This window comes from Ischnura elegans, chromosome 1, assembly GCF_921293095.1.
Source record: "Ischnura elegans chromosome 1, ioIscEleg1.1, whole genome shotgun sequence".
Taxonomy (NCBI): Eukaryota; Metazoa; Arthropoda; class Insecta; order Odonata; family Coenagrionidae; genus Ischnura; species Ischnura elegans.
The window spans coordinates 4,514,261-4,658,439 of record NC_060246.1 but is presented as its reverse complement, the minus strand read 5'-3'; the positions used below and the strand labels follow the sequence as shown (position 1 = coordinate 4,658,439).

Below are 144,179 nucleotides of genomic sequence, written 5' to 3'. Positions count from 1 at the left end.
AATTGTCTCGTACCAGCGAGCTTCGAAGCAAACCATGCATATTTTAACATGTTTTGGAAAATTGGAGCACTTAATTGGTCATGAATTAACGCATGTATTTTTATTGCGTCTTCTCTTGATGCAATATCCCCTTAGAAAAAGTCTTCCAAGGCAGGAACGTTATACAACCTTCCACCGTTTTCGACTGCAGAAACAAATGCAATACGTTACTGCCGCTACTTCACTGCCGCTTAATGTACAGGAACAATAAACATACACTAATGGAAACATTTGAGGCATTAAATAACCGCGATAGTTTTATTAGTTAATTTTTGAATTTTCAGTGGAAAATACCAAAATAATAGAATGATTACGTAAATGCACTAATTAAGTGCATAGAAAAATGGCTTCATCGGTTGTGCATTGGCATAATGATTGACAAAACAATACTATGCATGATTTTTATTCAGTGCGGGGCTTATAAATTGTTTGAATAGTAAGTCATTGTTTGAGTAAGGAAATTTAGTGATGCAAAAAAAACATCACCTTTCGTCTGGATTTATACTTACGTTCATCGGATAGAAATTTATCTGCCACCGCACCACTCCTGTTCCTGTATAACTGTTCGCAACAGGTATATTGGCTATTATTTGCTCCACCTCCGGTAAAGCGACAATTCGCTATAGCGAGTGTTTATTGGTGCACCGTTGGGTGTCGTTTTATCAAGGTTGCACTGTATATATGCCTTCCCCTGAGGTTCATTATCATTTGGCAGCCTCCATCCCTTTTCAATTAACTCTTGCATACCTGGCCTTCCAACTGGATTCTAGGTCTTCTTGCAGGTCTTATGTCATTTGGCTTTCCATTAAATACTTGTGTGATCATTCTTTTATTTTTCCTTCTTAAAACATGGCCCAGCCACATTAAAGGGTTACTTTTTATCATATCCATGATACGTCAAGGGGTCATAATCTCAGTGGGTCTTATTTCACAGGAGTTCCTTGACCCGAGTTCTGTTCTCCAAGCATCATGGTGCACGATCGTGCTCAGTGATCACAGATCCTCATCTCACATTATGTAGTTGTATCCCAGGCAACCTGTGCGAGACACGACTACGTGGCGTGGTGCCTGACAGTGCAGTTTCCAACTGGTGAAGCTGTTTTGAAGCATTCATGAAAACCACTTCTCTGAATCCGTGATCTCTGAGCCATGCAGCCAGGGCATGTGGTTTTCATAAACTGGGTATTATATGGAGCAGTACTTAGGAATAAGAGTACAATCACATTACCACCGCTAAAAACATCACGGTCAGGAAAAGAAAGATCTTAATGACTGCAGATCTAAAATAACAGACAGAGTGCGTAAATAATGATATATAAAGTTTGATTTACATAAATTACGAATATTACAAGAAATCAAAGTGAAAGTTCGGATTATTCGTGTTTTCTGAATATTCGTGCCACCTATCCCCATCATTAGCCTGGATATTTGGAAATTTGCAGTAACATCATTTTCCCTGACCCGGATGGAAACTCAAGAAGCTTTCATCCAATATCATTTTCCAAGGATGTCATTAGGTTAATATGTACATGCTTTGAAAGACAAATGACCATCAATATAAGCATGCTACTATGGGTCGCAATACAGATTGCCCCATGGCTTTCCAGAATAGCAAATTGAATCAATGCTAGAGAAAATCTAGAGATTCACAACTTCCAGTGGAGTTTTACCTGTGATTACTCCTTTCATAAAACCGAACTGCGAATGGGTCATAATAGTCCTGAAGATTATGACTTATTCCACAATCTAGGGCTTTCGTGCAATTTGCTTTCTCTTCCTTCATCAACTGTTATTCTTTGCTGACTTCTACTATGAGTGTTTATTTATTTTAGGTCCATTGGTTATACATATAAACTCATTAAAATTCATGTATAATGTGTAGCCTTATTTTCTGTGACCAACCTGCTCCTCCTGATTATGACAATTACCGTACACGTACGTGTAAGAGATACACCCCTAATTTGAGTGTCAGCGCTAAAGAAATAAAAATTAAGGCATTTTTTTAAAATCACATCGCACAGTGTTGCAGACGCATGCCTGGAATTTCGACATATATAAAAATTTCCACCTTCGATACTAATAATTTATGCGGCATTTTTCAGCTAAATTTACACGATATGTATGGCACTCAGAGATACCGTATAAGCTTGTGTAAGAGGCGCACACATGTAAGAGGCGCACCCCTATTTTGAGGATCGAAGCTATAAAAAAAAAATTTTGCGACATTTTTTCTATCCTATCGTGCGGTGTTGCAGACGTATGCCTGGAATTTCGACAGTTATCGAAATGTCCTCTTTCAGTACTATTTGAAAGAGGAAATTTTGATAACTGCGGCGGCATAAGAGGGAGTAGAAAGAGTTCCGATCCTCTCTTCGCATACGCCATCGCTCTACGTTGCTTGTCCTACTCACGAACAATTTTGTTTAAAAGCTCTCGCAGGAGTATTGCAATAGAATTGCAGCCGTGGAAAATTTTAAGGCAAAACGCGACAGGCAAATGGCATGAGCTTTCCCAAGAAATTGAACAACAATCGGGGCAATCTCAGCGCCGTAGGATAATAACCACGTCGTAGATTTAAGGCCCCTTGCACACGCACCGATTTTGGACGGCCGGTAAAATATCGGCCGTCCACATTCCAATAGTGAACAATGGGAGAGCATTGGAGCTTGCACACGTACCGACCACACGCCGGCACCAGCAAAATGCCGGTTAGCTGCCGGCTATTGTCACTGTGGATCGCCGACGCCGGCTCAAAAACTTAGCAACGTATCGTTTGACCGGTAAAAATCCGGCGTGTGTGCAAGCATCGCTTCGCCGGTAAAATATCGGCCAATATTTTACCGGCCGTCCAAAATCGGTGTGTGTGCAAGGGGCCTAACGGAACTACACTCGGCTCTCCATCAGCTAATGCCTCTGCCGTTTTTTTCCTTTCCGAGACTCCACAGGAAAATATCAAGTTACCAGGGAACAATGGAAAGGTGTTTCATCCCTACCCCATTCCACCAACTGACCTTTTTCGGTATACCAGGTTCAATTCCCCAAGTTTCTGGAGGTCAAATGCTACGTGAGTTACCTTCTGAGCTCGAAGATATCTCGATATCTTTCAGCAATTGTATAACACGCACGAGGTTCTAAAAAGAATTAGACCTAACGCGACGTATATCTTACAGCATTTAAGTTTTTTGAGCTCTAATTGATTGACACAAAGATTTATAGCTAGAATAAGGCTACTAATATTCAACATAGTCCAAACAGCACAATTTCGGAAGAAACAAGCGTAGCATAAGCGCATTCAAACAAGACGAGACGGACTGGAAACTCAGGCAACGCAAACTGCGTATATTACATTGCTGCGCCTTCGCTTTAAAGGCAACGACGTCACATGCAAGATCGGGACTGTTCTTCCCTTGCTCCTTCGCTCGTAGCTTTAAATACGGAGGGGAGGGAGCCCTCTTCCCCTCGACCTCTCCTTCAGCGCTCTTCACTTATAAGCATTTCCGATTTCTTCTATCCACCATTAAGTCCAACAATGAGCACACTCGTTCGAATTTTTTCAACCGCAGGTTTTGACACCAATATTACTATATGCAGTATAAATTCCGCGGGATGCCCACTCGTGGCAATAAATTTAGCGCGCGCTCCGGAGCGAATCACCCCGCGCGATCTTTTCAATGTTCACCTCTGGGGTACCGACGTGACGGAGCGATGCTAGCAAGAAATTCAAACAGGAGCATTTTAAAAATACGTCACTAAGGGAGAAACTCCCCTGCCTGCCGCTTGATTTTGACCCAGGGTTTCAGATGACTGACTCACGCTGAAAACCAAGGCCACTCAGTTCCCCTTGAACTTGCAACCGGTGAAGGGGAGGGGGGGAAGATAAGAAGTTTGTGTAAGAGGCGCACCCCCATTTTCGGCTGCAATATCTGGGAAAAAAGGTGCGCCTCTTACACGCGCTTATACGGTAAGTAGGTATTCACTTGTAGTCTTAACCTCATGATAGATACTAGGGGTGGTTGCATCAGATAGCTCGGATCCAAATATCCACATATCATGCCTTTAACCTTTACTTCGGATCCAAGTTCATAAAATAAATTGAATCTGAATCAAAATTTTAAACTAATGCTCTCGTGAATGCAACATCTCATAAGAGGGAGTAGAAAAAGTTCCAATCCTCTCTTCGCATCGAAGCACTACGATGCTTGTCCTACTCACAAACAATTTTTTTTAAAGCTCTCGTAGGAGTATTGCAATAGAATTTCAGTCGTGGAAAATTTTAAGGCAAAACACAACAGGCACAGGGTGTGAATCTTGGCAAGAGATTGAACAACAATCAGGGGAATCTCAGTGCCGTAAGATAATAGCTATGGCTTAGATTTCACAAAACCACCCTCAGCCTTCCATCAGCCCATGCCTCTGACTTTTTTACCTTTCCAAGATCCCACAGACCATAAATCACTTGCCTCAAAGGAAAATATCAAGTTACATGGGAGCAATAGAAACGTGTTTCATCCCTACCCTGTCTCCTTTTTCGGTCTACCAGCTTCAATCCTCCCAGTTTCTGGAGGCCTAATGCTAGGTGAGTCATCTACTGAGCCCGAAGATATCTTGATAGCTTTCAGTAATTGTATGACACGCATTAGGTTCAAAAAAGAATAATGCCTAATGCAAAACATATCTAACAGCATTTAAGTTTTTTAAGCTCTGATTGATTGACACAAAGATTTATAGTTACAACAAGGCTACTGATATTCAACATAATCTAAACAGCAAAATTTCGGAAGAAACAAGCAGAGCATGAGCGCATTCAAACAAAATGAGACAGACTGGAAACATCAGGCAATGCAATCTGCATGTAACACATTGCTGTGCCTTCGCCCCTTCGCTTTGAAGGCTACGACGTCACATGCAAGATTGGACGTTTTCATCCCTTGCTCCTTCGCTCGTAGCCTCATTGCATGAAAGATGGAGGGAGTGCACTCCTTCCCCTCGACCTCTCCTTCAGCGCTCTTATCTTATAAGCATTTCCAATTTCTTCTATTCACCATTTAGTCCAACAATGTACACACTCATTTGAATTTTTTCAAGTGCAGGTTTTCAACATACCACCAACATAATTTTCAGCGGCAATAATCCTCAAAATAGCGTCTGAAGATGAGTTTGGAAAAATCAGGCCATTAGCCCAATAGAAATTACTCACCAAGACAGATGTTGACTATTATCCAGGTATCCTTCAAATCTAAAATTTTTTCTAATTTAGATAAGCGATTGCCATTTGCAGTTTTAAACACCACGGGATGCCCACTTGCACACTCACCTGAAGGTTAATAAAAAAATCTGTGCGATCTTTTCCATGTTCTCCTCCGAGGTATCGACGCAAAGGTGCGATGCTTGCAAGTATACTTAGGAGTAAGAAACGCAAACAGGAGCATTTTAAAATTACATCACTAAGGGAGAAACTCCCCTGTCTCGCGCTTGTTTTTGACCTTGGTTTTCAGACTGACTCGCACAGACAACCAAGGCCTTGGGCTTGCGACTGGGGAAGGGGAGGGGGGGAATATACGAAGGTCGTGTAAGACACGCAGCCCCATTTTCGGCTGCAATTCGTGGGAAGAAAGGTGCGTCTCTTACACACGCTTATACGGTTGTCAATAATTAGTCACACTTGAATTGGGCCTAGATAATTGGGAATAACTTCATTAATCAATAAAAGGTCAGAATTCAAGGGGTAATATCAATAAATAAATAAAAGGAAAGTAAGAAAACTAGAAAACACTGGATTAAAAAATTTGGATTAACTACCAGATAAAACTGAGTATTTCCATCAACATTTAAAAATTTGAATTGATAGATAGATACACAATAGATTCATACCTTGATGAGGATTAATGGCATTAATCTCGAAATGTAGAAAAATGCACCAGGTTGGTAAACCTAATGAGAGTTTTTAAGCAATGTGTTCCACAGTTTTACAATGGTCATATTCTACTCCATGATGATTAAAACCTGAAATCTGAACAGCAAATTAATATTTGAACTAACTTACTGTAAATATCGACAGGTCTTCCAAGATGATCCACGGAGAGGCAATATGTCTCATCAATTTGTATTTCCTTCTGATACGTATCACACACTGAGAAATCTGAAATGTTCTCCTTGCAGTAGAGATTAGGCCTTGGTGAAAGAGTCACACCACCAAGAATTCGGGTTTCAAATGGGACATCGCCCTTCTGAGTGAAGTTGAACTTCCCAGCAATTGGACAGCGAACAGGAACTGGATTCTTTGCTAAAAGTGAGAAATTTTGAAGTATAAAATCAGCTATTAGCCAAAAATCATCAATTTGTCCACGGACCTCTAACTACATACACATAAATGTAATACTTCTACATTATATTCACTTCAGGCATAAATGAAAACACATTCACCAGAAAAACAATAGGTCACAACTTCATCAATCTCATATTTTTGGTCAATCTGAATACTATTGACTTGGTAATGAGGGAGACGTTCGGCTTGAAAAGTTTCTGGTTCCTAGAAAAATATTCCATCAAGACTGCTGTAGCAGTTACTATTAAAAATGAGGAATTCATTTGTGCTACACTATTAGAAGACACAAGGTATAGACAATATATTAAATTAAAAGATATTAATTCCATTAAAATTTACTTCTAAAATTAATGTCAATCCTTAATACTAAGGGATACAGCCAACATATCACCGACGTTTGAACTAGTCTATAACTACAAATTTTCCATGTTCTTTGAAAGAGATGTTTTCCATACTTAAATTTCAAAATAATACTCATAAAACATTAATTTCTTAAATTTGGATTAAAAATAGAAAAACCTCCACAAAACAAATTTGGCAGGACAAAAAAAAACGACAACTCAATTGTTTGGTATAAAGAGAGGCTCAGTGGGTTGCGCTGTCACAGGAAGAGCAAAGAATTCACTTTCAAGGTTGAAGAGGCGAGGCACAATAAGAGCAGCTGCAGTGGACTTCAGTTTGGATTATTTTTTTCAAAGTAAAGCAAAAATCTCACCTCAATGATAAAGAAAGCATGTCTAAGAGATGAAAAGGCCCTTACCTGAATTGGGAAACCAAAAATGAAGTTGGGAAAATTTCCAGAAACACCACAACCTTGAAAAAATAGAGCACATGTATTGCAGTTGATGAGTGCATGCCTCTGGTCATTGACCTCCAATGCATAGTACTCAAAGGAATACCTCAACCAATGTCAATTGCTCAGGTAAGGGGAGAATTGGTGCTTCCTTGAGTGAGCCTTAAACTTTTTAATCCCTGGAATCCAGAGAAACAAGTCTACGCACCTGAACTTCGATAGGCCACCCAAAAATCTGGCTGCAGGTAACCCAAGTGCCAAAATTAACTCCACTGCACATCAGAAATTTCACACTGAAAATTACCGACCACATTTCCTTCCCGAGAAAGTATTCAATATCTTGATATGCCCTCTCCTTCACCCGGAAGTATTTAAATTATGTTTATTCTGATATCTCAGTGGGTCGCCAAAGCCTCTAACATCTTAAGTATGGACTCGATCTGGCATTGGCCATTCCTCAGCATTTGAGTGTCTTACTACAATAACAAAATTTCTTCACTGACCGTGCTGGCAATTTTGGATTCCATACCCTAAGCCCATTTATCATCAATTTTGTGGGATGAGGTAAAAAGAATGCCTGAAAACACAATGCCAGCCCACAATGGTAGATCCATTATCCATGACAGGCTGAAAGACGTAAATTAGAAGGCATTGCAGGTCATGCTGGTGCTCCTGCTTCCGATTGGCTGCCCAGATTGGGCCAATGCTAAATTATAAGCATTGCTAGGCTACAAGACTACAGGACACAACGAAGAATAACTCTTCTTAGGATAATGTGGAATTCAGAAATGAAATTGCATATAAACACAAACTAGATTAATTTTTAAGGAAAACATTTTGCCATATTGAGGTCGTTTTTTTAATTGAAGTCCACGTGCAGACTTAGTAATACAGAGATTTCATAAATGTAAAGGTTCATTACGGGAGATTTTTCCCCATGCATTATGCATAGGATGGGCCTGCCACCAGAGCTATGACTTCATTATTTATTTATTTTTTAACTTCATTAAAGGCTCATTATGGAGGCTTTTATAAAATGTTGCCATATGGAGGCTCATTATGAAGGGGTTTTACCAATTTCACAATTAAATCAATGTATGCATTACCTAGGAAGAGGTCATATTTCCAAGCTTCTTTATTTGGAAATTGCACCCAGGAGCAAACGGTGTGAAAATTGTCAATGATCACGGCAACTCCTTTGCGATACCTGATTATGTTGTGGTGCTGAGGCACAAAGTCAAAGCAAACATAATCTTTCTGACTGAAATGAAGAAGAAAAAAGAAATTATCACCAACAATGAGACATTTTTTCCATAAATTAACTGATTCAAATAAAGCTTCATCACAGAGTGTTAATTTAAACACTCATTTCAAAAGCACCAAGTGAGATAGAGAAATCAATTAGTATTCTGTTGGTGTGGCACCAACTGAAGAAGAATTAAACAGGTCATTACATCAAGGTCCACAGCCATAATTGCCAGGAGTATGTACTTTTCAGGGCAGTTATTTCTGGGAAGGCCTTCTGCATTCTGAATGTTGTAAGAGCAGGCCGCCATGTTCCTTCCTTCATTCCTCTCCCACCTAACCGACACGCTCAGCACCCTCCCAACTGAGAGCACTTGGATGCCCAAGTAATGTAAGATGTAGTGTGGACCCTATCATGCTGACGAGGAGATGACACAGTGGTCAGAAGTTGGCATTTGTATGTACATGAAGTAACACAATAAGGAGTGAGTGTGTCAGATTCTTGACTTGCCTCTGCGATCCCTTCCCTCTGTAACATCAGATATTTGATTTCTTCTAAATCCTCTTTATTTTCTTAAAGATGCAGTTTCTTCTTGCCTCACTACTTTGAGCAGTTCTCCCTCCATTCTCTCTCCTCAACAATCCCCCCTCTCTTCCTATCAACAACTCCCAAACAACATCAATATTTCAATATCAAACGTTACACCTCCTTCCAGTGGATCAGCGGCCCGACAACGAGAGTGCCACGATCACTCACGATGATGTGAAGTCATAAGGGAGTCTCTAACTATCACTGCACCACAAAACTCTGGCACTAAATCTTGAAGCATGGGCAGTGGCGGATACAGAAAATACTCAAGGGGGGGGCGCAAAAGATATATTGAGTTGCCTTTACTTTTATCGTGTTAAAAAATAATCAAGTCGCAGGCAGAGTAAAATAAAATGTTAATTAAAGTAATTATATACATATATAAGACATTGCTATCTTATGATATAAAAAAGTCACAATTGTGGTTCTGCAATGCTTGGCAATACGGCCGGACCCGCAAGGGAGGGGCGCGCGCCCCCCGCGCCCCCCATCTGTATCCGCCACTGAGCATGGGTGATATCCTAACTCGTACCAATGCTAAAACAAAATAACCCTAAACTAAAGAATACTTGGGCTGAAGATGGATGTATGAATAATTGGAAATGTGGATAATCCACACTTGCAATTTAATTTCTTACAATGTTCAATATTTACGTGAATCAAACAATATATTATTATTCATGCTCAGACTCTGTTGTCTGCTCAGGTGTCTACCAAGATGAGTGCCTGGCTGAGACTTATTCTATCTCTACTCCCTTCGTTTCTACTTCCACTTCCTCCACTGTCTTTACTTCCTCTTAGTTGGACCTCGACTGGTCATGGTGTAAACATGACTAAACATGACAAAATATCCAGTTGCCTTGGGTTGTATTCAACCACTTGCGAAGCCACGGATATAACTGTACATTTGCAATATGAAAAATACATTTAAAGATTGTAGATAACATTTTCTTAATTTACAATTGGTTATCTATTGAAGATTTTTAAAATCAATCAAGAGTTTTTTTCTTTTCCAACATTTATCATCTTCTGCTATATTAGAGCAGATGTACAAGTACACTTGAAACTTTCCCTGTCAGCAATTAAAGAACATAATCACCTTTTACAAATGGAAATACGTAATAAGCCTTACATATCCTTGCACTAAAATTCAATTTTGCTCAAGTGTTTGCATCCGAATTTTACATAAAGATTGCAGAAAACTTCAAAGCAGAGTGAAACTCATGCACGAATAATCTGCACGTGATAATATAGAGTTTACTGCATTTCCCTTAGAGACCAGTTAAGATAAACTATATTGATGCACACAATAATCATTTCACCAAGAGGAAAAGAAATTATTCGGCAATATCGAGGTAATGAGAAAATGTTGGAGCAAAAGCACAACTTAAATACAGCAATGAACACACACATTGATTGCATACACAGATGCCCTTGGCTAATTAAAGCATGTCTGGAAGTCAATGATTTGGTAGTCAATATATAGCAAATCCCAATTGAAAAAGAAAGAATTTACCAAGCAACATGCAATGAACTTCATGAAATCCAGTCAAAACATATCATCACAGTATAATCTTTAGTGTATAAAGTTCAGGGCACCCAAATTTCCTAAATAGGAGGGTTTAAATGAAAAGGAAAATTTGCAAGCCTGAAACTCTTGTAAATGGTTCAAGGCTCCTGCTTTGGTGCTCACCATTGAGACCTCTTTATGCAAAGAAGTATGTACTCACTCTCCTAGCCATTATTCCATTGCATAAGTTCCTCTCGGCAATAAAACAGATTCAAGATGTCTGACTCTTTATGCAACAGAGGGTGAGTTACATAACATATCTCCCGGAACTAGACATATAAATAAGCTGCCAATTCAGAGGAAAAATTTAATCATTATCATTGTACAATGAAAGAAGTTCCTATGGCTTTGTGTCAACAGAAATTGGGGGGCTACTCAGTTTTACCTGGTTATCCACATTATTTTAAACCGGTGTTTTCAAGTTTTCTTGCTTTTCTTTTATTTATTTATTAATATTACATCTTGAGTTCTGTCCTTTTATCGATTAATCAAGTAATTCCTTATTATCTAGTCCCAATTCAAGTGTGACTAACTAAGATACTGAATTTAAGGAGGGAGAGTGGTTGAGGAAACGTGGCTCCAAGAGGTCCCTTACTGTCACGAAAGAGTGCTGCTCCCACGGTTACCATACCATAACACCTTTGGAGCTTTGGGTGTCCACTGATTTACTTACTTTTTACAGTGAGAGAAGAGGTTGAGTAAATACGGGAACACAAAGAGACCCCTTACAAGGTTGTTTCACCAATTACCAAAAGCAATACTATATTATCCTTCGATCATTAGGTGGAGGTATTGGAATGGAAATTGGGCAGACATGCATCAGCAATCTCAATTTGAGAAGTATGCGAGTTGTTGGAGACATCATTTTCTAAGTACAAGTTGCCTGGAAAGCTGTGCTTTTGAAGCTTGAAATTAGAGTAATTTTGCCAACCATGACCCTGAAAATTCATTGTAAAGCCCAGCAGATAGTTGAGATTCCTATAGAACCAGATATAATATACTGAAAAAATTTTTAAAGCCAAGCCATGAGAAGTCTAAAATTTGAGGAATCAAGCGAGATGGAGTGGAATTGATTCATAATGAAACACTGACTTGCAATTTTCCCTAAAAATAAAATTTAATTCGACTCGAGTTTCGATGTTACTACATCATTTTCAAACGTTGTACCTTGAAAATGTTGTAGTAACATCGAAACTCGAGTCGAATTAAATTTTATTTCTGTGGAAAATTGCAAGTCAGTGTTTCATTATTCACCATGAGAAGTCGTTCATGAAAACAGTTTGGATGCCAACCTATTTTGCAAGGCTTGATGAAAGGAAGGAGGGAAGAAGCTGATGACACGTTTCCTAGCTCTGGTGTGAAATGTGACCACTATTGTTGAGTGTGGTGGTCTATTGGGCACTTGGCATCAGGGTATCATGGTCAAATCCTTGAAGAGTTGACCAAATTAAATCAAGCCAAGAGTGGGATGGACCAGGGAGAGGAACTGTATCCCTATCTCAAATGGATTATGGGTTCACATGCCTGTGGCTTAGCTTGAGATGGGCTTCATCATCACCCATTCAAACCAATCTTTGGGGTAAACCAATGAGAGTGTGATTATAGTTCTAGAAGCTGGTGATACTAAGTGTAAAAAAACCTTATAGCAAATGAACATAGAGTGATTAATGATTAAATAGGCAAAGGCAAAATAATAAAACGACACGAGAGCCATGTAAGGATTAAAGATACCAAAGTAGATAATCATTCTTGTATTTAAGTTTACCATCCATCAACAGTCAGCCGGGCCATCATATAACGACTATCTCTCTGCTCTCTGCAAACATATATCGTACGACGATATCTGCCTTCATCAGGATACCATGTTTCAATTATATGTGTTTCATTGATCGACACATCAGCATCAAGATTAGCAGTGTTGATCCAATCTCCACTGAAGTTCTGGGGTAATCGGCATCCTGGTTCAACTATTTCTGATTTAACTGCACATGAAGAAAGATTACGTAATATTAGTCCATAAACAAGGCAAATATTTAAACCCATACATTAGTCCATTATAAGTCAAACATGCACATGGAAAAAGTAACAAAAAATGTAAAAGTATAGCTGGAAACACAGCAATGAGGAACTTGCATGGGTCGTAGATTGCTCTAAAAACTATTTTGAATAAGTCAAATGGATACATTAGCTCGCAAAAATACCTTCAGTTTCTCCATTCAACATCAAAAGAAATAAAGAAATTGCATTTAAAATCGAGAAAAAATTCTCTGAGCCGACCACTGCGCGAAGACACCCGAGCGTTGCCGAGGCCAGGCGTGACGTCATAGCTGCCTAAACAACCGTAGGGAGTTGGGAAATACGCTGAGCGCATGGTGTAAAATTTGTTTTGAGGGAGTATTTAGCCGCTCATCGTCACTTTATTTTGTTCTGTTATTCTTGGACAAGTTTTCCTATTGCTATTGTGCCTAGATTATTACTTGGGATATTAATAATGCGGCATCGGGATGATGAAGTACAAGCGTTTCACTTCGTACGTTTTAGTTATCAGAAAAATGGATGATAACGTTGTCACTCGTTCGAAAAGTACACCTGAAATACATCTACATTTACATAATACCCCGCAAGCCGCCTAAAAGGCATGTGGTGTGGGGTGTTAGGACACCAGCCTTTTTTTAGGACACCAAAAATTGTGGAATTTTTAAGACAAATTATTGCTATACGTCGGCGGCAAATCGAATTGCAATTAAGAAACTTGTAATACTGGAGGATAACGATCGTAAGCTGTGCTGTTGACATTAGAGTAAGCTGTGCTGTTGAATTTGGCGACGCCAAATTAGCGGAGAAGGTAGTCCTATCCGTCCTACGGTACGAATTCACAGCAAAACAGTCTGCACACAATCCACATGTGAGATCGCGAATCGAATCCGCTGCCAACACACACACAAGCTACAACCTATTTCAATAATATAGGTAAATCCATAAACAATATACTAGCATATACCATAAAAATATAGTGGGAAATAGGCAAATACTCTTATAAAAAACTGGAAGTCACTGTCACATTCTTATATTCATCACGTACAACTTACAATAACAGAACTCGTTATGATGAAAACAACTATTTATTCACTGATTTAAACCCTTAAATTAGCCCACACAAGTGACACAGGTGACTTTTCTCACTACTATTCGTTGAAATAATGGAATAACAAACTTCACACACAGTTTTTATTTCAATAGCGTGATCAAGAAATGCCATATCTACGGTGAACAACGGAGATTAGCACGCCACTGACAATTTTTACACTACTGTTAGACATTTATCGATAGTGTAATAGCACTTTTTACAATTCAATCACAATGGAACACTGATAACTCTTGGCCGATATTTTTCAACCTTGTCAAACTTTGTGCATTACAACCACTGGCACTGTGATTATTAGCAGTAGCTTAACGGGAGATGTCACGTTGAAAATAACACTATTTTGGCACAAAAATGTTCCTAGATGTCTCCAATCAGCGAGCAAAAGTTGCATTGACTGAAATCCACCTCATAATACGAGCACAGACAGTCCTAAACGACGAATTCTCCGGTACCTACGAATAAACGGATGAAGTTATTGTATATAAAAGCTAAGCGGACATTAGTAAACATCAAAATCGTTCTAATTAAATACTTAAATGAATGATATGCCGTTGATAACATCAACTTACAATTAACGTATCCCCCTTCCAATGGTCATGGCTCAGACTCCTACAACGATGTTATTTAGGTATTATAAAATTTTTGGTTTAACTGCCTCAGTTTTATATTTTATGCCCTTACTCAGATATTAATATTATAAATAATGCAAAATATGAGGGCTTCCACGCCTCTATCGTCGGATATTTATCTTTAAATATAAAATAATCAACACGTCTAACAAACGAAGCTCTCACAACTGCTGGCAACAATTACAAACAATCACAACAATCGCTTCGCGTGATGTTTAGGCACCTTTGACGTCATCGAGGCTTCGTCGGCAGTGGCTTGGGGGGTGAGGGAGTTTTTCTCGCGCTTTAAAATTCGTTATATTTATCATTAAATATCTCGCGAAGGAAAACTCAGAAATACATGCGGTTTTCTTGGCTGTATTCAGAAAATAATTTTCTGTCCGCCTGTGAAATAAAAAAAATTCATGCAAGTTCCCCATTAATTGATAATCCATCTGGTATTCTCATTTCAATACATGAGCCCTCTCATAAGAGACTGCTAAATAATGACGCCTCATTTGAAGCCAGTACAGCCAAATGCCAATTACTTTCAGTATCATCCATCATCAACATCTCTTTGAAATAACCAAAATTAACAACTCAATCTATTGGTTGCCTTCCATCTCATAATGAATTTTAAATTTCATTTACAGAATCACAAGTAAATTGATAGAGACTAAGATATGTACAAACAAATGTGATGAGCTATAAAATATTCCAACAAAAAGAATAAGAAAATGTGTGTATGTCTAATAAAAAGTAGTATGCTGCCAGGATTTTGCAAGATGAGCCGGGTGGCAGGAGGTCTAAGGCAAAAGGTTCACGCCTGATTATGTACATTAGGGTGGGCCGAAAAAAGGTTTTTTTTCCTGATCAAATTTGCCCTATGCAGGAAAGTTGCGAAATGATATAAGGATCTCTCACACAAAATATTTTTCAAATCGGATAATATTAACCACTGCCGCCTGAGCTCTAAAGTTGAAAATTTTGCGAAAAATCAGGCTGATTTCAGATTCAAACGGCTATGAAGACACCTTTTTTTGAAAATATGGGATAATGGATAATAAAAAAGAGTGGATACATGTTTATAGTTTATGAAAATGAAATTTGAAGTTTATTTGACGAAATCTATGGTTCAAAAAATGTCTATGAATTAACAACAAAAATAGAGTACACCCATGTCTCGTATAGCGCAATTTCGATTAGCGCAATTTCGATATAGCGCAAATTCGTTCCTCGGGGAAACATTGCAACGCAGTGTTGCCTAATCAAAAATCTTAAACGCTCTCGTGATAAAACGTGAACTTGCGCTAATTACACACGAAATTCTATCATTTTACGCATATTTATATTATTGCTTGCCTCAAATCTTCTTTTTTGTTTATATATTAATCGAAATCCATTACTGTGCAATGGCCAAAAGTATTACTCGTCATTGGGTCCAGATAGCTGGCCTACCGAAGTAATTTATCTCGTCTCCTTAACAGAATGATAAAAAAGAATTTAGATCGTAAATTAAGCGTGGGGCTGGTGGAAATGATTTTTTTTCAGCAATATGGTTTGAGACGTATTTTTGCCGCCATAGGTTATCGGGCGATTGACTTCCAGGAAGAGGGTCTACGCTAAAGCCTTCAAGGTCATCGGTATTCACGAATGGAGCGGTGGCCGAGTTGCACATGAATAGCATCAACACATAAAAGGGTCCGCTATAGAGTCTCAAACACAATGGCTTCGTTCCTTCCCCGCAGTCTTAGGCCTTCTGCGTCTCAGGAATACAGTTCAGCAGTGGAAGATGATTTAGATAGAGCCATACAGAGTAAAAACCAAGAGAATATGCCAAAAAATAGGAATGCGCATAGAAAAATCAAGAATTTATCAAGAAAAACTATAAACCTAGAAGAGGAATTGAAAGAGGTCAATTGCTTTGAAAATGGAGAACGTCAAAGCGATATTGCGCGGAAGTTTAAACGCACGATGCCTTATTCCGACTAAAGACGAAGTTAAAACATCAGTGACCTCAGCCGCACCACCTTCAACCAAGCGGTCTACACATACGGAAAGTTCGTAGTGAATCAGTACAAAAAGACGAGAGTGGTAATCGCTCCGAGACATTTAGTGAAAGCTCCGGTTGGTTCCAGAATTTAAACGGCAAGAAGGTATTTTCAGTGCGGCGATATCAGGTGAATCTGCAAGTGTTGATAGCGCAGTCACCGCAACATTTTCTGATGAACTCCAAGCTGCGATTGAAAGTGGCTCCTTTCCCCCTCAACCAGTTTTTAGTGTTGACGAGACGATATTGTTTTGGAAAAGAATGCAATCTCGTTCATTCATTTTCAACGAAGGAAAACCTGGGTCAGGTTCCAAGGCATTTAAAGGCTGTTTCACGTAGCTGCTAATGACTCGGAGGACTTCAAATTAAAATGATTAATCATTCATAAACTCCGCTAGCTATGAAATGGCATTCAAAGTAGCATTTTCCTGTCATTTCGATGAGCAACAAAAGGGCCTGAGTGACACAATAGTTGTTTTTAGACTAGTTTGAAAAATCGTCAACTGCCGGCAACGCATTACGATCCCCTGAGATAGCAGATGTTAGCCTACCCGCACCACAGGAGGGAATTTCAAAAGCACGTAAGAAGTTTTTTTAACGTGAATAAAAGTCTTTGAATGCGTGCATACTATCTTTAAAGATGTTTTAAACTATTAACATTTATATAAATAATGTTTTCTAAGGCTTTTTAAGGGAATATAGATGTTTTATAGGAAATTCAATACCCAAGATCTATGCTACCAGGAACGCATCCCTATCTTCCCAATGTTAAAACGCTCTCGTATAACGCAAATTCGTATAGCGCAAAGACCCCAAGGAACGTCAATGGAGGGAGACCACCCGGCTGGAAGCCCGAATAGCCTTTTTTGAACATATTCGCCGGGAAAGCATCAGATTTTACTTCACCCCAAGGAACGCATCCCTTGCGCTATACGAGACATGGGTGTAAAGACCACCCGCACAACACAACTCATTTTTGCCTACGTTTCTAAAATTCCATTTTGGGGGCTAAATTGCAGGTAAAATAATATTTATTTCGATTGAATTTAATTTTTTAGCAAATAAGTCATCATATGGTAGTAAATAATCCCACAAAAAAGTGATAATAAGGTAAATTATTTGAAATTAACATCAATCATAATGAGGAATAACGTACCTGTGGAGCTATTTTCAACAAGAAATTCAGTCAAGGCTGAGAAAGAACAGAACCTGAACACCAAGCATTTCACTAAGTAGCTCTCTGTTAGTTTCGTGAAGAAACTAGCCAGAACTCACCACAAGGAAGTAATGACAGTAAGGTAATGACAGTAGTCCACCATTTGATGCATATTCCTTACTTGGAGTAATGCGCAGACGCTCTGGACTCTGCTCCGGAGTTTTCAAGGTATTACATTCTGCAGTTATGGAAACTCCAATGTATAAGTCATCATCACGATTCTTCAGAAAGCATCGATATTTCTCATCTTTCCTGGATTCCTTTGTATTTGCCACAGCAAAGAAATGGTTTTTGTCCACAAACCAGTCACCAAGGCAGCTGTACTCAACAACTAAAAATGATAAATGGTTAAAAATCTGGATTCTTAAGCACAAAGATATGACCATTACCATAAGTGCCATAGCGATACCTACCTCCATTGAATGTTTCAGCCATTCCATCACATTTTTTGTATGTTATGTTGAACTTTTGATTTGAGATGAGAAACTGAGTTCCCGGAGTTTGGCATGATTTTATTGTTGCTTCTGGGTGATTACACTCACCAGTGAACCTGAATCTGTTTTGATAAGCAAACTGCCACACACCCTCAAGAGAGGATCGGCAATTAACTGGAGTATAGTTCTCAGAGAACAGAGTTATGAGGTGCTGGTCATGCCTTAGGCGGGCACACACCCTTTCCACGGTGGGTTCAACACCAGGAGGAATATTTACACAGCCCGCTAAGGATTTTCGATTAGAGAAAAATAATCACAGTAATATTAAAGGATGAATCTGCAGATGGCACATGCACAATGTATTAAAATAAGACAAGTAAGTATTATAAAACTATTTTAACCATGCACATTCTTCACCACTGTCTTGAGTTCCTACAGGATAGGCTTAAAGTAACATTAGCCACTCCTTATGGCTACAATATTTTCAAATGTGTTTTCAGTGGCTTCCAGCAATAATTCAAGACACACATCATCAGTAACAATAAAATAAAATAAGAAATCAATGTTTAATATCAGCTGACCAAACTATTGCAACTAAAACAAGGCCAACAGGAATAACATATTGTAGCCGTTTGGCTCGGTTCATGGTGTATTAAAGAGGCGTTTACGAGGTAGGGAAGGCTTGCGTAAATTATGAAGGGTCGAATAAATATTGTAAAGTGCTATTTAATGTTATGTAAATGCTCATGTAATTTTGTGTGAATGTGTGTGTGAATGTGAAGTGATGAATGAATGACTAGATTTTGTATTTTTCCGTCCCCCATCCCTCCCACGATTCTTCCGCCTACGAAGTGGAAAGTTCCGGTGCCTACGTGATTCGTAGCATGTTTCTCCCTATCCCACTGTGAAGCCGGAACACCTGCGTACGGAGATGATGAAATCCTCCAACCCCGCCCTCCACAGAAACCACCCCCCCTCCCCTACGGAAGAATAGCCGAAAAAACCCGATGCTCGGGGTTTTTCCGTCCACCCATCCCCCTCCCAGAAAGTGGCTATATATGCGGAGTAAGGACGACATGCAAGGACTATTCTGCTGGAGAAATCAGCCGAAGGCTCTGCTTGACGAAGCACCAGTTCTGTGATGAGAGAGAAAGAGAGAGAAGGCAGCCCAGTGTGGAAAAAGACGCGAGTTTTAAACGGCGGTGACTTTGGAAAGAGGAGATAAGACGGTATCTTCCTAGCACGCGCAGCAGAAGACGTCAATCCACGGCGCCAACACAGGAGTTCTCTCATCCCACAGCGATACTAGTCGCAGTATCGAGCCAGCCGAGGAAATTTTCTCCACCAGCAAATCAGCGAGAGTGATAAGTACTCTAGCCACCAATATCCCCAAATTTCAACAGAATCAGAAGAGCCCCACTCCCCATTTCCCTCTCTCTTCCATTCAAGAGAAGAAGAACAGTGATATTTTCACGTACATTTTTTTTAATATTATTTTTTAAGTTCCCCCCCGTGTGTGTGTGAATGATTAATGGTAGTTAGTAGGACAATAAGAAATTATTTGGAATTGGCGTTTGTCATTTTTCAAGCATTTTTATAATATTTCACGCCAACAATTGTAATCAGGGTTTATTTTCTTTTCTGTCATTTATTAATTGATGTTATTAGGTTCCTAACTGGCCAGTAGCAGTAGTTTAATTTGTGTTATTCAAAGAGTTATTCATTTATGTATTTTGTGGAACATTTCCTATTTGAAGTGATCATTAAACGTGTTGTTGGAATTGTAAACTGTTACGTAAGCCTTCATTATTTCATACGCACCAGCCTCCATTCAGCAAGTGAACCTACCCCAACTTATCTTCCTATTTCTTTCCCCCTCCCTCCATTTCCCCTAGCCATCGAACCACGACCCGCTCACCTTGAGCAATCCCTCCAAACTATCCTCCCCCACCCCTCTGAAAGTGGAACCCGGACGGAGTGCGGACGGGTGGGTTACAATATGTAATATATATTTAGATGAAAAAGTTCAGATAACATACATACCAATTAATATAACACATAATACATCTACAATAATAATAAATCGATACCTCCACTGCACAAATGCTCAACAATCGCTCACCGAATAAAATCCACTCATCTGGTACTACTAGATGAGCAGATTTGACTTGGTGGGCGATTTTTGAGCATTTGTGCTGTGGAAGTATCGAAATAATGTAGGCAAAGATTTGCCGTGTGCTTAAAATAGGAAAATGTGATGATATTCAAAATTACTGCCCAGTGACCATGTTGTCCATTTTTTCCAAGTTATTTGAGTCAATTATATGTAACCATTTAAAATTACAGTAAAACAATCAATTGTTGTTCAAAACAATGTACAATATGGTTTTATGCCAAATAAATTAGTGGTTATAAATTTGCCTGTACTCACAAACTATTTTATTCCTGGAATGGATATGGGATATCAGATTGAAACTACATATTTACTTTGATTTTAAGAAGGCATTCGATGCTATAGATCACTTAATTTTAGTTAAGAAGCTTCAAACCACAGGGATCTCTGGGTCTCTTCATAGATTAATGTGTTCATTTCTAATGGAAAGAAAACACTACATGGTAAACAAGTAATCAAAATCTGATGAGTACATTGCCTCATCTGAAGGTCCACAAGGCTCAAATCTTGGTCCAATTCTTTTTCTTATATTAATTTTAAGGTTCTGCGAATAGTAACCGCGAATACTCAAATACCTCGAATACTAGAAAGTATTCGATATTCGAGATCTCGAATAATTATGCTAAAGATACGACCTCGAATATCTCGAATACTTGGAAAATTCGCGCCATAAACTGTCGCACGCACGTCGATGGTAGTTGACTCGGAAATTGTAAAAAGCTCTAGTCGTTTAGTGCATGCAGCGCCATTACACGCAAGTTGACGAACTACATCAAATTCGTGCTTTAGAGTGGTGAAAAGAGATCAACGTGGGCAACCGAAAATGATTGGATGAAAAAATCTGAAAATCCCCGGTTTCCCCCACCAGGAGAACCTCAGAGCCGTGGGATGGTAACTACGTAGCACAATTCTCAAAATCCGCTACCCCTCCATCCATCAGCCCTCTGCCCCTCCTCCGATGCTTTCCTCCTCTCTGAAATCAACCAAGGCCCCAGCTCATGCAAGGTTCGTATTACGAAGACCATGAATGAAAAGCTTCAAAATAAAATATCAAGTTACAGGAGAACAATAGAATCGTGTTTCACCCTTCCTTCTTTCTCCCCCACTGACCTTTTTCAGCCTACCTGCTTCGAAGTTCCCCTTTTCTGGAGGTCAACTGCTGCATGAGTCACCTATTAGCCCAAAAGTTGTCTAACAATGACTTTCGGCAATTGATGTTACACCTTTATTGGATTGAAATATTAGTAATGTGCACGTAATTTAAAAAAGAATAAGACCAAACACCTCTTATTTCTGATTTCCTCTGAAGCATTTTACGCAATGAAATAAATGTCAAAATACGATGAAGACTTAGCATTCTGGCAAAACTCGATATCCTCGCAGCTGAGCTTCTCGGAAGTTGATGCGGTATTTTTTTCCGAAAACATATATCAAGTTACAATTTACGAGTTATGCTATAAATCTCTATTGTCACAAAGGAAGGGATATTTTCTCAGGATATTTGGTTTCTCCCTGCTAGAAAGTCGAATTCATCTGCTTATCTTGAGAGAACTTCCAAAGATGGACTGAAAATAATTGAAGAAGAAGAAAATCCGGTGGAGAAGCGCGTGTATTTTGCAAAACGCCTCGGATTGTCCGCTAGCACTTGACAGTAGGAGTGGGGGTAAAGCGATCACTACCTGCTGAAAATAAGAAGCCGAGTGCCAGATGGGTGTGCCGCTGATATGGGGTTTGGTAGATAAGAATGTATACATCAGACAGAAATCCATCGTATCAGTGAAAATGCCGAGACGGCATGCAATCTTTTTTTTGCGAGGTGGTGTGTCCCCTTAGGATATTTAAAAGAGATGTTAGTTGAATCAACTATATGCCCAAATTGTTTCCATAACATTAAAATATTCCATTAATTAGCTAAATTCCTGTTTGAATCCTTATAGGAAATCACTATTACTCGCCAAAATCTTGGGTTTTCTGCTGCATAGGCAACCTAGTCAAACATTCCCGCATTCATAGTTTTTTTCGTCCATCCCCTTGAAAAACGATAGATCGAGTTTCCACTGTACACCTTTTTATTTATACACTCATGAAATGAAATAGAAGAAGAAACGTACGCTTAATATGGTTTGCGCAATTCTAGTATTCGAGGTATTCAAAATTCGAGGTATTCGAATATTCGAGCAATGATTTAATATTCCAATTCGATATTGGAGTTCGAGAAATCTGCTATTCGACCCATCTCTAATTAATTTATGATTTACCTCAAAGCATGTGCAACATGAAGTGATTATTGTTTGCTGATGATATTAAGAAATACCTTAATGTAAAACATTTGAGAGATTGTTCATTAGCGCAAGTGGATATTGATAATCACATAATTTTGTGGCCAGACAGAAATTTTCTTCATTTTAATATTGATAAATGTTCTGCCATATAAAATATAAGACGTAAAAATGTAGTTATGAATAATTATGTAATGAAGGAGCAAGCTGCATTATGAAAAACTGAAGTGAAAAATCTAGGTGTTAATTTTGACCCCGAAATCACTTTTAATAATCATATCTTATCCTTAATCATGCCTGCTTATAAGTTAATTGGACTTTTGTATTGGATCTCAAAATGTTTTTTTGATGATAGAGTTGATAATTCAGTACTTATCAAATGTGAACAACAAGGCAGAATATTGCTCAGTGATTTAGAACCTGCATTCCATGAAATATGATATGACGATAGAGAGAGTCGAAAAAAGATTTCTCAAATTACAGTAATATATTATTTACACCATGATGCATATCCTGCATTAGAGCATCATGTAGAGTATAAAGTTATGTTGAATGATTTTGAATTGAAAAAATTGAGTGAAAGAGGAGTCAGAAATGATATACTCTTTCTGCATGATATAATTAATAAAAGTAATTGCATGCAATTGGTTGGGAAACTGAACTTTTTAGTCCCAGCAAGAAATGTAAGGCAAAAAAGGGCATTCTACACAAGAAGGGTGAATACAAATCATTGTGTAAATGCACCTATAAATTGAATATGTATATTATTCGATAGACTCTCAAGTGAATTAATCATGAATGTATCAAAAGAAATGTTTTGCAGACAGATATCGTCAATGTTAGTGACTTAATAACTGAAACAGAATTTTGCAGGTGGCATTCAGCTGGCCTTGACTGTTTGGTAATTAATTGTACACTCAGTGTATGATTTCCTTTTGTATTATGATTATAATTTTGATTAATTGATAAAATATTTTACCATATTATTGTGTTTTCACTTTGGGTGACCTTAAATTATTATTAAATAAATAAAATACCACATAAAATATTGATAAGTCAAATTGGGGCATCCATAAAACAGATAAGCCATAAAAAAGAACTTTATTGCTGATGAAATGAAGTTGAGGATAAGAAGTTCCGTTCCTTGAGATTAAAATGTTTACCATATAAGAGAGATAGTACTAAGTTACCACTAGGTGCACTGCCATAAGTTCGCTAAGCCTTAAGCTGCGCCTATTCACTAATTTTACAGATAGCTCCATGATTTTTGTTAAATGGGAAAGTACGTCAACTGTTTTCCAATATTTTTTGATAGCTAGTATGTCTGCAGTAATCAATACGTTTTTTACTGGTTACGCTAGATCTATTGGCTGAATAGTTCACTAACTACTAATAATTAAATTACAATGAAGCCTTTACGAAATACACTATGATAACTGTCACTGTATGCATTATTACATATGAATAAATAATTTTATAAAATGGTAGATGCTCATTTTATTTTGGATCCAACAGTAGTTACAAAACTGGAGCAGTTCACTAAAATAAGCATTTGACAAAGGGATATTACTACTAAGTAAATTAGAGATATGAAACTGAGGCTGTATCAAAATAGATAAAATTAAATTCTACCTTAATTCCTCACACTAAATAGTACGCCCTTAGCCATCACTGAGTGACTAATTAATAACGCTTAATTTTTAATGAAAATTGCAAAAAAAAAAGGTAACTCAAAAGGGGAAATACTCACTCTCAGTTTTTTCAAGCACATTCACTGTTCGGACCAATAGCTTCACGCAGTGATAGCAACTCTCTTGTTTGAACACAAAAGTATAATTTACATGATGTTCTTCTTTCATTGCGACACAATATCCCCTATTGGACATGAAATCAGCGTTTATGTCGGTAACAGTGTTTGTTCCATCTTCCCACGAAAACCAAGATCCTCTAATGATGAGGGGAATGCTACATGCCCCAGAACAGCTGTGAACTAAATAAGAAATATTATTGTCGCCTCAAATTCGCATTTAAAAAACCGAAAAGCAATATCATGAAATTACTCACTTGCACACACAATTGATAGCACAGATAAAAAATTCTTCATCTCTCGAAGCGAAGGTGAATTCAAAACCATTTTGAAAGATTAAAACGCCTAAATATTAGCATTTAAAACCTACAAGGGTACCAAGCTCCACCCTTTTTATTTTTGAGCCGTTTCTTGAAACAACTACAAAACGTGAGCGCAAAGAAAAAAGACTGGCTACGCGCGTCAACTTGTTTGGGTTATTCTGGGTTATTCAAATGACACAAGCGACGCAAGCTTCAATTATTTATTACGTTGACGTGGTATGCAATTTGATAATTTCCTTCGTTGTGAAATGAATTTTGTTCTTTATCAATTTAACTTTTTTGATCGTTGAGAATCTGCTGTCGTGTTTGAAAACGAAACCGTGAATTCGAAATCTTCTGATAGCGAAGTATGATTGTGATAAATTCACTTGCCCCTCATTTCCTCGCAAGATAAAGTAATACCTTTACGAATTACACTACTTGTGCAATTGTTGCTCTCATCATGTCTGACTGTGAAGATGTGAGGAAAAGAGCCTTGTTGGTGGAAGACATAGACGATGAATTTGATCCATCAGTTCCCCCCAGTACTGGCCAGGAATACATTCAAAGAGTTGTGTAAGGTTTTGTATGCATGGTGTACCATTATGTTGCTGATAATGTATCATCTTTGACTCATTTTGTGCTGGCAAGTGCTTGCACGGTGAATGAATTTATAATAACGATAATGGTAATTTGTTTTATTTCTATCACCGTTAGCTCTTTTTCTGAAATGAAACTGACGAACAGTGTAATATGTTCACAGTACAGCAATCGAATATTCCCTTCCTCTCGGAAATGATGCCGTTGGATATTCCCGCATTTCAGGTGGGAAGCTGCTAGATGTGAGGAGGTGGCAGTTGCTGCCGTGAAGAAGCCTCTGACAACCAAACAGACATTTTTAGTGAATAACGTGAGTGTCTACAGAATGATGAATTTTGCTTAAAGTTTTATGTTTTTTTTTTACTTCATCACCATTCTTAAACATTATGCTTCTCTTCAGCTTCCAGGCTGCGTTGCTGCGCCAGTAGAGTATGCACCGACAAAAGAGTGGCAACAGTTGCAGGTATCAAATTTTTCTAGTCTCAGGCAAAGACTAGCAAGGTGTCGAAAGAATCACTTGAAACATCCTCCTCCTGTAAAACTGGTAATGAAATTTGCTCACATGTATTGGCACCGTAAGAAATGAGGAAAATCTTTTATACTGAATATTGCATTGCAGCCTCCTGATGATAATTACCAAGCATGGTACAAAATGTGTTTTGGAAGGTCTATAGAAGATGGCGAAGAAGAGGATACTGGAAAAGATGAAAAATCAAAGGTGTTGCCACTTCTCAGCATTGTAACAGCCATTCCTCATGTAAGAATTTTCAATAAGTTTACCTAATAATTTTCCCAAAACAGTCTTGAATCAGGCTGGTAGAAAATGAAAATAATTCTTAGGACTGTTTTTCCTTGAGTGTTTCCATCCTCTCGCTCTGATGTATTCCTCCCAAGGTTGTAACATGGTGGGTAATTTATGTACATATCAAAGGCATGTGAAAGCAATGTTACATGCAGAGTCCCCATACCTGTTTATGTCTAAATCTTTGAAAGCGTGCCCAGGAAAGAAAAACTGATTTCTGTCAGATGTGACACTGATTTCCAACAGGTTTGATGCACTGAATTTCCCTCTGAACCTCTCACTCTGAATCTGTTTTGAAACAGCTGGGAAGCTGTTGGAAGACAGCTTTATACATGGAAAGGTCCAATATGACGACTGTTTTCCTGACACTAATTTCCTTGCATGGGTGGTTTGAATCTGGTTTCTACCGTCCAACAGATTTGAATCTTGTGTCCTCATTTTAGCCTCTTTGAATCTTATTTCCACCTTTGTACAGAACAGAATCTCGTTCACAACTAGATTCTCACGTCCTCCTACCCACTGATGTGAGTTGTTTCCACCAATTCTAAGCTTCTCAGATTGTATTAGCCGTGCTCATCCAACGTTCCTAACTTCTCATACCTATTCTATCTCTGTCTTCAATCCAAATGAATAGGCGGCAAAAAAAATCAAGCCTTTATGTGGAAAAGGATTAACCTTAAAATGAACTTTAAGCAAGTCTCCCATTGCAATAAAATAGCTTTGACTCTTTAAATGTATTTATTAAGGCCGCTATACACGGTGAATGATCATTCATGCTGAAGATCACGTGATCATTTGAGCAAAAGAGAACATGTTTCTAATTTTCACTGAATGATATAGGTGATTGAACGAACTACGGCCGTTAAACAGTTGAAAGAAAATTAATTCCCCAAGGCCGTACTCTTTGGTGGGCAGATGGGAGTGAGAAGTTATAATGCTAACACGGGGAGTGAGGACAAGATAAGACACTAACAGATAATACAAAACGCGAAACTCACTCACGCACCTCGTGGATTTGCTCTAAGGAACAAATGACCGCGTAGGACACACGCACTCACTCAGGTTTGTGGAGCTCTCGCTCACGACAGTGACCCACTCACACAAAAGAAAAAGACAAAATTATAAAATAAATAAAACACGCTCACAATCACGCACCTTGCGGATTTGCTCTAAGGAACAAATGACCACGTAGGACACAAGCACTCACTCAGGTTTGTGGAGCTCTCGCTCACGACGGTGACCCACTCACACAACAGAAAAAGACAAATGGCCACGTAGGACATACGCACTCACTCACTCAGGTTTATGAAGCTCTCGCTTACGACAGTGACCGTCACACACACAGGAGTTGGGAAGGTAGAAGGGTAGAAAGTGCCCAAGAAGTATCTCCGGACACCAGGTGTTCCTCCTGCCAAGTAGGCCTCCTCAAAGGAGAATGTTCAAAAATATTGCAATTTTGAGCGTATGTTCCTTAGAGCAAATCCACGAGGTGCGTGAGTGAGTTTCGAGCTTGTATTATCTGTTAGTGTCCATTGTCCTTGTCCATTACTCCCCATGTTAGCATTATAACTTCTCACTCCCATCTGCCCACCAAAGAGTACGGCCTTGGGGAATTAATTTTCTTTCAATTCACTGAATGATCTTGTGCAGAAGGTTCATTTGCAAATTGTTCTGCCATACACGGTGAATGATCAAGCGAATGAAATTGTGTAGCGGCCTTTAAGGATGCATAACTCCTATTAAAAGTATTCAATTGAAATTTGGGACTTATTCAGATGACGTATCCAGTGCTGCCAAATTTCAAATGATGCTTTATCATTTGATAATTACTCATAAAATACGAAAATAGTTTGTGATAGTGATAATTTTTTATGCATGATAGTTTTTTTATAATAACAGTAATGCATAATGTTCCAGTATTCAGGTTTATATATTACTAGCTGACCCGGCAAACTTCGTACCGCCTAACAATCAATGAACTTACAGTTTAGTTGCACCATTTATAAATAAAGAGCGGCTGTATCGTTTTAATCATATTTGATTTATTATAAATTAAATGAGAAAATATCGATGAAATAAAAATTATATGCATTCAGTTGTTGGCTATTTGTGTTATTAACCGTAAAAAAAGTTTTTAGGTCTAAGTCCGTAGCGTAAACTTGGCTCGTTCACGGGGCAGGTTAACGCAACGCTAGACCGACGCTAGACTGATGCTCAAAATAGTGTAAGAAAAGCCCCTATGAAGCAGCATTCGTATCAAATGACTTTAGGCGCGCCAGTTATAGTATATCTGTTTGGAAAAAAATGCACTGCGTAAACGTGCTGCATGCGTAAACGCACCATGGTGTGCCCTACACATTCGGGTTTAATGTCTGGGGTCAAGCGCCTTCTGATAAATGACAGTTTTTGTTTTGTTATCAGGCGCAAGATAAAGCGAATGAAGCTAAATAAAAATAGCGAAGCGAAGCAGTGGCGCAGCGAGGGGGGTTAAAACCCCCCCAAAAGTTCAGAGAATCTTGTTATAAAACATTTGGTTATTAATATTAGGAGGAGGGATGAGTCAAAAAATATTTAACTGTTCAAAAGCTGCAAAACCTACCATTTTGAACCTTTTATCCTAAAAAAAGTCTGGGGAGGGCCCCCACACCTCTCGCTTACCTTGGCGAGTTTTCTATACCCTACAGACCCGCCAGTATTAGCTGCGCCTATCCTTAATTCCTAGCTGCGCCCTTGAAGCAAAGGAAGAAATACAGAGGATGGTTTACCGACTCGTAAACATACCACATATTGTTTACCATGAGGAAATCATGGGTTTTCACTGACACATGAGAACAAACATCACAAAAACTGAAAGACAAACCATACGATTCGTTAATCATTATCACGAATGCAACACGAATTGGAAATTGAATACGTTTAAGCCCAAAAGGGCATATAAGTTGGGATCATGGAATCTTCGGATTGAGAACTTCCTCATCTTTGAGTTTTCCTTTGAGTATAGTGGCGTGTATCTCTTCCATTATCAGTTTTTTTTAATAACCAAACACGTTCTGTTGGATAGTTTTGGTTGGTTTCGAAAAATCATGAACACAGAGCCTACCTTTAGCTGTAAATCGTGCCGTGCTAAGCCAAGTGCGTCCAAGGACTTTAAATATTCAGATAGATAGTTGGTGACTTTGTCTTCGTTTATTACAAAGTTAAAAGATTTGAATTCATGCAAAGTACACAGACATTACTGATAATCAACAATTGCTTGGAGATTTGTTTACACACACGTTAGTTATGTGTTTGCTGACAACTCAATTCAAGCTGAGCTTACCTCTAATTCAATTATTTTAATACTATTTTAATATTACTTGAATATTTTTAACATGTTTGAACATTTAAATTTTTTTAATATTGTGAAAAAGATCAGTCAATACATTAGTAAAAACGAAAAAAAAATCTTATTTTTTTGACCGTCTTAACAATCAACTCCTAAAAACATATCTCTAAGATAAAGTTGAATTTTTTTTGTGAACTTTTCCTATTTTTTAATGTCCTATATGTTATCCGGGGCTGAGACGAATCCAAAGAGCCTAATGTCACTAAAATCAGTGAAGCCGTTCTCGAGTTATAAGTGTTCTAACTAACACGATTTTCGACTTTCTTTTATATATATAGATATTATATTTATTCAGGGTTACTAAGTAGCATAGAAATCATCACATGGTAGTATATACAGTTAGCTACATGAAAGGCCACCTGCACTGGTTTTCCTGTATCTGACCTTGTACAGTACACTCCTGATTATCCTAATGGGCTAATTAATGATGGGGAGATACAGCACGAGTAAAGGCCGGGACACACATAACCGCACCGAGCCCGCGCCAACACACGGCCGCGGCACGGACGATTGTTGGTGACGGTGGTAGGAGAACACTCTGGCCCGTCACTGCCCCGTGCGACGGCCGTCAGTATTGTCTCATTTCTGCTCCTAGCGTGGTGTGTTTTTCTGATCTCGATCATGTTGTCAAACTTTCGGGACAGTGATCTAGCGGTGATTGCCTTGGCTCTAGACGAAGAGGAAAAAGCGGAAACTTTGAGGAGGCGAAGAAAGAGAACTTGGGTGGACAGTGCATAGAAATCAAGACCCATTGAGGGAGAATTTAATACCCTGTTTCATCGTCTCATGGATGATGAAATCAAGTTCTTCAGATATTTTCGAATGACAAAAAATACCTTCTTCTCCATCTTCTCCTCAACAAGCTCCAAGAACATCTGAAGAAGAACGATACTTTTTTGAGGAGATGTATTCCATTAAGAGAACGTCTGGCTGTGTGCTTAAGGTATGTGCCCATATTTGTGCGTTTTTAGGAGGTCTACATATATGTGTGTGTGTATATATACATATAACACACACACATGACCAAATATTCTTCTTTTCTAATTTCTGTAGTTTTGCATAATTGTATAAGAGAGTCACCAGTGGTAATAGAAACACAATTTCAAAAAATCAATACTTTAATTGCAAAATTTTTAATACTTAACATGTTAATATTATTATTTTTACAATTTAAAAAACGAGGCGTGGTTCATCGTATGCACGGAAAGTGGATTCGTTATTTGTTGGTTGCTTTCGTTAAGGGAACTGTAATGAGGTGATTCATTGGTGAATGATGAACGTGTGGAGGAATCATTGCTGCCTGCGACGCTTTCATTTTTTGATAACTGCTTCAACTCAAAGTCTTACACAGTGGTGAAAATTGAAGTTTTTGCCTGGTTTAATAATACGGGGTCCAATTAAGGATTAACTCTGATTTTTTCTGCCTCTTTTTCGGCTAATATGTACGCCATAAGTTGGCTCGAAGGAGACTCTTGCGCCGTTTTTTTATAATTTGATCCCCTTCGTGTAGCATTCAATGGCCTAATAAAGTGGTTTCTTTTCCCAGAAATGGCTTGCGTGGACTCAGCTGGAGGAACTAGAGAGGTAGGCTGAACTGTAATCTGTGAACTTGTACCAGGATATTGAGAAACATCATTTTGGCTTTCAAGCTCACTTTCGGGATCATGTTCAGGCTCTTCCACTCTTGGGTCAAATTCGGAATCATCCCTTTGGTATTCTACTGATGGCACATTTGAGAGGGCTTCTCTTTCCACAATATGATGGAGCAAAAATTCCAAAATGTCTTCGTACTTGTACTTTTGTTTTTTGGCTGCAGCTTGTCCTGATTTTGTCTTCCTCTTCTGTAGAGTTCGATGGAACTGATCTCGAAACGAGGCCCACCTTTTCCTGCACTCTTCCGGCCCTCCTAAAAAATATTCTTTTAGAATGATAATTTTATGTTAAAATCTATCAAAATATCTTTTTTCAGGTTTCTTGCAACTGGGGATACTTTCAAGACAATTTCATTCAGCTATAGGCTGGGCAGATCGACTGTAGCTGCTATCATTCACAGTACATGTAAAGCAATAGTGGACGTTATTCAAAACGAGGTCATGCCTGTGCCAGATGAAGCAAAATAGAACACTGTTGCATCTGAGTTTTGGGAAAAGTGGCAGTTCTCCAACTGTATTGGAGCCTTGGATGGGAAGCATGTTACAATTCAAGCTCCGAAGTTATCAGGCAGTTTATACTGGAATTACAAGCACTACTTATAGCCTTAGTTGACCTATGCTACAACTTCATTGTGGTAGACGTCGGAGCTTACAGGAAAAACTCGGATGGAGGTATTTTTTTAAACTCGAATTTTGGAAGAGCTCTGGAGCATGGCCAGCTCAATGTTCCCAGGGGTGGAGCACTACCTGGAACAAATTTCGAACTGCCAATGGTCATTGTAGGTGATGAAGCCTTTCCTCTTAAAAGGTATATGATGAGACCTTATCCTGGAAAAGGTTTTACAGATGACAAAAGGATATTTAACTACCGTCTAAGCCGCGCTAGGAGTATTTCTGAAAATGCGTTTGGAATTTTGGTACAGAAGTTTCGCATTTTCTCCCGACGGTTGCAAGGAAATCCTGAAAACATTACGACTTTAGTACTAGCTGCTTGCATTCTCCACAATTTAATAAGACAAAATGAAGGAAGTAACATGTCAGCATTAAATGAAAGCAATGATGGGACTGAGAGCACCAGACTCCGTAGCAGGGCCTGCAATCTTCAAGACCTACCCCGTCTACGAGGAGGGTCAACAGGAGAAGCGTTTGCTGTTCGAGAAAAACTCAAGGATTTCTTTAACTCTCCAGTTGGAAGTGTAGAGTGGCAAGGGAGGGCTGCACTGGGAATATAATACGCCCAAGATTTAACGCCAAATGACATTGGACTTCAACGTACAAGTAGAGATAATATTTTGAACTTCAACTTTCAACTCTGGAAAATTCAACTGTGTTAGTGCGTTAATTATACATATTAAATTTTTATTCTTTCTTTACCTCTTCTTAAACTTATTTATTTATATTTTTGTGAGTTCTTGGGGTTTAAGTCCAAATAAATAAAAACCAAATTTAGCCAACGCTTCGATATAATTGTATATCATCTAAAGGGCTTGGTTATGAAAAAGAAAATGAGATAAACATATGGATGAATTAAATATAATATGATAGTAAAATTTGGAAGCATAAATATATAAAGTTACCATACTGTTTTTAGTTTATAATAAAATGAAATGACAAATTCAGTAGTAAGTAATTGAGAAAAGGGAAACACAGGAGTTGTGGTGTTTGTTTATGGTAACAATGATTATTTTGTAGTCCATGGTTACATTCTGAGAAAATCAATCAAGAACTGGGAATTTCCGCACTTCTTCAATAAGTTTCTCCCTCTCCATATTGCACGAGCCCGCACCGTCACCGTCAAAAAGTAAACTGAACTAGCCGGTGACGGTGCGGACTCGGCGCGGTCTCCAAGCACGATGACGGCGCGGGCACGGTGCGGTGGTGTGTGTCCCTACGCGTTTGAATGCATTGTTTTCCTTTCTCGCCGTAGCACATCCAACACTCGGCCGTGTGTCGGCGCGGGCACGGCACGGTGCGGTGGTGTGTGTCCCTACGCGTTTGAATGCATTGTTTTCCTTTCTCGCCGTAGCACATCCAACACTCGGCCGTGTGTCGGCGCGGGCACGGCACGGTGCGGTGGTGTGTGTCCCTACGCGTTTGAATGCATTGTTTTCCTTTCTCGCCGTAGCACATCCAACACTCGGCCGTGTGTCGGCGCGGGCACGGTGCGGTGGTGTGTGTCCCTACGCGTTTGAATGCATTGTTTTCCTTTCTCGCCGTAGCACATCCAACACTCGGCCGTGTGTCGGCGCGGGCACGGTGCGGTGGTGTGTGTCCCTACGCGTTTGAATGCATTGTTTTCCTTTCTCGCCGTAGCACATCCAACACTCGGCCGTGTGTCGGCGCGGGCACGGTGCGGTGGTGTGTGTCCCTACGCGTTTGAATGCATTGTTTTCCTTTCTCGCCGTAGCACATCCAACACTCGGCCGTGTGTCGGCGCGGGCACGGTGCGGTGGTGTGTGTCCCTACGCGTTTGAATGCATTGTTTTCCTTTCTCGCCGTAGCACATCCAACACTCGGCCGTGTGTCGGCGCGGGCACGGTGCGGTGGTGTGTGTCCCTACGCGTTTGAATGCATTGTTTTCCTTTCTCGCCGTAGCACATCCAACACTCGGCCGTGTGTCGGCGCGGGCACGGTGCGGTGGTGTGTGTCCCTACGCGTTTGAATGCATTGTTTTCCTTTCTCGCCGTAGCACATCCAACACTCGGCCGTGTGTCGGCGCGGGCACGGTGCGGTGGTGTGTGTCCCTACGCGTTTGAATGCATTGTTTTCCTTTCTCGCCGTAGCACATCCAACACTCGGCCGTGTGTCGGCGCGGGCACGGTGCGTTGGTGTGTGTCCCTACGCGTTTGAATGCATTGTTTTCCTTTCTCGCCGTAGCACATCCAACACTCGGCCGTGTGTCGGCGCGGGCACGGCACGGTGCGGTGGTGTGTGTCCCTACGCGTTTGAATGCATTGTTTTCCTTTCTCGCCGTAGCACATCCAACACTCGGCCGTGTGTCGGCGCGGGCACGGTGCGGTGGTGTGTGTCCCTACGCGTTTGAATGCATTGTTTTCCTTTCTCGCCGTAGCACATCCAACACTCGGCCGTGTGTCGGCGCGGGCACGGTGCGGTGGTGTGTGTCCCTACGCGTTTGAATGCATTGTTTTCCTTTCTCGCCGTAGCACATCCAACACTCGGCCGTGTGTCGGCGCGGGCACGGTGCGGTGGTGTGTGTCCCTACGCGTTTGAATGCATTGTTTTCCTTTCTCGCCGTAGCACATCCAACACTCGGCCGTGTGTCGGCGCGGGCACGGTGCGGTGGTGTGTGTCCCTACGCGTTTGAATGCATTGTTTTCCTTTCTCGCCGTAGCACATCCAACACTCGGCCGTGTGTCGGCGCGGGCACGGTGCGGTGGTGTGTGTCCCTACGCGTTTGAATGCATTGTTTTCCTTTCTCGCCGTAGCACATCCAACACTCGGCCGTGTGTCGGCGCGGGCACGGTGCGGTGGTGTGTGTCCCTACGCGTTTGAATGCATTGTTTTCCTTTCTCGCCGTAGCACATCCAACACTCGGCCGTGTGTCGGCGCGGGCACGGTGCGGTGGTGTGTGTCCCTACGCGTTTGAATGCATTGTTTTCCTTTCTCTCCGTAGCACATCCAACACTCGGCCGTGTGTCGGCGCGGGCACGGTGCGGTGGTGTGTGTCCCTACGCGTTTGAATGCATTGTTTTCCTTTCTCGCCGTAGCACATCCAACACTCGGCCGTGTGTCGGCGCGGGCACGGTGCGTTGGTGTGTGTCCCTACGCGTTTGAATGCATTGTTTTCCTTTCTCGCCGTAGCACATCCAACACTCGGCCGTGTGTCGGCTCGGTGCGGTCATGTGTGTCCCGGCATTCATCGGAAAACACGGATAATCAAAAGTTTCACTTAAAGGTCTTGTAATGTACGTAAAAAAAACAATATATTATTATTTATGCAGTTATTCTGTTATTTAAGAGTGCTTTCCGGACTCATTGAGATCCTTTTTTGCCAGTTCCTGATCTTTTTATCGGCGATAATATGGTTGTACTGCCTGGTTTCAAAAATCACACATCCATCGCTGTGTGATCACGGGTATAGAAAAGTGGTTTGCACGAATGCTTCAAAACCACTTCTCGGCATCGGAAACTACACTGTCAGGCACCACGCCACGCAGTCGCGTCTCGCACAATTTGCCCTGGTTGCAACTGCTGCGCAACGTGTGTCCGTGATCAAAGAGTGCGGACGCTCACTGCGAGGCTTGGAAAACAGGAATACGGTACTCCCGTGAATGCAGCTAAGGTCCGATCGCTTCCGTTTTACGAAGGGGATTCTAAGGGAAATAATTAGCCCGGTATATCCTAGCATTAATGCCGTAATTCCTATGATTTTGCGTCCAATTTTGTTTTAAAAAGATCGGGGAAAAAGTTGAGCGACAGTGAAAATCATGCATGGATAATCCGCAACTCGGATAAACCTCAGCCGGATAATCGGGAGTCCGCTGTATTTGTAATGAAAGAACATACATATGTACTTCCATGGTAAGAGGAAATCGTTGTCATGATCTTTGTATTTGTTTAAATCTGAAAAATATTTGACTTATGTTACTGGGAACTACCTTTCCTTTCATTTTGCTAATGTGTGATGTAAAGCCTCTCCCTAATTCTCTTCAATATTTCTGGAAGAAGGCCCTGCTGTTAGATTAGATTGTCTTACAAGGAGACATCGCCAAAGTGATGTTCGGGATCTGGATGCGGATATTATTATCTAAAACTATATAGGTAAGATAGAAAAAGTGTCACGGCTTTCTTCCACATAGGCCCGGGTTCGAGAGATATTCGCATGTAAAGATTTTGCGCAGCTTGAGGTCCCTTGAGTAAGCGCAACCACTCAACTACGGCTGTGGCAGTGCGGTCTAGGGCGTTAGTCCTGTAATCTGTAGTTGGTGTCCCGGGTTCGTGTCCCAGCACCGGCAATATTTTTTCTCTCTTCCAACTTTTGAAATCACTGTTACATTTTATCCCAATAGGGTGGTTACCTATTATTTTTTTATTGTCTAAATCGAAAGATTATTACTCCTGGAGTACATATTTCACGCTTTTAGATTTTTAAATGACGATATCTATTTTTCGCGATCAAATGAAAAGTGAAAATTTTCTAGCCCACAAAAACGCGACGCGAAAGTATGAATGTCAGGAAATCTCACCGTGTGACGTATTTCTGGTTCCCGCTGCCGCCCTGTGAGGTGACCTTGAGGCGAGTTGAGCGCTGATACGATGCAGGCTGCTAGCGGGTAGCTGAGTACCCTGCTGGCCGGTAGCGCTTGGCTTAAATAAGGATTATTAATACCTTATCAAATGAAGAAAACTTTCTGACCTTAGCCAGTTTTAATAAGTGATTATTAAGACATGTTTCCCTGAGCTCTGCGCCTCATGCATGCATTGGTAACCTCAGACGACGCATAACTCCTATCTTCTCGTATAGAAACTAGGTCCCTGTGACGTCACGTGGAGTGGCATCGCATGGGCGCCAATCTGGCCCTTTTCAAATGAGGATAAAAATGGATCATTGCCATTCTTCTAAACCGGTATTTCTAAAACGAAATAATTTGTATATTATGAATACAGTAATGGCGGGTAACGAATCGCAATCAATGACTTTCGTTTTCTTTGATGAAGGAAACTACCCTATTCGTTTTATTTAGTTACTTCGCGATTTTTTTAATTAAATATCAATTTATGGATTTTAAACGAAACTCCGAATTGAGCCTTACCACGCGAATTAGAGGAAGTATATAATTACTGACACGTGAATTTCCGTGTAATGTACTCATCATGTGCACCGATGCACACCTCTGCCTCGCATCAATTAACCTATTGTACATCCATTCATGAATCGTTCCCCGGTTTTTGACGCGTGTGCCTCCACTTTCAATGCCTTTTTTACATTCCTGAAGCACCGGTATTTTCCAGCTTCAACATTTTTTATTCAAAATTTCATTTCCACCAGGCATTCCCTCCATTAGATTTCTTCACCGCCCACGCACAGTCTTCCCTACGAATCTCGATCTTTACAACAGAATGTCCTTCCACTCACCATGCCTCCCTTATGACCTGCCTTCTAGCGTCCTTCAAAGACTTCCGTCCCAACAACCCTGCGTCCACAACTGACCCTCGATAATCCCTGAATGAGGCGCCGAGGCCCAATTGTGTGAAAGCGGGTGCGAAAGGTAAACAAAGAAGACCTCGAAAACGGCTTGAGTAGGCTGCTGGAAAGCAGGATCTTTGTGCTGGATGGGTGGAAGAGGAAACTAGCTAGGGTCAGTAACTGAATGTGAGGATAGGCAATGGTGTTTATTTGTTGATAAGAAAGACTTGAGATTACGAATATACGAAGAGGCTGTGGGAGCAATGGCTAGGGCGAGGATGATCAAATTCCCCGGAAATTTGCGTGTAAGTAATTATATACGTCCTCTAATTCACGTGGTAAGGCACAATTCGGAGTTTTGTTTAAAACCATGAATTTATATTAAATTAAAAAAATCGCGAAGTAACTAAATAAAACGAATGGGGATAAAATGTAACAGTGATTTCAAAAATTGGAAGAGAGAAAAAATATTGCCGGTGCTGGAACTCGAACTCGGGACACCAACTACAGATTACAGGACTAACGCCCTAGACCGCACCGCCACGGCCGTAGTCGAGTGGGAGCGCTTACTCAAGGGACCTCATGCTGCGCGAAATCTTTACATGCGAATATCTCTCGAACCCGGGCCCATGTGGAAGAAAGCCGTGACACTTTTTCTATCTTACCTATATAGTTTAGATAATAACATCCGCATCCAGATCCCGAACATCACTTTGGCGATGTCTCCTTGTTAGTAATTGTAAAACTTCTGCAATAATTTCTCATACGTATTGTGAAATATTTTTCGCAGGTCCCCCTGTCATGGTCTGAGTCCATCCTCTTATTTCTTTGTCTTCAGTGCAATTCGAACACTAGAACATAGTCAAATGCATTTTCAGAGATTTATCTTCTTAATTTGAGAAATAGCATCTGCTGAATGAATTAAAGGCTCACGTATTCTCAAGTGGTAGTATCCTTTGTAATAGGATTGGCATGAGGGCCAACTCTGACTCCCTACCAGATCACGATAGTACATATGTAATTTTGTGCTAGAATGCATCAGAATGCTCCATTGGAGCATCCATTATCTTGGTAATTATCTGTGCTACCAGTTCCATGTTTTATATTCGAGATCTTCCTTTTCTGTATATTTTCCACATGGAACAGGTAAAGATGGATGTGGAAGAGAAGAAATATGTCCATAGAAGTGAAAATGATGGGAGGATTGAGTTGAAAGTTGTGCCAAACTAATCGGAGGTTTGTTGAAGAGTGATGGTGTTGGTAAAAATATTTTATCTTCACTTAATTCCTCTTTTGTTTTGTTGGCACCTCTTGAAATTATTTAATAATCTGTAAGTGTCTCACTTTTGACTGATTTACTTGGTGAAAAAATGAAAAAGATGTTTACATACACCTCTAAAATTAATGACAAACTATATATCTAGGTTGTGATGTGGGCTCATATCATCATCAGGCCTGATTATTGAAGCCAAAGCTTGTTATTGAATACAGTTGTCTAAGGAAAGGTTTGTTTTTTTTATTATTATCCTATTGGTTTTACACCCTGGGGTACCTCTCTCTTCATTATTTACTTATTGTGTTGTCTAGACAGTGGCACCGACTTCATGGGGCCTGAGGGGGCCCGAGCCCCCTCAAAGATTCGTTTGGGAGGGCGGAGCCCCCTCAATAATTCAAGAAAATAATTAAGTTATATTATGCTTTGTGAAATCACAAAAATATATTGGTGATTTTTATTTCCCATGCTTGACGATAGTTAACTTTTAAAATAAATTCAACAATGAATGTTGAAACTAATAATGATAAGGTTAAGCAGGTTAACTGAATCAAGTGGTGTGAATCATGGTAGTGTTTTGGTGCTGCGACACACTTTGAGTTTAACCTCTTCCCGGGGCAAGACCTCCTATATGGGCCTCCCCAATATTTTTTATAATTCGGCACCCCTGTAGACACAGAGTAGCTGACATGGGGTAGCTGCATCTATCCTATTAGGCCAATGATTAGACATAATAATTAACATTTAGCTTTGGCTGCAACTAGTATTTTCTAAATATTTGTGTTCTCTTACAGCCAGTTGTGGAAAAGATGCTGGAGTATGAAGTGGAGTGGCTGAGTGGAAGTGAAAGCTCCTTATCTCATGATCAAGGCTGCTGGTTGTATGCTTTGCTGGCTGCCTTGGAGCTGCCTCTTACCCCTGATACCTGCTCTCTTCTCCGTAACTTGGCCAGATCATGCTCCCAAATACGGGCCAAATTGGTATGAACAAGTAATTTTTTCATTTCAGTCTATCACAATTGAACGATTATCAATATTTGTGTTTGTGTGTTGATTTGTTTTTGCCCTTATGGAATATAATTTTATGGGCCCCAAAGGTATTTTAACAGACATGAGGCAAGCCCTTGCTGTGAGCCTAAGGAGGTAAGGGAACAGGGGTTGTTGGATGCACCATGCATTGGGACCTAAGTACAACAGAAATTATAATGTAATGGAGGTATTTTGCTGTATTGATAGGTGTAGGAATTCATTTTTCCCTTAACAGTAAAGGACTCAAATTTCCGGTGGGACTCAGAGGTCATACATCTCTAATCCATATCTCATTTTCTCCTTTATTTTGTTAACGGCTAGTGTCTTAACACTTCCTGCCTCCCATCTTATTAGGCTGCTTGCATGGTAGTGTGTAGATGTACCCAAGAATCATATATGCTCCCTCAGTTGCATCAGGTAATGTAGGGATGGACACTTAATCTCTGCACAGGAAATGTCCTCCTTCATTCCAGTTCTCCCTTTATCACATCTGCTCTGAGATGCACACGCATGCATCCTTCTCTTCTTCCACCTTTTCTCTTCTACTCCCTTTCATGAGATCATCCTGGTCACCTAATGTATGCATCGTGTCCCCCTGGCTTTGTTATTCAATGCTCTTTGATGAGAGAAAAGCGCCCTCCACATTTATCTTCAGGCAAGACCCAAACTCCCTCACCCACCCACCTCCCACTCCCACCATATCATGATTGGTGATCAGGTCATTGTGAATGTGTCATGAAAAACTTCGAGCCACTATCTTTACCTGTTCCTCTACCACCTGAGTTGGATAATTGCTTTGGTATTCTAGCAGCATGGTGTGAGTTGTACAATATGCAGAATCATGATAATTTGAAGATTATTGGGTTGGTTTGGAAAATTTTGTGGGTTTGGAAACACATACATTAAAAATCATATTTTTCTGTTTAGAAAAATGCCAAGCTTTAAAACATCTTTTTTCTCTTCCCAGTATTCTGGAAATTTTAATTTTTGCCATCTGTTTGCAAATACATATCAATTGGAAAGTGTTGAGGTCGTTATGATTATATCCTATTCTATGGTTTTTGGGGCACTAAATCTCAATCTACAACTTGTCAAAAAAAACTTTGTGAGCCAAAATTGCTTAATGGCTAAGTATTTTTTTATAATTGGCGATCTATCAACTTTTAAGGAGTAATTTCTTAGTTCATCATAAATATGCGTAACATTTACTTCTTTGTTATATCCAAGATTTTTTTCTCTCTCAACTGTTTTAACTCTCCTACCATCTGAAAATTGGTATCATTTGCTCATCTCATCAAAGCCCAGTTTCTCTGTGATTAAGTGAATAATGGATGCATATTTAGTTCGTAATGAATGATTCCTTTATACATATATTTTTAAGCATTGAATCCCAAAATGGCCTTCATTTTCTTCTGACATGCTGAATATTTTCTGAATTGCATATTTTAAAAATTTGTAAGAAGTAAAAACATTGATAAACAATGCAACTTCCAAAAGGGCTCAAAGTGCATTTTATTGTGATAATATATTTGGGTGTTAACTTATGGATGCCTACTTCTCCCTAAGTAGTTGACATTTGTGAAGAAACCTCACTACCTTGTTGTACCTTACTTTCACATAAATTGGCAAAAATATTTAAATGTTTAATATTTAAATAAAAGATAGTCGCACTTTTCCACAATCTTGTGGAAAAGTGCTAAGATATTTTATTTAAACTTATGTCTAACTTCCACCAATTGAAGCCTGAATCTGTTGAACTTAAACGTTTTATTCTAGTGCACGTATGTATTCCTTATTTAATTTTTATTTATCTCCCATCATTATTACTAGAGATGAGTCGAATAGCAGATTTCTCGAACTCTAATATCGAATTCGAATATCAAATAATTGCTCGAATATTCGAATACCTCGAATACTAAACGATGAATGCGGGAATGTTTGACTCGGTTGCCTATGCAGTAGGAAACACAAGATTTTGGGGAGTAATTTTGATTTCCTTTAAAGGATTCAAACAGGAATTTAGCTGATTAATGGAATATTTTAATTTTATGGAAACAATTAGGCATATTGTTGATTCAACTAACGTCTCTTTCAAATATTCTAAGGGGACACACCACCTCGCAAAAAATGATTGCATGCCATCTCGGCATTTACACTGCTACGATGGATTTCTGTCTGATGTATACATTCTTATCTACCAAACGCCATTTCAGCGACACGCCCATCTGATACTCGGCTACATCCAACTTCTAATTTTCAACAGGTAGCCCCCACTACTGCTGTCAAGTGCTAGCGGACAATCTGAGGCGTTTTGCAAGATACACGCTCTTCTCCACCGGATTTTCTTCAATTATTTTCAGTCCATCTTCAGAAGTTCTCACAAGATAGCAGATGAATTAGAATACCTAGCAGGGAGAAACCAAATATTCTGAGAAAATATACCTTCATCTCTGACTGTGGCAATAGAGATTTATAGCATGACTCATAAATTGTAACTGATATACGTTTTCAGGGAAAAAATACCACATCAACTTCCGATTAGCTCAGCTGCGAGGATATCGAGTTTCGCAAGAATGCTAAGTCTCCGTCGTATTTTGACATTTATGTATTTCCTCGCGTAAAATGCTTAAATAAAGTCAGAAGTACATCGCGTTTGGTCTTATTCTTTTTTAAATTACGCACGCATTACTAATATTTCAATCCAATAAAGGTATTATATCAATTGCCGAAAGTCATTGTTAGACACCTTTTGGGCTAATAGGTGATTCATGCAGCAGTTGACCTCCAGAAACTGGTAACTTTGAGGTAGTTCGGCTGAAAAAGGTCAGTGGGTGTTCTGTTGTTCTCATGTAACTTGATATTTTTTTGGAAGATGATTTCTTCGTAATATGATCCCTGCATGAGCTGGGACCTTTTTTCATTTCGGAGAAGAGGAAAGCCTCAGAGAGTGCTGAATGTAGGGGGATATCGTATCTTGGGAAATGTGCTAATGTTACTATCCCACTGTACTCATGCAGCTGTTGACCACCAGAAATGGGGAACTTCGAAGCAAGTAGGCAGAAAAAGGTCAGTGGGGGAGAAAGAGGGAAGGGTGAAACAGGATTCTATTACTCTCCTGTAACTTGATATTTTCTTTTGAAGCTTTTCAGTTATAGTTTTCGTAATATGAACCCTGCGCGAGCTGGGACCTTTTCACCTTTTGTTTGATTTCGGAGAGGAGGAAAGCGTCGGAGGCCGAGGGCTGATGGATGGAGGGGGTAGCGGATTTTGGGAATTGTGCTACGTAGTTACTATTCCACGGCTCTGAGGTTCTCCTGGTGGGGGAAACCGGGGATTTTCAGATTTTTTCATCCAATCATTTTCGGTTGCCCACGTCAAACTCTTTTCACTGCTCTTATCCGCGAATTTGATGTAGTTCGTCAACTTGCCTGTAATGGCGCTGCATGCACTAAACAACTAGAGTTCTTTACAATTTTCCGAGTCAACTACCAACGACAGTGTGTGTCAGTGTACGCACAAAATTCAAAGTATTCGAAGTATTCGAGAGCGTACCTTTAGCATAATTATTCGAGATCTCGAATAACGAATACTTTCTAGTATTCGAGTATTCGCAGATACTATTCGCACATCTCTAATTATTACTATTACAACTCAATTTACTTGCAACCCCGTGTTGCAAATGGTTATTTCCCTTTAACTTGCTGAAGAGAAGCACTTTGTGCTTAAAATACGCATATCTGACGCTCACCCTCGTTCCTTGGTGTTTGTTCTTTTTTTGACTATGCTCTTTTTGTGAGGTTCTCCTGGAATTTGTGCCCTACTGTATGTGCAAGTGCATGTTTTTAGTGCTGTAGAGTATGATTGTATGAATACTTGCCATCCTTAGCAGGGTAGCATTAGATCTGCAAAGGATCATAGGTGATGTGTTTGTGCTAATAAATGGGCATTCTTGGTGGGGTCCCATCAGCCCCATGGAGGCTCCCAGGTTACAAACCAAGGTAACCTTTGTAAGGTCTCTACAGCCTTGCAAAGATTTCATTCGGGTGGGGTGTCTTTGGCTGTGGCAGTCCCTGGTGAGGAAGCGCTACTCCCGTAAACTGCCACAGGAGGGTTATTTGGGTATAGTACAGGCGGTCGAATACAATGCATTCCTGAAAGCGAGTACAAAAGTCGAACCATTGAATTCCATACTAATTAGGAGTTATGTTCTGAAAGAGCGAAATATATAAACTAAAACATTTTTACTCATATTTTATTTTTATTAACTAATGTTTAATAATAAATAAATAAATTTCCTCATATTATGTAATTTCTTTTTAAATACGTAAACAATGTAAATAAAAGTTAAAAAAACGAGAATTCCGTTGGGTACCTAGTGAAACTTCCTCTCGGTGTTTAAATTGACATTCCACTTATAATATCCACTATAAACAAAAAGAAATATCAAGAAGCATAACAAAATGCACTCGTTGAACCTTCACTTTCGATGCCTTTAAATTTTCACGTCAAAATTCTTTGGCTGGTGACATCTCATCGCAGCATATCTCGTGATTGCATCTCTTTTGCATGTTATCCAAAAAGGACAAAAAATAAAGGGAATTTGGATAATATTTCGTGCAATATCGTTGCTGAAAGCACTGAAACGGAAGTACACACTTAGAGAGAACCACTTTTTTAATTAACTTTATTGAAAGCCGTTCGATGGTGTCTTGTCACCTTTTTTTTGACAAATCTCTCCTATGAAGGCTTCAATACAGCTTTCTTCTTCTTTTGATAGAGGAGCCCATAACAGGCAGGTTGGTTCTCTCTGAAAAATATCACCTTGATTAAAATCAGCACTGCCCTCAATCATGTACGTTCATATTGCCCGCATATATGAAACAGTTGAATGTTGGGATGAGCAGTAAAAATTGTGGGAATTTCAAAAAATTACTCACAGGCGAAAATTCGGAAGTCCGAATTTAGCGTACGAAGGTCAAGTGAAAAGTGTCGATTTGGAATGTACAAAAGTGTGAATTGTACGAAATTGGAGGACTGCTTGCAATTGTTTAACTTGACAAGTGGTGCCAAATTTTACGGTCATTGGATACTCTTTTTTGTTTTGTATTGCTTAGAGGCCTTAGAGCTCCATTTCCCCTTACTTATATCATCATTAGCAAGAACATTAAGTCTTTGAAAAGCACTCACCTTCATCATCCACCCTTTATAATGATCAATGTAAATTATTGACTAATATTCTGTATTTTAAACATTTATTGTGTATGATACTGTAGTCAAATCTTCCCCATCAGCAGGATGTTGTGGTGAACATTGGGCAACAAGGTCTCTGTTTGCTATCATTAATATCGCCACCATCTCATGTGTCTGATAGATTATAAATTTTATTTCCTTTTCGCAAACCCTAGTGAGCAGTCTCAAGTATGTGTTCATCATTCTAAGATTGAACTAATACTTCTACGTAAAGTAACTTTTCAGGATGTAGTTTGGATGGATTCAATGGTGGATGGATGCAATATGATGAGAGAAAAGAAATTTCCATTTTATCACATGAAGGATCGAAAATCTTTCAATTCTCTTTAAGTTGGTGTTACTGGAGTGAAATGTTTGTATTTGTTGTACCTTAATTCATTTGCCCAGTGTGTAACACCCTACTGTCTAAAAAAGGCGAAGCACTACGGGTTAGGAATTTTTTTAGTGTATGATCTAAGGTAGAAATACACTGTCTCACTAATGCATTTTGTAGCATTGGAATTGGTCATTTATTTGCATAATGGAGATTCTCAGACTCGGGCATTTTGCTTCTTTTTCCAGACAGTGAGTGTAGGCTATATTAATATGGTTCTTCCATTAAAATTTCATTTGAATAGATCTACCCACACTTTTATTTCCAGGATAAACCTGATCACCCTGATGTTGCTGCTCTTAACCTCTTCATATGTTTGGTAGCCAAATACTTTCGTCAGAATGATCTTGCTGATGAGTGAAGACTTAAGGAAAATCAATTTTTTTTTAATTAAAAAAGTTTTCTGCATAACTTTGTAACATAACATAAAATTTAAATCAATTGTGTGCTAAGTGTTGAATAAACGTTATTGATAGATTTTATATTGATTATGTGTGCATTTTTCTCACCATGAAAATTATATTTCATGCATATACATATTTATTTATTTCTGTGATTTTTTGAGAATACTCTATGGCTGGGGTTATCACTTTTCTTTACACTGGTGGCTACCTGCCCAAACTGGTATGGCTATTTGTGCATAAATTTTCAGTTCATGGTATTATAAATGAAAATTGTAAGAAATACTGTCCTGCACAACTTGTTATGAGTGTTTAAAAAAAATAGAGCCACTAATCGACTGGGGCCAGAGGGAATAATGTACTGTTTGTACATTAGGCCGGCCCTTATTTTTCAGAATTTCAAAAAGTTATGTTTCCCTGGTCGCAAAATGATCCAAATGAGGTTTATATTCACGTGTTAAAATTTGGTTACTTTAAAATAACGGCAACCTGTGCCCCAAGGGCCCTAAGTACTAAGGACCCTAAATTGAGTTTTTTGGGGCCGAAAAAGCACTATTTCTATGTAAAACGTAAAGTAAAGCCCTTTAGTGCCGATTTTCTGTTTGTTTTGACCTATCCCTAAGGGTTTAGGAGATATCGTCCGTCGTAAAGCAATCCACCCACCAGGGCGCCACCCCGCACCGCGGCACTGCTGAGGTACGGCCCGCACCACTTACTACAGACTTCCCCTCCACCCCCTCCCCTCCCTTGGCAAAGGCTTTGCTCCTGACGACAAGATTTACGTGCTAGTGGTACAGTATTGAATAGGTTGTTCCTCTTGTGTCATGATTAATGTTGTTAAAGCCAAAAATGCCAATTTTAACCCTTCAACACCGTCCTATGTACTGGGTACCGACCCCTTATACCTTGATTTTTTGCCGCCATACGGCCGCGAACCATTCCAGCAGGCTTTGTTCCAAAGTGCTTTTTATGTACAAAATATTATAAGCATGTGATACAATTGTGTCTATGAATTATAAAGGAATGAAGGGAATGAGCAGGGCTTCCAGGGCTCCAACAGTAGATAGAAATATTAAAAGAAGAAGAAACGAGGCAGTCAGTTCACGGATGTAGATCACTGTGGATAGATAGAGATAGTTCTTGTCTATAGTGTGCAAAGGATAGGAAGTGCTAAGTCTTTTAGGATGTAAGGAGAAAAGTGGTGAAATAAATACTTTATCATGAACGTAACGTTCATTTTAAGAATATACCAACAAGGAAAGGCATCAATCAAGACTAAACCCAGGCATTGAACTGGTTGGAAAAGAAAGTGAAGAAATACACGGCTCAAATTTACCGACAGTGAGAGAATTACTGTGTATTTTCTCTATCAGCTAATGGGTTCGAAATTTGTAAGACTTAGTGCGAGAAAAACCGTGAGAAATGCGTCTCATCCATGATACAAAACTAGAATTCCTGTTATTATGGAAAATAAGGTGATTGAAAAGTTAGAAAAATGACGCAAAGAATGGCTGAACGTGCAACGACAAAAAGAGAGCGCGAACTACAGTGGTGATGCAAATAAGAGAATATTTCGAAACAAAACTTGATGATTTGTTTGAAATTGCAAGGTGCAGTACCATTGAATTTTTGATGTACGAGGAGGAAGGTGCAGTTAATCTCTCGGATAAATGTGCTTGGGCTGAAGAAATAACGCTCTTACACAAATAAAGAGGAGAACGAAATGAAGTCATTGGTGGAATAGATTTCAATATATTCAAGTAGAAAGGAAAAGATGTGGTTCTCCGCTCCTTGTACTGCACTAGCTTCCAACAGTGCCCCGCAGTTCCTAAAAAGACTTGTTAATTACCAAAGTGTTAGCCTGGACATAGCGAAAGCAGCACAAAAGAAGTTTTCAAACCACTTGTGGTACATGAGTGAGGAGTTAGTAGGCCTATCATTCTTTGACGGATCCATTTCTAGGTGTGAAAAGAAAAACGTGATATGCCGTATGCGGACATGTGAGGGAAAATATGATCCACCGAAGAAGGCATTCTATAAGCATAAAGACATGACTAAGGTATCCATATCAAATGTTGTCACTACTAATTCGAGAAAGCTATTTAATACATTGTAAGTATGCACTCCATTATTTGATGCGCTCATACGAGGATGGGATGAACATCCAAGAACGATTTGCAAATTATTCGGGGTCATCAAGTGGGAAATAATAGTGCAGCGAGAGGGGTGAAACTAATTCAAGATTTTTAGGCAGTCTCTTTGAAGGAAGAGGGCTTTCCAAATTTATTACTAAGTGTGACTTTTCATCTTAGTACAGCCCTTACGTGCGGAAAGGCACTTTAATTGCCATATATGGGATGTCAGTGAAAAATTATAAATACAATGGAAATGTATTTTATTTTGGTTAATGTAACGAAATTCATGAATAGAGTGAAAATAAATTGATCTCTTGGATTGGAAGTATTGTTATGGCAATTAAATTCTTTCTAAGGTAAGCACATTTCTTCAGAGGCTAGATCTTGCCAGTGTGAGCAAAGTCTTTGCCGAGGGAGGGGAGGGGGTGGAGGGGAAGTCTGTAGTAAGTGGTGCGGGCCGTACCTCAGCGGTGCCGCAGTGCGGGGTGGCGCCCTGGTGGGTGGATTGCTTTACGACGGACGATATCTCCTAAACGCTTAGAGATAGGTCAAAACAAACAGAAAATTGGTCTTAAAGGGCTTTACTTTTACGTTTTACATTGAAATAGCACTTTATTGACCCCAAAAAACTCAATTTAGGGTCCTTAGTACTTAGGGCCCTTGGGGCACGGGTTGCCATTATTTTAAAGTAACCAAATTTTAACACGTGAATATAAACCTCATTTGGATCATTTTGCGACCAGGGAAACATAACTTTTCGAAATTCTGAAAAATAAGGGCCGGCCTATTGTACATCTTACCCCCATCCCATCCCCTATCTTTTAGGACACTAAGAACATTTTCGGTGGTCACTCCTGGTAGGTATAAGGCCAAGCGCCCTCAGCAAAGCTTCTCCGCTTGTATTTCACTGGTGTGTGCAGAATTAAATTATCTAGCAAGATGTGTCTGTGCCTGGGAAAACAATGAATGTGCAACAAGTGGACACCATACGTAAACAAGAGCTGTCAGCAAGAAAAAATTTCATAAGAAATGGATGGGCTGAAAGCTAGCATGAGTGTGGCCAAAGCGATGAAGAATGAAGAGAGAGGGTGCAAATGGAGTGAGCAAATGGAGAGGGAGCAGGGGCGGATCCAGAATTTTTTTCTGGGAGGGGCACAAGCAAGGCCGTATCCAGGATTTTGTTCTGGGTGGGGCACAACGATACCTCGTAATACAAAACGAACGCAATCATAATGGGACCGTATTAAAAATCTTGCATATTTTTGAGGGTCTGGGGGGGGCACGTGCCCCCGTGCCCCCCCCCCTGGATCCGCCTATGAGAGGGAGGGTGCAAATGGAGAGAGCAAATGGAGGAAGAGCTATGCGAGAGTATGATGGCATGGAAAAAAGTTGGATTTGACATTCTGTCAGATTAAGTGCATTGGCATTGCATGTACCCTGCACTGAATTTCCACCTCAGTATTTTCCCTGGTTACTCCGTTAACACTTTGAGTGCCGGCTGCTAAATTTAAAGCCCTACTGAAAAATCCAGCCATTTTTACCATATTCGTACATTTTTTAAAACATTAGCGTCAAAAATATATTTATATCGATGTGCATTTCAATAAAAATGGACTTTGCTCTTCTTTATGAATGAGTTGAATAACATTTATTGCTAATTTTTAAATATATAATTTAACAATGAAAACGTACTGTTTTTGAAAAGTAAAAAAGTTGCAACATATATGATGTACTGCCATAAAATGCATAATAATTTTTTTTATACGCTCAATTTGAACTATTTAAAGCATGGAAATCATAAAAAAGCATTGTTCCAAGCAAAGCATTATAAATCCTGGATGACAAAAAGGGTCAATGCACCCTCAACGAACGGTCCATTGGCCCAAAGAATTTTCACACTAAGTGGCCTAAGATGAGGATGCCGGTAGCTACAGAGGACTTTTCGTCTTCAATACATAAAGTGAACTCTTTTTCCATCGAGCAGTTGATTTTTGAAAAAACAGAACCCCTAAGCAGTAAACTGGAAAAGTACCACGGGCGAAATATTACAGCTTCACGCATACAATGCCAATTAATTGGAAAGACGTAATATTACGTCTATATGGCAATCCTCAGAAGGATTAGCAGGACGTAATATTATGTCCATGGCACGCAAAGTGTTAAGTGCCGAGGGACCCTGGCAAGACTTGTATGACTTATTCAAATGAAGCTTATGTTGGGCCCCAAATACTCTGCAGAGAGGTTGCAGGAATTAAGGAATTCTTTGAAGAAAGGAAAAATTTTATCTTAGCTACTGTTCTTTCAGTGTTAATATGCAAGCTAATACAATATCAATAGTATGATTACAGTTAGCTCTTGAAGCACACAATTTAACAAAATCCCACGAAAACCCAACCAAAATTATCTACTGCAAACTGCAAAATTATCTACTGCTGCGACTATATATTAGCGTGAAGTCCAAACTGACGTTATATGAATCACTTCTTGGAGGAAGAAGGTCGAAAGCTCTCCACAGAGCATTACAAAACACCGATCAAAAGTAGAGGAGCTTGTGCCAGAGAAACAGCTAGTGCCCCTAACCCATAGTTGGAGAAAAGTGCTCCACGAAGCCTTTTTCTAGGGCACTCCAAGCTTCTGTAACAATGTTTTCTAAAAATTATATTTAAAAAAGAAAACAGTTTTAATTACAATAAAACAATGCCAAGAATAAATTATAAAATTAAAATTGCACATATTTAGCACAGCACGTATATACCACATGGGGTATATCCGTGCTGTATTTATATGGTATATACCGAAGGAGGTTTTAGATATTTACAACCTCCTTGTAATACATCAATGCAGTTGGTTTTACTTCCCTATGTTGGTCATTATGAATTCGATATATCGCGTGTTCCCGGTGAAAAACTATCAGTTGCCGGCAATGGTCCAGACACGTCAGAATTTTCGAATGTTTTGAAAAGAGCATATGTTGTTCAAGTGACAACTAGCAGTATGTCTTCCTCTGATCTCCTGAAGAAAATAGAGATATATGAAAAACGTGTACGTGAGTTGGAGGAAAAGGTGAAAAATGCCAGCCATGGAGCGGGGCACAGGGAGAAAATTACGGAGATGTCGTCTGAAGTCGTGGATTCCAATCCGTACAGGTGAGTGGAAAATGTGTCAGTTAATGCTTCAATCACTGATTTTCGTCTTTAATCCATGAAATTCATTTTCAGTCGCCTTATGGCCCTCAAAAGGATGGGTATCGTAAATAATTACGAAAGGATTCGAGAATTAGCTGTGATAATTGTGGGGGTTGGCGGTGTCGGCAGCGTTGCAGCAGAGATGCTAACCCGCTGTGGAATTGGAAAGGTGTGAAAGACTTTTAATCGAGAACGTAAGCTTCCATTGATCATAATTCATATATCGATTACTGTAAAGAAAGACTCGTATGAACTCTTTATGTTGTTGTCTATTTTTGTAGAGAAGGTTCAATTTGCTCATCGATCGTAACTGCAGCACTATTTTAGAGTGAGGTGGTAACTATGGCATTTAATAGGTCGAAGTTCACTAACTAAAGATTTTAATGTTGTCTAATGGTCGGTGTGCACCATCAATAGGGCTATCATTTAGATATATTTGGTTTTCGTAACTTGCAAATGCTGACATTTTATCTAAGTGTTTATATCTTGGCTATAATATCCTAGCTAAGATTTTTGTCGATTATATTTCATTGAATAAACAAAGGTTACCATCAGGACCCCTCTTAATTCCAATTAAGAAATAGCCCGCTGTGAAGAGTATCTGTCAGACCCAAGATTTGAAATGTGTTCTTCTCATTCATAAAGCAGGAGAGTATGATAACTGATGTTTATGAAATCCCAAAAGGTGAATTGAGAGTCAACTGAGCTCAGGTGAGCTGATAGTCTGCAAAGTGGGTCACTAGCTGCTGCTTGCCTTAGGCAGCCCGGGTCTTCCTAGTTCTGGGATATTGTCCTCCGTTGTTTCCTCTATTTGAGCCTAGTACGACTGCTCAAAATAGTGCCCTTTTTGCATTTTTCTAGCTCCTTCTGAAGCTCTAGTTTTTTCTGTGACAATTCAATTTCATTGTGCTGTGACAGTTGCACCATCTCCCTGGTGAAAATGAACTGTTCGATTAACTGTTCGTAAGCTGTGCATGTACTGTGCAAACGGTTCACAAATTTCCTGGGCCATTCATGAAGTGTTTGGGAATTGTTCACACGCTCTAACCTGGTACCCACGAACGGCCCATGAACGGAACACCTTGTGCACGGCTCCTGCACAGTTGGACATGAACGCTTCCTGAACAGATATTTTAGTTCTGCACATCTCCTCCACAGTTACTAAATGAAATTATTAATCATGCTTCACTATTTTACAAAATTGATGATCATTAACATATCATCATGAATTAAGGAAAACAACCATCATTGTGTTCATAATTTTCTAAGCAAAATTAGGATCAGATATTGAATTAGAACTTGAAAAATTTTCCCGGGCTGTTCGTGAAGTGTTTGGGAATTGTTCGCACGCTCTAACCTGGTACCCATGAACGGAACACCTTGTGCACGGCTCCTGCACCCTGATAAAAATAAACTCCACCATGGTGGGTACAGGAAGGGTAGAATCCTTCATGGTGGGTAGTTACCCTTGCACGACCCACGCCCTACCCACCATTAAGGGTAAGGGAAGGATAGAAAAATCCTTCGTGTACCCTTCCTTGGAACTCCTTCCTTTACCATCCATGTACCCTTCCTCTACCCACCATTAAGGGTAAGGGAAGGATAGAAAAATCCTTCGTGTACCCTTCCTTGGAACTCCTTCCCTTACCATCCGTCAACCCTTCCTCTACCCACCATTAAGGGAGAGAAAAATCCTTCGTGTACCCTTCCTTGGAACTCCTTCCCTTACCATCCATCTACCCTTCCTCTACCCACCATTAAGGGTAAGGGAAGGAGAGAAAAATCCTTAGTCTACCCTTCCTTGGGACTTAGCATTTATAACTGAGGAAAACGTATCCTGAAAGTGTCTCCTCAGCTACTTTCACCTGCTAAAGAGTATTGAGTTCCGTACAAGAACGTAAGCAGTCTTTGAAAGCAAAGATAGACGGGCTACACAACTAATCTTTAAAATTTCCTTAAGGAAAACAATAATATACATATTCAGTGGCGTAGCCAGGGGTGGGGTCCGCCCCCCGAAGTATAAAAATACAATCGTTTTCCTTCATAAAAGAAATCAAAATATTGAAAAATAATGAATTTAAAAAATATTTCTTTGACTATTGAAGTTTTTTCGATTATGAAAAGTGTTTGAATAAGTTGAATCCCAATACTTACTATCCTGTTTTTCAAAACTTTTCCCAACTGGTTTTGGACCCCCCCCCCCCCCCCAAACGAAATTCCTGACTACGCCACTGTACACAATAGTTTCTATAATTGTGTAAAAAAAGCTCATTTTGAAGTTCTTCCATTCACGTTTTAGGATGTAACCTATTTGTGTGGCTGACAATGAGACATTGCTAGAGTGATGTTCAGTATTTGAATGCCGATCTTATTTTCTGAAACGAAATAGGTGTCGTAGAAAAAAGTCACCGCTTTCTTCCACATAGGCCCGGGTGCGATTCTCATCTTAAGATTTTGTAGTATAAGTTCCGTTGGGAAGCTAACCCTGTCAAGTACCTCGACAGCCGAGGTTGTTAAATCACTAGTTATGATCCTCTAATATGTAGGTCCTGGGTTCAAGACCACGTGAAGGGTAATTTTTTTTCTGCCCTATAACTTTAGAAATCACTGTTGCAACTCATCCCCATTCGTTTAATTTAGTTTATTAGCGATTTTTTAAATTTTTATGTTAATTTATGGATTTTTAGTTTTTATATTAATCCTACCCTTCCTGTACCCTCCATTGAGGCTGGCCAAACCCTTCCCGTACACTCCAGGAAGGAGAGGGTGTACCCACCAATGTTCTAAAATACCCTTCCTGTACCCTTGCTGAGGGGTACAGGAAGGGTACACCTATCCTTCCTGTACCCTTGCCGAAGGGTACAGGATGGGTACACTTGTCCTTCCTGTACCCTTCATCGAGGCTGGCCAAACCCTTCCCATACTCTCCAGGAAGGAGAGGGCGTACCCACCGATGCTCTAAAATACCCTTCGTGTACCCTTGCTGAAGGGTACAGGAAGGGTACACCTATCCTTCCTGTACCCTCAATGGAGGGTAAACCTCTCCTTAATGGAGGAGTTTATTTTTATCAGGGCACAGTTGGACAAGAACACTTCCTGAACAGATTATTTATTTCAATAGTCCAGCCCATTTCTTCCACAGTTAATAAATGTAAAATTTAATTAATGCTATTCATGATTCACTATTTTACATAAATGATTAGCATGAATTAAAAGAAACATGAATGAGTGCATTATAAGGGAAGACAATTAAAATTAAGGCTAGTATGTTAAAAAATTCAAAAGTGCTCTAACTCCGTGTGAATGTTTATGCTGAGTTATTGGTGAAATGTGCAAAAATTGCCATATTGGTATAATGAGGGAAACATATATTCACATTGACAGTTTTAATAAAAGTGTAAATATATATCTTTGTTTACTTTTTCGTGAATGGGATACAGCCTCCCTCTCACTAATGGCAATCTAACTGTGCTTGAGTTTTACCTTCTCCTTATCTGATATTTCCTGTTTGTGAAAAGAAATTAAGTTTATTAAATTTCCAAACCCGCAATATGATGACTCACCTTTTGGAATTTCATGAATACCAGTTATCATACTCTCCTGCAAAATGAATGCAGGCCCGTGCTGAACCCATTCTTAGGGTGGTGGACGGCCATGGCCATAATAATAAATATGGTATGGTAGTAAATAATAAATATGGTCTGGGGACATGGATATAATAAAAATTGAATATTGAAATTTTAATCCTTTCCCTCATGAGGTTGAATTGCATCTTTCCAGATTGAATTATAATAATTTAAATTATTGTTTTATTTACTCAAGACTGTATTAATTGTGCTGATAAAGGAGAAATTGTTTGAACCAAGTTAACTGCTCATTGTTGGTATTCTGACTGAGAAAGTTGTCAGTTTCGGAGCAGGTGGGCAACTGAGATTTGTCGGCTGGAGGGCACACTCCAGGATACGTCCTGGCAGCCCAGCACGGGCCTGAGCAAATGAGGAGAACACATTTCTGATCTTGGATCTGACATAGAAACTCTTTACAGGGGACAATTGCTTTAAACGAAAATTCCCTCAACATGGAAAGGTTCCATTCCTAATGCTCAGCAACAATTCAGCATGAATTTCCTCCACCGCTGAGTTGGGACTCTCCCATGTTTTGTGAAAGATTCTGTGCCAATTGCTATGGCCCAGGATTCCTTGGATTTATGACTTCACCCCTTAGCTATGTCTCCTCCTGTCCTCTTATACCCTTTTCTACCTCCTATACCCTTAGAAGTTTGATGGGTGATGTATTTTGCATCACATCCCTGCCATTAATATTGTTTTTCATTTCATTCAAGCATTACTTGAATAGGATAATTTATCGTTGGCCTGAGAGAAGGTGTCTCCTCTTGAGAAACCACTCAATAGTAAAAAAATTCTTCAAATGAGATCATTTTGAATGAATAATGGGGGTTCTTAAGGTATGTTTACATGACGCATTTACCTGTGCAGGTAGATGCGATGTGTTTAGTTAACACATTCACCATCAAAATAGCTCGATGTAAACACAGCATTGTGCAAATGCATGTCTAGGAAATATGTACATAGTCCCTGTTCTAATTCTGTGTACAGTTGAGCATTTATCCAGGCTCGTATTTGCACAGGTAGTGCATCGTGCAAACACGGCTTAAGACTGGGATCATATTGCTGGAAATTCTATTTTTTTAACTTCTCTTTAGTGTATGTGCCACACACATTTTCTCATTGAGATCCTTGAGTGGCTTGGATTAGTTTATTGTGACAATTGTAGTTTTCAATCTCTGGAGTCGACTTACCTGTTAAAGCAACTGAGTGTGATTGGACTCCTAGTGGGCTTCCCTGTTCTCTATTACTACTTCCGTAATTTAGCATAATCTCCTCTTATATGTACTATTTATGTTGCTATTGTCTCTGTCCATAATTTTATATCTTCTCCTAGCTAGCGTATGAGGTAAACCCTACTTAGGATTTTTGTAACGCTTATAGGTATAGAGTTAATTTCATCAATGCTCCTGGAACCAACTCATAATTTGTTTAGCGAACTTAGTTTATAAAAAGCGAGGGAGTTAGTAAAAATGTTCAGAGAGATGTTGACTCTCTTCCTACATTAAAAGTAATGCATTAAATTTGGTGCTGTTGACATTGCTGTTTTTATGGTTAGTTACAGCTTTTATTTTCATGGGTGTCACTATTATTCATTATTGTCCATACCTCTAGGTTGGTAAACTACCGTATTTCCTCCTTTGATATATGGTCAGCTTTGGGAAAAATTTAGATGAGTAGCAGCATTGCTCTGGGGACTGCTAATGCTACCTCTCTAGATAATTCTTTGTAATCAACATGGTAAACTCTCCTGCAGGATACGTCCTGTGAGCAGTGGTGGATCCAGGATATGGACAAGGGTGGGGCTAGGTGGAGGGCCTGTACCTGAGTCCGTTCGAAATTTCTTGCATGCAAATTCACTCGCGCAACTGATCTCGCACAATTTGAGCATTCGAGGCAGAATTCGGTATGCCCGAAGCATCTTTGAAGAGTGGTGTGCGAGGGAGGAAATATTCTCGTTTCAAGATTTGGTAACATCATTAGGGTAACGTTAGGGTAAGGCTTCCGGACAGCGTGCACCCGACCCTATCTGTGTGTACCCTTTTTTCCGGGAATTCTGCTTGGTCGCTAATGTAGTTCTACGAGCATTCCTTCCTGTATGGGACAAAGGATGCCATGAAGATAAGGGAGAAAATGACCATCAACTTCATTTGTGCAGAGTAAACAAATCGTGTAAGAAGTGGAGGAAAATGAGAGCATAATATTACTAAACAGTGTTAGTTTGAGAAGGTATTTCATTAAGTTAAGCTGGTACAATGTGATTGTTGATACTTGTGCTTCTGTATAAAATTGTATTGTAGGTATGATGATGAATTTTAAATCGCCCGCAATTATTTTCATAAATTTCAAGTATTTCGGTTTTGTTTCAAAATGAATTTACATTGTTGTTAATTGAGTTAAAGGTTTATTGATTTAACGGTTTATTGATCTATTTACATGTGCTATCATAAATATGTTCCACGCTATCTCTGCAATATGTATGCAATGTGCAATAGGTGCATAGCTACATAGTAGGTGATCGTCATTGTACCAATTAAATATTTTGCTGGTGACAAGATGAAGAAGAGGACCGTTCTCATAGTTTTTCATGTGTTTTTCTTCACTCTTTTGATGGTAGAAGCTAAGCATTTAAACAATTATTGTTGTAGTCGAATAAAGAATGAGTGAAATGATACATGACACGACCCTATGGAGCCTCGGCAGAATTTCATACAAATGCTTAAAGTTCAGCGTTTTACGTTTTTTGTGCCGGTAGTAGAGTGTTTACTCATACATCAAAAAAGGTTTTCTCTGGGTTTGAGTGAGGAAGTGAATTTTCGTACACAGTAGCTCACTTCCCCGACTTCAGCATACCAAATTCAATCGTCGATCGAGAAAAGGTCACGTGACCCCTCAGTTTCCACTCACTCGCATGCGAGTGAAAACTCAGACATAGGCCCCCTGGGGGGGTAACCTCCCAACAGTAGAGGGGGGGTTAACAAAAATTACCATTTTATCTACTGTAAATTGGATACCCAAGGGGGGGCTATAACCCTCCGATCCAGTGGCGCCGACTCCATGGGGCCTGAGGGGGCCCGAGCCCCCCCTCTGTGGATCCACCTCTACTTGTGATATTGCTGAATCTCAAATCCACAGTTTTGTTTGTATGTATGTACTTCGTTGGAATGTCAGATATGATCTAAGTTTAGCTGACTGGGTTTTAAATCTTCTCCTAGGAAATTTGGGAAGACAGCTTAATTAGCTATCTGCAGAAAGCTGTGCATGAAATGGAATTATAGGATATTTCACTCATTTGTTGCTAATACATATGTGTATACATAATGATGTATTGTCTCTGAAGGGCTTGGTGGTGTTCAATTTTGAAAAATTTTATGATTATTATGGGTTTGTGCTAGGACAAATCTTTTTTAAATTGCTGCAGATGTTAAATATGGATGTCATAATTATATTTGAATATTTTGAATATTTGAATATTTTGAATATTTTATAATTGTTTTTGTCTTCTTCAGTTGCTGCTCTTTGACTATGACCGTGTTGAAATGGCAAATATGAATCGCTTGTTCTATCAGCCACATCAGGCTGGATTGGCTAAAGTGGAAGCTGCCTGTCAGGCTTTGCTTCATATTAATCCTGATGTGTCCATTGCCACATACTCCACCAATATAACAACACTTGAAGGCTTTGACAAACTAATGGAAGCTATGAGGTATCAACTGATAATTTATTTATTTATAATAAACTTAAAATTGAATGCGTAAATCATTTTCAATTATTGAATGAATATATGTTTTTTTCTCCTAATGTATTGTCTTCATTATGCATGAAATACTCAATGTTCTCTCTTTGGTGTTTCTTGCACATATAACTGGCTTCACTCCCCAGCCGGCACAAACCATCAAATTTCTTTTTGGCAGCTGGATGTCATCCAGATGCAAAGAGTATTGGTGCATCCTTTCATATAGATGCCATCCATATGCCGGACGGCTGCCGAGGGGATGCGGAAAAGAGATACCGCCGCACTTAAAGAGATGCCGAGAGGATGCACGAACTAGTGCACGAATGTGCTGCCATCTAATGGCCGAAAATTGAACTCGGTCGAAATAGCATTTCTGTATTGCTTGCTTGGTTCTCTTTATCTCAGGATTGTTTTAAACAACTCAGGATAAATCAGAGCACATTTATTTCATAAGTATAACTTTAATGACTCAGCATAAAACAAGAGACAGACGAACACTGGACTACACATGAGGAATACAGGTGTACACAATACAACATATGAGAACTTCAGTACAACATTGCGGTCCATCGGAGCCCAAAACAAACGCAGAGTTCAAATCCAGGAGAGTAGAGGCCAATGAGTGAGCGAGGGTCGACACCGGGAGATTAGTCAAAATTGCTGCAATGGTCAGCATTAAAAAAAGTCACAATAAAACACGCCTAACGCAACACTCAATCTACGAGGCTCCAACACGTCGAGAAAGGGAAAGATGGCTACCAGCCAACAAGTCCATGCCTACTGCTGTAGTCATTGGCAGTTCCGTATGTTCATGAAAATCTTGAATGCAGTGAATAATTATAATAATAATAATTCTTAATATTTTATAATAATTAATGCGAGGATTTGCAGACATTATTAAGTATTAAACCACATCATGAAAAATATGGCATACATAGGCGCAACTAGCAAAGGATGGCAGAAGGATATTTGGTACATAGCGCATCCTGTCACACATTGCATCCTCATTGCATCCACTTCACATATAGATGCAGTATGGGCTGTGCTGGCTGGGTCTTCTCATGATTATGATGGAATTTCTGTTTACAGAATGATTTATGTATAAGGAACAAGCTGGTCGATTTTCAAAAATGTTTTATATTCTAATTCCAATGATTAAATCTAGAGATGGTTCAGTTCCAATTTTTTTCATTTCTGGTTCAGTATTTCGGTTTGTTTGTTTGATTGAATTCTGAAATAAGCTCAATTTCCAATAGCTAAAGATGTGCATTGCCTGAATATTCAGTTTATCCATTATAATATCAATGCCATTGATGTATTTCTCTTTTGGTTCAGTATTTATCAGCATTAACTTTGTTGAAATGCCAAAACTAAAATCACTCAATGACACTAAATTAGAAAGTGTTAAATAACCAATTCTTAAAATTGAAGATAAATTTATTCCATTTAATTTAATACAGTAAACTCTTGATTTTACGAAGTCAGTGGGACCGGAAAATTGGCACTTCGTAAAATCGAGTTTCGTAAATTCAAACCTTTTTCATAAGTCACAAAAAAATGTTCGCTTTTGTTTCTTCCGCCCTTTTTTTGTCTTTAGTGGTCTTATTTAAATGTTTTCGGTGGTTATTCTCGGTATTATTCATAGAAAAGGCTTTTTGTTATCTATTTATGCTGTGGAAGATCGTTAAATAATTATACCACCATAAAATTCCCATTTCTCGTTCATACTTCAACATCAACGATCGCTTAAGAAATTCCCGACCAGTTTAGAAAACATAATCAAATAATGAATTGCTAAGTTTATTATAAGAATTTAATGTTATAAATTTGTGGTTAGGAGCGAATAAAAACTATTAAGTTCGCGTTAGATATATATTTGTTTCCAGCACCCACGGAATTTTAGCGGCAGCCGGCCTAACCGCATGCATCTTTCTGCATGGGAAAACGGGGAGACGCGCGAGAAGAAAGTTCATGGTTAGAGTTAGAAGTGCGTCTTCATTACGAGTAGCCTGAAAAATAAGTTTGTGTTTAATAGAGCCCAATGCTTAAGATATTTAAGTTGTTTACTCAGGAAGGCTATTGTATACATGAAAAGATACTACTAAAAATCTATTATTTTTTTCTTTTTGCCCTTCTCCATCGCCGCTTCCACCATGGTTTCTCACTTGCACAAATGGGAATGAAATTGGGGACCTAACTCGTTAGCCAGATCAAAATATCTTAATGTTTGGAGGGCAGCGTGTACTTCTTTTTTATTTGGTGAAATTGCTTCCTCATTTTCATCTTCGTCGTCACTGCTATTCTGACTAGTCCCGGCCGCTGCTTCTTCCGACGTATGTACCGGCGTCCCATTGTCGCAAGCTCGGAGATCATCGTCAAGGGCAATATAATCTTTTGATGTTGCGCACTGTGCTCTTCCTGCTTTTTCCAAGAATTTTTCAAAATCATCTTTTAAGCCTCTAATCTCCTCCGCGATTTTATCTGCTGCAGCTTCCTGAAGGTATAACGTAACGAATCAACTATAGCCGTGATATTATAGCAGTAGAATTACTAGTAGGCTAGTTGTATCAATTACCAACCTCGAGAACATCCTCATGATGCGCTTTCAAAGGGAATCCGGCCGATTTCCAGCAATTTGCGATTGTAGTGGAGGAAATAAAGTACGTCTGTGAACCGTGTTCCTGCAATGAAAAATGACAATTTTATTAACTTGGCCATTTTAGCAAAGTTAATAAAATCGTTATTTCTCATCGCAGAAACACGGTTCAGAGACATACTTGAATGCCTGATTGGCAGGAGTGCGATGCAAACAATTATTTATGATGACAGCATTGATTGATAGATTTTCAAAATGCAGTCAGAGCGGTCACTTTTGGGGAGAAAGGCTTGGAGGGTCGAAGAGAGGGGCCAGCGAGGGTGAGCTCGTCGAGGAAAGGGTCCCGGATTAGGGACCCTTCGAAGTGCTTCGGCGAAAAGTAGTCAAGTAGTCTTCGAAGTACGTTCACAGCAGCCTGCCTTGCGAACGTACCAGGTACGTTCACAGCAGTACAAAGGGTTAATTAGGAGTGTACGAAATACCCCGCGCGACCTTCCTGACATGTTAAACTACGAAGTATTGTCGATGCGATGTTTACGAATAGGCACGTAAATAGGGGCATTATGTCAGTCGCGATATTTTACTTAACTCCTACTTCCCTTAATTTCCCACCGTGAGGTTTTAGGCGAACCCTTTCTCTCCAAAAGTTGCACTATCATTTACGATTTCACACTTTTGATGAACCACAGTTGGAAGCGCTGATTTTTTTAGCTACATACGCCGGCGTAACTAGTTTTGTTGACAAATATTTCACCATAGTTCGTATAAACGAATGCCTTTCGCTCCTGGGGACCGACCCGGGGTTCGTAAATTCGAAACATTTTGTATAATCGAAACTTCGTATAATCGAATAGCACCATGTATTTACCATAGGCTTTTCGCCGGGACCGCAATATCACTTTGTATAATCGAAAACTTCGTAAAATCCTGCTTCGTATTGTAACGCCATAAAGTAACCCTCTTACAACTACCAATGCTAAATCTCGGAACCCAAAAGACGAGGGTAGTACCGCGTTACATAAATTTGCTCGCGACTAGCTAACAGTGGAGAAATCATTTAATTAAAACTAAAAGAACCACGAGGATTCGTCCGGGACACCTCACGCAAGGGATCAATAAACCAAAAGAAAAGAGAATCACTTCTATAAAACAAATCGTACCACAACTTGGGCATTTATTTAACATTTGCACCTTTTGAGTTTTCTACAAAATGACAGTTCCATTAAACAAAATAAGATTTTCCCTGATCCACACTAACGACTCCAATCCACTGACATCACAATTACCCCTGCACTCGACGAACCTCACACACATGAATAAATAAATTGGAGACAAATGTCCACTGAATAGTCCCAAATATGGGTTCCCCCAAAATTACAACAATAAATTGATCTTTCCCCTTAAACCAAAATGAAACCAACAGCCACATACCTTACGCTAACACACACACAATCATACAACCCACATACTCCGAAGTCCATGCTTCATCACTGAGAATTATCTCAAGTCAGGAGAGTTCAAGTTAGGTGCGTCCAGCGGGAAGGTTGCAGAGCGAGAGAACGGTTTCCTTCGCCACGCTGACTACCTAGCACCCACAGTGTTGCCGTTTTTCCCAACACCGCGTAGCAGACGACACAATTTGTCGTTTGTTCGGCCCGCGCGCGCTCTTCTCCTTACGCGCGGGTCTTTAAACTGGCATCGCAGTTGGACCGCTGGCCGCCCGTCGACCAAGTTACTCCGCCGTGGTCAGCCGCGGAAGTAAAGTGGCGATCTTCTTCAAGACTGCCCTCAGAGAGGACCAATCTCTTCGCTGCAGTCCTGCGGCATGCCTGTAAACTTCCAATTCATCTCCCTCTCCTCTCAACATTCATGCTCCACAAACACATAAAAGAAAACAAAGAAAACACATTAACACACATCACACACGTAACGTAAGTGGCTATCTGGCCTCAATGCTTTCCCCTTTTGGGACACGCGAGACGATACCGAAGAACAAAAGAAACAAGGGTAATGATTAATTACATAATGAAAGTAAAGTGGATTGAAGTCCCAAAAAGAACATACATATTCATAGTTTCAATTAATAATCTCTTTACATTATTTCCATACATAATATATACATATTTTTTTTTTACATTAACTTCTCCCACCTGCTCTTCGACCTCCAACCTTCCCGGACGCACTTTACGCATTACAGTATAATCGAGAGTTTACTGTATAATGAATACCAATGCAAGATGAGCCTCCCCAGCCCCTCACAAACTGTCAGACTCCAAGTTGAACTCTCAAAGGCATGCTTTATCACATTTTTTTTGCAAAGAAAAGTCTGTCTGGAAGAAAATACTGTTCAACTCATTTTATTAACTACTAAGGCGAGGAAGCAAAATTTTATGTGATTTGAATAATCTGTGCATTTCAATTGCTTCAATGAAACTATTGATAGTAAGAGGTCTTAGGAGCTCATTAAAGTTTCCTATGCTTAATGTGTGTTTGCATTTGCATTTTTGAGGTGTTTCTTTAATCGAGATGAAACTTTTAAGATAAAATATGAATGACTCTTAGCACTTATATTGTATATTATTTATAATATAAATATTGCATAGTACATGAAAGGGGAGCAGTTGTTTTGCCAAAGTATCGTAAATAACATCATTCTAATAACCAGGGTAGAAGACATTATATCAAATGACCGTATTGAATATCAGCGTCACATAGCTTGCTGAGGTCTGCTGGAAGCTCTTCGATCGATCATTTTGTTGGGGATGAGCCAATCAGTATTAAATAATATGGGTGCTGCATCCTTACCATTTTGTTGGTTACTTCAATATCTTTCATGATCCTTGTTGAAGTGGACGTTCATCTGGATGCTCTTCCCAGCTTACTCTTGAAAGTTGAATCCCCTCTGGATCCTTCCTCCTGGGATAGAGATCCCGTATTGCAGGCGGCTCTCCCTCTATCCCAGGATGGTATCCTCCCATTTTTGGATATAACTTGATATGTACTTTGTGCTGACTGTGTAGTATGTGAAGGTATACTTTTTACTTTCTCCTCTTGTTTTGTTTGAACCTGGTCCACTCACTTTTTACCTTCAGGAATGGTGGACTAACTGGAGGACGGGTGGATTTGTTGCTTAGCTGTGTTGATAACTTTGAGGCTCGGCTTTCAGTGAATGCTGCTTGTAATGAATTGGGGCTGGAGTGGTTTGAGTCTGGTGTGTCTGAGGATGCTGTCTCGGGTCATGTGCAATTTATCAACCCTGGGGAAACAGCTTGCTTTGCAGTGAGTATGGATTTCTCATTATTCTTGTTATCATCATGAACCATTTGCCTTCGTATTCGAATGTTTTATTTTATACCGGTGTACTGCAAAAATAGGATGAAATGTGGATATTTAATCAAATTTTGATGATATTGTGGAATATAATCATAGGGTATTAACTACCCATACAGCACGAACAGTCGCAAACTGGCATATAGGCCGTGATTTACACGTGTTTTATCTCGTGTAAAAACCGTTATTACTCGAGTAAAACTGGAATAAATCCTGTGTATGTAAGGTCTTATGTCCGCCACAAACCGGATAATTCATGTGTATGCACAAGGAAACCAATTAGGGGACCATTGTAGTTACTCCATTCGCCACCAGGGGAAAGCCTTCTTGAAATAGTGTACAGTGAGTCCTCGTTCTACGTCACCCCGTTCAACGTCATTTCGCGATAACGTCAAGAAAATTTTGAGACCGTCATTCGTTTATCGCACCTACGCTTCGCGATAACGTCAAGACTTTTAAATTTCGCGCGAAAAAAAAAGCGAAGCGGCGGGCGTTGCAGGTTGTTCGTTTTGTGGGCGGTAATACAGTCAGTCTAAGCAAAGTGTAAAACGGTGTGTTTATTCTTAATTGCGATTACGGTTTTATCAAAAATTTCTGAAAAATGAATTCTTACGTAGGTGCGCAAGGTTTTACTTGGCATAATGGTTTTCAGGAACCTAAAAAGTGATTTCAAGGCATTTTTCCGTGTGGAACTCGGAGATTTTGTCGTCACTTTTTTGCCGAGTTCACAATAATTTTGGTTCCTGTAACTGCGACGATGTTTCAGCGATGATGATGCCCAGGCGACGCTCGCCAGGGTGACCATGATAGCGAAGCCGAAAAGCAAATGCTGGAAGATACAAAAATGGAGAAGGATTTACGTCACTACTGCTATTGCCGTCGATGAAGACAGGAACTCGTATTTATGCGATAGTTTGGCATTCCCACCGAAAAAAATGCCCCAGATATGATACGCTAACATTTTTTCGCGTAGGAATGGGGAACTTGCATGAATTTTTTTTATTTCATAGGCGGACAGAAAATAATTTTCTGAATACAACAAAAAAAACCGCATGTAAATCTGAGTTTTCCTTCGCGAGATATTTAATGATAAATATAACGAATTTTAAAGCGCGGGAAAAACTCCCTCACCCCCCAAGCCACTGCCGACGAAGCCTCGATGACGTCAAAGGTGCCTAAACATCACGCGAAGCTATTGTTGTGATTGTTTGTAATAGTTTCCAGCAGTTGTGAGAGCTTCGTTTGTTAGACGTGTTGATTATTTTATATTTAAAGATAAATATCCGACGATAGAGGCTTGGAAGCCCTCGTATTTTGCATTATTTATAATATTAATATCTGAGTAAGGGCATAAAATATAAAACTGGAGCAGTTAAACCAAAAATTTGATTATACCTAAATAACATCGTTGTAGGAGTCTGAGCCACGGCCATTGGAAGGGGGATACGTTAATTGTAAGTTGATGTTACCGACGGCATATCATTCATTTAAGTATGTAATTAGATCGATTTTGATGTTTACTAATGTCCGCTTAGCTTTTATATACAATAACTTCATCCGTTTATTCGTAGGTACCGGAGAATTCGTCGTTTAGGACTGTCTGTGCTTGTATTATGGGGTGAATTCCAGTCAATGCAACTTTTGCTCGCTGATTGGAGACATCTAGAAACATTTTTGTGCCAAAATAGTGTTATTTTCAACGTGACATCTCCCGTTAAGCTACTGCTAATAATCACAGTGCCAGTGGTTGTAATGCACAAAGTTTGACAAGGTTGAAAAATATCGGCCAAGAGTTATCAGTGTTCCATCGTGATTGAATTGTAAAAAGTGCTATTACGCTATCGATAAATGTCTAACAGTAGTGTAAAAATTGTCAGTGGCGTGCTAATCTCCGTTGTTCACCTTAGATATGACATTTCACGATCACGCTATTGAAATAAAAACTGAGTGTGAAGTTTGTTATTCCATTATTTCAACGAATAGTAGTGAGAAATGTCACCTGTGTGGGCTAATTTAAGGGTTTAAATCAGTGAATAAATAGTTGTATTCATCATAACGAGTTCTGTTATTGTAAGTTGTACGTGATGAATATACGAATATGATAGTGACATCCAGTTTTTGATAAGAGTATTTGCCTATTTCCCATTATATTTTTATGGTATATGCTAGTATATTGTTTATGGATTTAAATAATATAGGTAGAATTTATTTCAATGGTAGCTTGTGTGTGTGTTGGCAGCGGAACCGATTCGCGATCTCACATGTGGATTGTGTGCAGACTGTTTTGATGTGAATTCGTACCGTAGGACGGATAGGACTACCTTCTCCGTTAATCCGGCGTTGCCAAATTCAACAGCACAGCTTACTCTCATGTCAACAGCACAGCTTACGATCGTTATCCTCCAGTATTACAAGTTTCTTTTAGAACTCGATTTGCCGCCGACGTATAGCAATAATTTGTCTTAACAAATTCCATGAGGGTCGTGGCATCAATTTTTGGTGTCCTAAAAAAAGGCTGGTGTCCTAACACCCCATGCCACACGCCTTTTAGGCGGCTTGCGGGGTATTATGTAGACGTAGATGAATTTCAGGTGTACTATTCGAACGAGTGGCAACGTTATTATCCATCTTTCTGATAACCAAAACACACGAAGTGAAACGCTTGTATTTCATAATCCCGATGCCGCATTATTAATATCCCAAGTAATAATCTAGGCACAATAGCAATAGGAGAACTTGCCCAAGAATAACAGAACAAAATAAAGTGACGATGAGCGGCTAAATACTCCCTCAAAACAAATTTTACACCATGCGCTCAGCGTATTTCCCTACTCCCTACGGTTGTTTAGGCACCTATGACGTCACGCCTGGCCTCGGCAACGCTCGGGTGTCTTCGCGCAGTGGTCGGCTCAGAGAAATTTTTCTCGATTTTAAATGCAATTTTTTTATTTCTTTTGATGTTGAATGGAGAAACTGAAGGTATTTTTGCGAGCTAATGTATCCATTTTACTTATTCAAAACAGTTTTTCGAGCAATCAACGACCCATGCAAGTTCCTCATTGTAAGGTCTAGGAGCCGATATTCACTTTTTACATTGTTTCTTATGGGATATTATGCTTCGATTAACGTCATTTCATTTATCGTCACATTTTTCAGGAACGGTAAGTGACGTTAAACGAGGATTCACTGTACTGAATGACCGGAAGATGGCAGTAACCTTGCAATCGGCGGCAAATTCAAATGCGGAATCGAGCGCGCCTGGGATCGCCGCCTACTATAGAGACTTGATGTCATTTAATAATGAGGCACCCAATATTTGCAATTCCAATTGATAAGAAACCCATAGAAGGACCCTACAAAACAACATCGCCTACAAATTGGCCCTTGTACCGTATAATTCAATCAACTCGTCTTCCAGCCAAAAATTACTAAGTGACAGACATTTTCCTGCTATTCACAAACTACTGCTATCAATTTACCCATGACCTACATTGCAGTCATTAGTACAGCTGCCAATGGTAGATGAAAAAGGAAAACGCCCTAAAAGACACCACCTTACTGCATTGGTATGAATAATATTAACAAAAATGAAGCCCTCTTGCATGATCAATTCAATCCTAGTCAGTTAGCAACCAAATGATATAATAATGTACATATAATAATAATATTAACTATCCCTAACTTAACTATACCAAATAAACAGGTAAATAACGAAGCTTGCTATAAGATCAAAATTAACAAACCAACAGTTCCACACCATTAAACATACGATAAGATTACTTATACTAAACAGGTAATAAGGAAAGGCAACACATTAGTTCAAACATTTTCGTTTATTGACACAGACAAAGGTTCCTCGGCATAAAATAAGTCTACAGGAAATACATCCATACGTCTACGACCGGCTTGCTTGAGCCACTTCTGGATTCTGTCCTTCACCGCCTCCTCAGTTATGCTGGCAAAGCCCACATTGTGAATAGCTCCCCCTAAAAACAAACAAGAATATTTCAAACATTTTCTCAAAGAGATCAAATAATCATTAAACAACATGATAAGTGCCGAGTAGGTTGAGAAATGGGATAAAAGAAATAATTTCACTGTTACACACATGGCTTTAACTAACAATTTAAATTCAAGGTGATTCAATGACCTCCCAAAAGGTAATGCAAGTAAAAAGTAAGTGGAAAATAATAAGTGAAAAAATGAAGACAGTGTAAATGAGCTATGCTACCAATCTTGGTTTCACGCATGTACATTCATTTATGGTGATATGTAATATTAATTCCTTTAATATGAAACCTTAATGGAAGAAAACTGTTCGCCCTAGGAAGTAACCCATCCACAATCAGATTCACCTTTAATCATGCAGGGTCAACAGACATAAGTTGGAATAATTACCACAGAAAATGCATAAATTCTTATGAAACTGCAAACAGCTCATGAAATGTTCAGCATGTCATGTTTATTTTGTGCATTTGGAAATTTCTTGTTAAAAATGGCTTTTCCTCAGATACCAACATGTAGGCAATGGTTATGAATAATGAGTCAAAGACTTTAGTTTGCATAGGACAGACAAATAAGGAATGTTGCTACTTAAGGGTTTAGTATCAGCTAGCAGATCTTACCATGCACTATCATCAGCAACGGAGAAGATTCCAACATGTACTTCCCACTCCTTTGCCCTTTCCAATTACATTGGGCTGCAAAACTGTCAGTCATTAATTTCGATAAAATTGCATTAACTATGGCAGTCTCGTCCTTCCCACCAACCGTGCTCATATCTTGATGCTATGAAAAGTAAAAAATGACAATTAGTGCAAGGGTTACAATGAAGAAAACAGACAGAATACATAAATATTTGATTTAAACTCACCAGTTACTCCATTATATCAGGCTGCCTCACCACTGCCATTCCCTGGCAAAAATCAGCGTAATTACAAAATGGTAAATTAAATGGAAGGTCCGCAGCCTCCTTGGAGGGTTTTTCCGCTAAAACCTCTGTGAACCCACTCTTAATTTTTTCCATTATTTCCTTCTGGGAAACACCTAAGCTCATGACCTTGGAACAAAGCCTGCCAAGGTGCTTGTCAACTTCCTGAGAACATATTTTTGTATGCCGTGATGGCCCCCAGCCCGCAGGCTAATAGCACAAGTAACAGCGTAAAGCACACCATCTTCTTCTTCTCACACTACTTGCGGGGGCGCAAATTATAACCCTCTTCTATGGGGGAATCGCTCCTCTCTCCCTCCTCCTCTCCCTGGTCCTCGGTTGATACGGAGGGAGAATTCGGTGGTCCTCGGGATCTCAATGCATACGGGGATCTGGGTGGGAGGGATGGTGGCAAGGGGAAGGGTGTGCGCTCGCCGAGAGCGTCTTGTTCTTCAGGGGCGGTCACCACATGGGGGTTTGGGAGGGCAGTGGAGCTAAATCGTCTCTCTTCTTCGCTATCAGCTGTACCGGCAGGCGACATGCTGTCTGCGGGGCCCAGTGATGAGGGGGGGTCAGAGCGGGAACGGAAAGGGACGGCTGGGGTGGAGTCTCCGCCTTCGTCCGCTAAGAGAGAAGCGTCGGTGCGTCGGGGGCAAACTTCACTGTCGAAATCACTCCATTCCCCCGAGCTTTCCTCTTTGTTTTCCGGCGCACTTTTCCGTGGTCTTCCCCTTTTTCTCTCCCCAGTGGGAGGGGGCGGAAGTGACAAGTGGGTGGGATGGGGCTTAACGCGATCACGGTGAACAACCACTGTGCGGTGCTGCAGTTGCAATTTTAAATTAGCGGGTGGCAGAATTTCAATTACCTTATAAGGTCCTTTCCAAGGTTTGTGAAATTTCTTTACCCCCCCACTCCTCACCATCGGGTCACTCAAGTAAACGAGGTCATTCACCTGATAATGTTTTTGCTCGCAGACCTCGCTTGTTTCCGATGAGCCTCCCCACTATGAAATCAAAACCAAAAAACCAAATGCATCCACATCACTGTGCAAATGGATAAGGGCATGGACATTATGAGAGACACTTTTCTTTCCATATAGTTTGGCAAAATTTTCAACGAAATAAGCCATTAAGTTTCTAGCTCTCTTCCTTTGCTGGCAATAGAGTATTTGCACGTTTTTGGTGAGGCCTGTTAAAAATATCAGTTTGGTTTAATTAAGCAAAATTCCAACTCCTACAGTCGTACGACCATGGGCGAATTTGTTATTAACAAATAAACATTCCAAAATCAATGTTGCGCTTAAAACACTACGCCGCCATGCCAGACGGCTTGTGACGTCAATCCCCATACTCAACCGACTGCAGTTCCTCCGATCATCTGCGATTGATGGAAACCTTTTTTATTGTTGTTTACGAACACTGAGGTGAATCTGACGGAATAAACCATCTGTCCTACTATAAATTAGTGGTATATTTCGTACAACAATTCTTTATGTTCGTAGCCATGAGCGAAGATAGATTAATGGCTTGTGGGACAAAATTCCGGAATGAATATTGTTTTGTTCCGATACGTGGGAGCACCCGTGTTTCTACACCGAACAAGATTTTTGTGGATGTTCCCGATAAGCCTGAACTACGACGGAAATGGTTATTGGCAGCCCGGAGGGATCTTAAGTCGATGCCATTATTACACACAAAAGAGTTTATTATTCCATTCAGAAAGGAGAGACTAATGCGTAATACTGAAGCATATGTATGTTTGAGATGCAGTTATTCTTGTATACAAACGGCCGTGTATTCATTGATGATATACATTGCATATTTTTTCACTTCGGATGCTTACTTTCATTATGTATGCTTGATGACTATGGAAAAACATAATTGGTAACGTCAGTATTTTAAGCATTTATACTCGAAAAGCAGATATAAACAATGTTGGAGTGGAAAAGGAAAATTTAAAGAATTTACAATGCAGTAAAGAAAATAATTTTACGGTAAATGTATAAATGGTACAAATTTGATGCATTGCAAATACCTACATGCGAGCAATTAGTAACATATGTTTACTCCTAAAATGTTATAGTTGAGGAAACACAACAACCTGCCTCCCTACATTTAAATTTTCAAATATTGACAGCATAAAAGTGCGGAAACATAGGGAAAAATAGTTTACTAGAGGTGTTAATGAATAAAAAACTATGCAAAATTACCCTTACTTGTACTTATTTATTGCTCATCATATCACAAATAGCACTACCACGCACACATTTCACGAGCTGTCTTTTTAATACTTATAATCAGTATATGCCGAATCAACTGTTTCAATGAAGAACTTGGCTCACAATAAATATAAAACACTATTATGTAACACTAATAAAGCATAATTATCGGTTTTCCAATCACTCTGCACACCACACTAAAAGAATTTGCACTCCTTGAAATTCGTAAGGATACTTCACATCTCACTTCCCACACATCACTAACAACTTAGAATCAGTTTACGTTATTTCACGTTAACATTGCGAAGACAATTAAATGAATAGTCTGAAACAAATTACCTACTAAACCAGTTATTGTAACATCAAAAAACTTAGAATTTCACTATCACTCCTACCGTAACCAAAATATGATCAAAACAATAACGAACAAAAGCGCAACGAATATGCGTGAAATGTAAACACTGACTAAATCTCAAAATGAATTGGCAATAGGTTTAATACGTAATAAAATCAAACAGAACTTAGAAGCGAACAAACGAATGCAAATTAATACGCGTTCGATGTATCCCTAAAGCACAACTAGTCCAAATATGAAACATATCCCCTTCGCAATAGTCAGATACCTTTGATCGAAATGCATACGGTTGGTTGAACCAGCATGGAAGAAATAAATTCCTCGAAGATGTTACATTCACAACTCACTTCACTCTTTACTTCATCGTCTATATGCAATCGAGTTAGAGACTTAATTGTTGGATGAAACGCTTCACGAGTCTATTTTCTCCCAACTCGGGAGAAAATGAAGTTACAGACCTTACAAAAACGAAGATAGGCCCTAGGTATACACCGATCACGAAGGAGTCAACGTCTGTGAGGTTATTTGAAGAAGCCTTAACGAAACCAGGTTCCATTTTGCAAATTTACTTGCAGAAAAATGAAGAAATATCGCATAAAATACGTGAAATATAAGTTATTCGTCAATGCTCCCGTCTGCTTGCAACTATAATATGGGAGAAGACGTCACGTAACGAATAGCCAATTACAGGTCGTTTTACCCTCCAGAATTTCGATGCTAAAACAAAGGTTATTAAAACTTGAATAATAAATTAATAAAAAAACACATGGAATTTTCATTAAACATATGAGAACTTCAAACATGTATGCACTAAATGGAAAGGGTTTCATGCTTATTCCTCACCCATGCAAACACTCTATATGTGTCACTCACATAAAATCTCATTGCATAATGGAAGCAGAGAAAATGGACAAAAACATCTGTAGCGACAATTTTGTGAAAGACATAGGGCCCTGTATAAAGTATTATTTGCCTGATGAGCTCTGTAGCCTTCCATCTACTGAGTTCCCTCAGTGTCCTTGGCTTCCTCGGAAATTCAGAAGGAATACTACTTGCCAATGATTCCAGCAATTGACACATTTTCTCTATGGAAGAGCTAGGTAATCTTACCAGGAGAGACCCCATCATGAATTTTTCTCATGATACCCAGGCAAGTGAGGTGCATGTAATCATAAGGAAAATGCTTTATCAAGTCCGTCCCTGGAATCTCTTCAAGTGGAGAGCCGCCGTTATGATGCCCTGCTTGAGTCCTCATACGGAAGCTCTCATTAGTCCTCAGTGCTGCATCAGAATCATTGAAAACTACATGAGAAGTTTCAAACTCTCCCTTAGTGGTACACCTTCGGCAACTGTAATACCCAGTATGGATTGCAGTTTGGGTAGCAAAGGAAAATGCAGGAGTATCTAAAATATAGGCACTTATGTCTATTGAGAACCTTCTACCATTATAACTTACCCGTGAAGGTATGATTTTGGTGAGCTCTTCTTTGAACTCCCTAAAATATTCTGAGGCTGAATTAGGTTTACTAGTTCCATGATATAGTCCAACCAGAAAAGGTGGTATATTTGGAAAGTCTTAAAAGGATAAAGCAATGGGCCACAACTGACTTTTGGTACTCTTTGTTAGCGGCACTCCAATGCAACAATGGAGCTTCAATATCTCCAACTCCATCAGTTGAGGGTACCTCTCAAGGTGAGTCAACAGCTTTGATTCTACTCCAAAGTGATAATATTCACCTCCAGCAACCCTTTGAGTAGGCGTATCTCTAGGAGTGTTCAAAAGAGTCCTGGCATCTGAAGGCCATCCATTAAAGCAGCTGTGTTCCCCTAAGATTTTAAGTACCTCTGTTACTTTGGTTTGGGTCACTCCAGAAGCAGCCCATTGCCTCAGCTTGTCAAGAATATCTACTGGATCCAATTCTGTTTCGCTCTCCGACTCTGGCTCACTCTCTGACTCTGATGGCATTTCATCAGAGGCCAGAAAAACTGAAACATCACTATCAGATAGTTCACGAACATCAGCCACCTCATGCTGAGATTCACTGCCATCCAATGAACCTTCATTCACCTCACACCTCTCCTGAGATTCTTGCTCCACTAAGCACAAATTATCTGAACCCAGAAATTCATTTGACATTTCGTTTGCCCTTCTACGTTTGTGACGATCACTGCAGGACATGAATTCCTTGCGATTTGGCATTATTGAAGGAACCACAGTAAGAAGGGATGAAGTAGCACCTGGAAATTTATTTAAAAAATCATTTAGAACTAATAAGCGTTCAGTGGAAGATAAAAAGTGAAATTGTATCATTGGAAAACTTTTTTTAGAAAAGAAAAGAAGTCTTTTAGAAGAATTTAAAGAACTATAGTGCTACACGAACGCTGAATGAATGAATGGACTAGAATGCAAGATTGCAGAAATAACCCCATCTAATTCTGTTCAAGCATTCATGCAATGTCAGATTAAGAAAAAATACCGTTCTAACCACAATGCACACTCACATGTGCAACTTCCAGCAACAATGAAAAACTGCCTGCAAGATAGCATAATAATATTTCGTTCTTGGTTACATGCAATTGCAAGCAAAATTGAGAAACTGATGCAGTTCTAACTATTTGCCACACGAGCTTCACATTGACTTGACATACCTCACACATTACAAACTGAACAGAATTAGTTCACACAGTTAAGTCACCTTGCAACGCTTTGTGTCATTCAATAGGACAGCATACAACATGTAACAGACAATACACTTGTGACAGAAACGGAATTATTTTCTCACTGACGATACTCTTTGAGTTACTTTGAAAGTAATAACCCATACTTCCACGTTTGATATATAGATCGCAGCTCATGACAGAAAATTTCATGACAAAGCTACATCCTACAGAAAATATTGCAATGCTGCAGATTATATTACTATGAAGGAAACTATGTTATACTTTTCTATTGCTGCCTTTCTTGATGCGATCCTAAATCGACAGTGTAAACATTCAATTTCATATTCGAAAAACTAAACAGAAAAACGACTAGTTTCAGAATAACAGAACAATGCTTAACGCGAAATGGAAAGAGAAAATTGAGAAATCATCGAATGAAATACTCATATTGTAATGGCAGCGCTAATTATCATTTATGAGTAGCACTTGTCACAATTCCTACCCTTTCCTTTTTGTTACTATTTGAGTGTATTTGGTATGAATGTAAGTGTTTCATGTGTGCGTGTGAATAGCATTTTTTTTTAAATACCGCGCAAACAAGGTGAATCACGACCCAACAGAGCGCGCTAGTGGAACCACTGCCCTCCCCTCCCTTCCCCTCTCACGAGACAGTCAGTGATGGGACACTCAACATCGGAGAGAGACGGTGGAGAGGAGTCGGTCGAGCATTCATTGAACCACTCAACATCAGAGAGGCGGTGGAGCATTGGAGCCACAGGCTACTGGAGATAGAGAGAAAGCACCTTGGCAACTCCCCAGTCGTCGGCTTGGAAAATGCAACGAGGAACCATCGCGAGCGCATGAGAAGTCTACTCGGCCACGTCATCACCTCGTGTTCCCGAATAAGGTGCAGTAATCAACCGTGTCCCCACCACTGTCCCCGGTCGAAGCAGCGTCGAGAACGTTTCTCCCTCCTACCCCCCTCTTTTCCCATTGCAAGAAAGCGCTGGAACGATTAGTGAATCTTCAATCTCAAAAGTGCAGCAGAGGACTTTTTAAACCTTGCAAAAAGATTTAAATGCAGTTCATTTCAAGTTTACTTTTATGTTATCAAGTTGGTTTTTGGTTTCTTTGTATTTTGTATTTGATCCTTGACAATCCGGCCCTACTAACATTTTTTCAAGTGCTACTCCCCATATTTTTGTATGTTAAATTTAATTATTGCGATCTTTGTCAATAAATGCATTTCTTGTGTTCGCAACCCAGGAATACGTGTGGTCTTTCACCCTCAACCTCCCCTTCCAATTATCCCGTACGTTTCGCATCCTCAAAATTACTCGTTTTTTACGTCGCCCCCGCTCTGAGGTGTTTCTTGCTCTATTTTATAACGGACGCAAACCCGTTCGTCACAATATAATACAATGCAATGTATGTATAGAAAATAACATTAGGCATGCGAAACGACATTAAAATCAAGTATTAGCTAATAGACCATTTACGCCGTAATGAACAATTTTGGTAACAATTTCAACATCTATAGGGATATTCTAGCAAATCAACATATGAGCATAACCTATATATATACATATCATTAAGTCGTATTCAAAATGTGAATATATGCTACCAACCTTTTCAACCAATTACTGCGCTGTTATTACAATCATTAAATTTCCTAGATACATAGTACACAGACTGATATAGTTCAATGAAAATAGAATTTACGGAATGGGTCATCTCCATCAACACTGGCTCAGTATATTTTCAGGTAAAATAAACATATAACAGTTCCAGTTGCAACCCCTCTGTCCTCTTCAATAAATCCATCCCCATTAATTTCCGTAACCCAAAATATCTCAAATGGTGTAATTTCCCACAATTATAGCCATATCTGGGACGATTTAGAACATTCAAATCAGAGTTCAACTTCAAAAGCAAGTCTGTGCAGCTATATTTATTTATTCTTAAATCAGGTAATGTATCCCTTAAGTGAGCTCCGTGACGGCACTTTACGGTAAAACGACGCTTCTGCCATTTTTTCATTCTGAAGTGGCATCCATGAAGCTGAGATAGCAGACTTTATCCCACTTAAAGCACACTTCAGCCTAAGTTCCGTTTAGGAATTCGACCATTTACTTTTACACCAATTCAACATCATTATCTCCAAACCTTCAACTTCACATCGACCCTGAAAACTTTACGGGAAATCAGATTTATCACGAAATATATTTTCATCATTAAGTATCCTATAGAACGTTATTGCTCCAACTACTATTCGTACCTTCCGGCCAAAAACTTACTGCCGGATTGGATTAGATCCGGAGAAAATATAAACATTCCATTTCGTTAACAAAGTATTGCTATTGGTAATTAAAAGATGTGAGAGGGTGTTACAAAAGCAGCAATTCGTGAGTAATTGAGAGTGATAGAAGGCAGAAAACATCTTTCTCTTTCGCACAAACACTCGCGGACATGTTTATACGCACACAACGGACTTAGACAAATTGGAGTAACTTCCATAACACTTTAAAATAAATACAACACGTAAAATATGTAGTTAACGCGATGCTCAGGCAAACAAAACCACTCATAATTTAATACCTCAATGGACAAGAGGATAAATTCTCTGAGCCACGGAAATGTAAATTTACAATAAGAAACATGTGAAAGAAATACTCTTACCTCAGAGAAGCCCAGGAAAGATGGATCACCTCGATGAACGGAAAAAACTTAGCTTCTTGTTTGCTTGTCGCAAAGATGCGGCGTCCGCTCACCAACCACGTGGTCGCACCGCGGTTTCCCACAGATTTCACGGTGAATTAAACCGTGGATGAATTAAATGGATGAATTGTATGAATGAAAATATTAAATATGAAGGATGAATAAAAGGATGGAATGGATTTGTCGGTACAGGACAAAACACGAGTGGTGATGATGCGACAAAAAAGAAGTGGTGATGATGTGAAAAATGAATGAGATTTTATAATGAACAGAATGACAGCGAATATGATATGATGGATGAAGCTCTTAAAAGAACTGATGGATAGTTTAAAAAACCACAAAATCTTCGGAAAACTGCAAGACGTTTCACTCAGCGCAAGTACACAAGGCATCGAGACAAAAGAGAATGACTGATTGGTTGGGGTTTCCACGTCGAGTCGCATGAGTTATATCGTTACGTGATTGTTTTCCCAGCGTTCAATTTCTGTTGTGCGAGGCTATGACGTAGATAATTCGGAATTACTCAGAATTTTATATTGATCAACACCAGCATTCTAGTTGCAGTTGATGATTTATTCGTTCATAAAACATTAGGAACATATATATGTTGTCCTAAGAAAATATACACCTGTATAATATATGCCGCATGATGATTCGTTTCACGATTATCACCAGATTTAGCTGGGAGAATTCTGCTAGCATTAAGGTAGACGACTCAATTGAATCATCAATTAAAGTTTGCATCATGCTTAGATTACTGCTGACCACAGCATATACAGTACTAAATTTTGCTTCATATTTTTTTGTAGATGATAAGGGTCAAGGGAGTCGGCCCAAATTTACACAGAAAGTACACGTGTAAAAATGGGCGAATTCTTGACTTATTCCTTACACCAAATTTCGACGTAGCATACACGAGTAAAATTCTCCCCGTGCTGTATGGGTATGCGCCATTACATTCCTACATACGTTGCTGAAAATCGGAAGTTGGCTGTCTTGTGGGTTGAAGAAGCACACTTGAATCACCAATTCTGGCCCGTTGATAGTGTATTGGCAGACTACTATGCACCATGTTCAGGCAAGGTTCATATCCCTCGGGAAGAGACTGAGGGGTAGAGGGCAGGAGTTTTTGACACGCTTCGAATTTTATCATTTTTCATGTATGATGTTGGGCAGAAACTCAGTGGAAATATTGCAATGTCTTATTTTAATAGTAATTCATAATTTTTGATGATAAGTGTATTCAGGAAGGAAATGCTCAGATTTATGCGTGGTTTTTTTGTATTGAATTAAGGAAATAATTATCTACTCACTTGATACAAATAAAAGTGTGATAAGAGCTCCTCATTGAAAGAGGGTAGGTTATCTTTTTATGGTCATTTTGTTGCTAATTTGTACTTCGGTGTTCGTGTCTTACTTTATTGGCATCTTTAGAATAAAATAGCTATAAATTGGAATCAAGCACTAAATGAAAAATCTCAGCTTTGGAGCGTAAATGGAAAAATAAGGTGTACTCGATGCCATCTAATACTCTTCTACTGAACTAACAGCAATCTGAATTTTGATGCATGGTATTGAAAATGAAATGAGTTTTTTCTTAGCCAAATCAATGCCTTTGCCCAAGTTTATTATTATTAGTTAGTGATATTTTCTAAGTGCAGTGTATTCCTGCTTGTGCAAAAAACTCTCAATAATACAAAATCATCAGCTCTTGGTAACATCAAAGTGCACATTTTCAAGAATTTTTTATTAAACTCTTCATGATTGCTGGAGTACCGGGGCACTGAGTTTTACATTTGGAATTTTCAGGGGTAGTGAGCTCCCACCACTCTGGCTCACGCTACGGGAGCTGACTGAGCCTTACATCCATCAGCATGGATAATCGGAAGTTGATAGCACTTACCTCAGTATTGATTCTTCATTCATTTATAATCTATAATGTGGTCACCCATTTACAACCTACCTCCATTCCTATGACTCATAGAAATATGGTGATTTGGTATTTAAACAGGAATCACAATTTGTTGTGCATATTCCTTGTGTCAGGAGGTGAAAAAATATGTAGTGTCAAAAAATTTCATCTGAAAAGTTTTGCTTTGATTTGTAATTACTGTTGTTAATTATACATTTCAATTGCTATTTCTACATACATTCAAATCAAGATTTTCTCCTAATGAATTATTAAGTGTTCATTTATTGTAATTGCAGTGTGCTCCACCTCTAGTTGTTGCTTCTGGAATTGATGAGAAAACATTGAAACGAGAAGGAGTTTGCGCTGCTAGTTTGCCCACAACAATGGGTATTGTGGCAGGATTTTTAGTACAGAATGCTTTGAAGTGAGTATGAATTGTTGACGGTTTTTTCACACACATAATTAAATAAATTTAAGTGATAGTTTCATTGAAGACAAATTGATTTTCACTACTGGGCAAGACAGGGGAAAATAAGTTTTCTGAATGTTAATGTTTTGAAAAGCAACCATCTCTTGCTTTTCTTTTGGTATGTGACCTTTTTGGAAGAATTCAATTCTCCTCTCTGAAAACAGTTGGAATTTTTCATCAGAAATATGAATAAATTCTGTACGGATGTGCAAGTACTGTAAAATTAAGAGTCGAATTGTTGGTACTTGATTTGAGTGCTTCAAGTACTATTGCAAAAGTTGAGTCAAGTTTTTTTTTATAGATAATTTAATTATATTGACCTGAGAGTTTCTGGTGGCTTTTCACATAGTAGTCTACTACTATAACCGTCAACATTGGTACCAAATATGTCGCCGTTAGTGGCAGCAGCTGACCCTCTTCTAACCTGACGGTGGATTTGGAGTAATTAAAGTGGACTGCTACGTGCTCATGCTCTCTTATATGATACTGTCATACTCTTCCTTATTTTCTTTACTCATATGCTGAGAGAATGCATAAAATTACTGACAGTGTCAATAGAGTGCCATGGCTTGGTAGCTTGTATCGAGAGCAAGATGAAAAGAGCAATAAAAGCTGTTTAGTCGTCATTCTGTAAGATCCTCCTCTAAATGAGTACCCTCATTCTTTGTCTTGGTACCAGGCCTGAAATACTCGTGGCCCATTTCTTTCCTATGCAAAGTAGATGGAATACCTACATTTGGCAACATCAAAGTCAACTTTTGTTACTCCCCCTATCCCATCATCAAAACCCATTGACAGTGGCTGGGTTCGCCCAAAGGGCATCCTCCCCCACTTTTCTAGGCTCATATTTGAAACTCACCTGACTGCAATGATCATTACTGTGCCGATTTTGCCATGTTGGGATCAAAAACATGGCATGTTGTGTTGCCACTAACGTCTAGATTGTATAGAGGAGGCTCCATGAGCAGGCAGGCAGGAGTTATGTATTCAAAACATCATAAAGGAAGACTAATTGGACCCAATTTACAATCGGAAATTATAACAAATAGATTGCACAACTTCCCTTTCTATTCCAATGGGCTTTTAACTCTTCCCCTTTTCCTTGTGTACTTATAGTAATGATTTAAGTTCCACTAATCAGGTTCACTGCTGCGTGACTCCACTCAAACTCTGCCGGATGGTTCAATGCTCCACAACTCCATTCAAACACTGTCGGATATCTTCCTCCGTGATCCCTCTCTCAAACTCCCTCCACTGTTTTTATTTACGCATCCTTTCTTCTATTGGTTCTCTCTTGTGGGCGCCTCCTTTTCCTTTGTGTCCTCTGCTTTTTTCTTTTTTGCCAGTCTTTTAAAACACGTCTTTTCTTAGCCCTCACGACACATGACTCCGTTAGTTTTCTCAGGCATCCCTCGCTGCTGTTGTTACCTCCTCAATAAGATTGTTAATTTATTTATGGTAGCAATTGACATGGTGATTTGTTTACATTTTTCTTGCTGAAAATACTTCAACTAATTAAAGATAAATTCCTGAATTTATCTTCTTCACTCTGAAACACGTGAAACTCTGCTAATTCACTCTACCCATCTACAAAATTCCATTGATTAGGAACCACTGCAAAGTAATATGTGTACATGTTTCAATCAAAATGTACAATTTACCAATATAGTTGATTCTAGGGTACAGTACATAATTATGTACCCGTGTAATGACGGAAAGGCTATTGTTAAGCATAAATAGCAGAAATAAGTTGTGAAATATACTCTGTGCTACCGTTTGTAGACGAGGAAGTTGTGGCAAAGCAGGGAAAGTGGTTCTTTAGCAAGCACGCCGTGTGCAAAATGTTGAGCAGAAGGTATTTAAACTGAATCATTTGCTCCGGAGTATGTATGAGGTAGAGTTTAACCAAATGGAGGCAGTGCTTATGCTCATACCTTTTGCTCAAAGTAAATGCTTGTGCTCCGAGCTTACGCTCATGAGCATCTGCTCAACTTTTATTCAGCCGGCCCATAATGTTCAAAAAGCTCTCTAAGTATGTATTGATTTTAGTAGGCTACTGCCTACAGTAGTAGTGCAAAGAGTAGATATCAGTGGGGTAGGTTGTTATATTCTCTTCAAAATTGGACCTGTTAACAGGAAAGTAAAAGTGATTTCAGTTTCTTAACCCTTTATAACCCAGAGCTGTTTCCGGGAGAAATGAAATTTCAAGATTTTTCATTTGGAAAACTTGAAAATTTTACGCTCTATGATAATAATCCTGGCAGCTAAATATTTCGTCATTAAATTTTACTCTACAAAATAATATTTAGTTTAGATATTTCCTAAGTAGAGCTGAAAGTTTACACATTTTTGATGGTGCTTAGAAGCAACATTGGGTTATAAAGGTTTAAAGGCTTTCAATTCATTCATATTGCAGTGTGTGCTATAATATGGGTATTTTGCCTTCTCTCACTTTAAAATCACATGCAGAAAAGGGGTAAACTATATAGCCATTGAACATGAGTGATACAGTCTTTGAGCATATGCAATTTGAAGCACTCTGGTGCTGACGCTGTTGACCTAAGTATGATGGAAGAAAATATTCATAAGTTTATAACTTCTGCATAATGTGAACCTCAAGACTTAGTTTGCACTAATGGAATTCAAGGAGCTGAGGTCTGTGATATTGATCTGGGAATTTAATTAACCTTTGAAAGTATTATCTTGCAATGTTTTATTCTATTTTCACAGGTACCTCCTCAATTTTGGAGAAATATCGCACTACTTAGGATATAGTGCTTTACTGGACTATTTTCCAAAAATGAGGATGAAGCCAAACCCTGCGTGTGAAGATGGTAACTGCCAGAAGAAACAAGCTGAGTATGCAGAAGCCGAGAAGTTAAGGCTGGAGAGGGAAGGTGACGGTGGGAGTGGAGAGATTGTCAAGGAAGAGACAATTGTGCACGAGGACAATGAATGGGGTGAGACTAGTTCGTTTAAAAATCGTATATTATGGCATTTTGGCTGTCCACATCACATGAGCATATGCCATGGCATTAATAGTCCAAGAAGGCTATTTGGGCCTCCTACCGGGTGGTCCCTCTCCATTCTGCCGACGTTTCGGAACTGGAGTCGTGTCCTGAAATGTGGTCAGAATGTAGAGAGACCACCCGGCTGGAAGCCCAAATAGCCTTTTTGGACCATATTCGCTGAGAAAGCATCAGATCTTACTTGGTGTCAATAGTGTTGTCTAGAGAAATTAGTTGGTTTTATTTCCAATAGTTCATATTTATTCCACCATTGTATTCAAGTTAGGTGGGACGGTAGGTTACTAGGAGTTAAAATGTTGCAGTTGGCAATATTCTGAGATCACAGTGGCAATTGCAATTGAAGATAGAAGAAGCTGAAGACAATTAGCATTCTGCAGGCACACCTGTTCTTCTATGCCAAAACGCAGTACCATCCTCGAATACGCTTCGTAATATTTGAATCCACACCTTGTTGCCATTCATCCAGTAATTACCTCCTCGTAGTCGAAGAAAATTTTAAGCCAGGTTTGCCCTTTTTCAGTCCTTTGCATAACATCACTCATTTTAAATTGTTTGCCTCTTGCATCCTAATATGTACTATTAAACTGGAATAATTAGTCGCAAATGTACAATCACATTAGTTAAATATGTCAGCAATTAGGATAATGGAAAATCAAATAAGAACTGATCCCACTCCTCGTCTTTTATGACATTGAGGTCGTTGGAGCATCATCGGCTGAAGTCAAGTGATGTACTCGAGCAACCAGCTATTTACGCAAAAGAGTCACCAAAAAAGTTAAACGAGAGAAAGCATAATTAGGAATGAAAAGTGAATGCAATTTTGCACCTCAGCACAATGAAATGTCAAAAATGATTTTTAAAAGGTATTTACAGTAGTCAACTTGACTAGGTTAATTTTTAGGACTAAATACAGTCAGATCCGGATTTAACGTCTTCGCATTTAACGTTTTTCCGCATTTAGCGTTTATTTTTTTGGGTCCCGATTCATTCCCTATTAGGACAATGTAAAAATTATCCGTATTTAGTGTTTCCGCATTTTGCGTTTTTCCGCATTTATGGTCGTAAAAATTTGTCCAGCTTAAGATTTTTTTGCCTGATTTAACGTTTTTTCATGGCGGTTCATCCAAATCTTCGAATTAATGCTCATCAACAAGAACAGTCTCATGAAAGTTTACCAAGAGTCGATAGAATCTACCGGGGAATGCTTCTTCAACTGCTTTCTTCCGCGAGTGCAGCGCTGTGACCTTCAACTCGCAAGCTGGGTGATTTGTCTTCTCGTAACGTTTCGCTCCCCTTCTGATCCAAACACCAGGCACTTTTTGTATCAGATCCGATCTAATGGAGCAAAGCCATCCCTTAATAACCTCGAACTACTTTATCCTTCACTTCTTGAACTTGACTTCGATGATACGTGACGACTGATGACACGAGTTATCCTCCGAGGGCCGCTACAATAACGGTTTTCTCGTTATGTTTTTAATTGATGGCTTATGCCCCTTTCAACTCTACTACCTATAGGCAGTCGATTATTAGCCCAATATTTTTTCAGTCGGCTACTTTCTCTTTTCAAAAGAGGAGGCCCAATATCAATTGCGCAGTTCACTAGAAGATTCTTTATATAATCCATTTCAAGGTCAGTTTTCACGGAGGAACAGCGAAAGAATAGAGGAAGTGTTTCCCCTGTCATGACCGTGAGTGAGAGCATTCTTTCCCTACAGAACAACATTATTTTAAATCGTAATTTAGATATCCCGGAGCCAATTTATCGACATGTGGCTGGTTGATATTGCTGTCGATTCAAAAATATTTATCTGGTGCTAATTAATGTCAAAAGAGAATGACAATCGGAGTTTTGATGAACTATCACGGTCCATGACTCTAAATAAATTGCTCATGCTGGAAAAAAAAATCACCGCATACTCACTCAGAATAGATGAGCGCGGAAAAATACGAAAATCCGGCAGGTATCCCTTGGTGGTTGACTTCGACATCATAACCCTGACGAAATTGCCAAACTCCAGAGGCACTGACAATTTTTCGGATGAAATCCAATTCTGTTGGAAGATTAAACATTTTCACTTAACAGAGTTTAGCTAATCGTTATTCAAGGTCAAACCAAATTTTATTAAAAGCTGACGAGAAACAAGGCGAGTCGGAGTCAAGGTGATCAGTGCGCCGCGTAAGCAACTTCTCCCGGCTCCATTCGACCTGCATAAGGCCGCGGATATATGACAACGAATCTGGTGTTATCATCGAGTTGAATCACCATCGACTTGTACGCATACTAGAAATAAGATTCTACTTTTTTGGATGACCTTGAAATCCAAAATGTGTGCATAGGAGGCTTTTTAAAGGCTCATAAATCCCTTGTTTCGCCGAGGCAACAGAAAACGTTAAGTTGGCAAAATTCCAGAAAACCTCCCTTTTACTAGATATTCGTTAGTTGAGAATTCGGGATTAGCGATCTTCTGCTGTCCCTTTATTTTACTCATTCCTCATGATTTTTCGAGTACCTACTTACACCTTTTCTTATTATACTAGAAATGCTATTGGCAAATGGAAGGAAATCCAGGTGGCAGCACTAAGTTAGGTGTCATGGCCGAATAGGGAGGATCGCCCACTTTAGTACGTTTGTTTGTGTGGAACGATAACCTGCGAATACCCGAGTTTTATGTTCTTATTGAAAGCGTCATTGTTCTTATTGACAATTGCATCTGGAAGGGAATCCAGGTGACAGCACTAAATTAGGTGTCATGGCCGAATATGGAGGATCGGATGCATTTGTACGCTTGTTTGTGTGAAACGTTAGCCGGCCAGCACTATACTGTTTAGCCGAATATCAATGGCATTATGATGAAAAACTTAGAAGGAAAAGTTCATGAGCAACAAAATGTGCGGTGTTTATGATTGCACCGACTAGTGTGAGACAAAAGCTATCTCTCTACATAGATTCCGCAACACACCTAATTTGGGAAAGAAGTGGGAGCACGTCATGAGAATGGGCAGGAGTGAGCTAGCATGCTAGTTTTATTTAGGAAAAAAACAAGAATGGGTCATAGAGAAACATATGAAGGCATGACACCTTCATTGTATCATTTAATGCCTACTTAAAAATTGTTTGCGTAAGTATGGAGGTGTCAGAGGATGAGATGCAGACGGAAAGAAGGTTGAACAAACTTGCAATAACTATCAATGAATTTTCAGATATCCAATAAGCCAGGAAAGTTAAGGTTGGGGAAATGATTCGAATCGTGACAACTGAGAATTATATGAATATTCCCGGCCGACTACCCACCAATTGCCGGGGCTAAGTCTGCTTGAGACAAGTAATTTCTCCCAAAGTCGCACAAACTTTTCCCAGGCGATCCCCCCCACGATCGCCGCGACATCTTCCGCCCGGGGGCCGGTCAAAACCGGGTCGGCCCTTAAAACATCTGTCTCTTTCTCATTCAATAACTAGGCCCTGCTCTTCCGAATACGATGCGGTACGAAACCCCGACGTTTCTAAGGCCTGCGTGCTTCGTTGGGTTAAAGGATTTCTCGAGTCGCTTTGCCCAAATGGCCAAAATTCCGGGGCCGAGGCACGGAGACCCTCGCGCGACCCGTCTCGCCACTTCCCCATCGATCTTCGCTAGCCGGTGAGAGTCGAGTGACTCCACATAGCAGTCAAAACGCCAATGCAAGGGGAATTCCACTCACGACCACACCGACGTCGAATTCCCTTAAGAAGAATAGATTATTGAGGACGGATGGCTTATGTGAGTAGATGCCTATCATATTGTTCAATGATTTTAATAATGATATATCTCTTGTAATGATGGTGGATAAAATCGTCAAACAATACACACGAAAACGGAAAAAGAAGCACCAATTTTCTTCTGAAAAGCTTGTATCTCGTGTGACATACCATTAATAACGCTTGTTTGTATGCTAAAGCCCATTGCAAGAACCAAATACTCCAACAGTGCTTCAACCATGACAGGTTACAGTATTCCGCCTCATAGCCCTCAACGAGGGACCTCTTGATGTCTCTATTGAACTCCAAAACGTCAGATGTGGAGACAATTACTTCATCCATCATTCACAACTGAGATTTACCATAAACATCAGTATTCGCTTCACAAAATTGCTGAAAACACATCCGTTTCGCACACCGCTAGGCTGTAGCATTAGTAAACAAACCGGCCGATCCTCCATGTCTCATTTCTGAAATTGGCCACCAGATGTCAGCTACTTTGATTCCTGTTGCCAATAGTCACCTACATGTCACTTTTACAGAAAAAATTCTAAATTTCATCGAGACCACTGAAATATGCATAAAAATGGAATCACTAATGTCCATAATAGTAATCCGTGTGGGAATGCTTTTACGTTAATGTATATTAGAATTTTCTTAAAATATTTCATTAAAACTAGTGATGGGTCGGTTCGATTCCTCGATTCTTCGATTCCTCGATTCTCGGCCAAGAACCGGAATCGAAAATGAGTACTTGCCATGGTGAAAAATCGATTCCGATTCCAGTAGTACTTGAAAGCACAAATTTATATACGACCGCGTTTCCAAAAGTCATTTGAATTTTCGTGCCACGTAATCGTAATAAAAAAACTAGAGATGGGTCGAATAGCAGATTTCTCGAATTCGAATATCGAATTCGAATATTAAATCATTGCTCGAATATTCGAATACCTCGAATTTCGAATACCTCGAATACTAAATGATGAATGCTGGTATATTTGACTCAGTTGCCTATGCAGCAGGCAAAACAAGATTTTGGGGAGTAATTTTGATTTCCTTTAAATGATTCGAACAGGAATTTAGCTGATTAATGAATATTTTAATTTTATGGAAACAATTGGGCAGATAATTAATTCAACTAACATCGCTTTACCCCCACTCCTGCTGCCAAGTGCTAGCTGACAATCCGAGGCATTTTGCAAAATACAAGCTCTTTTCCACCGGATTTTCTTCAATTATTTTCAGTCCATCTTTGGGAGTTCTCACGAGATAAGAAGATGAATTGGAAATGCTATCAGGGAGAAACCAAATATTCTGAGAAAATATCCCTTTGTCTGGGACTGCAACAATAAAGATTTATAGCACCACTCATAAATTGTAACTTGATATATGATTTCGAAAAAAAATACCGCATCAACTTCCGAGAAGATCTGCTGCTCATATCGAGTTTCGCCAGAATGCTAAGTCTCCGTCGTATTTTCACATTTATTTATTTGCGTAAAATGCTTAAATAAACTCAGAAATACGTCGTGTTTGGTCTTATTCTTTTTGAAATTACGCGCACATTACTAATATTTCAATTCAGTAAAGGTGTAACATCAATTGACGAAAGTCATTCTTAGACACCTATTGTGCTAATAGATGACTCATGCAGTGGTTGACCTCCACAGAAATGGGGAACTTAGAAGCTGGTAGAAAAAAAAAGGTCAGTGGGGGAGAAAAGGGAGGGCCCGAAACACGTTTCTATTGTTCTCGTGTAACTTGGTATTTTTTCGAAGCTAAGGTCTTCGTAATATGATCCCTGCGCGAGTTGTGACCTTTTTTTATTTGGAAGAAGAGGAAAGACTCAGAGGGGGGGCTAGTGCTGAATGGAGAGGGATACCGGATCTTGGGAAATGCGCTAATGTAAGTATCCCACGGTACTCACACAGCTATTGACGTCCAGAAATGGGGAACTTAGAAGCAGGTAGCCAGAAAAAGGTCAGTGGGTGAGAAAAGGGGGGAGGGCGTGAAACACGTTTTTATTGTTCTCGTAACTCGATATTTTTTTCGAAGCAGGGGTCTTCGTAGTGCGATCCATTTTTTTGATTTCGGAGAAGAGGAAAGCGTCAAGAGTGGTTGAGGCAAGGGCTGAATAGAGGGGGATAGCGGATCGTGGGAAATGCCCTAAGGTTGCTATCCCACGGCACTGAGGTTCTCCTGGTGGGGCGAATCGGGGATTTTCGGATTTTTTCACCCGACCATTTTCGGTTCCCCTCGTCGAACTCTTTTTACCGCTAAAATCCACGAATTTGATGTAATTCGTCAACTTGCGTAAAACGGCGCTGCGAGCACTAAATGACTACAGTTCTCGACATTTTTCCGAGTCAACTACCAACGACGTGTGTGCGACAGTGTATGATGCGAAATTCAAAGTATTCGAGGTATTCGAGGCGGCACTTTTCGCATAACTATTCGAAACCTCGAATATCGAATACTTTCTAATATTCGAGGTATTCGAGTATTCGCGGATACTATTCGCACATCTCTAAAAAAAACACATATCTTGTGCGAGTACTCGAGCGTTTCGAATAGCATTACGAACGTCGATCGAGTCGAGTAGTTAAGGTTACAGAGCTTTCGAGGCTAGTAGGTCCAGGAATCTGTCGACAGGAAACGCTATCGTGAAACTCATGTAGTAATACAGTTTTTAAAGCCGATAAGTCATTCTAATGCCTTGGCCTGGTAGTTTTAGTTTGCCGAATACACTATAGTTGTCGACGTGGGCGCCGAATACCTTTACGGCGGCCGATCGTCTTCCGACCCGGCGCACACTGGTCCGAAATCGGAAAAAGCTGGAATAAAGTCCAAAATGACCTTTTTGGGGATAGAGACTTGAAAATTGGCGTCAATACTCATAAATCATTACCAGATATAGATTTATATGCCATTTTACATAAATACGACCCTTTAGTGAGATACAGTGGCCCATACATGACCAATTTTTCAATGCCACGCCAGATATCATTTTTCCTCAAAAAATCTTTGAATTTATCCAGGTGGTGTTGCGTTGGTATAAGTTTAATGTAGTGATGGGTCGGTACGATTCCTCGATTCTCGGCCAAGAACCGGAATCGAAAACGAGTACTTGCCAAGGTGAAAAATCGATTCCGATTCCAGTAGTACTTCAAACCACAAAATATACGACCACGTTTCCAAAATTCATTTGAATTTTCGCGCCTTGTAATCGTGATAATAAAACACATATCTTCCTGGGATGTGCGAGTACTCGAAAATTCAAGTCGAGTCGAGTAGTTGGTACTCGACTCGAGCGTTTCGAATAGCATTACGAATGTCGAGTCGAGTAGTTAAGGTTATGAGCTTTCGAGTATAGTAGGCCTAGCGATCTGCCGTCAGGAAGTGCTATCATGAAACTCGTGTTATAATGCAGTTTTTAAAGCCGATAAGTCATCCTAATGCCTTGGCCTGATAGTTTCAGCTTGCCGAATACACTAGTTGTCGACATGGGCGCCGAATACCTTTACGGCAGCCGCGGCGGCCGATCGTCTTCCTACCTGGCGCGCACTGGTCCGAAATCGGAAAAAGCTGGAATGAAGTCCAAAATGACCTTTTTGGGGATAGAGACTTGAAACTCAGCGTAAATACTCATAAATTATTACCAGATATAGATTTATATGCCGTTTTACATAAATACGACCCTTTAGTGAGATACAGTGGCCCAAACATGACCAATTTTTCAATGCCACGCGACATATCGTTTTTCCTCAAAAAATCTTTGAATTTATCCAGGTGGTTTTGCGTTGGATGAGTTTAATGGGATATAAAAATGCAATATTCCTTTGACATAGTGCTTTTCTTGTATTTTCAATGACTTTTGAAGATTTTGGCTCTCATCTGTCTGGTTTTACAACGCAAAATGGCCGACCCGTTTTTCACGTGAAATTTGACATAAAGTAGACATTATCTTTCGTTTACGAAAAATATAACTCGGAAAATTTGAACCACAATATAAAGTAGAGATTTCTAAAGATTACTAAGTAGAAATCTGGAAAAGAAAGTTTGCGACGAAGGAAATAAGAGCGATTTTTCAATCGCGCGTCAAGGCTGACCTACACGCCGCGGACCTCTGAGGCTCGGTAACTGAGGCCGATTTTTCAAGTTTTTTAAAACATTAGTCTTGAAAATCGTCATGTAAAGCATGGATAATCGTCTTAATTGACTTAAAACACTAAAATGAGGATGTTAAAAAGGATTATGTATAGATCGACTTGGCCATTTAGCGCATTACTCGAAAGAAAATACTAAGGATTGGATATTTTTCGGAACCATCCCACGCATAAGAAATATGGCTCGGGTATTGAAGTAAAGTGAAGAAATTAAGTCACCATGCTTAACCCTTTCCAGTCCAAATAATGAATATGCAGCAAAAAAATTTATTTACTGCACTAAAATGACTTTGAAAGTGTTATATATGTGCAGAGAATCTTTAGTGCGTTCAAATATATATTAATACAAAATTTCAGACCTGATTCCAAATGGAATCAGTGGCCTTTTTCAAAGCAATGATTTCCGTTCTAACTGAAGTTTCATTTAAATAGTATACAGGTTTAAAACAACATAAAATTTGTAAATAATGTACAAATTACATTGTTAAATTATCAATTTATTTAATAAAACAAATTTTTGAACTTCATGTAGATTACATATTACCTTTTACATGAAATACAGGGGACAAATATATCATTTTACATGAAAAGTTTTGAAACTGTTTTTTTCGTTGGAGAAGCACAATGGTAAGTTGCATTTCTCGCACTTCACTCGCGTATAACTTTTTATGCACAATTTACATCTATTTTTAGTATTTACATGCAAAGGCCAATGATCAATCCCATCGAATCGAACATCGGCCACCGGCCGTGGTGTAAAAGTTCTTTTCGCCACTCCTTTTCCCTCCACACTCGGTGATGAAGATGGTCTTCCTCTCTTATTAGAGATATTGGGACCAAAGTAGAGTAATGCATGAGCTACAGATAATTTGAACTCAATCAAGGGCATATATTTTTCTTTCAATTGCTCACAATGTCTGCGGTATAACAGCCAAGCATTTACAACACTGAGGTCGATGAAGTGAAAAATCACCCTGAGGTAATAATGCTTCCCTTTGAGGTTTGTTCTGTAAAGTTCCAGAAGCATATCTTGTTTATCGACTCCTCCCATTTGCTTATTGTACGCACAAACAATATTTGGCTGTGGCACGTCTATGTACCTTTTTTCTGCTACAGACCAGCGTCGAACATTTTCCACAGGATGAGCCCCAACAAAGTTGGAAATTAAATACACTGGTTTATTGTCCAGCCATTTCAAAACAAACGTATTTTCACTTTTCTCAAGTCTATAATCAAAGCTACCCCTCCCTTGTTTTTTCAACTCCTTGTCACTTTTCAAAGTGCATTGCCCTAGCCTATTTCTACGGATAGTTCCTGCAGCTAAAATACCATCTTTCCTTAGTTGCGAGAATAGTTTAGGCGAGGAAAACCAGTTATCACAATATAATTTGAAATTTTTGTGCTTAGGGATATTTTCTGCTAGCCGAATGACAATATCACCACTGATTCCAAGACCAGATTCTTTTACATTAGTTTGCTTGCCCAGATAAATTTCAAAATCATACACAAATCCGCTAACCCCTGCACGAGCAAAAACCTTCACTCCCCACTTGTGTGGTTTGCTTTTCATATACTGCTTCAATGCTGTATGAGCTTTCAAAGGAATCATAAATTCATCCACTGAATTATGCTCTTCCGGTTCCACTTTCAGGAAGTTTTTCCTTAGAGCATTTAAAAATGGCCGGATTTTGAACAGTTTATCGTAAGCAGGATCATCACGGGACAACATATTGTCATTATTATTAAAATGTAGATTACCTCGCAAAGTTTTGAATCTATTGCGAGACATGACATCTGCAATTTGACCATATCGCGACTTTTCACTCCAGAACATGGAGTAACTTGGCATTGTGACAATGCTCATAATCATATGAATTCCTAGGAGCTGATGTATTTCTTTGTCATTAGTGTTTACATTTTGGCATTTTTCCTGCACTGAATAGAGATTAGTTTGCTCTACAATATTACTTATCATATCATTATCAACAAAAAGCTTGAAATATGAAAATGGGGTGCTAATTTCATCAGGAGGTGGTGAAAATTGAGAGTCACATGAGGAATCAACATAACCTAGGTCTTCATAAGTCCATAATGACCTATTTACTTTTCTCTGCGATTGGTTCATTAGATGCGGATAACGTTGTGCCAAAGGCATGTCATCATCATCACTATCATCACTACACTTATTTACTTCAAAAGCAAGTCCGACATCAGGGATGTTCGGAAAACCCTGTACCTCGGTATTCATAACGTCAGGTCCGACTGCTTCTCTATTCAAAAGCCAATCCGGGTTTTCCTCTGAGATGTCTTCATCATCTGAGATGTCAATATCAGAGATGTCACCTTCTAAAATGTACACTATTTCCTTAGTCGTCAATGATGTCGCCATCGTCTGAAATGGAAATGATTCGGTGAAAATAAAATCTATTTTCCAAAATCCCTGTGGCTTTACTAAACATAAATACACTGAAAAAACAATTAGACAATTCCGTTCATGAGATATTCAATTAACACGTTCCGTCAATTCTAATTCGTATTTAAAATACCAACTATTTCGTTGGATCTCAACTAATGAGCTTACTTTCAGTAAAATGATGCTTTGCAAACTCGGTCAAACTTAACACATACATCTGGGCCACTGATTCCAAATGGAATCATGTTATATTTTATAAAATTACAAAGACATTTCCTCTCGCAGAAGCTTAAAATCTCTTATAATCAATGTCAAACAATGTCGAAAGAGCTCTTAATTTTTATGGTCAAAATACTGCACTTACCTCCGTTTTTCATTCATGTAAAACTCCGCCGATGAACTCCGAAGAATACTCACAAGCACATGTGCAGCAATCTTCATCAATAGCTGAAGATCGTATTTATTCTTGAACGGCGAGTCATAAAACCTGGTGGTGGCACTATGTACTACGGCCGCTAACGCTAAATAGAGTCCGCGGGGGATTTGAATTGATGCTCGAAGCAGGAAAGCGACGTGATTCCATTTGGACTCACTGGACCGGAAAGGGTTAAGAGAGAGAAAAATGAACAGTTTCCACGAAAGGCAACAACTGATACCCTTTTTCCCTTTCCACCTTCGCTGAGGTGAGTCGCGCGGAAGGGGGAGTTTTCATATCACAAGGCATCTTTTAGCCTTTTTTATTACTGCGTCCGTCCGATGTGATATTCATTTGTAGCGTTTAGTTTCTTTCTTGAACTTAAAAAAAGCAAGAGGTTTTAACGCTGATTAAATGATGTGAGAAGTATAGAATTTTTTTGGCTCTACAAAACTAAAGTTTAGTTCTATAGTTCGTTCGCTTTGTCCACTTGAATTCCATGGAGATTCAAGGTCCAAATAAATCGTTGATATAATTTTTAATAAAAATTCCAGTCTCCAAAATCTTGCAATTTTGGTAGGAAAGTACTTGCCCAGTCACACAGCAAAAGCCAATTTTCTGCAGACAGTAATACTGTAACATGGAGATGTCAAAACATGCTGGCTGAGCATGTAGAATAATTGGATTTTCTGCTTGAGAATTTGAAAGGGCCAAATATTACACTATTCATATATGTACTTAGTATGTAATCTTTATTATAGCTGCGAAAATTACTATACTCAGGGCTCTCCCTTGTAGTTTGGATACATATATATTGTCGACATATTACTTGGGGTTAATTAATTTCAATTTTAACAGTTGAAGACAGATAGAACAGTTGAAGACAAATTAATTTTCATTCATCTCCTACTTCTGGCAATAACCATCAACGATCCTCATTACATTTTCCTTCTTACTTAAGGCTAGACATTCATCATAGAAAATTGGAGTAGAATATATTGTAGTATGCATTGCTGTATTGCCTGGTTCAGAAATTATCATACTCGACTTGATACTTGGGAGTAATTTTCAACTTGACTCGAGATCAAAAAGTGCTACTTGGAAATCCCTTTTATATTCCAAAGGAGCAAATGCAGACTAGGGAGCCTGTGACAGGTATATAGTATCTTGCAAGATACAGTGATGCATTTGGAAAGTACCCAAAGTCACCATAGCAAACACTGTTGAAGCTGAAGTGGAAGCTTATTTATCATAGATGAATGCACCACCAAATTCCTTCCCTGGGAAATACTGGAAGACTTGTGTCTCCTACCCTAGGCTGAAAGTATTAGCGAAGAGGTTTCTTGCCATACCACCATCCACTGTGTTCAGCGAAAGACATTTAGTTCTGCAGGAAAAGTATGTGATGTAAAATGCAACAGGCTTTATCCTTGGATATCCTAGGATATCCTAGAAAGCAAAGCATCTTAACTCTGTCAGCTGACAGAGTGAAGATGCTTTGCTTTCTGAGCAAAAATTTAAAGTCTGTAAAAGGAGACAAAATTTGTGAGACATTATTGATAATGATAAGATATTATCAATAAAAGATAGATATTAAAGGAGATACTTTTATTTTAAATTTAAGCATGAGTGCTAATACTCTAAAGTAATACCTATCATGTAACATCACTTTTCAGGTACCTATATTCTGTTTTGAAATTTAGCTATTATATTTTAATTACATAGTGATGATATGAAAGATGCTTTTGTGTGACTGACTCTTTCACAGAGTAATATTTTAAAAAGTGGTTTTCTTGTTGCCTGGAATTAAGTGATATTTTTCTTGGAGCCTATGGCATCAGAATCGATGGAATCGGTATCGGTAGAATCGGAATCGAAATGTCAGAATCGGAATCGGGATCGGAATCGATAAAATTTTGGAATCGACCCATCACTAGTTTAATGGAATAAAAAACGCAATATTCCTTTGCCCTGGTGCTTTGCCTCTACTTTCGATGACTTTTGAAGATTTTGGTTCTCATCTGCCTGGTTTTACAACGCAAAATGGCCGACCCGTTTTTCCCGTGAAATTTGACATAAATTAGACATTATCTTCCGTTTACGAAAAATGTAACTCGGAAAATTTGAACCACAATATAAAGTAGAAATTTTTAAAGAGTCATCATCATCATCACTGGTCAACAATCCTAGGATTGGTTTGACGCAGCTCTCCACTCAGTTCTCCTATCAGCTAATCTTTTCACTCCTACGTATTTCTTCTCTTTCACATCTCTCTTTACTTGTTCCATATATTTTGTTCGAGGTCTTCCTTTTCCATTCTTGCCTTCCACCTGTCCTTCGACGATTGTCTTCATCAGGCCATCATGTCTCGTGATGTGGCCTATAAGGTTGTTCCGTCTTCTTATTAAGGTTTTCATGAGGCTTTTCTTCTCTCCTACCCTTCTTAGGACTTCCTCGTTACTAACTCGGTCGATCCATTTGATTTTCATCATTCTTCTGTAGCACCACATTTCGAAGGCCTCTATCCTTGCTTTCTCCGCTGCGGTCATTGTCCATGCCTCACTTCCGTATAGGAGCATACTCCAGATGTAGGTTCTTATAAATTGTTTCTTTACATCCATATTTTAGTTTCCTGCTGTAAGAAGGTCTCTCTTTTGGTGGAATGCTCTCTTCGCCTGGGCTATTCTGCTGATAATTTCTTTCTTGCTTCTCCCGTCACTAGTTATCTTGCTTCCCAAATAACAGAATTCATCCACTTCTATCAGTTTTTGCCTCCCTATTTTAATGTTGGTCTTGACTTCTTCTCTTCTGCTGCATACTAAGATCTTGGTTTTCTTCGTGCTTATTTTCAGTTGATATCTACTCATTACCCTACCCATATTAACCAGAATATTTTTCAAATCCTTCTCTGTTTCTGCTATAACGGCTATGTCATCGGCAAATCTTAGCATGCTTATTTTTTCTCCATGGATATTCACTCCCAATGCCTTTTCTTTGATTTCCTTAAAGGCTTTTTCAATGTAAACGTTGAAAATTACGGGTGACAATGTACAGCCTTGTCGCACTCCTTTCTTAATTCTTGCTTCTTCACAGCTGGGCCCTGATTTTATCACGGCTATTTGGTTTTTGTATAAACTGTGGATGATTCTTCTGTAATTATAAAGAACCCCAATTTCCTTTAGGATTCCAAGCATTGTGCTCCAATCCACGTTATCAAATGCTTTCTCTAAGTCCACAAACGCAACGAATGTTGGCTTGCTCTTTTCCATTCTCTTTTCTATGAGCAGTCTTAGGGCCAATATTGCTTCCCTTGTGCCTTTGTTTTTCCTGAATCCAAATTGGTCCTCATCCAAGTACTCTTCTGCTTTTCGTTCTATTCTTCTATAGATGATCCTTGTCAGTATCTTTGAAGCATGTGTAGTAAGGCTTATGGTCCTAAAATCTTCGCACTTCTCCGCTCGTTTCTTCTTAGGAATAGGGATTATAATGTTCCTCTCGAAATCCTTTGGTATCTCACCTGTCGTATACATTTCACTAATGATTTTGTATAGCTGGCTCAACGTCTTCTCTCCTGAAATTTTTGATTAGTTCTGCAGGAATGTCATCAATGCCAGACGCTTTATTTATCCTGAGGTCTCTTACAGCCGCATCAAATTCCGATCTTAAAATTGGGGCTCCCATGTCATCGGCATCCACTTCCCTCTCGTTTTCGATAGCATTCGTTCTGAGGCGACTTCCTTTGTACAAATCTTCCAGATATTCCTTCCATCTCTTCCCTTTTTCTTCGTTTTCAATCAATAGTTCTCCGTTTTTGTCCCTAAGGGTATTACATCTTACGCCCCTTTCCTTAAAGTGGTTCCTCACTATCCTATAAGCGGCCTCTACTTTTCCATGTTTAAGATTGTTTTGCACGTCTTCGTAAATGCTTTTCATCCACGTTTCTCTAGCCTTCCGCGCTTTACGACATATTTCATTCCTTATCCTCTTGTAACGATTCTGTCCTTCCTCTGTTTTCGCAGCCTTGTATTTTCTTCTTTCTTCAATGAGATCTAATACTTCCTGTGTGATCCATTGTTTTTTCATAACGACTCTTCTTTTACCAAGAACTTCCTCAGCTGCTGCCTGCAGACCACTTCTAATGGTTTTCCAGCTCTCTTCGATTGGTTTGTTTGTCGTATCCTCTCCTATTTTATTTTCTACAGCCTCTTTAAAAGCCAGTTGATGCTGAACCTCCCTCAATTTTTCAACCTGCCATATGTTTTTCACGGCTTTCTTCAACTTTTTAAATTTAAGGTGGCATTTCATCATAACTAGGTTATGGTCACTATCGATATCTGCCCCTGGATAGCTTTTGCAGTCCTTCACCTGGTTCCTGAATCTTTGTTTCACTAGAATGTAGTCGATTTGGAATCTTCTACGGTCTCCTGGCATCTTCCACGTGTATCTTCTTCGCAGGGGATTTTTGAATAAAGTGTTGGCAACCACTAGCCTGTGCTCTGTGCAGAATTCAAGTAGCCTTTCTCCTCTTTCATTTCGGTTACCCAACCCATATTTCCCAGTTATTATTCCGTCTTGACCTTCTCCGACGACAGCGTTCCAGTCCCCTAAAATAATAAGATTTTCTTCCCCTCTTACCTGCTTGATAACTTCCGCTATATCTTGGTAGACATCTTCTACTTCTTCGTCTTCATAATCTGACGTAGGCATGTAAACCTGTACCACTACAGTAGCTACGGGTTTGGTATCTATCTTCACCATTACTATCCTTTCATTAAACTGCAGGTAGCTTTTAACACGCATCCCGGCGCTCTTTCTAAGCATTATGCCTACTCCAGCATTACCATTTAGCGATCCCGTGTGTATCATTCTGTAGCTTCCACTCCAAAAGTCTCCTTCCTGGGGCCACTTCATTTCGCTGATGCCTAATACATCGAGGTTCATTCTTCGCATCTCCACCTTCAAGTTCTCTAGCTTACCGCAGGTGCGAAGTGATCTGACGTTCCATGTTCCTATCCGTAACATTCTATCTCGTTTGACCGATGTACCCTCTCGAGTAGTCCCCGCCCGTAGATCCGAATGGGGGACTAGTTTACCTCCGGAATATTTTACCCGAGAGAATTCCATCATGTCATTATATAAATTGAGTGGAGTAGCTGTGACTCCTCGGGATGATAATGTGGTGGTTTCCCCTTGCCTTCCACATCGCAGTACTACAGCCGTTAAATTAAATGTTACCACGCCCGTAGTGGAATGTGTGTCACTGTACCGACCAGTATGGTCTCCACCTTCGCACATGTGAAGAAGAGCTGCTGCCCTCTCCCCCGGGTGATGAGAGGCATAATTATTGGCGGCCCCCAGTCGCCAAGTCACGGTATCTTCACAGGTTTTGGTATCTTTTAAATGGCCTACCTTACCCAAGGGAAGCCCAATACCCCCTCAGAATACTGCCGCTTTTTGTCCACGACTGCTTATTCGACGAGAGAACTCGCTTATCTCGCAGCTAACCTCTATATCTAAAGGTCGACCCACCATCCGCAACCCGGTGGACGCACTCGGTGGCTTTAAGCTCAGCCGCAAGTTTTAAAGAGTACTAAGTAGAAATCTTGGAAAAAGAGTTTGCGACAAAAGAAATAAGAGCGATTTTTCAATCGTGCGTCAAGGCTGAGCTACACGCCGCGGAACTCTAAGGCTCGATAACTGAGGCCGATTTTTCAAGTTTTTTAAAACTTTAGTCTTTAAAATCGTCATTTAAAGCATGGATAATCGTCTTCATTGACTTACAGTACTAAACCGAGGATGTTAAAAAGGATTATGTATAGATCGACTTGACCGTTTAGCGCATTACTCGAGTGAAAAAAAAAAATTGTAAAAAATAAAAGGATTGGATATTTTTCGGAACCATCCCGCGCATAAGAAATATTTCTCGGGTATTGAAGTAAAGAGAAGAGATAAACTCTGCATGCTTAAGAGAGAGAAAAATGAACTGTTTCCGTGAAAGGTAACAACCGATACCCTTATTCCCTTTCCATCTTCGCCGAGATGAGTCGCGTGGAAAGGGGAGTTTTCACATCACAAGGCTCTTTTAGCCTTTTTTATAACTGCATCCGTCCGATGTGATAATCATTTGTTGCGTTCAGTTTCTTTCTTGAACTTAAAAAAAAACAAGAGTTTTTAAAGTTGATTAAATGATGTGAGAAGTATAGAATTTTTTTTGGCTCTACAAAACTAAAGTTTAGTTCTATAGTTCGTTCGCTTCGTACACTTGAATTCCATGAAGATTCAAGATCCATAAAATCGTTGATACAATTTTTAATAAAAATTCCTATGTTTCCAAAATCTTGCAATTTTGGTAGGAAAGTACTTGCCCAGTCACACAAGTGTGTACCAAAAGGCAATTTTCTGCAGGCAGTAATACTGTAACATGGAGGCGTCAAAACCTGCTGGCTGAGCATGTAGAATAATTGGTTTTTCTGCTTGAGAATTTGAAAGGGCCAAATATTACATGATTCATATACATAGTATGTAATCTTTATTATAGCTGTGAAAATGACTGTACTCAGGGCTCTCCCTTGTAGTTAGGATACATATATATGGTCGACGTATTACTTGGGGTCAATTAATTTCAATTGTGCCAATGGAACTATTGAAGAGACATTAATTTTCATTCACCACTTACTTCTGACAATAACCATCAACGATCCTCATTATATTTTCCTTCTTACATTACTAGGCTAGACATTCATCATAGAAAATTAGAGTAGAATATATTGTAGTATGCATTGCTGTATTGCCTGGTTCAGAAATTATCATACTCGACTCAATACTCGCGAGTAATTTTCAACTCGACTCGGGATCAAAAAGTGCTACTTGCACATCCCTATTATATTTCGAAGGAGCAAATTCAGACTAGGGACTAGCATTACCATTTAGCGATCCCGTGTGTATCATTCTGTAGCTTCCACTCCAAAAGTCTCCTTCCTGGGGCCACTTCATTTCGCTGATGCCTAATACATCGAGGTTCATTCTTCGCATCTCCACCTTCAAGTTCTCTAGCTTACCGCAGGTGCGAAGTGATCTGACGTTCCATGTTCCTATCCGTAACATTCTATCTCGTTTGACCGATGTACCCTCTCGAGTAGTCCCCGCCCGTAGATCCGAATGGGGGACTAGTTTACCTCCGGAATATTTTACCCGAGAGAATTCCATCATGTCATTATATAAATTGAGTGGAGTAGCTGTGACTCCTCGGGATAATAATGTGGTGGTTTCCCCTTGCCTTCCACATCGCAGTACTACAGCCGTTAAATTAAATGTTACCACGCCCGTAGTGGAATGTGTGTCACTGTACCGACCAGTATGGTCTCCACCTTCGCACATGTGAAGAAGAGCTGCTGCCCTCTCCCCCGGGTGATGAGAGGCATAATTATTGGCGGCCCCCAGTCGCCAAGTCACGGTATCTTCACAGGTTTTGGTATCTTTTAAATGGCCTACCTTACCCAAGGGAAGCCCAATACCCCCTCAGAATACTGCCGCTTTTTGTCCACGACTGCTTATTCGACGAGAGAACTCGCTTATCTCGCAGCTAACCTCTATATCTAAAGGTCGACCCACCATCCGCAACCCGGTGGACGCACTCGGTGGCTTTAAGCTCAGCCGCAAGTTTTAAAGAGTACTAAGTAGAAATCTTGGAAAAAGAGTTTGCGACAAAAGAAATAAGAGCGATTTTTCAATCGTGCGTCAAGGCTGAGCTACACGCCGCGGAACTCTAAGGCTCGATAACTGAGGCCGATTTTTCAAGTTTTTTAAAACTTTAGTCTTTAAAATCGTCATTTAAAGCATGGATAATCGTCTTCATTGACTTACAGTACTAAACCGAGGATGTTAAAAAGGATTATGTATAGATCGACTTGACCGTTTAGCGCATTACTCGAGTGAAAAAAAAAAATTGTAAAAAATAAAAGGATTGGATATTTTTCGGAACCATCCCGCGCATAAGAAATATTTCTCGGGTATTGAAGTAAAGAGAAGAGATAAACTCTGCATGCTTAAGAGAGAGAAAAATGAACTGTTTCCGTGAAAGGTAACAACCGATACCCTTATTCCCTTTCCATCTTCGCCGAGATGAGTCGCGTGGAAAGGGGAGTTTTCACATCACAAGGCTCTTTTAGCCTTTTTTATAACTGCATCCGTCCGATGTGATAATCATTTGTTGCGTTCAGTTTCTTTCTTGAACTTAAAAAAAAACAAGAGTTTTTAAAGTTGATTAAATGATGTGAGAAGTATAGAATTTTTTTTGGCTCTACAAAACTAAAGTTTAGTTCTATAGTTCGTTCGCTTCGTACACTTGAATTCCATGAAGATTCAAGATCCATAAAATCGTTGATACAATTTTTAATAAAAATTCCTATGTTTCCAAAATCTTGCAATTTTGGTAGGAAAGTACTTGCCCAGTCACACAAGTGTGTACCAAAAGGCAATTTTCTGCAGGCAGTAATACTGTAACATGGAGGCGTCAAAACCTGCTGGCTGAGCATGTAGAATAATTGGTTTTTCTGCTTGAGAATTTGAAAGGGCCAAATATTACATGATTCATATACATAGTATGTAATCTTTATTATAGCTGTGAAAATGACTGTACTCAGGGCTCTCCCTTGTAGTTAGGATACATATATATGGTCGACGTATTACTTGGGGTCAATTAATTTCAATTGTGCCAATGGAACTATTGAAGAGACATTAATTTTCATTCACCACTTACTTCTGACAATAACCATCAACGATCCTCATTATATTTTCCTTCTTACATTACTAGGCTAGACATTCATCATAGAAAATTAGAGTAGAATATATTGTAGTATGCATTGCTGTATTGCCTGGTTCAGAAATTATCATACTCGACTCAATACTCGCGAGTAATTTTCAACTCGACTCGGGATCAAAAAGTGCTACTTGCACATCCCTATTATATTTCGAAGGAGCAAATTCAGACTAGGGAGCCTGTGACAGGTATATGGTCAAGATACAGTGATACATTTGGAAAAGTACCCAAAGTCACCATAGCAAACACTGTTGAAGCTGAAGTGGAAGCGTAGTTATCAGAGATGAATGCACCACCAAATTCCTTCCTTGGGTAATACTGGGAGACTTTTATCTCCTATCCAAGGTTGAAAGTATTAGCGAAGAGGTTTCTTGCCATACCGCCATCCACTGTGTTCAGTGAAAGACTTTTTAGTTCGGCAGGAAAAATATGTGATGTAAAACGAAACAGGCTTTATCCTGACAGAGTGAAGATGCTTTGCTTTCTGAGCAAAAAATGTAAAGTCTGTAAAAGGAGACTAAATTTGTGAGACATTATTGATAATGATAATATATTTTCATTAAAGATAGATATAAAAGGAGATACTTTTATTTTAAATTTAAACATGAGTGCTAATATTCTAAAGTAATACCTATGAGGTAACACTTTTCAGGCATGTTCTGTTTTGAAATTTAGCTATTATATTTTAATTACATAGTGATGATATGAAAGATGCTTTTGTCAACTGATTCTTTCACAGAGTAATATTTTATTAAGTGGTTGTCTTGTTGCCTGAAATTAAGTGATATTTTTCTTGGAGCCTATGGTGTCAGAATCGATGGAATCGGTATCGGTAGAATCGGAATCGAAATGTCAGAATCGGGATCGGAATCGATAAAATTTTGGAATCGACCCATCACTAATTAAAACAATTGTCATCCTCTCATTACTTATTTTTACTACCCATTTTTTAGCTGATTCCTGAAAAGTATTATCCAACAGAGGGCAGAGAACATTTCATTAAAGATTTTTTTGCTGCATTCAGCACCTTTTAGTTACTTAAAATAATATTTTTTATTCATAAAAAGCCATTCCAATCATTACAGACCCTAAAACCTGAAAAACCTTAAATCAGGATTCTACTGTATTCACAATCTGAGCGGTAAATCCTAAATAAATATATTTAATTTTAAACAAATGCAATGGAAGAGGTATGTAAAACCCAGGGAACTAAATATATTTGCGTAATTTAGGCAAAGTTTGTTTTTTGGCTTTTGTTTGTTGATACTAGTACCAGAGATTCCCCATCCGCCTGGCCAGTTTCAGGCAGTTTTTCGTAAATATCATTCTTATCTTATAGTGGATGTATACTTTCATGTGAATATTTAGATTTGTCACAAAAATTTTCTTCTAATGAGTGCCTTCACAACAACTTCTTGTCACATACAGCTTGGCTAGCTTGAAAAAAACTGAATTTGTCCATAAGAGCCCATGTTAAATAATCCTAATTTTACTGTGAAATATCTCCAAAACGGCACATGGGAGCCCCTTTTTCTGTGGATCATTGTAAGTGCGTCTTTCAAAGAATGTACAGTAGAACCTCACGTAAGAAACTTTCAACGGAAAACCAAAAAAAAGTTTCATATATGAGGTATTCCGGTATTTAGCATGAAATCCTTTCCAATAGGGGCCGGTTTGTTTCCAAGATGTGATTACTCATTTGGAGGCAAGAAATTGAAGCCTAATAATTGTATTTACTCACAAGCAACACCACATATGATGTATTTCTTTAAGAGAGACATAATTTTGCATTCCTGAACAACATTACCCATGGTTGGACGTCTTGGCAGCCAGGCATGTCCTGGCAGAGGCAAAAAGTTTTCAGAGATGGCTGTATCCCTGCTTAAGAGTAGCGTGGAGGGAACTTTCAATGCAACACACTCTCCGGCAGAAGGGACGTTTAGCCCTGGTTAAGCCTCTCATTACAACCTGGCTAATTCCAACACAGGGTTCATATCCTCCCTCCCTTACCTCATGGCAAAAATGACCCCAGCTGTCGGTTACCTCCCTCTAAATACCACGCCATAGATAATACATAGCACACGGCACCCGGCAGTGGTGTAAGTATGGGGGGGATGAAGGCATAGATCCCCCCAAAAGCCTCAGAGAAATGAATAAAAATATTTAAAACAATTGTTTATTTTTGATGTACAGGAACTGCATCAGCTTGAAGTTAAAATTTTAGCGCCAAAATGATGTAAAATATATTTACAGGCATGTCCTATTTTTTTTAATTTTCCGGGAATCCTCAGGGGAGAGGGGAGCCGTCCCCCAGGTACTACCATCCCCCCTCCAAAGCATATTCCTAGTTATGTCACTGGCACCCAGGATATTCCGCAACTAAGATTTTTCTGGTGCTTATATCACTTCTTTTAACACTAGAAGGACGGCAGGGGTCATTTGACCCATTTTCAGAATTCAAATTTATTTTTCTTTCATTAAAATATATTTTTTAATTTTGAAACTTTTTGACTTTGTTCATTTTGGTATATATTTTGATAAATTAGTGAAAATTCAACAATAATGTTTTGTTTTAAATTTTTACGACATGTTATACCTAGAAGGACGGCTAGGGGTCATTTGACCCACAACTGGTTTTCGCGCTATTTTCTTGCCCGTGGGCACTTTAGTGCCATGTATATCATATAATCAGCAAGAGGATAGTGTGGTAAATGATTTGCATCATTTTGAATCTGGAAGTCCCCGGTTCAATGCCAGTTTCGTCCCAAGGGCTCTTATCTGTATTCAAAAACCTAGGCATAGCGACTTATTGTGCACAATCTTTTGATATTTTTTGGGCAGCGAAGGGAAATAAAACCTTTTCAATCATTGATTTGCGTAAATTCATGTAATAATGATATTTTAACTTTGTTTTAGTTATTGTTCAATAATTATTGTATTACCCACACCGGATCACCCAAGTCACCCAAGAATTTTTTCCGTCGTCCGAGTTCAGAGCTCTTAGAGACATTATTTTCAAAATCGACTCATCAGGTTTACGTATAACTTTCATTTTTCTGGCCTGACGGCACTGTCACTTGACCTAGCCCCTTTGCCGTGTGTCCAACATTAGTGCCACCTGACCCCGTCGGGGTTTGGGGCGGGTTACCTGCACGCTGCGTCCTGGGGAAAAATCCTGTCTCTTTTTGAGAGAGCGGAGGAATTGGGTGGACTGTAAAATTCTACTGTAAATCCTACCCTTGGAATCCGCACATAGGTCGAAGAAGAAGCATTACTGCAAGTTCCTGGAAGATACGAATCAGGGTACGGTTTGCGGTTGAGTCCCTGCCTTTCGAACGCAATTAGCGTTACTTCGGAAAATTTTGCCCTTTTGTATGAATATCTAACGCTCTCCAGCTCTCTATACCTCCAATGCAACTAGAGAAGATTCTACCTCAATGCGCTTTCGTTTGTAGGTTTTTTCGCATGCATATCAGTAGCAAGTTGAGGAAGAAAGTAAGAAGTCGAGAAATATATCAAGAGAAGAGAATCGTCGTGATTCAAATAGCTGTAGGGAATTTTGAAGATCAGTCTGGAAGTGAATCGTAAACATCAGTTCAAGGACATTCTGACCAATCCATCAACATCTGCGTGTGATGGAAGCGACGAAGTCCAAGATTGTGAATCCGATGGCGACTTTGGCGTGATAGCAAATGCACAGCTCTATCCAACAAAATGCAACTGTCCTTTTATGAGGTAAATTCCAAATAAACCAGACAAATTTGGAATCGAGTACTGGGTTTTGACAGATGTGAAATGAAAATACAGCCTAAATGAATTTCCATATTGTGGCAAAGATGATGATTGGCCATCAAATCAAGCGTTGGGATAATAAATAGTTACTAAAGTGACCATGATATACAAGAATTCAGGAATAAATGTAACTTATAGCAATTATTTTCCATCCATCCTGCTGGCAGGAAGTCATAAAAAAATGGAAAACTTCTCTTGCACGGACGATCTGAAAAAAAACAGGCGTGACGCACGAATACCCTAAAAAATCCGTGTAATCTATTTAACGCGAGTGTTCAAAAATACCTTAGGCCATACTCTTTCGTAGAATCAGGCAAACTAGAACAATAATGTACTTTCACTCAACAGCATGATCTCAGACGACACTATTTCCTAAACGAATAAAAGAATACCAGAGACCATCCTATTTCATATTAAAACTACAAAGCGGAAGTAGGTATGATGGATAGCATGTATCAATTTATTTACACGTCTACAAATCCAACAGCCATATCTCCACGGGCACAAAAAAGGAAAAGGTGCCGAATACCATCAAATTGAATCATTGCACCAATTTCCTTTCCATTTTCCAAATTCCTTTTCATGTGCAAATGGCTCGTGTCCTAACACCCCCTGCCACATGCTATTAAGCGGCTTGCGGGTTAGTGTGTAGATTTAGGTGTAGATGAATAAATCGTCCAATGAACGCATTCAGCGCAAAAAAATATTTTGTGGAAACAGCGCTGAAAAAATACTGTCTGTCTGAGATTTACAACAAAGTAATAATTTTTAAAAACTTTAATGCAAATTTTTTTAACCCAGTACCCCGATTGTTTAAACATATAACATAACTTTTGTATTGCGTGTATGTATTTTCATTATTTGATTTGCAATCGACTACTACATACGGTTTAATTCATGATTCTTTAAAATAATTGTTATTAACTTTTGACGATAGAAATAATATTTAATAATGTTAAATAGTGTTTTTAATGAACTGATTAGACATTTAATACGATTAAACTGAATATTGGTTGAAAATGAGGCATTTTATTCCAAAATACATATTAGGGGTCAAATGACCCCTAGCCGTCCTTCTAGGTAGCGCGAAACTCCCGTCCTCCTAGTGTTAAGTGAGCAATTTAAATAACTGCGCAACTGCCATCAGTGATGATAGAACAAAAGTAGATCAAGAGCCCTGAAAAATCTCACCTATCTATCATGTTTACGCACTGAAAAAGAATTTTTCCTTGAAATTTTAGCAATAGTAGATTGAATCTATTGGTTATAGCTTCTCTGTCAGCATTCTTCCACAAATTCAGCGCCGGGAACTTCGACTCACAAGCCGTGTGATTTGTATTGACGGAATTATTTACTTTCCTACCTCTGATAACAACACGGGACACTTTTGTACTTTGATATAATGGTTATAAGCCATTTATGAGTTGAAAGGAACTGCCCTTTCTTTCACGTTTTGAATTTGACTTTAATGATTACGTGACGACTGACAATGTGAGTTATTCTCCAAGGTCATTAACACTAACTCTCGTTCTGTTAAAAAATAAACGCTTTCCACTTGGCAGACTGCCTCCCTACCTACCTCCTTCCTTAGCTATTCAAGGTCCGACTATGTTTCATTTAAAACCACTGAGTTACAAGTTGGGTCAGTTTTGATCTGCGCACTGCATAAACAACTTTCCCCCGGCGCAATTCATCCTGCAGATGTGGGATAAGCCCGCAGAATGAGACCACGCATGATTTTTTTGCCATCGTCTTGAATCACTATCAACTTACATTCACTCTGCAATTATGAAAATCTTTTTTGGATGACCTCGGGAGCCAAAATTTTGGTACGTGAGGATTCTTAACGGCTCATTTGGGCATTATTTCTCTGGGGCGTTGGAAAACATAACCTTAGAAAATTTCTAAAAAATCTTCCATCAGAGACAGATGTTCCATAGTTCATAATTCCAGATTGACGATCATCTACCATAGCTAAAATTAATATCTAATAAACAGCATCGCTCATTATTTAAACTTATTATTCTTTATCGACATACCTATGTAATGAGCACATACTACCCCCGCTCCTGTGACTAAAATCGGCGTGCGTACCCCAATCTTCTCGTAGAGCAGTTCTCTGACAAGTAAGTCGTTTAAGTGAGGTGCTGTATTTCATTTCATTGTACTTGAAAAATACGTTTCAAACACAAGGTCGTCGTGTGAGTGAAAAGGGTGAATGAGGTTGGAAATACATGGGTTTATTTGGGGTTATTCTCCGTACCAAAAAAACAAATCTGTGTATAAGTGAGGTCATCGCAAAACTGAGGGTCGTATAACCGAGGTTCTTCTGTATGTTCAAAGTTTCATCAAAGTCTTGTTACTTTTACCAAGACACTCTAACTATGTAATGTACCTTAAAAGGACCTCTGTCTAAACCAGGTGGACAAGCAAAGATCGCTATTCCTAAAGCTGTAGTTGCACCAGTAATATTTCATGCTAACAATGAAGAATGGACACGTTTTGATTTGGATGTTGTAAGAAATCTAACCTATCTGATGCGCTGATCCCTCCTTAGTCTTTCAACAACCGCCCACCCGCCTGCCCCAAAATGAAATATGATACTGGAAGGTGATTTGAAATCGTTATAGAGGAAAACGTGGAGTTGGACCATTCCCTTGGGTCCCAGGAATGCAAACCAATGTGGAAGTAATGTATTTTTCACAGAGAACATTTGGTTCTATTAAATGAATCAACGTCTCTGCAAAAGTAACCGAATACATAAAGGTAATCTGATAAGATTATCAGGTGAAAATGATAAACGGGGCACGGGAACAACCGCAACTTTAAGCTTAGACACCCCTGTCCTGTCAACTTGCAATGGTAAGTAAACTTCAAAACTGACATTTATTTAATACTTATGAACACAGTAGTGTAAGGATTGATGAAAGAAAGGCATTCATTGTATGGAGGCCTTAGTGCATTGGGGATTGCAATCGTTAGAGATACGAAAAAGTTACATTTCAGTTTATTGTGAATAAAAGTAATATGTTTGAGGTCTGTTTTGCTATGATAGGTAATTAATGTTTTCAACAAAATTCCTACTTCACCTAATTATTACAGCATGTTTTACATAATAATGTTTGAGGATCGCAATATATCCTGGATTGCAAATGAGATTATCACTTCACACAGTCATTGAAAGTAAAGGTTTTTTAAAAACATGCATTTTGTATATATCTATGACTGAAAGATTTGATGCTTTCCCGGCGAATGATGTGAGTAAACTTCTCTCGGGTTTCCCACCGGGTTAAAGGCTTCATAATGGCCGACGTTTCGAGCTCCGACTCGGCGCTCATCATCAGGGCTACTGGAACCCTGATGATGATCCAGTAGCCCTGATGATGAGCGCCGAGTCGGAGCTCGAAACGTCGGCCATTATGAAGCCTTTAACCCGGTGGGAAACCCGAGAGAAGTTTACTCATATCTATGACTGCTTTCTTAAAATTGTGGCTACTAAATGTTTTCAATTTTAGGGATATGCCTTGTCGGAGAAGATGAAAAAGAGGATGAGGTATCCAATGAAAAATTAGCCGAAGGCCTTAAAAGAGCTTATACAGCTCCTGTACAATCTCAGGTGGAAAGTAGGGCTGAAGAAGTGGCCGCAGTGGCTGATGTAAGCCTAGAGGATTTAGCAAAGCAGCTTGGATCGCTTTAAATCAATATTTTATACTTGATGAGTGGATTTTATATTGATTTTATTCACGCAATAAAGCAAATTTTGTGTATGTATAATATCTGTCATTGCAATTTATTATTCATTCCAATAAACTCAATAGAATGGAAGCATGACCTCATTTCTTCCCTTCAATGTTACCAAGCTACAGCTCAAAATTCCAACTAGGAATATGTAGTTATTTCCCTTGATTGTGTACAAACCCGTACATATCTCCTAAATTTTCAAGTGATACAGTCAAAGTATGCCAGCAGCTAGTCTGCCATTGTGATAGGTTTTAAATAGAGAGGCGCTAATAGTATCCGCAAATACTGGGTAGTATTTGATATTCTATTGATATTTTATATTTATACATTCTCAGTAGTGATACAGAAAAAACTCGAGGGGGGGGGGCACAAAAGATATCATGAGATATCTTTACTTTTATCCTGATTTAAAAAAAATCAAGTTACATGCAGAGTTTAAGAAATTTTTAATTAAATTTATTACACACACATACAAGACAATGGCATCTTATGGTATAAAAAAGTTATAATTGTGGTTCCGTAATGTTTGGCAATATGGGTGGGCCCACAAGGGGGGATGCGCACCTTCTGCGCGCCCATCTGTATCCGCCACTGTACATTCATCAAGTGAAGTAGAACAAATAACGTGCGTTTAATATGCTTCATGCAACTCAAGTATTTGAGATATTCGAGCAGTGATTTAATATTCGATATTTGAGAAATCTGCTATTCGACCCATCTCTAGTTCTGAACCTACCCATTAACAGTTGTGAAATTCATGATAATTTCCATAGGAATTTTTTCCCGTGGTAGATATTGTAGTCCACCGTTATTTCCTTGAATAATCTCTATGGTGATAGCCCTAGTGCTTAATGTTCTGGCTTTTGCCTCAGGAACTGTGGCTCTCTCCTCTCAACCTTGTGGCCCAGTGGCTAATGAGATCGCAATGTTTTGAGCAAGTGGAGGCATCAATAGTTTTAGGACTTTTTTTTTTCAGAAATATTTTTCAAGGAAAATCATTTATGAATCATGATGAAAAGTGGACTTTGGTCCATGTAAACAATGCCGTAAGTTGATACTGCAATAAAATTTTATTTAATGTTGATTGAATATGAAATTCCACGTTTTCCTCAAAGCGTGACCTAGGGACAAATTTAGCACATAGAAATCCTTGATTGGAGAGTTATAATGAGGGGTACAGCCACTCTGCCCTGGGTGCAAAAATGTAATCCATCCCAAATGAAAATCAACAACACCTACGTAAAAGTGATTAATAAATAAAGCATTTATCACAGAAAATTTTCAGTAAAAAAGTCTTTATTAACAGAAAACTCAACCTGGCAACATCATCTCACAAACATGACAGTAATAAAACAGTACCTAATAAATATTTAAAAAATAATGGAGAACTATTATACAACACAATAATAAATATTTAATGGAAATTTCCGAAAATATTTTCACTGGCATGAGGTTCTTTCAGTTTCTTGTGCAAAGATTTTATGATGAAAATAAATGGCAAGAATCAATAATTCAACCACATGAAAAAGGTACACATTTACAAATTTATGGATTAAAATGTATTTATAGCTACAAAATGAATTTGAACTATTTCTATGTATTAAAAAAATAAGTACTTATATTTTAGCCTGATTTCCAATAGAAAATAATACTGAAAACTGTCATGATAACTAGCATTTCAACCAGCATAGCTGTAGTACATAGTAACTAACACTAACACATACCATCAATAAGTGAGGACCCAATGTACCTATAGTTGAAATACATACACAAGTCTGGGATGATTTTTCTGAGGTGAGCCTCAGCCTACCAAAAATTAATGTCAAAATTTCCCTTCTCTTAACCGTTGATTCTGGGAAAAATATAATAAAACTATTTTATTGTTTACGTGACATACAATGACATGTGTATATGGATAGATATAAATCAGAAAGTTTCAAGAATATATTACTAATTGATTTGAAAGATGCTCCATTATTGATTGCATTACAGCTCGTTTCTCCATTGTAAGCAAATATTTAGCTACTCTTACAGTGATCCCACACTTTTTCTTGAGGAAAGAATTTTCCATGCATGTTAGGCACAGCTTATTCAAAAGTTACTCCATCTAGTTGGGATCATTCATTCAGGATGTTTGATGGATATTAAAAGTAAAGCAACAAGTCCATAATTTGCATTCAACAACTAAAATTTCATTTACCAAAGATGGAAATGTACAAAACCAAATTATTTATGCATATACATATAATACATTAGTATTCCATACCATTAAAATAGCTATTTGAAAAAAATGTACGTATGATCTTAGAAAATATTGTGTGTTGAATTTTTACAGTTTTAGTGCCACCATCTTTAAACAAGAATTTTTTTGACTAATTTATACAAATTAATTTTATTATATAAATATTTATTTTATTTCAATATTTATTGAAAAACACTTAGCCAATAGATTGGCCTGCTGCGTTCTTTGCACACACTTGGCAAACAGATCTACCACACTACACTTTTAGGATTACTTACTACAATCCAAATTCATGGCAATGGTGGTTCATTCCTCCCACAAACGTACATTTTCCTGGCAAAATTTAAAAAATCTAATTTTTGTATATATAAGAACCAAAATTGTGTAATTAGAGTTTGTCATTCATACAATTATCTAATGAGGTAAGTGCACTGACGTCATAACATACCTACTATACTAGATTAGATAGTAACTGTATACTGGATACTAACTGTATATGTATGCATATCACAAATGATCGCTAGAGATCATTAGTAATATGTATATAGAGTTTTTTTTTGGTGTTCCCCTTTTTCCTGTGTGTACACGGACAGTCCTTTTTGGGGTAAGACAAATGTTTTTTTTTGTTTTATAGCAAATATAATGAAATAATAGCAACTCAAAAAGGTTATTTTGGAATGCTTACATTGTTGTAACTTGTTTAATGATAGATTTTTATAATAAATTATTCAGTAAAAGTTGTCAATATAATAAATACCTATTCGAAAATCTACGTGAGACCAGTGGTGCAGCCAGGGGGGGGGGGGTTTGGGGGATAAAACCCCACCCAGAGCTCAGAGAAACTTTTAATTTTAATCCGTTTTACTTAATTGGATTGTTGTTACCAATAGAACAGCGTAGGGATTAATAAAATAACCCTCGGAAAGCCGTAAAACTCACCATTTTAAACCATTTATCTTAAAATTACGCAATTTACTAATCTCGCACCTGCCGCTTAACCTGGTGGGTATACCATACCCCCACACACCCCAGTATTAGTTGCACCTAAACCTTCCCCAGCCTTAATTCCTAGCTGTGCCCCTGAGTGAGACTGTCCACGGACATGGCGAACCATAGTCTGTGGACATTAAATTTTGGGAAAAATATTTTTATCTTTACTAATCTGTCACTTAAAGTAGTAAAAGGGTGCATGATAAGCCAGTTTAGTTTTGTTTTAACAGTTTTGGTTATTTTATAGTAGTCCAAGGACATAATTTTGTACGATTGTGGGAGAATGATCCTGGTATGTTGATATCATGGGATACAAAAAAATAATATTTTTCAAGTTACCAGAAATAAAATAAAAAAGATGGAATTTTTTAAAAATTTCCCTTATTTTTTTATTACTTTATTATGGTAAGTATATAATAGTCCTCTAATTTAGGACCAAAATGTAGATTTTTATTCATCTTATATGTATAAGGAAGGTAAACACTAAAAGTAAGACCAAAAGAAATTACAAGTACATACAACCAAACATAGACATTGTTTCAGAGAAATTTTTAAACTACACTGTAGAAATACTTTCTTCATTTTTCAAGACATTTATTTATCACAATGAATTTGGAATGTAAACCCACTAAGTATTTGGCAAAGATTGTACTTTAAAGGTGGAAAAAAATAAAGCAATATCTCATTAATAAATTTCAAAATGACAGAATTATGACTTTAATGTTTCACGCATCGTCACCATAAGCGATAAGTGAACACAAGTGCATGCTGAAATGCAAATATTTTGTACCGCTCAAGTATAAAAAAAGGATAGGATGCAAAGGATCAAAGGCTGGCATCGATGGACTGAATTTGGGGATGGATACCGGGAAAGATGATGACGAGTTAAGGAATTAACAAGTGGCAGGTTGAGCTTTACTAAGCAACAGTGATTTAGGGAAAGGTGTTACCTCGGAAGAAGTTCATTGTGCATGTCCTAAAATGCAGGAAGTGCAAAGGAGTCCATTTAGGTCAAGCCAGCAGAAACTTCTTGAGAAAGAATACAGGGGAAATACCAGATTTAAACACTTCAAGTAGGTATCTCAGTCTGCTAAAATAATGTGACAAAACCTTGATGCCTATAAAAAAATTCTGAGAACCTTTAGATTTTCTGTTCCACTTGAAACAACTAACTGACTTGCTTATGCATTTATGTGGCTCTATTTTTTCTTACTTATTCTACGCTAGCTGACTACCCTTAGGTAATCACCTCCAGTTAATCATTGTTGTATGCCATCTCCTATTGCCCCTCCATCAATCACATACGTACATCACTGCTCAGCTCAAATTCTCCGCACATTCAAGCAGTATGATTCAACCATCCCTCCCCACCTCACCCTTCTTTCGCCAACCTCTCTTCATCCAGGCGATGGGTGGGTGACACCCATCTCCAATTAATGCCTTTCTACGAACAAAAGCTGTTTTAGCACAAATCAGTTTCTGGAGGAATTCGTCTACCACAGAAGTGTATCACTTTGAATGTGTATGTATTTTTTGTAGTGAATTGTCATATTTACAATGTAAAGTCCCGGGACCAATAAAAATTATTATTATTATTATTCAGAATTAAATGTACCAGCAAATTGTTGTGGGGAGGTTAACTGCCTTCCATATGGCTATGACCATTATCTGAGACATGACTAGACATTCACAGGGAGGAAAGATAGGGAGAATGGTGCAAGCTTCTGTATCAAAGTAGGTACTTTTCAGAGGCTGAAGCGTGAACATCATTCTAATTCTTACACAAGACATGAGAAGGTAAAGTCAAATGAATAAGTGAATAAATTCAAGATATGTACATAGCCATGAAATATTCTTTAAAAAGATGCTCACTCAAAATCATACCAACCCATTACCCACTGAGCAAATATTTACAAATATCTTCCTGTGAGTAGAATACAAACAAGTCCAATTTTCGGTCAATAACTTAGGGAAACATTTTTGCAATGTAACATCTACTCTTCAAAATTTGTACAGAATTTCACATAAAATACACATAGAATTTTCTGTACCATGAAATGAATATGATAGACACCTGCTTGTTAACATTAATGCTGACATCTTAAATACACAAATCATATGTCACATCACATGATAATCACAGAAGGGTACTCAAAACTAATGAATTTAAAATAATTACTACAGAAATAGGAATAGGTTGAGAATTCATTGTATTAGCTACCCTTCAGGTAATGTAAATTGATCACTGAAAGAAAGAGGTATGCACCACTTTCTCAGTCACATAAAATTTTAAATGCAAATAAACCCACAATATGTTTTTCGCTCTAGCTCTTCGCAAAAAAATGGGGCCCTGAAAAATGATTCCTGCGCGTACAATTGTGAAGAGATGAAAAGGTTCCCACAATTGAAAGCTAAAAGGAAATAGAAATTACATTTCTATAAATACTTTAAATATCTACAAGCTAAAATGATTAAAGACTAGCTCTTACTTAAGACATTATCAAGAACCCAAAACAATAGTAGTTACTGAGCAGTAGAATTGAGCAGAGCTGAAAGGGTTTCACATTTGAAAAATTAAAGGAAAGGATAATTATGCTGAAAAAATACTTTGAATAGCTACACCTATCTAACACATTTATTGAGTGGGTCTTTAACTATTATATTACGTTTACATGATAGTTGAAGGGCCAGGCATGTCCCAATTGTGCCACCCATCCACCCACTCCTATCACAGCAAGAAAAACAATGGTTTCATGATCTTGGGCACTGGACTTCAAGATTGTAACCAGTAAATGTTGGTGTGGGGGTTCTTCAAAAAATCTGGAAAAGAATCAGCTTCATCAAATAAAATCTGATACTGCCCAATCATATTTGAAAATTTCAGCGTCAGTTTATCAAAAATTGCTTGCTTAAAAGGAGAAAAGCTTGGGTTTTTCCATTATCTACTCGATACAATGCGGTTATGAGGAAAATCTTAAGAATAGTCTCTTTGATGAGTAAAATGCCCCTTTTAGACTGATTAATTTGCAATATTTTTGTTTTATCACATTTCACATTTACAGGCAGACCTTAACTTTCACCATGAGCACACTTCTCATGATGCTTTGACAAAAAACTTGGTCACATCTCATAAAGTTAAAGAATGATAGTAGAACAATCTTCATAAATTGCTTGGGAAGGAGAAGTTTGTTTACAGCATTTTAAACCTCCGATTAAAAGTGATTCTAAATCTTTTAAAAAAACAGTTGACCCATCATCTTTATAAGAACAAAGGATCCTTGTAACATTAAGGCACAGCAAAAATACAAAAGCAATATTTTCTGTTTCATATCATAAATCACCAATGCATCCAGTATTTTTGGCATTCATAAATTTACCTAATGCATAAAAAAATTATCTAAACTCGATGGGGAGCAAAAAGGGATACAGATAGAAGGATTTAAATAGCAGGTTATTGTTAGAAGGAAATATTGTGGAAAGTAGGTTAAATTTTACAGTCCATGATGTCCAGCAATGTTGTTTTGGGTAAACCTGCATCACAGCACAGATATGGACCAGCAGATCCATCTCTACCACTCGAAACATCCACAAGGTAATGAAACAGTTGATTGCATGTCAATTTTTATATTGTTGAGGGAATAGGGGGAGAAATAAATGACCCAGAGGCGGTTAATACAAGGAGTACACAAGGAGAATACAAGGAGCTGGAGCTTACAAAGATTATTATTATTATTCAGAATTGAATATTATAAGAAATTATGAATGACTTGAGGATAAAATCATTGGGTAGGAACACTGGATAAATGATAACATGCCTCATACATAAAATGGAAAAATTTACCTTCATGAGACATGAACATGCTGCTTCCGTGATAATAGGGTTGGCACCAGGAATAATATTGCAGCTAATGATAAGGTGAAGAGCATTGGAGTCGAAAGCAGATCATTCACAGTAGTTAAAGTTGACAAAACTTCACCAGCTTGAACACAGACTAGATTGTAAGGTAGTAGTCCTAAAAAGAAAAATAGCAGCATGTCAACTCCTTAAAAGACACCTGGGTCTTTCCTAATCTTCTGGACAGGTTTTGCACAAGGTTTGTCTAAAGCACATTGATATCGCCTTAAAACATATTGGGTGGCATTGGGGTAAAGTTCGCCTGCCAAACCGTAGGTCGTGGGTTCGAATCCCGCCTGGATAAGTGGTCCCTATCCAGGGCCTGGATGTTTGTGTCGGGCTTTGTTAAACCTCCATAGTAAAAGCCTGTGAGTGCTGTTTATGGGGAAGTAAAAGGAAAATAAATAAATGATAATTGAGGCAGGTCGCCCAGCCCTATCTTTGGGTGAATGGAGTGGGAATTAAGGCATGCTAACCACAGCTAAAATCTCACTGGACAGACAGGGTTCCCACTCTACCTAAATTATGAAATTAACGTTTTTTTCCAGGTTTTCACGGTTTTTTTCCAAGTTTTCACTTTTTTTTTCAGGTTTTCACGGTCTCAATGTCGTCAAATTCATGGTCTGTTTATAAATCATCAATAGGACAATCACCGGCCGTATGTTAACTAAAAAGTAACTTACGCGACATACGCCGTGAATGTAAACGCAGCAATGAAAAGTGATATCTGTTATGACGTCAACGTTTGGAAAATTCAGGGCCAACGAAAGGCCCAACCCAACCGCGCTCTTGCCCGGACACCGAATACCATGGCCTCCTTTAATATGCGAATGCACTTAGGACCTTCTTCCGTCTGAACACCGGAAGTCCTTTTTTAATTCCTCGTTGAGAGATTTTTTTTTGCGCACCTTGTTATTACCGCAAGGTAACCAAATTTCCCTTACCCAATCTTTCTGATGACGCGGAAAATATTTATTAAAATTGTTTATAGAATGTAATTAAATCAAAAAATCAATTTCATGTAATTATAATGCACTTGGTTTTAAATATATAAAGACAAAATAAATACCTGATGAAACACGTTATTTTCACTTTTACTTTATTATTCACATAAATTCAAGTGAGGTGAGCATAGTCTATTAAGAGCTATTGCCATAAATTGAAAGCCTATTTGCCGCATAAATGTATCCTTAAGTAAAATTCCAATGGCAAACTCATATTTCGAAACATATGGCATGTGTCCTAATTTTGTGTGGGAACCGAACTTCGAGTTACAAATCAGATAATTTTCGTAAATGGTTCATTCTGGGTCCATTAGAAATGAAAGTTATTTCATTCGTCCTTTTTCGAATACATGTCCATCACAAGCTATCACCGAAATTGAAACGCTTAGACAAAATAATGGACTTCCGCCATTAAAATGGAAAATATCGGTCAATGTGTCATCATATAGTACGGACCTATTGCTACACTTCGAATATTCGTGAGTAGAGAAATGCATAGACTACTCTTATAAGAGTCTGCGCGTGCATGACCATGAAACATAATTGACATATCGAATTTGATCAGTCAATCGTAGTATTATCATCAAGATTGAGAGATTTTTAAGGTTTCATGGCGAAATTCACGGCTATTTCCACGTTTTTTCACGGTGGACGAAATTCACGGCTTATTCACGGTTTTAAGGTTTTCACGGTTGAGTGGGAACCCTGGACTAAACATATGTAGAAAAATGACAAAATGCATGTTGTAGCCAAAAGAATGTGGATAACAACCTTTTCCTATTCATTTCCCCAATAATGGAAAATAATCCTCCAGCATCTCTCCAGGTGGAAACTTGTCCCTAATGCTGGGAGAGATGAACAATGTGCTTTTCCACAGCAGCGAAACGTTGAAAGGGGGTGGGGTGAGTAAGAGTGGGATGGGTGCTGCTGCTTGGATGGGGAAGTGGGGGCAGGATGGATGGGGAAGTGGGGGCAGGATAAAGAGAGAGAGGTGCAGGGGGTGGGAGGTAAAGAAGGGGGCCTTCTTCAGTGTTGCTTTTGAGACTACGTTTTGGGGCCGTGTTTTCTACGATGCACTCAAGCTACGTCACATCAAGGGAGGGGGGGGGGGGGAAATGAAAGGGGAGGGGGGTTTGTGATGTGTAAGTTGTGCATGTATCAGTAAGATCAGCAAAAGGCGATAGGAGAGAGTAAGCAGAGGTTTTTAAGAAAGGAAGACCTCTCAGAACGGGGAGGAGTGCTGGAAGAAAGTTCACAGTTCATGTTCAAAGTGCCTCTTCATTACGAGTTGCCTGAAAAATAATTTGGTGATAAATGGAGCCCAATATATATAAGATTTTGGGCTCCATTTATCAATGAGTAGGGGCATGCAAAAGGTGGGGTTATAGCCAAATAGCCAAAAGTGGTGTTATTTTTTACAAAAGCGATGCTATTTTGCCCTGAAATCAGTGTTATTTAACATGTTTATTCTGGAAAACTTCAATATAGATGAAAAGATATTAGCCAAAATAATGGGTGATTTTTTTGCTTATTGCTCTTCTCCTTCGCCACTTCCACCATGGCATCCAACTTGCATGAATGGGAACTAAAGTGTGAGTCCAGATCAAAATCTCTTCATGTATGGAGGGCTGCATAAACTTCATTTTTATGTGATAGAATTATTTCCTCTCTTTCATCTTCAACGTCACTGCTGTCATGAGTAGGGGCATGCAAAAGGTGGGGTTATAGCCAAATAGCCAAAAGTGGTGTTATTTTTTACAAAAGCGATGCTATTTTGCCCTGAAATCAGTGTTATTCTAACCACAAAATAATTGATGCTGATTGAGAGCCATTCTTCTAGTGGCCCAGCCATAGCCATAAATTTAGGATATTATTGACCGGGAATAATTTAAGCAATAATATACAAGGAGTATTGACTAAAATTCACCTATTTTACATATTGTATCCTTCACGTATCCATATATGTATCTAGTTTACATAGAGAGAAATTACTTTTGAATGTCTGTATTCAAATGAAATATTGCTACATATTGTGATCAAGTTGTCTTCTTTAAGATTTGTTCTCTTATCTGTTAACACAGTGCTATAGCAGGAAAAAAATCTTTCTGAGTCCATATTTGCAGAGGGGATTCAAATTGCTTAAAGGCACTTAGATGCAAACGATGTCTCAGACAATTTGAGCTCCTGGATTGCTTTAATTATATCCACTGAACCCCAGGAATTTTGCTTTTGTAGTAATTTCTGTAATTCTCCCAACCCCAACATCAATTTCTCTGTCTCCATTGATTCCAAGCCATGAATTTTTTGCTTTTAAGTCAGGGATCATATCTGTAGTCAGAACTTCTTAGGGATCAAAAACTGAGATCTTTTCAAATACCTATTTTTCTGCTTAGGTCTTCTACCATAAGAAAACTAAGTTTGGTTGATGTCTTTTCAGCCATCTGCATAGGCATTAACTTTACAACAGCTGCTTTAGAGGTTTTCATGTTTTGCAGTTGCAATAAGTGGTTTTATCAACAAAAAAAAGTACTCTTATGAATATCCTCGAGGCACATTTTTAACTTCCTTAACCCTTTCAAAACGGTGGAGTTCTCTCCTTAGCATGAATGCAGGACTGCGCCCCGAGAGACTCTTCTGTCTTCTCTGTATGGACCATTATGTTGGACATTTGTTAAGAATGGTCTTGCGGATAATCCTATCTATATACAGCCCTTGTGGTGACTGACTGACTGATGGATACAAATTCCCGACCACTTCTAGAAGTGCTGGAGTGCTGAAATTTGGCACGCGTGCGGGGAACCCGAAATGATTCGGAGGAAAAATCCGAAAACCGGAAGTTTCCGCCACGTGTCGTCGCTAGGACGACAAAATGGCCGAGATCGGGCTTTTTTCGGGGACCATCTTTCGGTTTTTATTTTACTGCGCGCGAATGGTGTGTGCCACACGGATCGCTAATGCATTTCCTGAAAGCTGATGAACGTTGGCACGTAATAACGTAATGTTGTAAATTTCTTTTTCAGAAAATTGCAGCCAAAATGGCGTCCAAAAATTCGTTTTTCTATTAACATTTCATAACTTCCGCTCCCTTCGACTTAATTTAAGGTATAGGATAACAAAAATGATTATTATATATGCTTATATCATCGTCTACGAAATGTAGGTAACAATTTTCTTTCATCGTCCTTGGTTACTGAGAAAAAAATTAAAATATTCCGAAAATCACCGAAAATTACGATTTCCAAAAGATTAACACAAGATTATGTCAATTTTAACCTGACCGATTTCTTTCAAACTTTGTAGTTACATACACCTATTTATTGTTTTTCAGAAAACATGAACGTTTAATAAATGATTCAATATATTTAACAACGAAAAAATAAAAATGGCGGGCACTACTCACTTTTTTCAGGGACTGGCTTTTTATTGTATTACTCTCGAAATATAGATGTCATAGGGCACACTTCTGTTAGATATGGCAGAATGAATTTGACCATATATTATCGTCATCTTTAATCCCCCGAAACCCCCTAAAAAATTAAAATTTGCATATAAGTAGCCTTTTCGGGTACTTTTCGTCACAATTCCGCCGCTTTTCCAAGCCTTACCTCTCATCGCTACGGAATTGATGTGGACGATTGATGACCGCTGGCAGTAAAAACCTAAAAACCCCCGGTAAACCCTCATACACCCCCCCAAAAAATAAAATTTTGCATATAAGTCTACTTTTTGGATACTTTTCGTGACTATTCCACCGCCCCAACGACTCATCCCCACGGAATTTATGTAAATGGATGGTGACCGCCAGGAGTACACAAATTTAAACCCTTGCTATCTCCCTGAGATCCCTCCCAAACGTAAAATGTGTCATTTAGTCTCATATTTGGGTACTTCTCGCAAACATTACGCCACACTACCCGTCCCCTCTGAGCTCAAGATCCGGAATATTTGGTGAGGGCGAGCAGCCGTAAACCATACGGGAAAATACACCAGAAACCCCCGATCACCTCCTGGAACATCGCTGAAAAAAAAATTAATGAATGTTAAAGTCGCCTTTCCGAGTAGTTTTCGTCACAATTTAACCGGTGCCCAAACCACTTATTAAAACCCCCGATAACCCCGTGAAACCTCCCAAAAAATTCTAATAAATCGCCTCTCCAGGTAAAAGAATCGTCAAACAACTGCTCCGGACCCCTAGGACTTATCGGCACGGAATTTATGAGAACGATTTGTGACCACTGGTTTAACACAAGTATACCCCCGGTATTCCGTTGGAACCCCCCGCAAAAAAATTAAAAACTTGCCTTTAAGTCTTCTTTTATGCGTATTTGTCGCCACTATTACTCCGCATTGCACTACCCCTTTAAAATCATCGCTACGTGATCACTGTGGACGATTGGTGACCGCATGCATAACATATTAAAACCCCCGAATCCCCCTGGGCACCCTTCCAGGTGGGGAAGAGCATTAATGAGAACTAAGCGGAGCAGCCGCGGGGGGGCTCCTCAACCTCAAGGCGGCGAAGCCGCCCCAAAACGAGGAACAGCGAAGCCGTTCCGAGGAGTAGCTGGCGTCGGCGAGGGGGAGCTTCAGTAACCCTCGGGCGGCGAAGCCGCCCCGATGTTCAAGCGGCGCAGCCGCTGTGGACTCCCCCCATCTCTGGGCGGCGAAGCCGCCCCTCAAACGGATAACGGTGAAACTGTTCCGAAATGCCCTCGCCCTCTGGGCGGCAATGGCAACCCCAGACGAGGAACGGCGAAGCCGTTCCGAGTATTAAGCAGGGTAGCCCCGGGGGGGCACACTCAATCCCTGGGCGGCGAAGCCGCCCTTCAGTGAGGAACGGCGAAGCTGTTCGCAGGAATGAGTGGGGTGCCTCCCTACCCCCTGGCCGGCTAAGCCGGCTAGCTGAGATGAGATTATTTGAACTTCAAAAGTCTTCGAACGACCAAAAATAAAGACCCGGAACCGGGGTTTTTAAGGGGCGGAGCCCCTTAACGAGCGAGTCACACACTCTCAACACCATTCTTTTTCGATCCTTCCTAGTGGGGATTTCGATTTATCTTGGGCTCCGAGGGTAGCTGGTCTCCCACCTTTCCCGGTTTATAACCCTACCAGCGACATTGGTTCTGTCAACTCATGCTTTGTTCATATGAAATAGCTACATGGGTGATTGTTGCTTGCACGTAAATTGCAGACTTCCAATTGAATTCCTCATTTTAATCTGAGAATTTCAAAATTTTGAATGAAGCTCTACCATCAGCATTAACAAATTTTATGCATTAACAATTTCCATGTTGATTTTATACTGAAATCGAGATATAAATTAATATTTATGGTAGAATTTTGTTTAAAAATTGTAAACGCTGCTCAAAAGACAAAGAATTCAATTCTTAGTTTAAATTTTTTGAGAAAGAAGCATATATTTATTTCACAAACTAACTGAATGAACAATTGTATGACTGCAGATCCCTTGCCACAAAAAGGGGTAATAAAAGACGAGGGGTAGGTTCATGCTCCCAGATTTCGGCAGTTACGGCCTGTGTTGGGAAGACTTTTTGAACCCACGAATTTCATATAAGGAGGACAGCAAGGAAACATGTATTTTTGGCATTCGTTTGCCTGCGTAGGAAAATCTCAGATGAAAATTTTTGCCTTTCGTCTCCCGGGTCAAGAAACGTCCTGCCGCATATTTTCGTCATTAGCAGCGAAAGGGTTAACTCTTAATAGAATGTGAGCATTTGGATCCTTTGAACCCTCCAGTAATTTTATTGAGCCAACCATCACATTCCCATGGCATTTTGGCTACTTTGTAGACATCGTGTGAACGCGGTTTAGACATCCTCCTGACAAACAAGTCGCCTTATTTCCTCGAATGTGTTTCTTTGTTTTATTACATATTTTTTGAAACTCGTTTATAACGCTCTAGTGAATACCAGGCTAAACTACGGTGTATTTAGTTGGGGTGCAGCTTATAAAAATTCTATAAGATCCATTGTTGTACTGCAAAAAAGGCTTATTAGAGTAATTTTAAAAAAGAGCCATCTTGAAAGTTCCTTTCCTTTATTTTGTAGTATAGGTTTGCTTCCCTTGAGATATCTTTTTATTTACAAGGTTTTACGTCGATTTTTCATGAGAAGTGGAAATACGGGGTTATTATTATACAACCGTCCTTCCTTCACCCTACGAAGATCACGTATTGCTTTACCAAGACCTAACCTTATGCTGTAAAAACGTTGTTTCTTGTTTATAGGCCCAAAAGTGTATAACTTATTACCTGATTCATGCAAAAATTATAACGCAATTATGAAAAATACACGGTCTTGGTTGTTTTTTTGGAGTAGTAAAACAATTTATTTATTTTTATTTATTATTTGTGGAAATGATGAATTTTCTCCAATTCATGGGCGATTTTCACCAATTCAGATGCGATTTTCATCATTTTTTCCTTCTGCTCATGCCTCTCCCACGAAATTGTTTTTCAAGGCGTATATTTAAGCTGTAAATTTTTCACTGCATTGGCCGCTCATCAACGCGATGAATTTCCGCAGGCCGCCGTTCACGGCACAGCGCATGAAATCCAGAGTCGTCTTGTCAGCTGGAAGCTGCCTCAATGTAGCTCCGTGTATATTTCACGGAATAGACGGCACACCGCCACCTTTTGCTGCTTTCAGATGAGCCGGCTTTGCTCCGGCAGTCGTCAACGGCACGGCATCGTGCTTTCAAATACCATTGGTCTCAATGCATGTCTTCAAAAGAGTCGAATCGCGCAGTTGACGGCACGGTATTGTCGACGGCCAGCAAGGCAAGGTTCAATCCGGCCCGGCGGTGCTCCGTTTATATGCACGTGAAATACATATCGTGCTATCTTGAGGCTACTTTGAGATGCGACGACTCTCCACCGGCCGCCGTTCACGGCACGGTGCCGTGAAATTCAAGCCACTTTCGAATGAGACATCTCTGTCACATTCAAACGAGACATCTCACGGCGCTGTGCCGTGAACGGAGGCCCATGGAAATTCATCGCGTCGGAAAGCGGCCAATGCAGTGAAAAAATTACGGCTTAAATGTACGCCTCGAAAAACAATTTCGTGGGAGAAGCATGAGGAGAAGAAAAAATGGTGAAAATCGCCCATGAATTGGAGAAAATCGCAATTAACACGAAATTCGCGTCTTCGCAGGGAAACCCCGGAATTCGCATTATTGCATTTGCGACTTTTGCATGTCCCTAGTCATGACTATATTTCCGACTGCTGCTTCTTCTCTACTGTTTGTTGCTAAGACACTCGCTAGGCATCAACTGAAGGCAATGTAATTACCATAGGCTTTTCGCTGGGACCACAATTTCACTACGTAATATCAAAAATTTTGTAATATCCAGCTTCGTATAATTGAGAGTTTACTGTGTATTATTATTAAAGTATGTATTCTAAAGATTAAGATAGGTTTCTATGGAATACTTAATAAGAAGTATTCTGGCAGCCTCACCTTCCTTCATGTTATAATATAGAAAAAAATGTTGGTGGGATTGATAATTTTGTAATTGAAGATGTAGGTGACGTAACTATGGTCTGGAACAGTTATCGAATCCACAGACTTCTATTTTAAGCTTACAGTGTGTATTTTTAATAGAGGAGCCAGAACACCATCTGGGAGGAAAATCTAAATGTTTAAATATTTAAAAAATCCATTTAAGAGTTGCCACCAAATTTTATCTTTGGAATGGTAAGTGAGATGAGTCCAGATAATAAAATGAACGTTTGAGCCAATTCAGAGATGGAGTATTAAAAATTCACAAACACTTTCTTAAACATTTAAATCGAACAATTGTAAAGGATATTTAATGAATTCTTCACACATTCAGTGTCTAACACAAGGTCGCATATTTAAAATTAGCTATAAATCATGGCTCTACAACAATTTGGTGGTGAAATAGCAGGAATTACATGATTCAAAGCACATTTTTAAAAATTAAAATGCACATGAAAGACATAATTTTTTCCCCAATATTGTCTCGGGATATTTAGTTCAAGGTGAATATAGACCTATACAGAAATTTTTATCAAAATCTGAGACCCTACAAGGGACAAAAATTTGTTGAATCGAGGTGAAGTGACTAACTGAAAAACTTAGACAAAAAATCATAGCGTGTTGAGTCACGTCCACATAAAATGAAATGCACTAAATATTCAATGCAGGCATTTTACAACATAGCTGTGAAGAAAAATATTATTATATTTATTTCAAAAATGTTAACTCATCATCTTCTTTATTCATAATCAACTTATTCTTCATAATCTAAAATTACTTACCAATCAAAACAGTAATAAAAAATAGATGAAGAGGAATTCCTGCAATGGGCGAAGCCACATTTATGAACCAATTTGGGGTCACAGGAAATATTCGAAGGAATAGAAGAAAATAAAGCAGGCGGTGGGAATTTGACTGCACCTGCAAAATATATACAGAGTAAATATGTAATCACAAACTTTCATCCATTATCAATAATTTTATGCTTTTAAATTGAGTATCAATTACACATATTACAAATTTAACAAACCATTCTCTGCAATGATTGTATTTTATCTGGAAAATATTTTTCCAATAAGTCCTTCCCAAAATGTTTCGAAATTAGGAAACACATGGAAGCACCCACTGCAGTAAGAGAGCAGACGATTGGCAGAGCAAGCATGCTTCCAAATAGTGCCCCAGCAAGTAAATTCTGGAACAAACGTTATAAAAATTATGTCAGTTGCTGGGAATTTTCGCAGTGATTATTACAGCAATTATGTTTGATTATTAGCATGGAGAATACCCATTTTTAAAAGAATTCTAATGCATAAAACTATTTTATCATAGATAAGACTCAAGCAAATATCATTTCCTATTGATGCATCATGGAAAACATCTTCTGAAGAGTGCTATTCTTCATCGATCAAGATTATTAAAGCAACACAGAACAATAGATAAAATATAAATATGCAATACAAAGGGACAGTCAGGTATGATTGGGGACCCTCGGCTGGGGCTCATGATGGGGCCTCCTTACCTCCTCCGGATACTGCCCCAGACATTTTTAGAGAATTGCAGGTCCAGAAATGGATTTTGACGCTATTCAGGCTCTTAAAAACTAGATAAAAATAGGAATTTCGTAAGAGAAAATACGATGAAAAGTGAGAATTTCACAGTTTATAAAATTTAACAATATACTATGAATCTATTATATCTATTTAGTGAATTTTTTCCTTGAAACTGCACTGAAATCTTAAAGAGAAGACCTGAAAAATAACCCTTTCAAAAAAAGCATTAGATTCTCTTTTATCATCTGACACCTTTATTTTATTTATTTCTTATACGATCTTTTTACGCTAAGTATGTTGTAAATAAAACAAATAATGAAAATGTAGAGTTTTATAATAGCAAAAAAAACTTCGTTTTAGGTAAACAGTTAAGGATGGCTTTTGCAGTTGCAAAGAAAATGGTTTGAGTATCAACACCAGGCCACAATGGTGGAGTGAGTTCAGCAGTAACTTCATTTCAAAACAGTGTTTAGTCACTTCTCTAGAAAATATTCCCATTGCATTTTTTAAATTAGCTGTTAGTGAAGATCTTTCATACTTTGTGCAGACCTGGAAGAGGGTGCATACTCATGACATCATTGGCTGAGTAAAGGGCTTTGGTGGTTAAGAAAGTCCACACCGAAGGCTTTATTCCAATCTTATGTAGTTGACGTGGATCATTTGATGTCCATTTCTGAGTGAAATGCCTTCTTTCAGGGATATTTGTTATTGAAAACCGTCGTGTTAAATATCTGAATATCTGATGGAATATGCGAAAAGTCCTCCCCAGGAACCTGAACTTGTCTGAATTACCGTGACATTAAAACAGGCTTTCAAAGAAGGGATTCAATTTTTGCAGAAAAAAGTCCTAAAATATGGACCAAAAGATGGACATAAACTAATGTCCGAGCATCATGAAAGCAATACATAGATCTGGATGTTTTTGTAAATAGATTGATGCAAAATACTAGATCCTGGATCTAATAGACCAAATCCCGGTTAAGGTGAATGATTTTTTCCTCTGTGGATTTTTCGCACAATTTGTGCAATGCAAGCGACTCTGTAAGGTTATCACACTGGCTAGTCCCGGTATACTTAAATTGGTAAAATACTACTTTTCTGAAAGTATTAAATAACGAAAGTAATAACTTTTACATTTGTTCCATAAAAATTATCGTAAAATTCAACACTTGCATAAGAAACACATAATAAGAGCATAGATATTTATGTTTTTGGTATAATGATCTATGTGAAGTACATCTTTTTTGAAAAAAAAAATTTTAAATATTTAGTTAATAAAGGAGGTACTTAACATAGTACAGTATATTCAAGGTTTCCCATTCCCAACTTTAAAAAGTTTGCATCTTTTGCACAATTAATAAAAATAATTATCTCAAACTATAATAAATTAGTTGGGTAGGGTTAAGAACTGGTATGAAATTTTTGACAGGCTATGGTGGGGTGTCTTTATATGGTCATGAGGAGGCTTTCATCTCCATTGAGACATGTAGCAAAATTTATTTTTATCAGGAAATTTGCATTCATTACCCAATATGTATTTGTAAATGTCAAGTCTATATGATTTAATGCTTTCCCGGCGAATAATGTGGGTAAACTTTTCTCGGGATTCCCACCGGGTTAATGTTTTTATATCGGCCAACGTTTCAAGTACAGTCTCGGCACTCATCTTCGAGAAAAGTTTACCCACGTCAAGCCTATAGTTGCAACACCTGCCTGTAAATTAAATTGATGGCAACGACATTCTCGTAACATACCCGTTGTAACTTGACAACGAAAGAGGAATCAAACCAAAACACACCATTATTAATGACGCTTGCACTGAAGTTGTCACTGTATATCTTATTTCAGGTAACCTAAATTCTTGGTACGTAGAGAAGATAACCTTGCCGAATTTCGAAAATGCCCCTAAAATACAATTTAACAAGGAAAATAGAATAACTATTTTTTAAATTCATTTAAATGACCATTTTGGAGTTTCATTTCTATTACCTGACTAAAAATTATTTCTTAAACCGCTTATGCATTTCTATTGCAAAATCAGAAAATTTTCGCTTTCTGGAGCCTACGAATCCCACTGAACTTTGCGCCATGGCATATTTCATGGCATAGACGCCAGTTCCAAAACAATTGATGATGTCTAAAAATCACAGTCATTCTCACAGAGCACAGACTATCTACAAAATGTCAATAAAATATCTAACATGTCTGTAGCTAATATCTAAAAAATATCACGAAGACATCTTCTAAACACATTGTAAATATCTGAATGTTCACTTTTCTTATTCTTGAGCAGATATTTCCAAGACATTCATTTTCAAATTTGGCTCACTGGAAAATTTATGGGTGAATGACTCGAATATAATATGTTTCGGTATAACAAGAGTTTATTTTTCAACTGAGAGCCTCCGGGTGGAGCAGGAGGTGATGGTAGAGTATCTTCTAGAAATCCTTCCTGAATACTGGAACCTCTCTGCCTTTCGCTTCTTTCTAATAGGGGCTTCCTCCTCCCATTTCAAATATAAAGTTCCCAAAGCAGCAATTTCCTTTAGCTTTCTCAAAGAAGTCTGTAACATTATCAATGAATGTTGGTTCAGTTCACAGTATAGATCTTGAAGAATTTTAAATCCAAATTTTTGCCAACATCACATCAATACACTTTCATCACAGATAAGAATGAAATTAGAGAGCATAATTTTGATACATAAAAGGCATTAAAGGTTATGTCATTGTTTTTACAATAATTAAAAAAAAATTGTGTAGTTGTAAATTTATTAAAAATAAGAGAATAAAATATTTTGACACACCTTTTATTCCAATGAATTGGATTTATTGAGGGTAACTAAGCCGATACAGTTCAAAGTTACCGATCAATTTGGTTAATTAAATAATAATAAATTTAGCTTAAATAGGTGATGTCTCATGCTCTCTTATCATCATTTTTTTTTATATGTACATTTCTTTGAATAACTTTTTTGTTAAATTACTTTCAGTATCTAAAATTCTGGTGTTTTCGAAGGCTAAGCAATACCTTTACTTTCATAGAACAGGTGCATATTATAGACATGAATACATGGTAAATATTTAAAAAACGAGTTTTCGTAACTTTAAACCGCTTTTACAAATAATTGCCAGAAGAGTTGCCTTTGCTTTTTTAGTGCACATGCATACAATGACTTCATCTAGCCATCCACTAAAAATCATATCAGTTACACTTTTTTTCTAAACTCTGGTGTTTTTTGGGTAATTGCACTAGGTGTATACAATAAGAGTCAAATTGCTCAAAAAATGCACGTATATTGAAAAATACATATGCATATTCTAGACATCTAGATGATATTTAAAGTAAACAAGTCATTTAAGGCACATACTAGACGTCTAGATACATATTTAAAAATCCAAGGCACTGAGGACATGATCTAGATATCTAGTAGATATTTAAAATATCCATGACATTGAAGACATGCTGTAGATATATAGTAGATATTTTGTGCTATGTGGCTTCAATACGAATTGCAAATGTGTAGAAAGCAGTTCTACATTAACATTATATGTGAACAAAGCAGTTTGAAATGGGATTACAAATAAGTTACAAATTTCTACATACTTCCAACTTTTGGTACAAATGAGATACACAGCTGTTCCAAATATGACAGATTTTAATTTTTCAACACAGTTGCAAAAATTTTTCCCTGAGGCGATTATTTCTAGTGAAATTGAGGGTGGTACCAAAAGATAAGAACTCCCATAAAAAATTCTTTTTGCAAACTTTACACAGTTATGGTACAAAACTGTGTGCATTCCGGTGTGTTATCGAACACTTTCTACATAAATACATATTAGGTATTTTTTGAGTACACTCAAATACTGCGAGCAAATGTGGTGAAAATTATGTGCAACAGAGGATTTGGCTGAGCAGTACACAGAAATTTCCGTCACGGTCTACCAGGGAAGGCTAGATTTTAAAAATATACAATCTATGTGTAAATACACCCAAAGAGTTTTACACTCAATTTTCTTGTACCCTGTAACTCATGATGAAATTATTGGCATAGCTCATACCTTAAAAAATAAGTATTCCTCAGGAGTCGATGATATACCGGACAAATTAATAAAATTTCCCATACCTTTTATGAGCAAACCTTTAATATATCTTTGTAACCTATCTTCACTCTCTACCAAAAATGAAGGACACTACAACAGGCTCTCAAATAAATTACACTGCCCTTGCTGATCTTTTCAATCAACATTTTTCCAAAACTCCTAGCTTAACCTCATCCAATAACCCTTTCAGAACGTCATTCACCACTACTATGTCATTCTTTACCAGTCCCTGCAGAGAATCTGATCTCAAGTCAATCATTATAATAAATAATAATAATAATTTTTATTGTTCCTAGAGATCACATGTTCCGGTGACATTGGAAGTCGTCAAAATAAAGTAAATAATTAAAGTAATAGTTACAAATAAATGAAGTGATATAACATTTACAATTTTTACAGATAAAAGAAAAAAAGTTACAATTTTAGTGGTTGATGGGCAAAGATTACTCCGAGCCCAACATAAAATCCTTCAGGCTATAATAGTTATTTTCCATTAAATATATCTTTAAAGCATTCTTGAATGGTGTAGGTGGAAGACATTTAATATCATACGGTAGCCTGTTGTATATTTTTGATAGGGAGAAAAGGGGTCCTTTTTGGCAGAAAGTGCTATGGTAGTCTTTGAGGTGAATGTCATTGGTGGTTCTGGTAGCGTGATTATGGAGAGAACTATTTTTTGGAAAGTATTCAGGGTTATTCTTAACAAAAGAGGCACAGTTGAGTATGTACAGTGATGGGAATGTTAGTATTTTCAGATCATTGTAAAGAGGTAAGCCAGGTGCTCGCATAGAAACTCTGGCCATGGCTTTCACTGCACACATTACCAGACTAAGCCGCAAAGAAAGTACTGGGCCAGATGAAATAACTGGGAAAGTGATATTATCCTGTTTTGATATCATAAAGTTACCTCTAATACACTTAGTGAATGAATCACTGAAACTGGGCATTTTCCCAACACCACTAAAAAGGTCAAGAATAATTCCTCTCTACAAAAATAATGGCAGCACTGATGACCTCAATAACTACAGGCCGATTTCACTACAGAATGCATTTTCCAAAATTTTTGAGAGAGTCATGTACACTCAATTAATATCCTACATGGACAAATTTAACCTCTTTTCTAAAGACCAACATGGTTTTCTTCAAGGGAAGTCCACCACTTCTGCAATTTATCGAGCAATCGACAATGTACTACTCTCCATTGATAACAAACGTGAAACTTTGGGGCTTTTCTTTGACTTCTCCAAGGCATTTGACCTAGTGAATCATAAGCTGCTCTTGTGCAAACTAGATAGTATGGGCATCAGAGGCACACCTCTCAACTGGATTGCATCGTACCTTCACAATCGATTTCAGACAGTAAATCTTTTGATCGATGGCACTAAACATACCTCTAGTATTTGTTCATCCTCAATGGGTGTCCCACAAGGGTCTATTCTTGGACCTTTTCTATTCTTGATATACATTAACGATTTACCTACAACTTTATCATACACAGATAATATTACACCAATCCTATACGCGGATGACACAAATGTGATCATCTCCTCCTCTTCACGTAGCTACCTAATTGATAAAGCTAGGCAAGTTACAAAAATACTTGGTAAGTGGGCCAATGAAAACCATTTAATTGTAAACGCTGAAAAAAGCAAATTGATTCATTTCTGCACAACGAAAAATCTCTCATCAAGCCTACTTATTAAGAGTAATCACAAATCAATTGAGCAAGTGTCTTCTCTTCAGTTTCTGGGTGTATGTTTGAGTTCAAATCTTTCTTGGACCCAACATACTGATCTCTTGAGTCATAAACTAAGTTCCACATGTTACTTACTGAGACAACTCAGTAGTTCAGTAAGAAGGGATACACTCCTTACTCTGTACTATGGGGAGTTTTATTTCCATATCTTCCACAGTATAATTTTTTGGGGCTCCTCTCATATCAACTCATTACGCATTTTCAGACTTCAGAAAAAGGCTGTTAGAATAATAGCCCAGAAACCATCCAGATACTCATGCAGACCCTTATTCAAGGAGCTAGGCCTTCTGCCACTGCCTTGCATTTATGCTATGATTACTGTGTTGTACATCAAATCTAATATCATAAGCTTTCCCCTTAATAGTGACCATCACTCGCATCACACAAGATGCAAGCATGACATACATTACACTACTACAAGGACAACTTTAAACAAACTGGGCCCGAGGGAAATGGGGGTACGACTTTATAATAAACTCCCTGCTGATGTAAAAAATATTAAAAAATTTAATGCTTTTAAAATACAATTAAAAAGGTTCCTTCTTTCAGGCTCATATTACTCTTTGGAGGAATATTTACATGAGTTAAGGGCTTGATGGAATGTTATACAATGTGATTCTTTTTTTTTCTTCCTTTTCTTTGTTATGAGTGATTATTATATGTGATATATATGTACACTGATTTTATGCTTGTGAAGTAACTTATGTTTTTGATGGACGTGCCTCATACCTGTGCAAATGTACCTTGGTCTTTTGGGCAAATAAAACATATTATTATTATTTAACTGATGGAATTTTTCCAAACTGCCTCAAACTAAGTAAAGTCATACCACTTCATAAAAAAGGAAAAGTAAATGATGTAGAAAACTTTAGGCCAATAAGTTTGCTACCAGGAATCTCAAAAATATTTGAAAGGATAATGTTTAACCGTGTAATGAAATACTTGGAAATGAACTCTATACTTTCCAAGCATCAATATGGTTTTAGAAGAGGTAGTTCAACAGCTAAAGCCCTTCATGAATTCATCACCAAAACACTTACTGCAATTGATACAAATAATTTGCCAATAGGGGTATTCTTCGATCTCACGAAGGCTTTTGATATTGTCAACCATGAAGTCCTTCTGAAAAAACTAAATAAATATGGGATTTCGGGCATAGCTAATAAATGGTTTCATTCGTATCTACAGGAAAGATTTCAGCTGGTTGAAATTTCTCATTTTGATTCATCGACAAACCTAAAGCTAAATTTTCAGTCTGCCAAAAGAGCAATGAAATCTGGCGTCCCCCAGGGCTCGATACTTGGGCCCCTACTGTTTTTGTTGTATATAAACGACTTACCAAGTTGTGTCCCAGAAGCTGAAACTGTTTTATTTGCAGACGACACTAGTATATTAATTCAAGGGACTGACAATGTAGAAAAGAAGTATGATATCTTTTTCCAAAACTTTCTCGATACAGTAAATTGTATTTTACCATATGTAACATACAAAAGAGCAATTTTGAATAGAAAGAGGTATGTTACATTTACAAAGACTATGTACAGAAATGCTACTTACAACATAGAAATAACCCTGTGGACCAAGAGATAGAGTCTGATTATAAAAAGGCGAAACTGGACTACAAATTTAAGTTATATAAGTTTTTTTATTCTAAAAAAATTATGGCAACAAATAATGTTACCAAAACCACATGGGAAGTGATTAAAGAAAATACGCAAGTGACTAGCCCAAATAAGAACATAATCGCTGAAATAGAATATAATGGACTAACCAATGATCCACTTGAAATTGCAGAAAATTTCAATTCCTATTACGTGAACCACACCAAAGATCTTAAAACAATTTCTGGAACAGCAATCGGAGATTTAAAGACTTCAAATACTCCTACCCCTAATTCAATATTCTTTGAAGAAATAGCAGAAAAAGAAGTACTTAGTATTATAAACAATTTAAAGAACTCTCAAAGTAATGATATATATGGTATCAATTCAAAAATAGTAAAGGTGGTAGCAAAAAAAAATAGCCAAACTAGAGATGGGTCGAATAGCAGATTTCTCGAACTCGAATATCGAATTCGAATATTAAATCATAGCTCGAATATTCGAATACATACCTCGAATTTCGAATACCTCGAATACTAAACGATGAATGCTGGAATGTTTGACTCGGTTGCCTATGCAGCAGGCAACACAAGATTTTGGGGAGTAATTTTGATTTCCTTTAAAGGATTCGAACAGGAATTTAGCTGATTAATGGAATATTTTAATTTTATGGAAACAATTGGGCATATAATTAATTCAACTAACATCGCTTTACCCCCACTCCTGCTGCCAAGTGCTAGCTGACAATCTGAGGCATTTTGTAAAATACAAGCTCTTCTCCACCAAATTTTCTTCAATTATTTTCAGTCCATCTTTGGGAGTTCTCACGAGATTAGAAGATGAATTGGAATTGCTATCAGGGAGAAACCAAATATCCTGAGAAAATATCCCTTCGTCTGGGACTGTAACAATAAAGATTTACAGCACCACTCATAAATTGTAACTTGATACATGTTTTCGGAAAAGAATACTGCATCAACTTCCGAGAAGCTCTGCTGCTCATATCGAGTCCCGCCAGAATGCCAAGTCTCTGTCCTATTTTGACATTTATTTCCTCGCGTAAAATGCTTAAATAAAGTCAGAAATGCATCGCGTTTGGTCTTGTTCTTTTTTAAACTACACGCACATTACAAATATTTCAATCCAACAAAGGTGTAATATCAATTGCCGAAAGTCATTATTAGACACCTTTTGGGCTAATAGGTGATTCATGCAGCAGTTGACCTCCAGAAACTGGAAACTTAGAAGCAGGTAGGCTGAAAAAGGTCAGCGGGTGAGAGAAGGGGGGTGGGGCCCGAAACACATTTCTTTTGTTCTCGTGTAACTTGATATTTTTTTCGAACCTAAGGTCTTTGCAATATGATCCCTACGCGAGCTGGGACTTTTTTTTATTTCGGAGAAGAGGAAAGCCTCAGAGGGGGGCTAGTGCTGAATGGACGGGGATAGCGGATCTTGGGAAATGCACTAATGTAACTATCCCACGGTCCTCATGCAGCAGTTGACCTACAGAAAAGGAGAACTTCGAATTAGGTAGGCAGAAAAAGGTCATTGGGTTAGAAAAGGGGGGCGTGAGACATGTCTTTATTGTTCTCGTGCAACTTGATATTTTTTCGAAGCTAAGATCTTCGTAATAAGATCCCTGCGCGAGCGAGGACCTTTTTTTTTATTTCGGAGAAGAGGAAAGCGTCAGAGTGGGTGAGGCGAGTGCTGAATGGAGGGGGATAGCAGATCGTGGGAAATGTGCCAATGTTACTATCCCACGGCACTGAGTTTCTCCCTATGGTAGTTTCATCTCCTGGAAAAGATTCAAACTAAGTGCCTGCCCTTATTAGCCACAAATGACACATGGTAAACACTTCGTCTCATTTATAGGAAACCTGCGCGAGCTGGGGCCTTTTGTTTGATTTCGAAGAGGAGGAAAGCGTCGGAGGAGGGGCCGAAGGCTGATGGATGGAGGGGGAAGCGGATTTTGGGAATTGTGCTACGTAGTTACTATCCCACGGCACTGAGGTTTTCCTGGTGGGGGAAACCGGGTATTTTCGGATTTTTTTACCCGGATCAATTTAGGTTCCCCACGTCGAACTTTTTTCACCGCTCTGACCCGCGAATTTGATGTAGTTCGTCAACTTGCCTACAACGGCGCTGCATGCACTAAAAGATTAGAGTTCTCTACATTTTTCCGAGTCAACTACAAACGACGTGCGTGCGACAGTGTACGACGCGAAATTCAAAAGTATTCGAGGTATTCGAGTATTCGCGGATACTATTCGCACATCTCTAAGCCAAATCCTAACGCACATATTCAATAAATGTTATGAAAATGGTATCTTTCCAAAAAAATTAAAAATTTGCAAAATTATTCTAATAGATAAAAAAGGAAACACCAAAGATATAAATACTTATCGGCCTATTTCACTTCTGCCAATAATTTCCAAAATACTTGAAAAAATCATTCATAAAAGATTAATTAATTTTTTAGAGAAATATTCACTACTTTCTGAAAACCAACATGGCTATCGAAAAAACAAATCAACAATAACAGCTAAGTACGAAGTCTTACAGGAGATAAATGATCAACTAAACAGTGACAAAATAGCCATAAGCATTATTCCTTGACCTCACTAAGGCTTTCGATTGCGTCAATCACAAACTATTACTAAATAAGATCAAGTACTTAGGCATAAGAGGAAAAACATATGAACTGCTCGCATCTTATATGGAAGCAAGAAAACAATACATACAAATAACTACCTCACACGGTATGGCTATCTCATCGGCTAAAGACTTAACCGAGGGCATCCCTCAAGGATCCATTCTAGGACCACTACTGTACCTAATTTATACTAATGATTTTTTTGACTACATGAATACTACGCCATCCACCATGCATGCCGATGACACCTCAATGAGAATATATGCTACAAACATTAATCAGGCAACAGATGAAGTCTTGGAAGCCATAAGCAAAGCCAAAAACTGGTTTCTAACAAATGACTTAATAATTAATGACAACAAATCCCAGTTATTATATTATTCCGTGTCGAATTCCTTGAAACAAAAAGAAAATATTGTGAGGCTCAATAATAGTTTACCATAAACCAATGTTGACAGTCTCAAGTTTTTAGGCTTAAATATAGATACTAACCTAAACTGGAGTAGCCACATTAATAATATTTGCAATAAAATGAATAAAACTGTATTTGCTATGAGAATAATCATGGAAACCTGTTCTAAGACAGCAGCATTAACATTATATCATGCTAACATGCACAGCCTACTACAATATGGCATTATATACTGGGGACTAGCCTCAATGGTGTATATAGAGAGATTATTCAGGATCCAGAAAAGAGCTATACGGGTCTTAAATGACCTGAAGTCATGTGAATCTTGCAAAAATTATTTCATCAAAGATAGAATTCTAACTCTTCCCTGTATTTACTTACTTAACATAATTATATTTGTTAAAAATAACCCTCATCTGTACACACCACATTTGAGTTGTCACAAATACCAAACCAGACATCCTAATAATTTTAATAGTATTGTTGTATATCTATTTTATTTATGTTGCTAGGTATCTCTGGTAACTTGCCTCTTGGCAACTGTTTTGTTTGTGTTGCTAATTACCTGATTGTTAGGCCAAGGAGGCTGATGTGTTTGCAATATTAAATATCCATATACACAGATGGAATTAATAAATAATGAGTTGCATCCAGATCAATAATTCAGATTCTTGATTTACCACATATTTGGCGACGAGGATGGGATGTTTATTACTATTGGCGACGAGGATAGTATATTCCACAAAAAAGCATTTTATGAAAAAAGAATACTTTACTCAGGAATTCAGTATTTCAATAAGGTACCAGACACAATGAAAACAATGAAAGATAATAAGAAATTCTCTTCTGTGATTAACAAATTCTTTGTAAAAAGGCTTTATATTCACTAAATGAATTCATAAATGACAAAAATGCCTTCACATTATAGGTATAATTATAAACCACAGGATTTCGAATCCAAATATTTGTAGGATGTCAATTTTATAATGTAATATTGTATTTTGATTGTAATGTATATTGTGCCTTGGTGTACTGACTTGTATATATCCTTTACTGACTTTATGTACTTGACTATTACCTTTTATGTACTACTTGATCATTACTATTGACTTGCCTAGTAAAATTGAAGGTTAATAAATTTATTATTATTACTCCAGAGTCATTACAATACAAAATAAATTCTACCATGAAATCTTTTCAAAATTGGTTACATGATACTCTGTTGGCCATGAATATCCAAAAATCTGTGTGCCTAAATTTTAGCAAAGAACAGCCCTGGTGAAAATGAACTGTTCACGAACCGTTCAAGAAGCATTAAACAAAGTGTTCAGAACCTGTTCACTAAGTGTTCATGAACTGTACGGGAACCGTTCACGGACTGTATTTTGGCCCATTGAACCGTGACGAACCGTTCCCATAAGCTGTTCAGCAGGCGTTTCCCAGCTGTTCATGGAGTGTTCTGTAACCGTGCAGGAAGCGTTGCACGAAGTGTTCAGAACCTGTTCCTGAAGTGTTCATGAACTATTATTGAACCATTCACGGACTGTATTTTGGCCCATTGAACTGTGACGAACCGTTCCAATAAGCTATTCATGGGGTATTTTCCTGCTGTTCATGAGGTGTTTTCAGATGTTCGTGAAGCATTCTTTTAACTGTACAGGAAGCGTTTACCATAATACCAATGATGATTAACATCTCGAAGTGTAGGTCTGACAATAATAATTGAGTAAATAACAATTGTGAGAATAATATGCAAAATTGTTTACCAACATTTCGATATATTCCTTATACCTTATTCTGGGCTATGAATGATAATGGTTACATTAAATTGATACATGAAGGCAAGGGTGAATCCAGGATATTTTTCTGGAAGGGGCACATGGGTGTGACAGGCAAACAGTCTTCTCATATTTGAGATTTAAAGGGTAACAATATGCATAGAAAAATTACTGTACAAAATATTTTCTTTATCTTAACAAGATACTTATTTATATAAAATTACGTAAATGATTGAGACTCCCAATTAAACAAAAAGTATACTAAAAATCTTGTCTATTTTTCAAGCGTCTAGGGGGGGGCACGTGCTCTCCCCCCCTAAATCAGCCTATGCATAAAGGAATGAAAGGTTATTACTATGTTTTGTTACAATAAAAGAATATATGTAAATAGAATTCAATTTTACATACATAATATGCCAAAATTCTTGTCTCTTCTTTTACATTTGTGTACAATTGAATTCTTTCTGTATTTTTTGTGACCTACAATCCAAGACATTAATCATCATTGGTATAATTGTAAACACTTCCTGTAAAGTTAAAATAATGCGTCATGAACATCTGAAAACACCTCATGAACAGCAGGAAAATACCCCATGAATAGCTTATTTGAACAGTTTGCAACGCTTCAATGGGCCAAAATTCACTACAAGAACGGTTCCCCAACAGTTCATGAACACTTCTGCTACAGTTTCTGAAAATTTTGTGTCACACTTTTGGAATGGTTCTTGAACAATTTATTTTCACCAGGTATGCAACCTTTATCACTCATAACAATTGTATATCCTTCTCAAACTATACACCAAGACATTAATCATCATTAAATAATCGAGGTCAAGAAAAAGAAATCCATTTAATAATACCAGTGCTTGATCAGGAAGCTGTGGTAGATATGCTTACAAACTGTAGCTAGGCTGAACTGAAGTGTTGCATACCAATGAAACTAAACTGTTCAGGAAGAGCTCTCAAGTCTTTGGGAATTAAGATTTTCAAGCTTCTGGGGTTATTTGCAGTACTTTTAGTTATTGCACAAGCTCAGGATTGTATTTGAAAGTCACACATTCACCACTTTTACTTATTTCATTTATTTACTTTGCTCACATTATTGTTGTAAATGCATAGCAACCTCAAAACATTTGTACTTATATATTTACACTTTTATTAAAACTGTCAATGTAAATATATATTACCCTCATTATACCAATTTGGCAATTTTTGCACATTTCACCAATAACTCAGCATAAATATTCACACACAGTTAAAGCACTTTCGAATTTTTGAACATATTAGCCCTAATTTTAAATGTCTTCCCTTATAATGCACTCATTCATGTTTCTTTTAAGTCATGCTTATCATTTATGCAAAATAGTGAATCATGAATAGTATTAATTAAATTTTACATTTAGTAACTGTGGAAGAAATGGGTTGGGCTCTTGAATTTAATAATCTGTTCAGGAAGCGTTCTTGGCCAACTGTGCTGAAGCTGTGCACAAGACGTTCCATTCATGGGCCGTTTGTGGGTAGAGCGTGCGAACAATTCCCAAACACTTCATGAACGGCCTAGGAAATTTTTCAAGTTTTAAGTTAATATCTGATACTAATTTTGCATAGAAAATTATAAAACACAATGATGATTGTTTTCCTTATGATCAATTATGAAAAATAGTGAATCATGGATAAATTATTTCATTTAGTAATCATGGAGGAGATGTGCAGAACTAAAATATATGTTCATGAAGCGTTCATGTCCAACTGTGCAGGAGCCGTGCACAAGGCGTTCCGTTCATGGGCCGTTCGTGGGTACCAGGTTAGAGCGTGCGAACAATTCCCAAACACTTCATGAACGGCCCAGAAAATTTGTGAACCGTTTGCACAGTACGTGCACAGCTTACGAACAGTTAAGCGAACAGTTCATTTTCACCAGGGAGTGTACATCAGTACAACTTAACGATGTTGACCTCTTATTTGCAGACAATGTAAAATTCCTTTGTGTTGTATTCGAGCCATCCTTAAAATGGTCCTCACATATCAATTCAATAATACCCAAGCTAAGTAAATTTCTGCATCATCTCTGCAAATGTTCATGCCACATTGCAAAAATTATTAAATTGCAAAAGCAGGCCATAAGGACTCTCTTCAACCTATCTTATAGAGAGTCCTGTAGACCTTATTTTAGTAGGGCCAGTATAATGCCCCTACCCTCCTTGTATATTTTTGAACTCATTCTGTTTGTTAAAAATAACATGAATTTATATGAGTTCATTCACATTCACCAGCATCATACCAGTTCAAACCTAGATATCCACATCAAAACTAGATCTACCACACTAAATACTGAGGGTCCATACCACAAAGGAGCCAAACTCCACAATTCACTCCCTCAAAATATTAAGAAAATCAGCAATTTGTATAAATTCAAAATTGAGCTCAAAAATTTTTTAATAAAAAAACCTTTGTAATCTATTGATGAATTTTATGCTCTATGTAAGGAAAAACTTAAATGAGTAAGGGAAACTATATTATTTATATGTATTATGCCTTTACCACTGATTTAAATATTGTCCTGATATATCTTTAATTGCCATTTGCGTACATATACTGTGTTCTATTGCCATCATTTGTTTGTGTTTTTATGCTTTACGTAATGAATTCCACTTGACGAAACTATGCAATTGTATTGCCTTCAGTGAATAAATTATTATTATCTAAGACGCGACTCGAGAAACTATACATGCCCTTCTTAATTATAGTGCATTCAACTAGGTTCAACGATATGTTAAAATGTCTAACATCATACTCGTGAGGATTTTTGTATGGAAGTGGGAGAGAGATGGACGAGAAATTACCAGCAACGCTGACCCAGGAATCATGAACGATTGTTTGTACAGGTATGCGCTGCAGAACAGAGTCAGTACATAAACAAAGTGCTTCTCATAGTATGCCTTAAGTGTGTCAGACAGCTCTTGCAATTCAACGAGGCTATTAGGAAAATGAAGAGCAACCTGAAATTGGAAATATTCATGAGATGCTTCCATAAATAAATATCCGAAACGATCAATAAAAAACTATGACCTACCTGCTTTTTGTCTATGGAAGGTGCCAGTATCGTCAGTAAGTATAGCCATGCCGTGGCAAAACTAATTATCAGAACTAGGTACAGAAAATTAGGCATTCCTAAAACTTATCATTCAGTTAACTGTCACTAGAATTGATTTTAATAAAATAAGGATCTTAAGTTGGCAAATCTTAGACACAGACCGCAAACCATAGTATCGATCGACGAGGATATTATATGAATTCATCCAGAATATATGTGCGGAATGCTCCAACTTAACATTTACTACATACGTAATCGTCGTATTTACTGATATATATATTCATAATAAAACTGCTGACCCAGCAGACTGTCACGCGCATTATTTTAACCCATGAAAGGTCAACCCACGCCCAGGGAAATAGCGACAAAATTATTCTAACACATAATGCTTTATAATTATGGTATAAAGACGGCTTTTTCAATTAAACTTACTATTACACCTTTAAATCGGTTCATTTTATTCTTTTAAGAAAGATAGTTATTCTTTCTTATTACGAATTGGCAGGAGAGACACTCTAAAATATAAGTGCAGGCAACGTTCCACTCGGACATTTAATAAGACATAAAACCAGATATAGCAAAAAAATTACCTTTAAAGTATAGATAAGTAAACAAAATTTATGTAACTCAACATTTCAACCGGCATAAAGGATAAATATGTACAAAAAAAATACGTTTTATACTATGGCGCTATCCTGATAGGTGTCCCGTGGAGAGCGCTAGTAAAGGCAACTTTATACACTGAATTTTACGAAACATTAAAGCGAAAAACCGACTGAATCTACCTTTAAATTAACGATAAACATCAGGATCAATAAAAAGACATTAATAAGGACGTTAATTTATCCGTTGTTAAACCACATAACATGAAATACTGAGGCGCTATCGAGAGGTGGGCAAGTCGCAAAAAGAGATTGCAGTGTATATGTACCCTGGACATTTATTATTTCACCTATGCGACATATCTAAAACAGGGATTTGTAAATGAAACACAAAAAATCAAACATATGGTAACGTATCATTCCCAACCCCGAATTAATATACAACAAAAACTACGCATGTTCAAAAACTAAGGCGCTATACTACGCATGTACAAAAACTAAGGCGCTATCCGCATTCAGGAACCAAAAGTAGGTGCATATTAGATCTCTTTAAGGACAGAAACATTCAAATAATGAGGATGAAAATCTATTTACAATATTCTCCTTAAGCTAATATCTTGGAGTAACACAACCATAATGTTTAAAAATAGAATGAAATCATGTCCACATGGAACAAAAAAATATTTGACAATAAAATCAAAATAGGGTTTTAAATGCGATATTTTCAAAATAATCCATCAGAATTTCGGATCGAAACTCGTCTACATCACGAGGTAACACATCAAAGATTATGTAACACACATAGCCCATAAGGATTTACGTTACATGGAGACACCACGAGTCGACAAATACGAGGTCGCCCACCCCCAATCGCCCGCAAGGAAGGTAGGTGGTATGAATGGGAAAATATTTTTTCCCGAAGATCTCGCCCGGCCCACAGCTGTGATGTCAGCCTAATCGTAGAAAAACATGTTCAACCGAGGGACTAAAATAAAAAACCACAGCGTAAGTACTTTTCCCCTTTGAAATCTAGGCCTGGATGGCCCAACCCACAGCCTTGGACACCGTCAACAAAATCTGTGAAAGTGAAACATTTTTAAAATTTTTATTTTCGGTAAGAATGGAAAGAAATTTACTACAATCCAAAAGGAAACGAAAGCATGACGAAACCTCCGTTTACAAATGCATTTGAAAAATTTACGACACTAGAGGAAAATACTTGACCCATAAAAAAACTGGAAGTAAAAATGTAAATGTGACATTTTAAAAAGACTCCATCAGAATTTCGGATCGAAACTCGTCTACATCACGAGGTAACACATCAAAGATTATGTAACACACATAGCCCATAAGGATTTACGTTACATGGAGACACCACGAGTCGACAAATACGAGGTCGCCCACCCCGAATCACCTGCGTATAAGGTAAGTGGTACGAATGTTAAAATATTTTTTCCCGAAGATGGAACCCGGCCTAAAGCTGTGATGTCAGCCTAATCGTAGAAAAAC

The 144,179-nt window shown here is 38.5% G+C and overlaps 4 protein-coding genes and 1 long non-coding RNA gene across 5 annotated transcripts in view; 2 read left to right on the top strand and 3 right to left on the bottom strand.

Annotated features, from left to right (window-relative positions):
- Nucleotides 1-24,692, bottom strand: part of LOC124154964 — a 29,495-nt gene extending 4,803 nt beyond the window's left edge. The window contains exons 1-7 of the mRNA XM_046528719.1: nt 24,531-24,692; nt 24,217-24,456; nt 17,994-18,299; nt 17,702-17,911; nt 12,327-12,543; nt 8,264-8,418; nt 6,083-6,322 (exon numbers count right to left, since the gene is read on the bottom strand). Of these exons, the coding sequence (XP_046384675.1) occupies nt 6,083-6,322; nt 8,264-8,418; nt 12,327-12,543; nt 17,702-17,911; nt 17,994-18,299; nt 24,217-24,456; nt 24,531-24,600 (1,438 nt within the window). The 5' untranslated portion in view covers nt 24,601-24,692. The remainder of the gene's footprint in view (nt 1-6,082; nt 6,323-8,263; nt 8,419-12,326; nt 12,544-17,701; nt 17,912-17,993; nt 18,300-24,216; nt 24,457-24,530) is intronic.
- Nucleotides 24,693-24,759: 67 nt separating this feature from the next.
- On the top strand, nt 24,760-45,568 carry LOC124154974 (gem-associated protein 2). Its single transcript, XM_046528724.1, has 6 exons — nt 24,760-25,151; nt 25,401-25,485; nt 25,576-25,719; nt 25,795-25,932; nt 39,230-39,415; nt 45,355-45,568. Exons 1-6 carry the CDS (start codon nt 25,039-25,041, stop codon nt 45,445-45,447), a joined length of 759 nt encoding a protein of 252 aa, XP_046384680.1. The 5' UTR covers nt 24,760-25,038; the 3' UTR covers nt 45,448-45,568.
- A 4,959-nt stretch (nt 45,569-50,527) lies between these two features.
- LOC124154944 (ubiquitin-like modifier-activating enzyme 5) lies at nt 50,528-109,552 on the top strand. The gene is made up of 7 exons (XM_046528711.1): nt 50,528-50,768; nt 50,841-50,976; nt 57,943-58,139; nt 63,858-64,044; nt 79,186-79,313; nt 82,089-82,318; nt 109,243-109,552. Exons 1-7 carry the CDS (start codon nt 50,617-50,619, stop codon nt 109,422-109,424), a joined length of 1,212 nt encoding a protein of 403 aa, XP_046384667.1. The 5' UTR covers nt 50,528-50,616; the 3' UTR covers nt 109,425-109,552.
- On the bottom strand, nt 67,873-70,250 carry LOC124154956. Its single transcript, XR_006864063.1, has 3 exons — nt 68,969-70,250; nt 68,721-68,883; nt 67,873-68,081 (listed from the first exon to the last, which is right to left on the bottom strand). It is a non-coding gene; the product is annotated as an uncharacterized LOC124154956 (long non-coding RNA).
- A 3,378-nt stretch (nt 109,553-112,930) lies between the features above and the next one.
- Nucleotides 112,931-142,374, bottom strand: LOC124154930 (transmembrane protein 41A-like). Its single transcript, XM_046528705.1, has 6 exons — nt 142,048-142,374; nt 141,818-141,973; nt 126,154-126,315; nt 125,906-126,044; nt 116,542-116,713; nt 112,931-115,520 (listed from the first exon to the last, which is right to left on the bottom strand). The coding sequence occupies exons 1-5, from the start codon at nt 142,141-142,143 to the stop codon at nt 116,544-116,546; spliced, it is 723 nt and encodes a 240-aa protein (XP_046384661.1). The 5' UTR covers nt 142,144-142,374; the 3' UTR covers nt 112,931-115,520; nt 116,542-116,543.
- Nucleotides 142,375-144,179: the final 1,805 nt, after the last annotated feature.

Bases quoted from the DNA above. Each gene is read 5' to 3' on its own strand.
- LOC124154974 (XM_046528724.1), top strand. From the start codon at position 25,039: ATGTCTGACTGTGAAGATGTGAGGAAAAGAGCCTTGTTGGTGGAAGAC. The intron at 25,486-25,575 runs GTGAGTGTCTAC...GCTTCTCTTCAG, and splicing joins AGACATTTTTAGTGAATAAC to CTTCCAGGCTGCGTTGCTGC. The intron at 39,416-45,354 runs GTATGAACAAGT...TTTTATTTCCAG, and splicing joins CCCAAATACGGGCCAAATTG to GATAAACCTGATCACCCTGA.
- LOC124154944 (XM_046528711.1), top strand. From the start codon at position 50,617: ATGTCTTCCTCTGATCTCCTGAAGAAAATAGAGATATATGAAAAACGT. The intron at 50,977-57,942 runs GTGTGAAAGACT...TGTCTTCTTCAG, and splicing joins CCCGCTGTGGAATTGGAAAG to TTGCTGCTCTTTGACTATGA. The intron at 82,319-109,242 runs GTGAGACTAGTT...TTTCAATTTTAG, and splicing joins GCACGAGGACAATGAATGGG to GGATATGCCTTGTCGGAGAA.
- LOC124154930 (XM_046528705.1), bottom strand. From the start codon at position 142,143: ATGCCTAATTTTCTGTACCTAGTTCTGATAATTAGTTTTGCCACGGCA. The intron at 141,974-142,047 runs GTAGGTCATAGT...TTCCAATTTCAG, and splicing joins CTTCCATAGACAAAAAGCAG to GTTGCTCTTCATTTTCCTAA. The intron at 126,045-126,153 runs GTTTGTTAAATT...TATATTTTGCAG, and splicing joins TACAATCATTGCAGAGAATG to GTGCAGTCAAATTCCCACCG.